The sequence below is a fragment of the Brienomyrus brachyistius genome, chromosome 19 (assembly GCF_023856365.1).
Source record: "Brienomyrus brachyistius isolate T26 chromosome 19, BBRACH_0.4, whole genome shotgun sequence".
In the NCBI taxonomy this organism is placed as follows: Eukaryota; Metazoa; Chordata; class Actinopteri; order Osteoglossiformes; family Mormyridae; genus Brienomyrus; species Brienomyrus brachyistius.
This window is the reverse complement of record NC_064551.1, coordinates 19,424,007-19,532,778: the sequence shown is the minus strand read 5'-3', so window position 1 is coordinate 19,532,778 and position 108,772 is coordinate 19,424,007. Positions and strand designations below refer to the sequence as shown.

General features: G+C 44.5%; 8 protein-coding genes across 19 annotated transcripts; 5 read left to right on the top strand and 3 right to left on the bottom strand.

The window, feature by feature from the left end:
• Nucleotides 1–7,369: 7,369 nt before the first annotated feature.
• LOC125714702 (pro-opiomelanocortin-like) lies at nucleotides 7,370–8,568 on the top strand. Its single transcript, XM_048985572.1, has 2 exons — nucleotides 7,370–7,376; nucleotides 7,900–8,568. The coding sequence occupies exon 2, from the start codon at nucleotides 7,912–7,914 to the stop codon at nucleotides 8,422–8,424; it is 513 nt and encodes a 170-aa protein (XP_048841529.1). The 5' UTR covers nucleotides 7,370–7,376; nucleotides 7,900–7,911; the 3' UTR covers nucleotides 8,425–8,568.
• Nucleotides 8,569–10,142: 1,574 nt separating this feature from the next.
• Nucleotides 10,143–40,476, bottom strand: LOC125714701 (protein EFR3 homolog B). 7 transcript variants are annotated; one of them, XM_048985567.1, is made up of 24 exons: nucleotides 40,223–40,476; nucleotides 39,336–39,480; nucleotides 30,010–30,086; nucleotides 28,479–28,606; nucleotides 27,247–27,397; nucleotides 24,626–24,747; nucleotides 23,842–23,991; nucleotides 21,725–21,865; nucleotides 20,866–20,944; nucleotides 20,642–20,777; nucleotides 20,226–20,387; nucleotides 19,860–19,971; nucleotides 18,254–18,305; nucleotides 17,954–18,126; nucleotides 16,471–16,546; nucleotides 16,185–16,346; nucleotides 15,955–16,086; nucleotides 15,781–15,848; nucleotides 14,685–14,812; nucleotides 14,498–14,589; nucleotides 14,268–14,316; nucleotides 13,900–14,006; nucleotides 13,745–13,794; nucleotides 10,143–13,625 (listed from the first exon to the last, which is right to left on the bottom strand). In XM_048985567.1, exons 2-24 carry the CDS (start codon nucleotides 39,340–39,342, stop codon nucleotides 13,520–13,522), a joined length of 2,460 nt encoding a protein of 819 aa, XP_048841524.1. In that variant the 5' UTR covers nucleotides 39,343–39,480; nucleotides 40,223–40,476; the 3' UTR covers nucleotides 10,143–13,519. The 7 variants fall into 7 exon arrangements, with proteins under 7 accessions (XP_048841524.1, XP_048841525.1, XP_048841526.1 ...); XM_048985568.1 differs by lacking the exon at nucleotides 40,223–40,476 and adding an exon at nucleotides 39,938–40,186; XM_048985569.1 differs by lacking the exons at nucleotides 39,336–39,480; nucleotides 40,223–40,476 and adding exons at nucleotides 33,064–33,143; nucleotides 34,000–34,142.
• Nucleotides 40,477–41,148: 672 nt separating this feature from the next.
• Nucleotides 41,149–46,050, top strand: LOC125715230 (dnaJ homolog subfamily C member 27). 2 transcript variants are annotated; one of them, XM_048986546.1, is made up of 8 exons: nucleotides 41,529–41,559; nucleotides 41,720–41,837; nucleotides 43,067–43,149; nucleotides 43,614–43,683; nucleotides 43,919–44,083; nucleotides 44,402–44,524; nucleotides 45,220–45,380; nucleotides 45,861–46,050. In XM_048986546.1, the coding sequence occupies exons 2-8, from the start codon at nucleotides 41,751–41,753 to the stop codon at nucleotides 45,991–45,993; spliced, it is 822 nt and encodes a 273-aa protein (XP_048842503.1). In that variant the 5' UTR covers nucleotides 41,529–41,559; nucleotides 41,720–41,750; the 3' UTR covers nucleotides 45,994–46,050. The 2 variants fall into 2 exon arrangements, with proteins under 2 accessions (XP_048842505.1, XP_048842503.1); XM_048986548.1 differs by lacking the exons at nucleotides 41,529–41,559; nucleotides 45,220–45,380; nucleotides 45,861–46,050 and adding exons at nucleotides 41,149–41,170; nucleotides 44,808–45,213.
• Nucleotides 46,051–54,204: 8,154 nt separating this feature from the next.
• parp1 (poly (ADP-ribose) polymerase 1) lies at nucleotides 54,205–71,000 on the top strand. Of its 3 annotated transcripts, XM_048985944.1 has the most exons (24): nucleotides 54,258–54,316; nucleotides 55,259–55,357; nucleotides 56,161–56,323; nucleotides 57,039–57,154; nucleotides 57,443–57,657; nucleotides 61,747–61,834; nucleotides 61,938–62,054; nucleotides 62,562–62,738; nucleotides 63,131–63,284; nucleotides 63,402–63,542; nucleotides 64,043–64,285; nucleotides 65,565–65,630; nucleotides 65,748–65,880; nucleotides 66,284–66,479; nucleotides 66,711–66,839; nucleotides 67,144–67,227; nucleotides 67,319–67,441; nucleotides 67,648–67,776; nucleotides 67,888–67,986; nucleotides 68,165–68,317; nucleotides 68,466–68,593; nucleotides 69,155–69,216; nucleotides 69,348–69,462; nucleotides 70,006–71,000. In XM_048985944.1, exons 2-24 carry the CDS (start codon nucleotides 55,340–55,342, stop codon nucleotides 70,085–70,087), a joined length of 2,931 nt encoding a protein of 976 aa, XP_048841901.1. In that variant the 5' UTR covers nucleotides 54,258–54,316; nucleotides 55,259–55,339; the 3' UTR covers nucleotides 70,088–71,000. The 3 variants fall into 3 exon arrangements, with proteins under 3 accessions (XP_048841902.1, XP_048841901.1, XP_048841900.1); XM_048985945.1 differs by lacking the exon at nucleotides 55,259–55,357 and having other exon boundaries at nucleotides 54,205–54,316; XM_048985943.1 differs by lacking the exon at nucleotides 54,258–54,316 and having other exon boundaries at nucleotides 55,106–55,357.
• On the bottom strand, nucleotides 58,198–61,027 carry LOC125714887 (adenosine receptor A2a-like; the record flags this gene model as incomplete). Its single annotated transcript, XM_048985946.1, has 2 exons — nucleotides 60,898–61,027; nucleotides 58,198–59,192 (listed from the first exon to the last, which is right to left on the bottom strand). A coding segment is annotated over exon 2 (930 nt), but the record flags the coding sequence as incomplete, so codon positions are not given.
• A 2,334-nt stretch (nucleotides 71,001–73,334) lies between the features above and the next one.
• LOC125715149 (protein lin-9 homolog) lies at nucleotides 73,335–83,420 on the top strand. Of its 3 annotated transcripts, XM_048986427.1 has the most exons (15): nucleotides 73,335–73,387; nucleotides 74,975–75,007; nucleotides 75,256–75,347; nucleotides 76,894–76,998; nucleotides 77,177–77,307; nucleotides 77,533–77,658; nucleotides 78,048–78,205; nucleotides 78,909–79,042; nucleotides 79,127–79,252; nucleotides 79,451–79,552; nucleotides 79,673–79,753; nucleotides 79,975–80,100; nucleotides 80,880–81,044; nucleotides 82,065–82,162; nucleotides 82,272–83,420. In XM_048986427.1, exons 1-15 carry the CDS (start codon nucleotides 73,357–73,359, stop codon nucleotides 82,375–82,377), a joined length of 1,614 nt encoding a protein of 537 aa, XP_048842384.1. In that variant the 5' UTR covers nucleotides 73,335–73,356; the 3' UTR covers nucleotides 82,378–83,420. The 3 variants fall into 3 exon arrangements, with proteins under 3 accessions (XP_048842384.1, XP_048842385.1, XP_048842387.1); XM_048986428.1 differs by lacking the exon at nucleotides 74,975–75,007 and having other exon boundaries at nucleotides 73,353–73,387; XM_048986430.1 differs by lacking the exon at nucleotides 73,335–73,387 and having other exon boundaries at nucleotides 74,975–75,047.
• A 184-nt stretch (nucleotides 83,421–83,604) lies between these two features.
• On the bottom strand, nucleotides 83,605–85,126 carry mixl1 (Mix paired-like homeobox). Its single transcript, XM_048986432.1, has 3 exons — nucleotides 84,914–85,126; nucleotides 84,571–84,794; nucleotides 83,605–84,366 (listed from the first exon to the last, which is right to left on the bottom strand). Exons 1-3 carry the CDS (start codon nucleotides 84,960–84,962, stop codon nucleotides 83,710–83,712), a joined length of 930 nt encoding a protein of 309 aa, XP_048842389.1. The 5' UTR covers nucleotides 84,963–85,126; the 3' UTR covers nucleotides 83,605–83,709.
• A 4,756-nt stretch (nucleotides 85,127–89,882) lies between these two features.
• Nucleotides 89,883–100,414, top strand: LOC125715150 (Golgi resident protein GCP60-like). Its single transcript, XM_048986431.1, has 8 exons — nucleotides 89,883–90,216; nucleotides 95,239–95,380; nucleotides 95,850–95,990; nucleotides 96,118–96,252; nucleotides 96,624–96,798; nucleotides 96,917–97,091; nucleotides 97,431–97,715; nucleotides 98,180–100,414. Exons 1-8 carry the CDS (start codon nucleotides 89,937–89,939, stop codon nucleotides 98,392–98,394), a joined length of 1,548 nt encoding a protein of 515 aa, XP_048842388.1. The 5' UTR covers nucleotides 89,883–89,936; the 3' UTR covers nucleotides 98,395–100,414.
• Nucleotides 100,415–108,772: the final 8,358 nt, after the last annotated feature.

The following is a 108,772-nucleotide window of genomic DNA, read 5'->3' as shown; positions in this document are numbered from 1 at the left end:
GTGACGTCTTACCCAGGAATCTGCGACCGCAGATATTATTAGTCCACAGTACGTGGACTGTGGCAAGACTCACCTGTATCCGTGGAAAAAAAATAAAATTAAATAAATAACTGAGAAGAAAAATTATTTAGGCTATGTTTTTAAATACCATGTCCGCGGTATTTAGATCAAATATTGAAAACGTTCATCAGAATTCGCTATGGTGCTTCACCACTGGTCTGTTACAATGGAGTCAGGGTGATTGGTATTGATTGTGATACCGAGCACAGCCGAGTCAGCCGACAAGTGACGTCCTGAGGCTCTGGGCTCCTCATCCGGCTCATTCCACCTAATCTGCTTTTACCGAAAGGCGTGCGATTCGTTCCCGGTCACGCTGCGCTCCTCTGATCTTACCGCACAGCAGACACTTTTATTAAAAGATGATTTTATCTGCATCATATTGCAGTTATACTCTTTTATACACTCATGTCCACAAAAAAATGCATATTTTACCTTCTTGGTAAGCGTGCATATTTTCGGCGAAGAGATATTACTGGCCCGAAGCGAGTGTTTGGTCCCCCTACTTAGACAGAGAGGCAGACCTGATCCGAGAATCACTGCTATAGTTATTGTGTTCGTAAATGTATTGCATTTTTTTCTTGCTCGCAAAATACACACCGCATTTATGGGGCTGCACTGCTTTGTATACAGTATTCGCCAGTGTCAAGAAGCCTTTCCAGTTCCATCCAGTATGTGCAAGAGCAACATGTGGTTGCGGTTCATTACATTCTGCATTTAATCAGTTGATAATTTCTACATCTTTAACGTTCAAATAGTTTTCGAAGAAATTTAACTAAGACAAGTGTGTTTAGGATTTTAGATGATCATCCAAATGTTATTTTTTCCTTCAGTACTTACCATCAATTATGCCTTTAGTTACACTGACAGTCTTTTGACAACCATTTGATACAGAAATGTCCTACATCCTGATTCTGCAATGTCCCTCCCCTAAAAGCTGCATTTTTCTCCAAATCTCTTACATTTCAGTGAAATACAAGGATACTTTCTGCGTATATTTTAACCCCCCAGAAGTATTCCACTCATATACAAGCAGTTCAGCAACTTAAATGCTGCAGGACAAAAGCTTAAAGTACCTCACTTGCTGCTGATAAATGCCCTCTGGAATGAAGGCTGGGGTCCGTTTTCAGTGATAGGCTGATCCTCTTTTTCGTAACTGAACCAGCATCACAGAGCATCGGTTCTGTGGCTCAGGAAAGCAGAAGACATCTTACTTCTGTAATCCATCCTAATTGGATTGAGACAATGATGGAGCACATTAAACACACCACACAAAATGGAAGGCAGAGAAGGCAACTATCATTTATCCATAATAGTAGCTATTTTTTTTGTTTGTTTTATCCATCATCACATGCTGCTATCGCAATTATTCAAGGCACAAACACTTAGTCACTTTTCATTACACATGCACTAATAATCTGTTATTTTATTATGTTTGTTATAGCTTAGTTATAGTTTTTTTCTTTTTAAACTTTTTACAGAGTATGAATATTTATGTGTATTTATATAGTTACAATACAGTATCACTTATAGTTATTTTGCACTATTTTTTTTCCACCTTACCTTTATTCCTATTGTTGCACTGAGCGTGTAAAGGACAAAAGAATTTCCCTCTGGATAAATAAAGTTTTTTCTTAATTTATCTTATCTTATCTTATCTTATCTTATCTTATCTTATCTTATCTTATCTTATCTTATCTTATCTAAAACCTTGGTATAATAATTTAGTATAGTAAAATATAGTATAATATATAGTATAATATAGCAGCTGACGATAAAACTGGAAATTGAACCTAATTTTAATTAAATTTTGCTCTTAAATTTCAGGCTCAATTTGTAGTTTCTACCTTATTCTGTAAATATATGATTTATATATATATATATACATATATATATATATATATATATATATATATATATATATATATATATAAATTTACAGGGCAGCTTGATTGTACTGGAAGGTCATTTTCAAAGGTCAGTTTCTTTACTTTCTTTACTTACATTTAACATCAGTCCTTGGGGCTTCAGGATTTAGCACAAAATATTTAAGAGATCCATGATGTTCTTCAGTTACGTCATGCAGTCTCAAACCGCAGGTGCCCCCGCACACTCACACTCACCCCTCAGTTGAATACTAAGAGCCTGTTCCCTATTGCCTGTGACTGCATAGACTCTCCTAGTGTAGTTACAAAGTATTATCTCTCATTTATGCATTGTGGTCTGAGCATTAGTGGTTTGTGCTGTTGGATGTCTCTGGAATTGCTGCCTTTAATTGTTGTTGTTTTTTTTATTTCCCCACACTTTGCATTGCCCCATTTGTCCTTCAACCTGAAACTTGGGCAGTGGTGGCTTAATGGTTAGTGAAGTGCACTTATAATAAAAAGATTACAGGTTTGAATCCCTGACCAGCCAGATACCCCTGAGGTACCCTGAGCAAGGTACTGCCCCCAAGCACTGCTCCCCCAGTGCCGAATTAGCTGCCCCCTGCTATGTCACATATGGGTTAAATGCAGAGGACACATTTTGTTGTTGTGTGCTGTGGTGTGTCAACAATGACAATTGATCGCTAGATTCTTGATTAAAAATTCAGCATTGAGAATTAAACCCCACAATTGAATCCTAACCTGCGAGTCTCTCATCTCAGTGATGATTTTACCAATTGCTGGTTATGTCTCTTAAAAAAATGCATACCTAATGCTCCAAGCATTGTCTTAGCGATGTTGTTTTCAAATGCCTTCACCATTGAAAAACTTTTTTAAAAAACAATCTCAATCATGTTTGTCATTTGTAGTGAACTCCTAACCCCACCTTGGTCTCCTGGATGCTTAGTGGATGAGTGCTAAAAGCGTCTTATTCACAGAAGAACACAAAGAGAGGGAAGAGATAAACAAGACGAAAACTCCAGACCAGTCCAGGTGCCTAATGGCAACCTTTTGATAAAAGACATTTCCAAAAGTAAACAGGTAAATAAAATAAAAGCTTTAGTCCAGCAATCTTCTGGAACTCTTATGTAGTCAATTTGGCAGATGAAAGGCAAAAAGTTATTTTTGAATCAAAGGTCTCTTCAGATAAAGACAAAAATTCTTTAGAAGATGTTGTGAACAGAAATATTTCATCACATTATCCACAAACCGATCACTCACAATTCTCTTTCCAAATTTTAAGGAGTTGCTTTCCCCTGTCTTCACTGTAAGTCACTGTTTTCTGTCCCTTTGTGTTTGTTATTACTATTGGATATCAGGAAGCAATCAGACAAGAAGAACGTAAATTTTCTATATGGCTATTTTGTAAGAAAACACTGGGACTATGAGTGAGGTTCCACAAAACCATGTCCAAACCTTCTATCGCAACTAGGAATAGAGATGATTTTGTCTTCAGTAAACATTACAATACAAGAAGGAATCACATTGTGATAATTTTTGTTTTTGAAGTGAACATTGTAGAAGGAATAAAGAAAGACAGCAACTCAGCCCAAATCTCATTTGAGCTAAAAACTGAGGCAAAATGTCTGTTTAATCTGATACTGGTTTTGCCCTCGTATATTAAAAATTGAAAATTCAGTGAAATCACCGTTAAGGGTTAATGTTTAAAGTTTCTGTGTCTTGAAAACTATTTCTGCCTCCTTTTGGAGCAGACAAATGAAGATTGACGTTGTGCCAGTTAAAAGCAGCATGTGTCATACTGAAGGCTTGCAGGTGACAGTCTTTGGCCCCAAGTGTTTGAGGTAAAATATAACTTCTGATTTTCTCAGTGGGTAGCATGTTGTCCACTTGTGGCGCCCTGTGGATTTGATTTCCACCTAGGCTTTGTGCATATGATGCACACATATTCGCCTTCAGTTCAGAAATGTGTATCAGTATGTCAAAATCACTCTCAGGTTTGGAATGTACTTCTAATGGAATGTTTAAAAGCAATTTGTCACACGTCAGGGAGGCACGGAACAGGGAAACAGGAGCGGGAGTCGGTGAATACGGGATTTAATCGAGGAGAAAACACACTCAGGGACCCACCACGGCGTTAATGACTGGACTGGGGACGTGGACTTAAATACACTGGACTAAGCAACAACAACTAGAAACAGCTGGGAACACGGGGACTCCACATGAGGTACACGAGGGCGCATGGCTCAACGGGAGGAGTGGACGAGCAGGCATGACAAATTTAAGACACGTATAAGAGAATTTAAATAAGTTTACAACACTTATTAGTTTTTCTACTAACCATTCATCACCTACTTCTGAATAATGAAAAAGTTACTTAAATTTTCCAATAATTCTCCAACATGATGACTCTTACATTTATTTCCTAATAAGCAATCAAAATCAATTTAAAATCAGATTTTCCCTCCAAAAATATATAGAGCTGATAAATGAATCCATTCTAGTATGACAGGGATGATAAACATATTATGGTAACACTTTACTTAAGACCATGTTTTTAGTCATTTATAAACAGATTCATAACACATTATAATGCATTCATAAAGCATTATAAATATAGCTCTAAATATTTAACAAAAGGCATAACACTTTATAGCCATGTGTATTATGCATTATGAATGCTTTATGAAGCTCTCATCTACTATGTACTATGGACACCCTTATAATGCATTATAATGGTCGGTACAAGCATTAAGGATGCTTTGTACTGCATTATAAAGCTATCTATAGTGCATTAAAGATGAGACCTTCATAAAGCATTCATAATGCATACTAAACATGGCTTTAATGTGTTATGCCTTTTTATAAATATTTAGTAAAGCTTTACATTAAGTGCTCCTTCATAAAGCATTCATAATGCGTTCATAGAACATTCAGTGCACCTTCATAATGCATTCATAACACATTCAGTGCACCTTCATAATGCATTCATGCAAGTACACTGTAACATCCTGACATCCCTTAACAGCCGTAATATATATTAATAATAAACATTACATGATTGTACAATTATAATGTTTGTTGTTATTATATAATGTCTGTTATTAATGTGGTGCACTTAACCTTTTATGAATGCAATATAAAATCATTGAAGGTGCAGTTAACGTAAAGCGTTACCAACAGGGCCGTCAGTAAAGTGTTACACATATGAATATGTATTATTTATAATAGTTATTTATCGACAGTCACTTGCCAAAAAATGTCTAATCATTCGTGTGGCCTTTTAAATATTTAAATAATGACAAATGGATGCCAAAATAATACCTAATCGATACAAATATTAAAATTTAGAAAAATGCTAGCAACTAATGCATGTTCATCAGGTCGAGAAAAATCAATACCAGTTGTGAGTGGAGCGTTTTTCACCGTTCCGTCCTCACCTCCCTCGCCTTTTGCGAACACAAAAGACCCGGCTTCACAAAGTATTGTACTTTAAACACCGGCTTATGTAGGAATCGGTATAAAAGGAAGTGCTTCAGGACAAGGGAAAGAAAACGGAGGGTAAGAAGACGAGACCCACCGAAGGCAGAGGAGACAGTGACACAGTCAGGACGACCTGTGGCAGGTAAGACCTGCTCAGTTTTAATCAGAGGGAGCAACTTTCCTGCATGACAGCTTCGTTTATATTGATGTGATTTTCTATTAACATCTTTACCCCATTGGGCTATATCACGCATCATCACCCGTAAGACACTTTTGACATTATCTCGGTATATGCCGCGTATTCCTGGCAATGGCAGCTAACTAACCACCTTTAAAACGGTCATTGAACACTAGGTTACATATTTCCTTTAATAACGACTGATATATTTGATATAACATAGAGATGATTGCGATTTTAACATTTGAATTTGTAATAATTTAGAGAGACGTATAAGATTTTAATGCCACAAAAAGGAAAAATATTCATGATCATTTACATCGTTTATATGAATATTCATACTGTATGTTTCCTACACGTATTGATTTCAGAGGTAAATTCTCACAGGAAAATGATACTTAGGCTCAATTATATAAACCTACAAGCTCATTTGTTAATTTATGTTACAGTATCATAACATCTGTCCATCCACCGTACAACTGCTTATTCTGAACGGGCTCGCGCGATATGACACAAAATCTTTTAGATATGTTTAAAATATTCTCTCTATTTTCAGTGGTATTTTTTCATATCACCTAAAATCAGAAGAAACCCCAAATCGTTTCCCCAAAAATGAAATGAGAGAAATTAAGCAGTTTTCTGCATAAGCTTGACATACTTCATGTATTACAGGCTATGAAATGATGCTCTTTAGCCAGCCGGGTCCACATACTGTAGCTACATAACTAACGTGATGTCGTTTGAAAAGAGAACTGGATGCTCAAAACCTACAGGCGAGGGTGTCTTTCTGTTAGGGCGCCTTTCCTTTGGTGCCAGTCAGAGACGCGCTGCTCCCGGGGTCTGCGGATATTCTGCTTAACGGGGCTGAGAAGCATTTAACAGACCAGCAGGTGGCGTAACATTTAAAACGTCCTGGACGCTGCTTCTTCTAGTGCCCGGAGCAGCGCGTATACTATAGTATAAATTGTAATCTCCTTTTGATTAAATCTGTACATGTATTAAAGGTCCGCAGTTTCCTTTTAAATTTGTTTTATTCCGTTATTTTGGAATTTTGCATTTTCTTTATTATTACACCGGTAGTACCGCATTTTCAACAGAGACAACAAGATGCTGAATTTGGTAAAAACATAGTTAGAAGCCTAATATGATGAATAGCAGCAATTCATTGAAAAGGGAACAACATTTCAATGGCTGTAAATCAATAAATTTGGTGCATGGTCTTACGTTTTTTTTTTTTTTTTAAAAACTAAATCCACAACAATTTGTCCTGCCAGCGACGCAAAGGTGTGCCGTCCAGCTCTCTCAGGTGCGGTGCGGGTCGGTGCCCAGAGGTTTGTTAAATGCTCTCGCAAAACGCATCAGGAAACATAATCTCTTTAAAAATAAATAAATAAATAAGTAAATAAATAAACGATTCTTACTTTGCATTGCTTTATTGAATGACGTAAAATGGAATTCATATACTACCCAAATGTCAGTACTGCGTTCAGTGGTACTGAACAAGCACAAAAACATGTATATATCACTTTGCTGGGGTCAGATGTTCCCATACTGTGACAAAAACCTGTCATATATGCCTTACAGGGACATAAAGATACCTAATCTGTATGTGTGCGTGTGTGTTTGTGTGTACCGCGGTGGCTGTTCAGCGGTTACACAGGGCAGCGATGCGCCGTGGAGCCTGGGCGTTGCTTCTGGGCGTAATCTGCGGGTGCAACCCGGCGGAGTGCGGTCAGTGCGGGGATCAGGCGTCCTGCCGGGGGGACAGGGTCCTGGTAAGCCTAGACTCCCCATTACCATCAGCCTTTTACACATTTATCACAAAACTAAATGCAAGCCTTTCGTATGAGGTTAAGTATCTTGTATTCTTAAAAATAAATAACCTGTGTGTATTGTACAGCACTGTATTAAATTACTTCATTAAATGTGTATTCTGTTTTAGTATTTCATGGATAATGGGAATTTACATTTGGCCTGAAAATATGTCTGTAAATACTATATCACAATCAAATTATATTCTCTTTCTGTTATATGTATTATATCCTCACAGGGCAGCTACACAGTGAGCAGTTTCCCACACTGTACTCCTGCATAATTGTTGCATGAATTCTGATTAATCACATCCAATAAGAATGCTAATTCTCTGGGGCTTTTCCTCTCTAACTTTGGGCATACACCTTAATTACCTTTTCAAATTCATTAATGTAGAAAGGGCTGAAAAACAGCAAACCTGGATGCTCATTTTCTCACCAAACCACAGCACAGCACATGGCTAATATTAGCATTTCTGTTGAACAGGAATGTGCACAGATGTGCAAGTCTGGCCTTGCAGCCAAAGTGGACAGCACTTTTGTGAAGAAGCCCTTTCACACCAGTCCACCAGGGGGCGACACCAAAGGCCCTGTCAGAACCTTGGATTCCATGTCTTTGGATGAAGCAGGGCCCAAGGGGAATGAGGAACCCTTAGCCCATGAAGACAAGCGTTCTTACCCCATGGAACACTTCCGCTGGGGCAAACCCGGGGGGCGCAAACGCCGGCCAGTCAAGGTCTACTCCAACGGCATGGAAGAGGACCTGTCTGAGGCCTACCCCACTGACATGAAGCGCCAGGTGCCCGAGGAGGCTGACTACACCCTGGAGGGGGACCAGGAGCTGGTCAATCAGAAGAACGACGGCTCCTACGAGATGAACCACTTCCGCTGGTCTGGCCCTCCTGCCAGCAAACACTACGGCGGCTTCATGAAGTCCTTGGGGGGGGGACACAACCAAAAATCCCTCATGACATTGTTTAAAAACATCATCACTAAAGACAGCCATTGGTAGACAGATGATAGAACACAATTAGCCGGGATTGGGGAACCAATCGTGTCGGGCCAAAGCCACTCTGCCCCCAAACCCATCTGATCTCAACAACTTATCAGCTTGACAGTTTCAGAATGTGGCGGAAAGGAGAGATTACAGTCAAACACTAATGCAATTACTTTAGCCTGTGGCTTTGCTGCAGATGTTACTTCTAAAATGAATGCTAACAAGCATTTCAAAGGACAACATCCTTTATGAATGAAATGTACTATATTGTAAATGATCAAATGAAATAAATAGAAACCAATATTGCAAGCTACTTGACAGCGCGATGTGTTTTTATTTCCTGCTAGCGCAAGGAACAGAGCATGGGCTGGGGCACCAGCCTGTCACGGAGCGCACGCTGACACACGCGAGGGTGCTACTCAAAAAGTCACTCCGGGGCGCCCCACTCCTAATGTAGTTACTGTTTGTGGTCAGCAGGGGGCAAACACAGGGAAAGTGGGAGGGATACAGGAAGCTAGTCTAAAGGCTGCTGGACAGTATGACAGATCCAGGGAGGGGGGGGGGAATGAGGGGGACTTTCAGGAGCATAACTAGAAATTCTAGCCCCCCCCCCACCAGACAAAATGTCACCTTGAGCTCCCCCCGCCTCCTTCAAATTGTATAATTTTACATATTCAGGGGACCCTGTAAAGTTCTGGGCCCCCAGAATCTGCCAGGGAATCAATGCCCCTACTGTGCCCCAGGAAACCTGCTCAGCACAGGCCCATGATATATATCTCAGGGTGACTGAAAAACTCTGCAGAAGAGGCTCACAAGAGACAGAAGTTATACAGGTTCACAGAAAACAAGCTCACTCCCCTGATACAGGAGACAGGAGCCATACATCACTGTAACAGGAAGGACTCGATGCGGGTGACATCTGCTCCTGTTCCATCCGGCATAATGAGCTGCAGCAGCTCACCACCAAATTGAATATGGAATAGGCTCCAGGAGCAGACGGCATTATTAGATTGAGAGAAGATCTGGGAAATTCTATGGTCTATGTCTGTCCAGGTTTCCTATAGCTGCATATAGGGCAGTGCTTCAATAACTGGGTCAGTATGAAAAGATTCACTGTCACTGGAGTTCACTATGTTAAGATTTTTAGCAGACGCTTTTGGCCAGGTGGGGAAAGGGTCGCTTCAGACTGCATGCCCTTAAGGGTGATATTATCACTGTGTCAGTCATGGGATTTGAACCTACAACCTTTGAACACAGGTACAGAGCTCTACAGGTGTCATTATCAGGAATGGGAAGAATGCCCCCAGCTGTGTTCAAAGACTCATGCACAGGTATACACATGTACAGGGATTTGCTCGAAGTCCTTCTCTTGCCAGTAGGTGGGCTAGAGCTATGGAATGATCAAGAACTGGCTGAAATCTGGAAATCGTACAAAATTCAAGAAATCCTTCATAAACCCATGCTAAAGTTAACCACTACAAAGGAGGAAAACCAGAGCAATGCGCAGCTCACAAACACTGCAGCCAGGGGAATATAACAGGAACCCTGCAAGACACTTTAAATGGTTTCTTCCTATATACAGAAAAGTAGCAATCAAAATGTAACCTTAACCAAAGCAAATGCACAACACAGAAGCAATGATATCACACTTTACCCTGGTGTGTGGGTCCCTTTATGATACTAACCAAGTGGTACTTTATATGTTAGACAAATACCTCATACAGCGTGCACAATTTCAAAAAGATCGCCGTTTTTTATTTTCTTGAAATTATACACATTATTTCGGCAGTAATGTACAGACGCAGGGTCCTCAATGCGACACCGAGCTGCAATGACTTTCGGCACTGCAACATTCACTGTGATGACCCATCTCTAAAGAAACGTTCCACATACCCTACGATTCCCTGGTTTGTAATATATTTCATTTTACTTACCTTATATTAAACAAACTACTGCAGCTTTTGTCAGACTGAGCGAATTCATCACCATCAAGTGATTCACGTTACTGAATTAGCAGGTTTCACAAAGACGCAGAAAACCAACACAGCAATAAAAATACAAGGCAAGTTACGATGAATCCAGGCCATAATGTTATTTTTGCTGCAGTATGAGTATTACTTCAGCTGCATGGTATGAAAAGGCATAAATGCAAACAATAGGATATGTTGAGTTATCGGATTAAATATCCAGGGTAAACATTCAATACTCAGGGACATTAAACGCATGTTTACATAGGAGGTTTAATGTAACGGGAAAAATAAGAACACAGGACGCGGCAGACAGCTTGTTAAATTAAAAGGTAGTAGTAGGAAAGTAGACCACAAACAAGATTTTTACACGTCAACTTTACGTCTACAAGACCGACAAGCCGTGACAGGCGCCAGTGAAACTAGATGGTGGGAAAATCATAATAATACAATACTGAAGCCTGACAAACGTCGGCGGCGATCAGCTTCGCTCCCGTGCAGCATCCTTGTTGGAAGTAAGACACACGACTACTTCGAGTCACCAGTCTCACATGCTACTATCCAGACTGCTCCTTCGCTCAAAAGACCACAAAGAGCACGTCGTAGATGAAAGGGGGGCTTTTATCAGCTAGTTTTCATGGTCTGATCTCCCTGTACATATTTTCCCTTTTTGGCACTTTCTACAATCAAAGCTGCATATAGGAGGTACCATTTCTCATCTTTATGATTGACATGTACGGTTATTTACATAAGGCATTGTTATGGATCCTAAGAGCTTAGAGAACGTCGTCGAACTTGCAAAATGGTGATACCTGATCTGACGCAGTCAGCATAACATTCAGAGAGACAACCGAAACGGACTTCAATATCCTGAAACGAAGAGGAAAGGGCAAAGATCACAGGAAAAACCCACAAGACTCTAGGGGGGCGGCGGAGTGGGGAAAGGGACAGACTCCACGATCAGTTACTATAAGACATACAATATCCCATCGAATGCACAGGAACCTTGGACAAACAGCTGAACTACACTAATGGACACAAATAACACATATTTACGCAAAACAGACACTAGGGGGCACACTTCCAACGACTGGCTTTAAGTTTCAGTCCCAGAAGACACCCGCAGTAAGAGAGGCTGGGGCAGCCCCCTCTGCCAAAGAACGTGTACGTGTTGAGTTGTCGATGAGAGCCACTAACACACAGGGGCAGCTTTGTACCCCAAACTTATTGCCATATTTTGCTCCTTCTGTTGTGGGAAAACATCGCAAACTACATTTAACGTCTCGATTCGCTTGGGGATGTCGGGGTCCTGCAGGATGGGTGCCGTTTCCCCGACAGACAGAATGGTCGTGAATCCTGAGTGACGTCACTAGCTGGATCCAGCGGCGCCGTAACCCCCTCGCTTCAGGGGGGGTGTCCCTTCGCCACAGGCCAAAGCCTGTCCTGTCATGACTGCACCTTCAGCTGAAGCTTAGACTACCTGCTTCAGATTCCCATCACATACGCATCTCTTTTCCATTCATGCTGGTTAGATTCTACGGTCTATTTAACTGTACACCTACATTTATAATTTCCAGTATTATCCAAATATTTGATTAAGACAAAAAATATATACACACATATACATACTTATATAGACCTATTCTTATGTGTGACCCTATGAGATATCCATCCATCCAAACATCTTCCAAATACTTGTCCAGTACAGGGTTGTGGGTCAGCTCGTTTACCTTCATTGGAAAATGCTACAAAAACTCGATCTGCTCTGAAAATTGTATCTAGCTCACGTATTAAAATGACATTCGTGGTTCTCTCGTAATCTCACTACCAAGACCACGTTAAACGCTACTTTGTTAGTGACCTACAGTCTTCGTGTACGGCGCTGCAAAACAGCGAGCAAAAAAAGCTAGTGGAAGTAGCACAGGCTGAACAGCAGATGACGTTTCAGCACATCATTCTCCCCTTGGAGTATAACAGCTATTTGGCTACCAACTCTGCATTACCTAGCTGACTCCGGGGGAATGAATTTTCTGGCACCAGCCTTGTTATACGTATAACTTCAACCTGCCCCATACATTTGTATCTATGCCATGACTTGCAGGGCACATTAAATTGAATCGATTCATTCATTTTCCATACCCACTGATCACTGGGGTCCAATTCCAGGAACAACAGACACAAGGCAGGGAATAATCCAAGATGGGGCACCAACCCATCTCAGGGTACAAACACACACATTAACACCTACGGACAATTTGGCAACTCCAATACATCTCAGCATGTTTTTAAGACTGTGGGGAAACTGGAGAATGGAGAGGAACCTGGGAGAAGGTGTGAACTCCACATGTTGGGCTGGGGGTAGGGACTGGAACCCAGCTTTCCAGAGGTGAGGCGGCTGCGGTGCATGAAAATAATAATAACCTGCTGCGTGTTTTAGTCAGCCCCCTTTGAGGGGAGGGGCGGTCTATTTTAAATCAGCTTTACATAATTTCTGAAAGCTTGGCCTCAGTGGTTCCACATCCATTAATTTAAAATAATTATAAAAACTTACTAATTAAAAAAAATGCAAAATAATCAAAAAAGATATTTTGGCCATAATCTTATACATTATAGTGTAATGTTATAGTACTGGGTGAAACCAAGCTATTTTCAATGTGAGATAGGTAAGGAAGCAGGGATCACCAGGGATCTGCAGGCATCATAAGAGATCTGCAGGGGTCACAAGGGATCTGCTGGGATCTGCGAGCCACTTAGATTCTCATCTGTCACACATAGCTAATAGGAGGCATTATCAACGTCCTCTGCATTTGAAGACAAAGAGTCACTGCAGTGAAGAAGAGGATGGTGGAGGAGAGAGACGCAGGGGAGGCCTGGCCCATAGCCCAGAGAGGGAACCCCTTTGGAGAATGTCATGTCTTTCTCCTTGGTTCATTCAAAGACTGAGAGGCTAACATCTTTAACGCTTGTTTTTTCACACAGCCGGAATGTTCCGGGGTTGATGGTGCCGCCCGCCGTAGGCGTTTCACAGTGCTGAGATGGACCGAGTCCCATCTGAGGGAAACAAGGAGGTTGAGAAGAATCCTTCTTCTCATCTCCCCCTCTCCCCCATACTCTCCCCGCAGCTCCACCTTCTGATCCCTCCGCTAGTACACGCAGAGGTCAGGGAACTTCATTTCGTAGACGGGCACCGAGCGGCTCTGGGTCTGCCCGTATCCTGGGCCGATGGTCCCAGAAGGGCTGGGGGGTGGTCTGGGGAGGTACGAGAAGGATTCCATTAGCCTCAAAACTGCACAGGAGACAACGCCATCAAGCTACATCGGCACCGAGCTCAACACTACTACCCCATTCCCTAAGCGGCAGCGGGTTACCTGATGGTTATCTCAAATATCTGATTGAGTTTGCTTTGCAGCAGTGTGGCCTGGAAAAGACACAAGCATCTGTGTGAGACGGTTATGCAGAGTCTTCTGTGTGGACTGCTGAACTCAGCGCTGCTGTATTTCACCGGCTGGCCCGAATAACTCACCCTGGCACCGCAGTGGGCAGCTATTTCCTCAAAGGGGGCCTTCTGGAACTTCTCCACCACCTGGCGTCTGCGCTCCCTCTCCTGCTCCTCCACGCCGACACTGTCCACTGAAGAACAGATGCAGAGGAAGACAGGAGCCAGATGACTTTCAAATGACCTAGGCCCTTTTGCTTTTACGTTACCCGATAAATGAAGGGATACGTTTCAAAAAGCTGCACTTTCACAACATTTTGGAACGACTAAAAATCCCGTAGCTCTAAAGTGCACAAATGAAATGACAATAAAATATCTTGAGATTGTCCGAAATATCAGTTAACTTAGTCAAGCAAATCTGAACCTAAAACAGAATTAGCTAAAACACGTGTTACCGATGGCATTTTTCAGCGTCTCGAATGTGATCTCTTCTGCTGGAGTCCTCTGCAGACACAAGGCAAACATATAGCATTAGTGTATGGCTCAGATCTGGCTGTTTCTATTGGCCAGGGGCAGAGACTGGCAGTTCGGAGGCGGGGTCATTTAAATAACTAACTCAAAATCAACGAATGAAGGCTTGAATTGGATGTGTGCAAGGGGCCAGAGTTTTACTGTCTTTTAATACCTCTTCTTTCTCAGGGCTGTTTCTGGATTCCACTTCCACCTGCAGGGAGATGGTCTCCCCCACGCTCTTCCTCTTCGACAGGCGGTCTTCATCTGAGGGGAACAAAATAAACGACAAGTAGCTTTAAAGAATGGAGCGAACACTTGAGCTGCTCCGAGTGGAGCTCGGCCAGTGGGCGGGGACATACCGGTCAGTTGTGGGATATAAGGAGTAGCCAGCCGGTCCGTGTTATAGCCACTGCCCCCAAGCACTTCTGTGATCTTGCTCTGGAGAAACAGCACGTCACCTTCCGGCTTCTCCAGGATCTTTGGGATCCTGAAGGAGATTCAGAGAGGGGTGATGCCAAATGCATAATGATCAAACACAAGGAGGAGCTGAAATCCATCCTGCTAAAACCACCCACAATGCGAAGTACAGGATGTGAACTCAGCTAATGTTTGCCGTTATCCGTTAATGATAATGAGACCAAAGAGCTTTCAGAGAATATCTCCTCTGCTTCCTGGCTAAAAAAGGCTTATGCCTAGAAGGTGAATTACATCATTTGGAGACACTGATCGACCTAAAGAATCATACTAGCTTCACTAATGTCCTTTAGGATCCTTTAATGGATGATTTATTTGAAAAAATAATTAAAATCCTGTGAAATGAACAGGGAAGCAGAAAAGTTACATCTATCATTTTAGAGCACGCATTTTCAGGGTGCATGCTGATATTAGCGCTCAAGCACTCAGCGCCATACTGGCACCTCAAACACACTCAGCCCAGGTCTTAGTGACCCTGACCTAAACCCTAACCTATTCACGTAAAAGACCCATCGAACTCACAAGATCCTTTACAGCGGGAGCCGAACATACAGCGCACTTCATCACACATAACCACTAAAATTCTGAGACGAAAAGAATTTAGAACTGAGGCTTCAAATGTCAAGATAATTCAAGCAAGCAACCACATACGATGATCCAGACCACAGACATCTAAAATCTGAAATGCCATTTTGCTCAGGAGATCTGTGTTGATTGTAGACTTTTAAGTGAAATCCATATGTGGAGTCATTTATTTTATATATTTCAGATCAGCTTGACTGTGAGATGTCATTAGGTTTTAGTAGGATGCCACTAGAAGATCAGACTCAAACTGCTTTGCTGAAAATGTATAGATGATGCAGCTCCCATCTCTTCCCACAAGTTTGCTGTTGCCCCACTGGAGCCCAAATGGGGTTTTTATAGCAATCACTAGGGGGTGCACAGTGCTGGAACTGACGGTGGAGGCCTTCATGGACTGACCTGGGATTCTCCACGAAGACGTCCTCTGGTAGGAAGAAGGGAACCTCCTTCTGACGCATCTCAATCACCTGGGGACGCAAAGGGAGCCGTTACCTCACGCAGGTGAGCCTGGGTAGACAGGCACGGCCCCCTCAAACACTCCCTCACATAGAGTTCCCACCCACACACACGTACCTCTTGCACATGCTGGCAGAAGGCGGGCACAGTGGTCAACTGACTGATGAGATTCAGGTAGGCGCCGGAGAGGGCGTGGACGGCACAGCGGTTGTACGCAGGAAGTGTCTCCTCATTGGTTAGTGCCAGGTCCTATGGACGGGGGAGGGGTGGGAGGCAGAGACAGATAAAACACAGTTCTCCGTGTCTGGGGGCATCTACACCAAGACAGGAGGCGGAGGGGAGGGCACCTGCAGAGCAAGAGCCAGCCGGATGAGGTCCACCACCACCTCCTCGTTGGCCAGCTCAACGCTGATGAGGGCCAGCAGGGCGTACAGGGCCTCGAAGTGTGGCTGGGTGCTGCTCTCCTCCTTACAGGCCAGGAAGATGTGCCGGTACAGCTGCTGGGAGTGCTGGGACATGGGCGGGAGAGAGCACGTCACAAGGGCATATTTGCACTGGAGCTAGCATTAGCGTTAGCATTAGCGTTAGCATTAGCGTTAGCATTAGCGTTAGCATTAGCGTTAGCGGGCTCACCTTCTTCATGAAGAGGTTGTCTTGCCGAGAGCACTTGTCCACCCTGAGCTTCAGCACGGAGATATCAGAGAAGATGCTGGGGGGGAAAGCCGGGGGTCAGTCATGGATCACCCGCAATCAAATTGGTCCAAATGAGGCAAAACCGTATTTGTCAACTGCATGCCCGTCCTCCCCCATGAGAAATTGAGGTTTTTAAGGTCACTGTCTCATCTCTGCTGTTCGCTGATGCGTTGGGGGGAAACTGACCTTGCTGTGGAAAACGGCTGGTGTTTTATAAAAAGGAGGTAATGAACTGCCTCTCAGCTCCATTTCTCTATCTCACTCAGAGATAAAAGCTACAAAGAGCAAACATTCCGGCAAAACAGAGATAAACAAAAACGTTTCGATCGATTCCGCTGCAAATGAAGGGAAAAAAAAGCGGTGAGCCATAGTGCTGAATCCTCAACCCGGCCCTCGGGGGCACACAGATGGTCACTTCCTCCCAGTTCCCTACCAGGGAATCAAGAACAAGAACTATCTGGGGTCCCCAAGAACCAGTCTGAGAGACACTGATCTAGTGACAATGCATTATAGTGGTGTGATACACAGTATGTCTGCCCAGAGGTTAACACTGGATTTAATTACAATTTATTTTCCATATGCTCTACACCAAGCTGAAATTACATGTTCTTATTCAGTATTTTTTTGTTGTATTATTGTTCAGAAGAGGAAAGGTAACATTCAACCCTGCAGTGCTGACCAGGACAAGTGGTTGGAAGGTAGGTAGATGGATGGATGGGTGGATGGATGGATGGGTGGGTGGGTGGATGGATGCGTGGATGGATGGATGGATGGATGGGTGGAGTTTCTGCATGTTCTGCTTGTCCAATCCGTATAGATACCTCATCCTCTTATCACATTACTTTTCATTATTCCCACCTTCCTGGGGCACAAACATTTCACTGTATTCCCAGAATACATCAGACAATAGAATTTGAAACCCAAAACCCTTTATGTGCGTTTCCTCCCACAGTCCAAAGAGACGCGGCTCAGGTGAACCTGGGTTTCTCAGTTCATACCATATAGGACACGACTGACGTACGTAGTACGCAGGTACGCATTTGCAGTGTAAAGGTTCAAATGCACAGTAATTTCTTGCCATAACGGCCCAAACGTGTACATAACATATGCACATTTGCACTGTTATGACAAGAAATTTCTGGACATTTTAACCTTGATATCACAGATGTGTACTTGCATACCAGTTATGTCAATCCCTGCATATATGTACACCAGCATAATCATCTGCATTGAGGCATTTCTTCTCTCCCCAAATATTATTAAAATCAGCCGCACCCTGCACAAAACAGCCGCATATAGAAAATGGACAGAATAATTTACATCAAACCTTAACCTCTTGGCTAACAATGGTTTTAATGGTTCCAAAACACTCCATGCAGGACCTTGTGTTCCCATTAGCATTCAACCAGGCAGTGAGCCTTACCTGATGGAGCTGAACTTGGGCCAGTTGTCATGGCGATCTATGAGGCTGAGCAGAATCTCCAGGACCAGTAGGCGGATCTCAGCATCCTCCAAAAGGGTGAAGGCCAGCAGTGGGTCCAGGAACGAGGTGGGCAGAGCCGTCAGCATGTTGGTGGTCTGAAAGCCTGTGGTCACCTGGACCAGGCCCAGAAAGAGATGGGGGACACGGAAATAACCCCATTTACACTGGGCAGCTTCTTCATCTGGGCCGAACCACGCGCGTTAGGGTGCCTCATCATACACGACGATACCCGCCACTCACCTGTAACAGTGACTTCAGCAGCATGACCTGAATCATCCGGCTGCCCTGCAAACTAGGATCAGAGAGGTCAAGACTTCGGTCAGAACAGTTTGTGCTCATTCAGTGGGTGGATATGACTTCGAGTGAAAGGGCCACTGAAACATTTATACAACCAGACATTTTTACGCAGGTAAGGAGCTGCAGGTTCAATCTACTATAATCAATATATCTACACAGGCACGAAAAAGATATATGCCATGAAACACCTTTACACAGCTACCAGGACACCTACAGTCTGAGGAACACCTTTACACAGATACCAGGACACCTACAGTCCGAAGAACACCTTTACACAGCTACCAGGGCACCTACAGTCTGAGGAACACCTTTACACAGCTACCAGGACACCTACAGTCTGAGGAACACCTTTACACAGCTACCAGGACACCTACAGTCTGAGGAACACCTTTACACAGCTACCAGGACACCTACAGTCTGAGGAACACATTTACACAGCTACCAGGACACCTACAGTCTGAGGAACACCTTTACACAGCTACCAGGACACATACAGTCTGAGGAACACCTTTACACAGCTACCAGGACACCTACAGTCTGAGGAACACCTTTACACAGCTACCAGGGCACCTACAGTCTGAGGAACACCTTTACACAGCTACCAGGACACCTACAGTCTGAGGAACACCTTTACACAGCTACCAGGACACCTACAGTCTGAGGAACACCTTTACACAGGTACCAGGGCACCTATCGCTCTGTATACCACTGCTCTTCAATTACAAAGCTGCATGATCTCAGTGACGGTGGACTGTGTCTACATTATATGTAAGTGTGGATGTTTGAAACCCAGCAAGCAGATGATCACCAGCGGGGTGTGTAAAGTGTGCAGCTGTGAGTGCTGAAGAACAGAGAACAGTGGTGTCAGCTTTACACTGGGCTGGTAAGGGACTGCAAAGGGATTATGACGCCATCATCAACAGATCATGGGGGGTCATAAATGGATCAGGAGCGGATCATAAACAGATCACATGGAAATCTCTCAGCAGTGATAAATGGTGATATTGGTTTTCAGGGAGGATCACAGCAGATGAAAGTTCCTTTTCCCTGAGACGAACGGCAGCTCCTCAATGGTGCCCTTGAGGAACCAAACAGTCAGTCATGGAAGGCAGACCGTGGCAAGGTGCCACCCTGCCCTCTATTGAGAAGGTGCCAGCTCACTGCTCCTCACCTGACAGCGCAGGCAGGACATCTGAGACCCAGAAACAGTTAGGATGTTCCTGTCTGCTCTACTGAGGAGCCTAAACAATTCCTCTTAAGATCAACGAGCAGATTTAGATGCCCTGGTACGCAGTACCCCCCGTTTTTTTCCCCCAGGTAATTAGGGTAATCTGGGGGGGGCTGACACAAAAGCAGTAATAACCTGATGTTATTTTCCATTATGAACACGGAGATCAGAACAGACTGAAAAGCCCTCCATTGTTCCTCGAATGGCACTTGGCAGGAGCTCAGCTGGTATATGTGAAGTGGGTATGAATGTCACCTGCAGCCGCCCGAGAGATCGGGGGCGGGGCCGTGACCCGCCGGGTGACCCCGGGGCGAGCCTCACCCAGATTTGGTCGACACTGGCACTGGGTGCATCCCAGGAACTGGGATCTTGCCCATGATGAAGAGCATGACTTCGGACCGCTGGTATGTGGGCAGAGTGTTGGCGAATGACCCTGCCGACATGCGGGATGGAGGAGGGGGGTAATGTTATTCAGGTGGGGAAAGATCCCCTTAGACAGACATGCAGTAAGAACTCAATGGCATAATTATAACTGCATTAATTAATCTTCTCAATAAAAGATTATACAGAACAGAAAATGGGGACAGGCTGCGTTAAGGAACAGAACTTGTCACTGTGCACGCGCACACACACACACACACACACACACACACACACACACACACACAGTCCCTTGCAGTCCCTCACCGATGGTCCTGATGACAGCCTCCTGCAGCTTCCTCTCCTCGTGTTCCTTGATGATTCGGGCCCCGACGTTGCTGCAGGATTCGTAGGAGCCGGTGAGCTCGTAGTCCACGCTGAGGCGCAGGTGCCTGAGGAGGGTGTTAAACACCTCCAGCACCGTGGGACCTGGAGGATGCAGCGGGCACATGGAGGCGCAGAGAGACCCAACCCTAAGTGTTCACCCCTCAGGGGTCCGCTTTGTCCTCCCCTAACCCTAACCCTAACCATTCACAGATTATTTTAAGGTTACTGTACACTACAAGGAAGTGAGCCAAGTTTTTAAGGTGGACTTCTTGTATTCTTACAGTCACGCACTGTCTCCCCGGCCCACCTTAAATCCTTCAGTCATCTCCGCAGCCCTTGATTCGTGGCCTACTCACCCACAGAGCCGCTCGCAGCGATGGCCGCTGCCTCCAGCAGTACCTCCACTATCCCGGCTCGCACCATCGCCGAGTTCTTGTTGTTGGCGTCCAGGTGGCCCAGTAGTTGCTGGATCACGAGATGGGAATGCTGGGACTGGAAGGGACGACAGAGAGCATTTGGCACGACAGACATGGGGAGCACGGGGGTCACTTTCCGCAAGCCCCGAGCGACCCCCACCCACCTGGATGGAGTACATGATGATCTTAAAGCAGCGGACGGCAAAGGTCTTACCCTCCCACAGGGAGTGGTTATCCAAGTGCCTGAACAAACAGCACGTAAAACAGAGTTAACACCGTGAGGCTGGGCTGGGGCACAGAAGCACATAGAGATACATTTCTAATTTCATATTGTTAATATTTCAGAAGCCATTACACGATAAATGTATTGGCTTGGCAGCACTACTATGTGTCAGGAAAATAAAGCTTGTTTATTTGAGAGTGAAAATGGAGTCAGGGAGAGAGTGATAAAAATACAGAGTTAGACAGAGAGAGAGGATTAGAGAGAGATGGGAGATTTACAAAGAAAGACAAAATAAGGGAACTTTTAGAGACTCGAGGCAGAGAGTTAATGAGAGCCTGGACAAGAGGTAGATATAAATCAGCTGATATACAGCCAGGGTCACACTCCTCAGTATGGCTTTCAGGTCCGCAACACCATGTGACCAGGCCGTAATTCTCACTGCACTCCAAGGCCCTCCCTGGCAGGACAGGCGGTGCCCCCCGCAGTTAATAACCTCCGTCACGGAATGGCAGTGACACGAGGTGCTTCCGATCTCCGAACTTCTCCGGTTAAATCTCGCTTGGCATTTTCCCAAAACACGAACGAAGGGCAGCAGCAGAGCCAACAGAGACGCGGAGCTCGTTTCAACCCCATTTTAAGTAGTAGTAAAAAAAAAAAGCATTTAAAAGTGGAAATGATACATGAGGCTGCAGCCTTAGTGTCTCCTGTGTGGGGAAATCTGATACCTGCTCCTAATATTCGCCAACATAGGCCACGCCCCTCTTGACCACACCCAGTTGGCCACGCCCACAGACACTCACGTAAGCACGGGTGTGACAGCATTCTTGATGTTGCCGTAGGCTGCTCGGCCCAGCAGTTCCCTGAAGCAACGTTCTGTCAGCTCAGCCGGGCTCTCACGCTCCCGTTCCTTCTCTGCGGTCTGCAGCGGTGACGGTGAGCGGCTGGGGTTGGGGGGGAGGGGAGGGGTATTGATGTCCCTCAGTATTACAACAGACCCACCCACGCTTTTGCTGGGCGATCCCCAGCCATTAATCACATGTGCCGTTTCCTTTCTTACCAACCTGCATCACCCCCACCTTCCTCCACAGATTCATGCAAAACTGACATCAATACCCAGCATAACTGACATCAGCAATCAGCAAATCTCACATCAGTATCCAAAATAACTGACATCAGTACTGAACACAACTGACATCAGTACTCAAGATATTTTTTTTCTGACAGATATTGCAAAATCATTTTTATTTAAAATTTGTGATATCACAAGGATGCACATTACTGGCACACAAGTACGCATTCACCTTTAAAAGCCATATGCGTGCCAATCGATTGTTGTAACAGTGCAAATGCGTCTGTATTTTATGTGCATATTGCTCTGCTATTTTAAACATTATACCGCAAATGAAGTACAAATTAGCATATGAAGGTTAAAATGCATGATAATTTCTTGTCATATCAGCGCAAATGCACATAAAATAAGAATTCATTTGCGTCGCTGCCCTTATCGATGGCTACATGTATCGCTTTTAAATGTGAATGCGTACTTGCATACCAGTTGTGCGCATCCCTGAACATAAAAAGATTATCACAAAAGCTGTGTTAGGTTAAATAAACTAATGAAAATAAAACAGTTTCAGTAAGACAAAGCAATCGGGATCCTGCGGATAACTTTGTTTGGACCCCTAATAACAGGATCTTTCTGTAAACAATCCCTGACCATGAAACAGGCAGATAATTCACTTACAGCAAAGGAATCAGTATTTTCTTACACTGTGAATGTAACATTTTCCTTGGGTTTCACGTGTTTGTTGTTTGTGGGTATATACACAGTTGTATTATGATTGGTGAGCATGACTGGCACGCCAGGAGCATGGCACTTCTGACTGGTGAGCAGGACTGTCACACAAGGAGCATGGCACTTCTGATTGGTGAGAAGGACTGTCACACAAGGAGCATGGCACTTCTGATTCGAGAAGGACTGTCACACAAGGAGGACGACATCTAAATTTGTAAAACTATTCTCACTACAGCTTTAAACCTTGGATCAAATGTGCTGTATAGTACATATTCTAAACAGTAGCCTTTGAGATTTGCTAATCATATTGTGTCAAATTGTGATTTCAATTTGAAACAGATAAATCGTTCAGCCCTAGCACTGACCATAACTCACCTCAGCCCCCCTCCCCCCGCCACAACTGACATCGGTACCCAACATAACTCACATCAGCATCCACCCTAATTTGCATCAGTACGCACTGTAACCTGCACCAACACCCACCCTAACTTGCATCAGTACGCACTGTAACCTGCACCAACACCCACCCTAACTTGCATCAGTACGCACTGTACCCTGCACCAACACCCACCCTAACTTGCATCAGTACGCACTGTAACCTGCACCAACACCCACCCTAACTTGCATCAGTACGCACTGTAACCTGCACCAACACCCACCCTAACTTGCATCAGTACGCCCTGTAACCTGCACCAACATCCACTGTAACTGTCATCAGCCCCGAGTTCCTGAAACCAGCCTCAGACCACAGGATCACACCCAGCATCTGTCCTCAAAGTATAAAGGATCAGGGAAACGTGCCACATCCTCCTTATTCCCTCATCATATTATGGGATGTGCATTGTACATCAGAACAAACTGTAGTTTCCTACAAAAGGTGGTATTGATTTTTAGCCTATTTCTAAATTATCACTGAGCATCACTTTCATTCACTGAGCCCAGGATGGTATTACAGTGTCATGTCAATCCCCACTCAGAAACACTTCCTGACCGTACAGGCAGCTTCTTGTGTCATGTGACTGTTACTGTGGCAACTCACTACCTGAAGTCAGATTTGTGCACCAAAGCTTTTGATGAGCACATTAAAACCAAAGCTAGCATTTAGCTGCAAGCCAGACTGACCTCTCAGTCCCCTCGCCCTGCTGGAGGTTGAACAGCAGTGACGGGACGATCTTGTCCATGTGCTGCGGGTCCCAGATATTGGCCTGTAGCTCATCATTCACTGTCTTGCGCACCACCCCCTGCAGGCCCCTGATTCCTGCCATGCGGATCCTGGGAGGGAGCAGTAAATGGCTTTATTGGCACTATGTAGAAATTATAAACTCCAAGGCAGATAGAGCAAAGCAGTCTTTAAAGGGACCCTATTATGCTTATTTTCACTGCTCAGAGTTTTATTTCTGGGGTCGACTATAATAGACATGGATGTGTTAGTGCTCAATAAAAACATTACTTCTCTCATACTATATATCTCTAGTCATAATGTCTATAACTCTATCTCACAGTCTCCGTTATAGGTTTTAGCCACATCATCGATTACCTCAGCGTGCTCTGATTGGTCAGCTTGCCCTACACGTCCCAACCCTGTCCTGCATTCTGCAGACAGAACCGTACAGGCAGGTGGGCAATAAGGATTATGTTACAAGGTGACCTCACCATGTCACGGACGTAATGACTGGAATTTCAAGGCATTTCAGGTAGATTAGAGAGCGGTGAGAGTTACTCCCTTTGGCACGACTTTGGGCCCTAAAACTTTGCAGACTATAAAGCAGACTTTAAGTCTTTTAAGGATACGGAAATGTTACGGGGCAAAAACATGAAAACTGATTGGGATACAACAAAACCAAGGCAGTTTTATCTGTCCATAAGCAGTAGTGGCGTTCAGACAGCCCCCACCGGCCTGGCTCACTTTGTGCGGATGTCAGGGTCTTCGTAGGTCGAGTGACACATCTCGCTGAAGCGGGATACAAAGAAATCATAGCTGCGGTGGTAGGAGGGCGTGTCCTCTTCGATGTTAGCGAACTTGACAAACTGCAAAGACACACGACAGCAGTAAAGACCCACAGCCAGGTTTTCAAGACCCTCTGACATGACATGACACCTGCAGGCAGAGACAGCCAAGCGCCATTCCTGACCTTTAACCTTCTGATTGATAGTGTCATGTAGTGTGGACGCACTCCTAAACAAAATTAATCAGCCTATAATTCAGTTCCAGCAGATGAATCTCAGTTACTATTTGAGCAATCAATTGACAGGAAGCATTCAAAGAGGAAAATTTCAACTAATGCTGATTAATACAATGAATATTCAATTAGACGGCTAATTAACCCCCATGAAATATTTTAATGAAGGAAAATCACCGCGAGCAAGTAAATGAGAGACGTTAAAATATCGTGGTATTTGGATTTAAATACTATCCACCTTATTCAAAGCTTTCAAAGGAATAATATTAGTGTGAAATGAACAATTTAATAAAAGATATTTATTAATAGCAGCACTTGAGTAGAAGACATCCAATGTTTTTTTATCGATGACAAAACCAATACAACATTACTAATATTTCTGTAAACCAGGAAGAAAATCTATTTTTAACCAAAGACAACATTGTTTTCTGCAAAAAACATAAAAACAGAACAAAATTAAGTCCAAGCATTAAATCACATTTTCAACCACACACGACTCAGGGATAAAACTGGGAACTACAGTCATACTATACAGACGAAATGTGCAAATCACCCAGCAGTCACTGCAGCGACACAACCAGCTGAGAGTGTGACCTAAATTCCAGGAGCGTTTCCCGCATTAAAAGGTATCACTTTAAAATGTGCTTTTGGACTCTGCTGAATCAGAATCAGGTGTATTGCACACACACATAGAATTATATATTTGTAGGGACGCTCCATTCATTTCTATGGAGAAAACTCTAATCCCAACATGACGACCTTAACCCCTACCCAGCCCTAACCTTAACCATAAGCAACCAAACAAAATAGAAGACTTTTGGCATTTTTACTTTTTTGATTGTGTTCAGAGATCTTTGTGGGGACCTGAAAAATGGTCCTGACAACATCAAAATCAGGTTTTTTTTTAACATTGTGGGGGCAGTTGGTCCCCACAATGTAAAATGAACCTAATCCACAGACACACACACACACATGCAGAAGTTCTCAGGGTGTCAGTGGCTCTCATACATACATAGATACATTCAGTGAGAACATGTCACATACAGCTGATATGTACAACACAAATGTGTGGTAGATAAATGCAAAAAATGTGCAAAAGTCCAGTACAGGGAATGTAGAAATGGATACAATATACAGAACAGAATAAGTGCAGGTCATTATTTATTTGCAATGCGGGAGCTTGTTAATCGTTCAGCTGCCACACGGTGCTGACTCAGGACGCTGCAAGGCCCAGTAACCCGGGCGAGACGGACACAGAGGTCAAACTGCGGGGGATGTGAAGGAAGGCTACGCATGCGGGGGGCCCATGGAGCCACAGAGCCAGGGCTAATGGCTACCTGCGTGTACGATGAAATACTGCTGCGATAGACTGAGGGGAATAAGGCCGCAGTGTGTGGCTCAGTGTGACTCAGTCCGCCGTTGGATTTAGGATTTACGTCACAACGCTCCCCAGTGACTGCCTGACATTCTGCTCTTGTCTGTTCGAGCCAGTGAGGGCTGTGCATGCGCACAGACACACATACACACACACAGGTTTGTAATTGTATCTTTGTGGGGACCATCCATTCATTTCTATGGGGAAAACTCTAATCCCAACCGTAACTCCTACACAGCCCTAACCTTAAGCAGAAGTAACCACAAGTAATACAAGAATGATAACATTTTTAAGTTTCTGATTGCAGTTTATATTGTGGGGACCAGAAAAATGCTCCCAAAGGCTAAAAAGTAACAAGTTTTACCACACTGTAGGGACATTTAGTCCCCACAATGTGGTAAATACAAACCCACACACACACACACAGCCTAGGTCCCCTGGTGCTGGGCAGGGCCCGGAAACTGGTCTAATTAAAGTATCGTCCTTGGTGTCCATACAAAACAACACCTACCCAGCAATGTTTCTGTGGAAATGCACCCCTCCTCCTCCCACACCCCCACCTACCTCTGGCAAGTCACTGCAACATTCACTTGTGGGTGCTAACATTGTGAGAATGTTTGGGGAATATTTCGAGAAGCGAAGGAGGAGTCTTTGGTGTGGAAAGGAACAGAGAGATGACAGGCTGAATGGTGCGTCACTGCCACCCCACTGTCTGTGGGAAACAGAATGAGGGCATCCATCCATCCATCCATCCATCCATCCATCACCCCACCCGCCTTATCCTTTATAGAAGCCTACTTCAGGAAGGAAAATTTTAAAATAGTCACATCTCACAGACAGGAAGGGGGAATGAAAAATAACTAGCTTACTCTCTTAATAACCCTGTTATCAATAAACTGTACAGATAAACAAATAATCCATACAAAATATGCAGCGGAAGGCGGAAGGTGTAGGGCACAAGTGGGGGCTCACCGAGTTGGTGCCCAGGATCTGTAGATTGGGCTTGTCAGCCTCCAGCAGCTTGCGAACCATCTTCAGGAAGCTCTCCACAAACAGGTTGATGCTTTGGCAGTGGCAGGCCATCAGCAGCTGGTCCAGGGCCTCCATGGCGATGCACACGTACCTGCAGTGCAGACAGAATGAGGGCACTGCTCACATCAAACCTGCAGTGTAGACAGAATGAGGGCACTGCTCACCCAGTACCTGCAGTGCAGACAGAATGAGGGCACTGCTCACATAAAACCTGAAGTGTAGACAGAATGAGAGCACTGCTCACCCAGTACCTGCAGTGCAAACAGAATGAGGGCACTGCTCACTGAATATCTGCAGTGCAGACTGAATGGGGCAGTGCTCACCCAATACCTGCAGTGCAGACAGAATGAGAGCACTGCTCACATCAAACCTGCAGTACAGACTAAAGGAAGGCATTGCTCACCCAGTACCTGCAGTATAGACAGAATGAGGGCACTGTTGACATCAAACCTGCAGAACAGATGGAATGAAGCTCACCCCTTGCCTGAAGTGCAGACTAAAGGAGGTCACTGCTCACCCAGAACCTGCAGTACAGACTGAATGATGGCACTGCTTACCCAGTACCTGCAGTACAGACTGAATGAGGGCACTGCTTACCCAGTACCTGCAGTACAGACAGAATGAGGGCACTGTTCACCCAGTACCTTCAATACAGACAGAACGAGGGCACTGCTCACATAAAACCTGCAGTACAGGCTAAAGGAGGGCACTGCTCACCCAGTACCTGCAGTACAGAGAGAATGAGGGCACTGCTCACATAAAACCTGCAGTACAGATTAAAGGAAAGCACTGCTCACCCAGTACCTGCAGTACAGAGTAAAAGAAAGCACTGCTCACCCAGTACCTGCAGTACAGACTAAAGAATAGCACTGTTCACCGAGTACCTGCAGTACTGACAGACAGAAGTTCCTTAAACAAATTTAGTCTAGCATTCATATGCATTCATATTCATAGCAACCCAAATATTAGTTTTCTGCCAATGTGTCCCCCTCCCCACATTCAAAATGCTTCTGAATCCCTTGCTAGCATCCCTAGAGCTTTTTTCTCTGAACAGATTTATTAAGACATGGCATGCTCTTATACCCTTGAACGTTTGTAAACCAAAGAGCCAAAGTGTCTCTTGACAGTAAGCCAGCTCTGCCCCCCGCCCCTTGGTCCTTGGGACAACTGACCCATATCGGTGTCGAGCCACGTCTCTGGACAGCCTCTCTGACAAGTACGCCCCGATCCGGTCCAGCTTCTCAGGGGCTGAGAGGGCGTAGAAGGTCAGCTTCTCCATGTTGGCTTTTACCAGGCCGTCCTGCAAGGCGATGGGGAGGTGATGCCAGATAACTCAGCCGGATGAAATGCACACATGGCGGCGCCTGCTGGGAATCCCGCCTGTTATGATTATCTGGTATCGAGCTTAACAGGTCATGCTTACAGCGAAGGCTTCACCACATCTGATACAGAAACAGGAGACCGGAAAAGCCTTCCTACTTCACACACCACGGGTCTAAGAACGAGACCCGGTCTTAAAAACCTACCCTGCTTTTCCTGACAGTTGAACCCCTGCAAGCCCCGCCCCCACAGCGCATTCTGCCCGCCATGGGCGGAGAGACGCTCGGCGAGGATTATCCCCTCACACTTGTCATGTCTGTTTGCATCATGACCCACTTTAGAAATGGCCTAGTTCTCTTTTTTTTTTCGGCTCCACAGCCAGGCAATGAAAAGCTTCTCAGCATGGGAATCGCATTGTCAGAATAAAATACTTTGTAAAATAGATTGAATAGCATTTCCTGATAAGACAACTCTAGGCACTAATGCAGACTAGTTATAATGAAGAGGACTAACCAGGGTATGTGAGCCAGGTTTCCAACCGGGGAAGGGGCACACACCAGGATTATTATTGTTAATGAAAATTAAGAAAACATTTTTGTAAACTGAAATAATAAAAAAAAAAAAACTAAACAAAAACTATAAATATTATTTCCAAAATTGACTAAAAGAAAATTTAAAAAGTCACACATTTTCCTTTACCGTTTTTTAAACTGTTAAGTTAAAGTAATGATTTGTTTATCTTTACTTACCATTAATAGTACCTGGGACGGGGTATTTAGGACATTAGTACACAATGTGCACTGTGTATTCAGGCAGGATTCTCTCAAGATCAGATGCATAAAATAGCTCTACAAATTTCAGTCTATCCCACAAAAAAATGCTAAAGCCTAAACTATAATACATACAAACTAAATAAAAAAATGAACTCAAATTAGACCAGAGCTCTCATCTATAATGCACTATAGATACCTCATAATGCATTATAATGGTTGGTATAAGCATTAAGGGCGCATTATAACTGCATTATAAAGCTATAGTGCATTATAGATGAGAGCTTCATAAAGCATTCATAATGCATAATAAACATAAGGGTCTCCCAGTGATAACAGTGCTTTTCACCATAACCACTGCATCCATGAGTGCCTGGGAGGATGTGAGCGGTATGATTAGGCTTCCATGGCCTAAATCACTGACACTTACATTTAATTGATCCATTCACACGAACACCATCAAACTACGATACAATTGCCCCTACCCTCTGAACGCCATCAAATGCTCTTTCCATCCAAAGGCACAGGATGTTCATGGTCTTTGGCACAAAACCACTCATTTGCTCATCCTCCTCCTCAGACAGGCATAAGTGATGTTGTGGTACAGACTTACCTCGGGGTCCTCGGGAAAGATGTTATCCACGAGCCTTTTGTACCGGGGTCTCAAAGCCCCACAGCAGCCACAAACGCCTGGGGGGTGTGGAGAGAGGAGAGAGGAGAGAGTGAGTATTCATTGAGAGCCAGTCCAGCACATTGCATTTCCTTAATAGCCTCGTTTCCCCCACCCGTACAAAAACAAGGCATTAAAAGGCCGAGCACTCAGTGGAAAGAGATAAAAATGACATGCTCCCTATACAACCGTCAGCTTTGCAACCACATTGTTAATGTTTCTAATAACAAGCTAAATTCAGGGAACACCTGAATAAAATAAGTATTTAGTTTAACGGCATCCTCTCAGAGAAATTTAGCAATTTCCAGCTTAAAAACTGTTACGGGAAATATAACAGAAGTGTGGCAGTAATCTCTATTTGGGATCTCGCTTATCGATTAACGAACTACTATGAACATTTAAAAATAAAATTAGCTTTCGCATGCTAATGGGGTAATAAGCAAACTGCCTTCTCCACAGCTTTCATGACTCCACAACATCCTGCAGGGCGATGACTCGTCCTGACGACCCCAAGGGAGGAACAAACACCAAGATTTTATCCCGTCATCAGGGGAGCCGGTCCAAAACCGGCAGGTTTCCTGAGGCGAGAAGAGGTACCAGGCCAAGGATGCAGCGTCTGCAGCTGCCTCAGCCTGCAGCCTCCGATGCGTCTGTCAGCGGGATTTCACAGCCACGTCAGAGGTCTGGATATGGCCCCAAAGATGCTGGAATCTGTGAATCCAAGAGTCACCCTCCAGCATCTTGATGCAGTTTACCAGTTTGAAGCTGGCCAGAGTCTCAGCCAGAAGATAGCCCACTACTCTGACAGAATTTAATCAGATTAGTTCTCCACGCTTTTTCAAACGGCAGTGTGCTTCCAGTTCAGAAGGGGGTGCTGTCTCTTTCCCTCCAGCTGAGAACCAGCTTCCTTCCTTTCCACACAGCATTTCACTTTTTGTTAAAGGCAAGCAGATTGATTACCCAAAACTGACCTGTCCAGTAAGTAGGAGACACCCCACAGGACTGACCTTGCATTTTCACGAGTAATACCACAGACCCATTGATAAATGCTAAATCCTTTATTTGCCATTCACGCAAGTGCTTTGGAATGCTTCTATTTGCAGATGCCATCTTGCTCTCCACAGCTTAGGGGTAACAGTGCAGAGTCAGCCAATGTTTGGTCCCTCTGGAGCTGGGGGTTAAGGGCCTTGCTCAAGGGCCCATGGACATTAGACTGCGAAGCTGGGGCTTGAAGTAACGATATTCTGATCACAGGCACAGACACTTAGCCCTGGAGCCACTCAGTGCCGCCAGAACAGCTTGGCATGTGCCTGTTAGTTATCCCTTTGCATATGTATGCCATACATTTGTAATGTATGTCATACTTCAATCTGGACTCATAGTCCAGTCCTAAAGAGAGAGAGAGCTGGACAGGCGACCTGGTTATTTTTAGCCCAGTGTGGGAACTGACTGTAGCCCAGATTAAGGACTATGCTTCACGGGTCCAAATGAGCATCTACAGACGGTACCTGCTTTTCAGGTCAAATCTGGAACCGCCTCACTGGAGGTCTTAGGCCAAAAATAGATATGCTTCTTCAGAACATAAACTTTGCAGAAAACGCTGAAACAACCACATTTTATTTTATTCCTAATTTCAAAACTTTTACTTAACTGAGCAATAGAAGTGTAGCTGCACAGCTCCTTTTTCTAGACTTGACCAGAAACCAGTGATTCAGAATGAGAAAACGTCCTGTTGACATCCAGTACAGTGCAGGACAAAGCCATTGTATGGAGCAGCATGTGGGTAATAACCAAGATGATTTCATAACAACATGAAAGAAGATACACAGAGATGTCCACAACTCCTCTGTTCCTAATAGACATTGCTCACCCCTAGATCTGAAGCTATTTCCTGCTCTATAATGACCATCCTACAATTATTAGCTTGCAAAACAAACCCTTTCGCCAGTGCCTTAGACACTGGGCACTGGGTTTGAGAGCAGGATAGTGCATCAGTGTCCTTACCAATCTTTTATAGTCACTGCCACATTAGATTTCTATCTGGTGCCTTTTGAAGGCTTTCAGAGTAAACATACAGTAAACAATAGGCTTATGGCAAGAACATCAGGCAAACTGTGAACAACTGACTAAGGGAATGTCAGGCAAACAATGAACGAAAGACAGGCTGTGAACAACAGTCTGACCATGAGAACACCCGCCCATCAAAAGAGGCTGACCACTAGATCGACTGCCCATCGACAGCTGGTCAACACCAAAAGCCAATGGCCATCGATGGCTGGCCAACCGCAAGACAGAATGGCCATCATCAGGAGGTCAACCGCAGGAACGACTGACCATGGATGGCAGACTAACAGAGAGACCAACTGACTATCGACAGCAAGTCAATCACAAGACCAAATACCCATCAACAGCAGGCCAACCGTGAGAGCAAATGGCCATCGACAGTAAGTCAACCAGAAGAACGACTGGCCATCGACGGCAGGCTAACAGCAGGCCACTCAGAAAAATAAATGGCAAGCCAACCGGAAAAGTGACTGCACATCAACGACAGACCAGCTGTGAAACTGACTGGCCATCTACTGCAGGAAAAGTGTAAGAACGACTGATCTGCGAACTTCTCATTATGCTTAACCGGTGAGGTTGGGGTCCAGCCTGTAGATCAGCTGGGCTTATAACCCGGCTATGAAGGTTCAGATACGAGCAGGGTGCCTACACTGAACCCACTGTGTGTTCAGAGACTATCGGCAGTGATCAGTCTATGCTAATTCACAGCGGGAGCTTGTCACAAGCTCCCCTCAAAGTGACAAGTGATACAGGATCAAAATCAAAGGTTTCCGAGATACATAAAAAGGTTTCCCGCAATCCTTTTGCTAAGGATGGAGCACATTTTGTCGCCCTGCTTATGAACCAGCAGCTGAACAGGCCAGTCACCAGAAGTTGCCATGTTGGGTGCGGCATCGTGAATAAGGCAGGTGAAACGGTTCTGAGCCAACTCACCCCTCCCACCAGTGCGTCTTGGTGAGGACAAGCAGATGAGTGGGCACTCCACCAGCCCTGACGCCTTAAAGGCTCACTGGCTGGTGTGAATCAGCCACGGGGGAGGGGGGGGGGGGGGGCGGACAGGATAAAACAACAGGTGGTGAGATATCTGCTTCCCCAGTTCCTACGTTTGCACACTGTTCAGCAAACACACGCCATCCCTGTCCCTTCCAGTCCTCCATGCTGCCCATCGACTCCCCATCAGATTTACATACAGGTCATCAGCTTTCTTTTTACGTTTTCTTTAACTATTAAAATCTCCTTGTGGTGTTCATTTTATTTTGAATGTTCAATCATGTTTCTAACTGTAAGAAAGAAAAGAGATCCCTCTATATAAATTTCACTTGATACATCTGTCATAATGATACAATACAGTACCAAAGGGGTGTAACGGTACACAAAAATCACAGGTCAGATACTGGTTTAGTGTGTTCATCATAACTATGTCCGCATGTGTATTGGCACGGATTCACACACAAATACATGAAACACACAAATGCACAAAAGTTCCACATAAATACGTAACCTATACAGTTTTTTACCACTGACACAATTAAGTCTCGACTTCTATGGACAGGCTGACGATCCCTGATGATACACAGTATCGCGAAAGTGACATTACCTATAAATTAAACAAACACTTTTGAAACTGTGCCAATACCCATAAATGACAGCTATCATCACAAACTATATAAATAAAATATAAATACAATATTGTTAAAGTGTCAATACCCATAAATGATAGCTATCATCACGAAAGTACCATTAACTACAAACTACACAAACACAGTATTGTGATGATGCCAGTACCCATACATGATACATAATTTCACGGAAGTGAACTACAAACTATATAAATGAAATATAAATACAATATGGTTAAAGTGCCGGTACCCATTGTGAAGAGACGGTCTAACAGGGATCCCAGGCACAGCAGGGTGCGATCAGCACGCAGGCCGACGGGAGGCATGATTTCCGCGCCGTTGGCCACGAGGAGTCCCAGAAGGACATGGCTGGTGGCCGCAAACTACCCCAACCAAAAAAGCCTGAGCTGGGGAGAGGCTCCAGAAAAGTAAGAAGATACTGGTGCTCTCCCCGTTGCCTAAATTAGAGGGTGAACACCCGGAGGGAACTGCTGCCACCGGATCAGCCCAGCCAGGCTGCCGGAACTGGGGGGTGAATTGGAGACCATAGCTACAACCTATTTTTATATATATATATATATATATATATATATATATATATATATATATATATATATATATATAAAAATACATAAAAATCTCATGGCTACCCTTCGTCCCCACAATATGAACCACACAACCAATAGCTTTGGGACCATTCCCAGATAGTCGAAAATGTACTGCAGGCTGCCCCCCTTGGTTTGGCAAAATCTACAGATGAGACCCCCCCCCCCAATCATCAAAAATCTATCATGGGAGACCAACGCAACTTGTTAGCTCACTGGATTATCTTCCTTATTGTGTAAAAGGCTGGAGACTGCTGCTGTAACGGGATTAACGGCGTATAGACTATGAAACAATGTAAACAATGCATTACAATGAACCCTGAATTATAACACAGTGTTGACTGTGATGTCAAGATAGGCAAAAGGTAACAGCCCATATCAATATGACAAATCAGCTGTGGCACGATATCTGATGCAAAAGCAGAGGGAAAATATTGTACATCCATTCACCCGTCCATCTCCTATCCTGTTCAGGGTCACTGGAGAACCTGGAGCAAATCCCAGTCAGCGCAGTGCAGAAGCTGGGAGACCCCCTGATGGCAGATGCTCAGTGGACAGGAATGAGACACGCTGAAATGCATGGTCCTCATAAGTGGGAGCAAAGCGCCACTCCAGGTGAACGGTGGCGGTTATCATTACAGCTCCTCCTCGACATGGTCAGCAACCTGCCGAGATCCCACCCCTACTGGCCATTTGTGGCCGGTTTGTTTGCTGACAGGAGACAGAGTGCTCCCCCCCGCCAGAACACCTGCCCCTCTCACTGCTTCCAAAGTACCTCCCAGCCACACTAGGTCTGAACCACTCTAGGGTGCCAATGTGCCTCCCTCTCTTCATGTACCCACTGTACCTCCGAAGGTCAGGTTCCACGAGGGGGGTCGTCTGGCCACCGATCTTATGCTTGCGTGGTATGACAGCCCTCCCCCCTCCACCACCTGCCCTCCCAACCCACCTGTCTCCCCCATCTCACCTGCCACGACCGTGCCTTTCGCGAGTGCAGAGGACACGTGGCTCCCACCAGGCACAGGAAAGCACTCAGAACTCGGCAGATCTGTTACATAATGAGTGCGAGACGCCGAGCGCCTGCCCACCCGCTGGCGAGACTGAGACTGTGACACCAACCCGGGCAGTAGTGACATAAACTCCCCGGGACGAAGCATTAAACAAAATGACAATCCACTCCAGATATAGAGGAGTGCATCACATTTACGTGCCTTCGGACAAAAAGCAGCTGCTGAATAAATTATCGTAAGCGTGAAGGTAGCGGCTCCGTCCGCGCGCGTGGGAGTCGAATGGAGCGTGACGTGTCGGAGACTACACGGTCACCCTGTCGGGACCCCCGGCTCCAGCACTCTCAGGACACCCTGCCTAACCTTCGCTGTAAGCCGGGGGCTTGGAAAAAGGGCAAGAGCGCTGAAATCCGAGCCCCACTGTTTTTCTGGTGGTGGAAAGCTGGAGCGACCGAGTGATCTCCCGACACGCGGCAAGGTGATTGCGCCCCCCCACCCACTCACCCGCCCGCTTGGGATTTTGGCAACCCCAAGCCGCCGAACATGTGTCGTGCTCCGAGAGAAATCCGACTCCGTTCAGCACGGCGTACTGAGGGAAGGGGGGGCCCATTCCCTGAGGGCGTTCGCGTACATGATCTTACAACGGCATTTGGCGGAGGCTCATGCGAGGAGACGGGAACGCCGGTGCTTACCGTACATCGAGGAGGATGCGAGGACAGCCGCTCCCCCCTCAGCCCACCCCTTTCCTCGTCCGTAGCCTTTCTGACGCAGGCGGGGAGATGTTCTCCCACAAATCGCGTGCTCCTCTCTCCCTTTCTCTCGCTCTCTCTCGTTCCCTCTCCCTGGCTGTCTGTCACCCTCGCTTCCCTTCTCTCCCTGTCTCTCTCCCTCTCTCCCTCTCTCGCCCTCACACTGTGGTCTGACCTTGGATTTTCTCTTCTACGCCGCGGTGGGCTAAAGCTGCCAGCAGCAGTGTGCATGCGCTCTCACATGCACACACACACACAAATTCACTCATTGATGCCCATTCACACACAGACACGGCAAGTGAGGGAGAAGGGACAGAGAGAGAGAATGAGAGAGAGAGAGAGAGAGAGAGAGAGAGAGAGAGAATGAGAGAGAGAGAGGCAACCCAGAGGGTAGACGTAGGAGAAAATTAATCTCTTTGGCTGGGCTGCGCCTTCTATTCCCACTGCCCCCCCCACCCCACCCTACACAGGAAACAAGCAGGGTATTGCCTTTCTATACTACCCCCCCTCCCACTCCATCACCAAGGGCTTCTGTGAGGCTCCCAAAGGCTGGTTCAGGCAGCACAGCCACAAAACAACATCCTCCCCCCAGCACTGCATTGCGAGTGTCATACAGCGACCACGGCTGAACGTGTCAGGGGTTCACTGCATTTTCTCATCCTTAACCCTCCACCACATGAATTGCAGCCCAGTTCAGATGCAATTATTACATCTGCTGGTGGTGGGAGGTTCAACCCCCAGCCACAGCTGGCCTGGACCAGAAACAACAAACTGAAAACTGGCAGACACCTTTGTCATTGCGTCCCTTTTTAGAACCATCCTGCAGGCTATGTGGGGACAGGGTGCACCCAGAGCATGGTGGGAAGCGGACCAAACCTGCGACCCTGTCCAGCCCGATCCACATTACCCGAGAAGAAAAATAAACCCAGTGCCAAAGTTGTTCTTCAGAGCCCCCAACCTCTGTCTGAAACAGACAAACGACCGAAGCTAAAATAAAATTTTATTTAATTACATGAAAGCAGAAAGCAGCCATCCCCGCACTCAGATCCCCATTCGTCAAGTTTGGCACGTTGACTTGTCTGGGTTGGTATTTTCTAAAGGTGATTCATTCTTTCCTTCTGAAAAGAATGGAACCACAGCGAGATTTTAAATCCAGCTTCTGTCTTACTCCTGGGGAAAATAAACCGTAAAAAAACACTCTGATAATAAAGGCAGAAGCTGTAGCTCCTAAAATAGGTCGGGCAGGAATACTCACGAGCCTCCATGGACAGACCGGCCCTGAGGTCCACACACTGGCTCGCATCGAGAGGCATTGCGGCCAGCCAGCGTTTGGCATCACCAGACTGCCGTAGGACATCCGCAGAGCTCAGAGCTCCATGAGAATACAGTACCAGTCTGCGAGGGCACCGGAGGTCAGCCGCTAGCATGGCTCTGGGTAATGGAGGGGGGGCTGTGCCTGACACACTAGGTCCCCTGTAGCACTAGCTTGTGGCAAAAGGAGGGGGGTGCCCTGGGCCGAAAGGCTGGTGGAAAACTGGGATTCAGGCACTCTGCGATCTCCATTCGGACTCAGCTACCTCTTACTCATTACTAAGCTGCTCACTTCCTCACCCTCCCCCCATTTGATTCCACAGCCCTGCTGAGGGCCCAACTTGTTTTGCCAGGAAAACCAGGCAGATGAATCCACAAAAAAGACCCACTTTGGATGGATAGGAGGCAGCACACACAAGCAGACAGACATTCCACCTGCATCCATTCATGTCTTCTAAACTCCTTTCTCCATCTCATACTGTCACTATCCCAACACTGAAAAAAGGCCACCTGTCACATCCTGCCTATCACGACCACCTGACCTTCCTGTCTCCTCCCTAGCGTGACCCTAACAAGCCACAACTGTGACTCGTTTGTCTTACCTCTCGTTCCTAACCCTCATGTTAATCACTCCCACCTGTTCATTTAGTTAAATAAAACCCTTTTCTGATTCGTCAACACGCCTGCCATCGAGTCCTTTGTCCGTCAAGGGAACCACACCACCAACCCTGTATCACATATGAGTCCATCTATCAATAACATCAATACGTATGCGTGGCTCAGCAGGTTATGATGCTGTGTCTAAGATCAAAAGGTCACCACTTCAAATCCCAGGGTCATCAGAGTAATTTCACAATTTGACCCTTCAGGAAGACCCTCAACCCCTAATTGCTTCAGGAACTGATTGACCCTTCTTCCTCAAAAATATACATCCCTTTTCGAGGAAAGCATCTGTTAAATAAAATCTGTTTCCAGCAACCTTATTTCTGCATTCTTTTATTTTCCAGTTCCTTTTATCTGACGATACTTGCGACGCTTACAGCTGGATATTTTATGCCGAACTACGGTTGCAGGTGACAGCGCCGTTTAATTACAGCAGCAGCATGTCTGTGTTTGCTTTGCCTCAGCAAAATCACCCCGCTGTGCAGTTAAAACTGTCCAAACTACATCGTCAGGCAAGATAGGGCAAAGCGAAAAGATTTATGGCGGTAATCACATTAAACACAACCAGGAGACCAAAGAGGCAAAGTAAACTACAGGGATTTGATCTGTTCCCCCATGTCAATTGGAAAGGAGCCTGACTGAGTGACTGTACAATTGGGAGCCCTGGAACCCTTCCAACACATCCTGTGACAGGCGACAATCACACCGGTCCTGTGCTAGATACAGCTATTGAACATGCCAACCACACATATCTTTTAAAAAGCCACATTATTAAATTACTAATTCAGGTTTCTATCACATCAGCTTCCAGTTTCATTCCGCTGTCTGACAAACTAGACGCTCAGTGTCTGCTGCACTAATGTAGGGGTCTGGTAGGTTTCTCCCAGCAAACATCTCCATACCTGAGCTAAGGAAATGTGAAGACTAAAAAATCTTACCATTTCTGCATTGCGAAGCACCAGGCAATGCGCTGGGCACAGAAATTAACCATAACCTGTAGTTTTGTTGTCCAAGAATAGTGATAAATCATAACCCCACTGAATTACCACACTCATAAACCTATATCATGACATTCAGGGTTGCGGAATCATGACGGTGATAACGTTATTATTCTTGATGTCACTGATTATAATTGTTTGTTTTAAGAGTCAATGTTTTATTACCATTTTTTTTTTCAATTTTGTGATTGTAATTCATAAAAAGAATTGATGCAGTTTTCTGAATTGCACCGGTCGGCAACCCACCGCCTACCTGTCATAGCCACCCTTCGCCAGCAGGTGTCGTCGTGTGTGATATAAGCCGGGCTCCTCCGTGGCCGCCGGCGGCGGAAGCAGAGCTCTAGCTTCGGTCTGCTGTCAGCAGGAAAACCGCAGGATGTCAACGGGCCTATACGTATCTGTGTCCGCAGTTATAGAAAAAAAGAATTAAATCGTTAAAAAACGACCGTCCAACATGTAAAACGCAGCACCAACGAAGAACCCTTCACTCCCATCTATTTTTTGTATATCCAAAATATTTAAATAAACTTAAATAACAGTACCCAGCTAAATAATTTGGACACACCGGATGCAGTCATGGTTACACGTAACGGTAACTAAACTTCATAATAATTTCCACCAACTAAGTCCCAACTCAAGAAACGTTTAATACAATAATCCCGCGTCTGGGTGAAAGTCATCATGTCAGCAATTTAACGTTGCCCACCTCTTTTTATCCGCTATTTTATAATTCCATTTTTGTATTATAAAATGTGAATGATGTGCAAAAATGACACATAAAAGATATACAAAAATGCATCTATGTTCAGTGATCACAGGAAAATAAAGGCAGATGTGGCGCGTTTTCTCTCCCACCTTACAGTGGACAGGACGTTGGATTTACTTTTCCAAGCTGTTTCAGAAGTCTTGCAACTACGCGACACAACTCTGAAAACTGTATTCCTATATAACAGCAGGTTATCAGTCTGTATAATACTAGACATTTATTTTATAAGGACCGACTCGGACGGTCATAAATATCACAGCAAGTGATCTTGGCATGACAGTCAGTACATGAACTGCAGTCTAAAACGCACGGTAACAAAATATCCATTGTTCACTTTTTTCAGGTTTACTAAAATGCAAAAGTGCGACTCCTACTTCAGTGGCTCGATGCTCCGTTCAGACCGGGTTGCCAACCTTCCCTGTTAATTGGCACTGTGCGGGACACTCAGCGATCATCACCCCGCCCGCCTGCAGCAGTAACCATCGCCCTCACTCCCCGCAGCCCTTCCCTAAGCGCCGGCCGGCCGCCCGGCCTCCCGCGCCGCATCCGCACGCCAGACGGGTGCGCTCCGTAAAATAAATAGCAAGTAGTATTTAAAAATACAAGAAATCAAGCGCGATGGTACTACACTAAAATGCACAGGGCAAAGAGTATAATAACATACTTGGAAAAAAATAAAATACGTGCAGTCGATGATCGTATTTTAAACATCTAACCAGGTTAAAGCAGATGGACGCGTGGGGAAAACAACAGAAAAGAGAATAAATATACTTATCATGCACTAGGTTATTTTGACTCCCTGTGTGCATTTCAATAGTAAAATGCTCCAAGAAACAAGTCCACACAGGTCTATTATAGACGTGATCATTTTTAATATCCCCTATAATAGCCTATCTGTCTGATTTAATTATTAAAACAGCACGTTTACTGCTTATGGCGCAGACAGTAATGCTAATGATGCAGATTGTAAGGGTTGCCTATGCAGATAAAAATGAAAAGACCAAAAAAGAATTTTGTACAGTGAACAATAGCTACGTTTATTACATTCAGTTTAAACGCAATGGTGGAAAGCAGATAGTTACAATGCAGGGGGTATAACTGTTATACGTAGCATTTTGGTGATGGAAATTGATTGTAAATGTGCACATGTACTTTACTTTCCATTTTACATGTATTTATTTTTAATGAAACTGACACGCCCGGTTTTCAAAATGAACCTATAAGCGTTTACTGTTACCATGGATACTGTTTGTATGAACCCTCGAAGGGTTTGATGGACGGCTGCGTGTTAAAATGTTCTCAGCCTTTATAGCATCTGGCTAGTAAGTGTTCAGACATCGTGTCCATTTATATGACATTTTTATCCGTTGATTTTTTTAGAAAGTGAATCTGCTGCAGGTAGCCGACAGAAATGCCGGGGAAGAAAGAAACCAGCCGGAAACCCCCAGTATCGATTGCAACGAAGCAATTTATAGTAGGACATATAAAACTCCATAATTACCAGCAATTTGCGACTTTATATGACTATATAACTACATTAGAGAAGCGAAACTAGATATCTGCAATTAAATCTTAAGCCGTACCCCCCCCCTCTCTCCCACCCCCCCCCCCCCCCCCCCCCCCCCATCCCCGGCATGCAAATAGTTAATTCTTATCTGTCATTCGTGGGGAATTGCTGTAGCTGCGTGGAAAAGGTAACTGCATTAAATAGGTATGTCCTGCGCAACATCTGGAAGGCAGGCTAGTTAACATTTATCTAAATATGAAGTTATAACCTCATACGCGTGCACTTAACGAAAGCAACAGGACAGCACCCCCGGCGCTTATCTCTGTGATGCAGATAGGCATCGTGCGTGTTTGATTTTGTATAGCAAGCTTGCGACAGAGCCAAAGAGGGGAGACATGGAGACAAATTTGCAGAAGAGGCGCGAGAGTAAGAAATCGTTGCGGGTGAAAGTGATCAGCTTGGGAAACGCAGAAGTGGGTAAGGTGAGGAGCCGTGCAGGCCAGGTGCACCGTGGCCACTGTGGGACAGAAATAAGGGGGGATCCGTAATTATTAGTCATCCCACATTTCATTTGTTCATAATTAATTTAGTCGTTCTCAATAGCGTGACATTTTTGCCTATATGCGTCTCCTTATTCAGGCTATCCTTTGTCATGTCACGTTCTACAAAGCTAGCTTAGATTTTGTACATTTATTATACATGTAGTTACACACATATGCAATTTCCCTTTTCTCGTTTTCGGCTCTTGTTTCTTTTTTATTTAATTATTTGTTTGAGAATGTACCGTTCGTTAGGATCTACACCGCAATGCAGATTGACAGCTGTTTTATTTATATATGCCTTAGTAAATTTTATCACCGAGGTTTACTAATCAGTTAGGAATTTCCATGCGCTCACTTACGATTTGCAGAAATGAGTGTCACGTGGTCTGCGGACTGTACGTGCAGGGCAGGCGAAGCTTAGTGACGAAGCGTCTTCTTAGCACATAATTCCCACTTCAGGCTTCTCACTGAAGATGGTTTTCTGACATTTGTGGGAACCCTGAGACCCTCCATGTGATTTTTCACCCCTGCCATGTGTCTTCCGTACAAGATTTGGGGTTTTCAGTCATGGGATTGAATTATGTTCTTTGGCTAAAAACACCAAAATAGAAACACGTGATAACATTAAGCTTTATCTTGCTGCAAATTTATCGAATTAATGCAGATTTAATATAAATCATTGCATGATAATTACTGGATGCTTATAATATTCACGTTGCCGTTAATTTGAAATTATTTTCATATTATTAGCCTACACCCAATCTCTGGCAGGGCTTCTGCAAACCCTATCGTACAGTTAACAGTGCCTCGGTATACAACATACAACAGCACACTATCCAGCTCCGTTATCCAGAAAACAAAATACAACGCCATCCATATTTTACCAGAAAAATAACTCTAAAACAGAAAATCCAACCATATTATAACCGGCCTTCACGTTACTCTGTCATACCACTCTTCTACAAACAACATTGTCAAATTTATATTTAGTATTTCAGTAAAATATGCCAATATATTTACACAGGGATTGAATGACACGCTATTTTAAGTAACTGCAGTGCTTTCTGTTCTGTTAATATGTGGCTTTCAATGTTTTTTCTACAGCTAGTCAAGAAATATTTAGTCATATTGGCTCATATAGATTGTAATATTGTCTTGTCTGTTTGCAGAGCTGTATCATTAAACGATACTGTGAGAAAAGGTTTGTCTCCAAATATCTGGCCACTATTGGAATTGACTATGGCGTTACAAAGTAAGTAATTTTCTATTTTTTGGTGGATAATGATACTTCTTATCTAAATGTCTCAAAAGGTTTTGTAACGTAAACTTTCGTTTAATCAAGTTTCTGAGTCAGCATCAGATTCAAGATCGTCTTGCGTTAAGACTAATGCAGAACTGTTAAGTCAATCAGCTTCCTATAGTGACCTTGCAAAAGAGCATGAACAATGAAGTCCACAGTGCAGCATTTAATTTATCTTCAGTAATTCCGCCAATATTTGAAAGCATTATTGCGTTAAATATGAGGTTATGTTTTTAAATGAAGGATGAGTGACTCCTTAGAAGTAACTGCATCCACCAAATATTTTATTATGAATATATTACATGTTTCGAAATGTGTTTATTTTTAGCTATTGTGCATCAAATTGAATTGTCATTTATACTTATTATGACTCTTTATAAATCCCTTGTGCCTAAATTCTTTGTGAAATCGATCAGGGTTCAAGTACGGGATAGAGAGATGAAAGTGAATATTTTTGACATGGCGGGACACCCATTTTTTTATGAGGTAAGCAGACTGTCTGTCACCCAGATCTCAAAAACTTTCACCTCAGGAAGTGATTCACATATAATGTTTACTTAAATCACTTCAGGCTGATATATTAAGAAAGATTCTTTCACACTGGAAAAGTTTAAGGGATTGAGGGAAGCAGAGAGCTACTGTGTGAATTCTTTCCAATAAGAGGATATTTTTAACAGGACAATGTGACTGTGTTGGTCTTGCTGGGCTCTACCTCCTCCAGGTGAGGAACGAGTTTTACAAAGACTCTCAAGGGGTGATCCTGGTGTATGACGTGGGTCTGAAGGAGAGCTTTGATGCTCTGGACAGCTGGCTGGTGGAGATGAAACAGGAGATGGGCTCCCACACCAACATGGAGAGCATCGTCTTCGTTGTGTGTGCCAACAAGGTCATCATTCCTCCCAGAATGTTTTCTTCGGATGACTGGGCCAGTCCTACGTCCACCATCAAGCACGCAAATTCGTTCAGTTGTCATACGTTAAAAGCTGCCGGATGTATTTCTAAAAATCACTGGCAATAACTTTTGCTCGAAAATTGTATTTATGTTTCGCTCTTCACGTTATTTTTCAAATGCGTTTTAAAAGTAAGTTAAGAGCTTTTATAATATACAGGACTTTGAAATAAATACAAAGGACAGGACAATAACAATTTTAAAGTAAAATTAGCAGTGTGACCTTGTCTAAGGGCAAATCTTACATATGTTTAGGTGGATCTGACGAAGCGGCGAGTGGTGGACGAGAGTGAGGGTCGACTTTGGGCAGAGAGTCGCGGTTTTCAGTACTTTGAGACGTCCGCACAGAGTGGAGAGGGCATCAGCGAGATGTTCCAGGTGGGGGAGTTGGCCATCAGCATCTTCTCACCGCGGAAGGCTGACATCCATGTGACCTTTCTGTTTGACCTGTTTCCTGTTGGTAGCCCTCAGGCTCCTCAGTGGTCGCTGTAGCATGTGAGGACCAATAGCCATTGACCCTAATGATGAACCAGTGGCAAAATCTGCAGTTTAAGCTGAGGACGTTAAGGAAAAATCTTGGAGATAGTTACTCGAGTTTCCTCAGATTTGCAAGGCAGTTTTTGAGATCTGACAACTAAGTACTTCTGTTCTCTAATTGCAGGCAGCACAAGTGCAGCACTCCTATGAAAAGCAAAGCCAAGAACGGGGTCATGTCCTCACAATTTTGAAGTTCATTTAATATTTTGTGATTCATTACTATATGCAAGAGTTGATCTGGGTTGGGGGGTAAGCAACCATTCATGGGAGTTTTACTTGCATAAAATTGTTCTGAGGGCAGAACGGAAAATGATTGGTTCAGAGAGATAACGAATCAGATTGTAGAGGAGGTGGATCCAAGCAGCTAAAGGAGGCGGGATCAAGAAATGAGATCCGTTGGTCCCGCATTCTGCAGACCTTAATAGTAACAGATTTTATCATATTGATCATAAGCCACAGGTGAATGGGTTCATCACATGACCCCAGACCCAGGCCCTGTTTGTACGCACCCCCACCCCACTTCCACTCTTCTGCAGGCATTCTTCTCCTCCATCACGGACATGTGCGAGAATGGGGGCCGGCGGCCGGCCACGGGCCTTAGCGCTGGCTTCACGCGTGAGCAGGCGGACACCATCCGCCGGATCCGCAGCAGCAAGGACAGCTGGGACATGCTGGGGGTGAAACCGGGGGCCACCAGGTGAGGATGGGGTGCCGGTGGAGCAACCAATAACTGTGGAGGAGGCGGGATGAGCTGGGGTGTTCTTAAAAGGAGCTGAGACTGATGGATATCTCGCTTTTTCTGCTGGTAGCTCAGCCTAAGTCATGGGAAGTTTTTGTGAATTAGCCAATTGGGAAGCAAGACTCCCATTAGCCAATCAGGAAACAGCAGAAATTCATAAGCTGCAGTGTCGGACTGCATCTACACAGAGGCAGTTAGTACAGCCCTCCTTCTATCTATCATCTCAGTGCAAAAGACAACCTGCCCCTCCTGCCCCATACAGCTCAAGGCACAAAGATGCAAAATTAGCCTAAAAATGCAAACTCCCATCTGACCCTTTTAGGCAAAAGACAATGTTCCCATCAATCGACCGACCGCTGTGTTGCTGGGCAGGGATACATAGCCTTGCCATGCCGTATGTTGGTGTCCTGAAAGACTCCTGCTGGGTCTGCCTTTCAGGGAGGAAGTGAACAAGGCGTACAGGAAGCTGGCCGTGCTGCTGCACCCGGACAAATGCGTGGCGCCGGGCAGCGAAGATGCCTTCAAAGCTGTGGTGAACGCCCGCACCTCCCTGCTCAAAAGCATCAAATAGCCTCACCCACGCCACACGTCCACCGCAGAGCTCCACGAGACATTGGGGGGGGGGGGGGGGGGGGTCGGCAGCGCCTAGCGTGCACTGGCGTGACCGATGTGCGTGCCGCACACTGGGATCTGTGTCTCACTCGGTGACGCTCTTTACTACACAGATGGTACATAGTCATATTGTAAGCCTTCTGCCTGCACATATTTCACATACCCACTGCACTAAATGTCCTCATCCACTGGCGCTCCTGTTTCAGTGTTTACATGAAGGAACTGCACCGTAAGTCTGGGCGTATTGGATGAGTTAAGAGATCTGTTAGTCTCCATTTCTAACTGGAAAGGCACAGTGGGATTATGCTGCACTCCCATAAAAATGCCTTACAAACACACTCAATGTTTTATGTGGGACTTATATGTCATTTATCTAATCAGTGTTGTTTGGTAAGTGTGAAAAAGGTTATTAACATGGCTAATATGTTCATATTTATATAAGAAAATATATTTGCTAATTTGCTTCTTGGGTAATTTTGTCAGTTAGGAGTAAAGAATTAGACAATGAGTGGTCAGTGAGCCCCGTGTATTATGATGGCTGGCAGATTTGCTGATCAGTCTTTATGAACGTTATTTGTTATGTAACAGTCCTGTATTAGTCCGGCAGAAATATGTCAGAAATGTATTTGTGAACGTATCTGTTCCCTGTTATGCATGTGTGTCGGTGTAAAGCCAGGATTACTTCGGAGAACCTGAAGCCTATGGCTCAGTTGTTGGAATCCGCTGGCTCTCTGTTGATGTTTGATGTTCATATTCCTGTTCATACTCCTGTACCCAGAGGTGGATGTTTCAGGTCCAGAAAGTGAAGATCCAGACCAAAATTTTGTTTCGACCAACCAGTGAAACATAAGACACAGAGTACTCAACTGGTTGGTTGGAACAAAATTTTGGTCTGGATTTTCACTTTCTGCACCTGAAATGTTCGTCTCTGCCTGTACCTTTTCTCACCTTGGCTAACTCTAACTTCTATATTCTGTTTTTCCTTTCTGCCATAGGAAGATCATACTCTTTCTTTGCTTTTTACGCTATGGAAAATGGATGATTGAACAAATGTACGGATGAATGATTGGTTTAAAATAATTTGACCTTTTAAGAGGCCTATTCCGAATATCTGTGTTGATGTCATGGAAAACAGACTGTGATGAAATGCTGAGATGAATGATTAGGCTCCTAATTTACGTTAAACGCTGTATTGTGAGAAATCTCTTTACCTCAATATGACTCCGTTCCTCATAACAGCGATGAAGCAAACTGTACACCTTCTTAACGAACGGAAATGCTGTTTCTGTTCTTAATTCTCTTCGCTGAGCCCCCTTGACTTAATCACCTCTTCTGCAGGCTGACTCAGAAATGTGTCCTTACTGAAAGTTGTTGAGGTATTTTCACATTGTTATAAGGTACAGCTTTATTTTAGGAATGAGTAGGCTTCACACATGGGTCAAACTTATTTTTATAGAAAGTGCCATACCCTCATGCACTTAGCTTTCATTTCTAAATTAACACTGTGATGCTACTTCCCACCTATAATGGTATTTACATTGCCTTTTTCCATATTGCACAAAAGAGATATTTATGCAAACGTGTTGATGGTGCGTTTACATGTACATAGATTCCTTTTCAGTTGGCAGTAGTTAGGTTACTGTACTCTTGTTACAATAACTGTCACCTGCTTTGAGTTCAGTCTCATCTGCTGGGGGATGTCATGTCACCTTTCACCAAAATGAAGATACTGGCTCAGATATCTTATTTTTTTACTTTATAAGTTATTTAGCTTCTCTGCTGAACTAGTAATGATATCATTACAGCTCTCTCTACAGTCAAATCATATGCATTACATATTTAAATAGGTAAATGAGATTTTTTTTTATATCTATGCTTCATAGTACTCAAAATAGTCATCATGTCACAAAAATAGGTTTGTCTATCTTGCATATTTTTTGTTTTTATGCATAATATGATCATTGATTTGCCTTAATTCTGTATATCGCATGTGCTTCGTTTCTCTCTGATATTTATAAAGTGATAAACACTGTACACTGATATTCTGTGTGTCCTGTTTCTTCACACTCACAATGGTACATTAGTGCTGTTACTTCTGCTATAGACTGATACCGACACCTGTGGCTCCGTTACCAGCTGGGGGTCACACCTTCCTCTAATGCAGCCCTCGCTTCCTCAATATCACGCTAGTTATGGAATACCTGGTCCTATTAGCAGTACTAGAACAATATTCTGCAAAGCATCCAACATTAGCCATGTATTTCCATCCCTCTGTCACTCCCTCCCTTCCTGCTGGGTCCTGTTCTGAGACATGTTGACGATGAGTAGTGGATAAAACAAGTTGTGAAGCTCTTGGTCTCCATTTATGATATTATGGTGTGTTTTCATCAAAAATATACTGATATCGCTGTGTCTAGAGTGGTCCCTGAAAGCTCTGTGTGACCCTGTACCAGATAAGTGATTACACTGTCAAAAAATAGAGAACCAAATTGTACCTTTGCTTGTCACTGGGTATGTACCCTTGAGGATCTTCCAATTGTACCCTTGCTGTAGATAAATATACCTTTTAGTCTAATTTAAGCAGGGATTGGAGCAAATCATTCCTTGGTGTGTCTCGAGTCAAATCTGCAGTCTGAGTCAAATCTAGAGTCATTTGTCCTAAAGTCTAAGCTGAGTCCAAGTCTTTCCATCATTTTTGCCGAGTCATCAAATTTGTAACTTGAGTCTGAGTCACACGTCAGTAACTCGAGTTACCACCTCTGAATTTAAGGTACAGAAATGGACTCTGAGGAACAACCCCAAGATACAAACAACATTAATGTACCCCCAACAGTATAAAAATGTTCCTCAAGATCTGTATCTGCAAAGGTACAAGTACCTACAGCTAAGGGCACAAATTAGCAGACCCTTGAGGGTACTGCCCCAGTGACCGGCAAAGGTACAAATTGGTACTCTTTTTCTCTGACAGTGTTGAAGTTGGATGCATCTATTATATGCAAAGAATTTGCAGTGAAATAACTAACAGTTTCACATTGAATAAACCCCACACATACTCAATCACACTCCTACATGTGAGCGCCTACACCTCCTGTTTATACACACAAATTACGATTGCATAATCAAAAACATCCAAAATGAGTGACATTATCAAATATTTAAAGGTTGCTAAATTGTTTGCCTGGATACACGTGCAGTCAGGGCCTTCATCAAGCTGAGCCAAGATGAATCGCTAGTTAGTCACGGCGTCGTACTGAAAATTGCTACCACGGCCTTCAATAAAGTGAAAAGGATAATCATTATGTAAAGGCTGGTTATCTGACCATACTGCACTGATTATGCTCAGCAACTTTACACAACAATAGATGTTTGCTGTATCTCCATGGCCACGGCAGTGGTGGGTTTTCATGCAGCGTGAAATTATGAATATCGGAAAGAAAAGATGTACATTGTTGCATGTCATTTCCACTGGTCTCCCTGTCCTGTCACCTGAGTCACGTCTCAGTTCGGAAGCTTCGCACAAAATGTGTGTGCGTGTGTGTGTGTGTCCTGTTATGGTGCAGGTCTGCACCATCCTATCAGGATCCCAGCTGCTAAGCCAAGGGGGCTCACAAACGCTCAGGGGGGCTCCATCCTGCCCGCTCTCACTGCATTGCTCTCCCTCGCTGGCCTTGCCCTCCACTGCAAGTTGCGCTAGAATATCAGCGTGACTCCTCTCTCATGTGGCGATCGGCAGGCTCCTGACAAGTGGATTTACTAGGACAACAAAGGGCATAAACACCGATAATAAACTTTGCCCTATAATAACCAAAGTCAGCTGGTATAACCCCCCCCCAGCCCACCCACAAATTAAAAATCTCATACACCACAAAATCCCAGCCTTCTAAAAACAATGGCTCCTACACTAATTACTGAGAGGGAATCTCTGGGTTGCCAGACAGAAATATTGAAGGATCACATGACCTCAGTTTCCACCAAGTGGCAGCGATGCAGCATTCAGCATCTCCGCGATTCAGGCCAGCCGGGGGCAGAAGTAATGTCTGAGTCCCTTTGAACTGGGGCATGATTTAAGTGGCCAGTTCTTCAAGAGCTTGGCTAGAGAAGAAGGTCACAGCTCAATTTGTAACACTTTTTCTTGTGCTTGCTCTTTCTTGTATGTGTCTCATGTGGTGCATGCTGGGATAGGTGAGAACAGAATATGCCAACGTGCAGGAATGAAGTATCACTATTCTATGATTTGCTATCCGACATGAATATAAAGGCTTCCTGGATATTTACTTGTGCTGATGCTTCTTGTCTATTACATAATGTACTAATTTAATCACGCTGCTGATGGGTTTTAATTAAAATGATTTGACATATTTACCAATTCAAACAGGCTAATATTTTGTTAAAGTAATTCAGGTTGAGTAGAACGCTGAAAGGCATTACAGAGAAGGTCCCTTCTGGGATTTCAGTCATCAAGCCTCAGGTTATGAGTTCATGTCTTAGTGAAGGAAAAGCGCTGCGTCATTTTAACAATTCCTGAGCTTCTAGTAGCTGCTGTGAAACAGAAATATAGGCTACATGACACCACAACAATACTGCCCGTTGTCATTCAGACACCAAAATGTGTGGATTTTAAACTCTCATTCATGCCCCACAAGACTTACAAGATCTGCAGAATTTCATATTCAGTTGCTATAATTCTTTGACTGGCCCAGCACAGCCGATTCATTAAATTCGAAGACTTAGTTGCTTACTAAAATTGCTGCAGATTATAAATGATTCAAATGTGGAGCACCATATAACTATATCTTACCAAAGCTTTAATGAAATTTAGGGACCCAGTGAAGACCCCCAGGCTCTCTCTGCCCAGCCGAGCACCAGGTATCATGTGACGCATTTGCTTTGTCTCAGCTGTTCCTTTAATATGCACAGAGCCCCTGGCATGATCTATACAGGGGCACCGTCAAGGGGCAGGCTCGGTCTCCAGGCAACCTGCAGTGAAGGGCTCCGAGCAGCTACATCTCCCTGTCTGATTCCTACATCATTTTTATAGACACTCCAGATAAAAAATGAATGCGGTATATATAGGAGTAAGACCAAAATAAGAACCATGTATTATTCATTCTGGATGTGTCATATATCAAATTAATTCACTTCCTACCTCATAGTTCCTCTATTAAATTTATACCAAATATTTATATCATGTAGCGTGTGAGATTTCTATTTTGATTGTGACTTCTTATAAGCGAGGAAATTCAAGCTAAAAATATGATTGATGGTGGATGAATCTTGTTTCACCTTGTTCTGCCGTCTTAGCAAATTCAAGCCTGGAAGCAGCCTGCCGTGCAGTGTAGCCTCCTGCCACCAAAACCAATATTAAACCAGGAATTTAAAAAGATTTTTAAAAGCATAGAGTGGTTTCTTATTTTTTTTCAGAGCTGTATATGTGCATGTATATTAGAAAGTGAGAGTGAGTGAGTGAGAGAGAGAGAGAGAGAGAGAGAGAGATTGTATGATATTTTCACAGACAAACTCTAATGAGAGAAACATCTTATCTGTTAACCTTTCCAGACATAAATAGTCTCCTTCCAGCTGGGCTGCTCACATACAGCACAGTTGTGACTCATCATAACTGTGAAAACTGTTTCTCCTTGTGTTGTTGTTCCATATTTACTTGCTTATACTCCTGTGTGTGTGTGTGGTCTCCTTATACTGTAACTTGACATACTGCGACTATGGATTATCCTCCACCTTCCGTAGCCATTTACCAGTGGAGGGTCACCGCGAGTACAGAGCCTATGCCAGGAAGCACAGGGCATGAGGCAGGGGGACACCCCGGACAGGAGGGCAGTCCCTTTGGAGCAGGACGAAACCCACACAAACTGCACATGCATAAAGGCATGGGACTCAGACCCACAACCCTGTGGTGTGAGGACACAGTGCCACACATCCAGCACCCAAAAGGAATGAATGATGTGCAAATTAGGAGAGCAAGTTACTCTGTATCTTAATGGACACATAAAACAGCAAGGTCTCAAAGCATCTGTATGTGGTAGTTATTGCTATTTATAAACATGTGCTTAAATAATTTAATAATAGTTGGAAAATAAACATTTGCTACAAAAATGGATTACAGAAGATTCTACAAAAAAGCATGCACAGTGAAATTACCAACATAATTTCCCAGTTCTCATTAATTTAAATGTATTAAGAGGAAGTCTTGATGTTACTTCCTCTTAGGGTTTTTCATATCAGGATATGAGTCCAGACCCTCACTTCCGACATGGATGTTTCCATTGTTCCCATAATAGGTGTAAATTAGGCCTACTCAGACCTTCAGAAATGTCCGGCTAAACCAGTGACATTTCTGGACAAATATGCTGACGGATTGTTATGTGAAAACGGAAACCATTTAAACACAAAACACTTGTATCACTTAACTGTTGATGGCACATTTTTACGATAAACGTACGATTATTACGATAATGATATCAAAATACAACATATAATCTATCCATTTTCTGAAACCACTTGTCCTATTCAGGGTTACAGGAGGTCCGGGATCTATGGGCATAAGGCAGGGAACAACCCAGGATGAGGGAACAACCCAGGATGGGGGATCAACAATGGGGGATCAGCTCAGAAAAGAGAAGATGGTCGGAAAAGAGTACAGTGGAGTGAAGATAAAATAAATAATAACAACAGGCACTTCACTGAATTGTCGTTATGCCTCCCTTAATTTGTTCTTTGTAGAGTGAGCTGTCTGTGGAGGGCGGCCACCTGCAGCAGCACCCAGGGAGCTGGCGGTTAAGGGCCTCGCTCAAGGACCTGCAGATGTGCAGAGGCTGGGTTTGAACTGGTGACCTGCTGATTACTGATGATTGGTTTGGTGAGGACTGTGGCCACTGCATTATGGACTAGTTGGAGTTTATTTAATGACCTATTTGGCTGCCAGCCAGAGGATAGAGGTGCTACCTATCCTGTCAATGTAAGTAGATATACTAGCTGCAAGTACACTGGCGTGCAAATATCGTGCAGATGTGGCAATCAATACATCCTCTTTATAATAAAACTAAGAAAATGCTACTGTGAAGAATATTGTCTTTCCACGCAGGTGGCCCTGTAGTCTCTGCATTAAATGACCTAGAGGATAATTAACGTAATAACTGATAATGATGTGAGTGGTTCGCTGAGCGTTGAAAACAGCCCATTGGCTTATAGAGTGGCTCTGTATTGTACTACACAGCAGAGCGCGGAATTTAATTGCTCATTTCACCTGTATAAATGGGTAGGTCTGCGACTCTCAGCTGGGTAAACTGTGAAATAGAGTCTATGGATGAGTACTTTGGTGAAATTATCTATCAGCTGTATCGCTTATTTTTTTCTAAATACAGTAAATTACCAAACTAAACTAGACTATGGCGTCTGTTAATTTAATTTTGTCAATGCAAGAACATCTTATAAAACTATTTCCATACGTATGGTTTAAATTTTAATACATTTCATTTTGCTGGTTTTCCTTGAATTTTAAAAAAATATCAGGCCTGGACCTGAGCTGGTTAGACTATATATACAGTACAGGCCAAAAGTTTGGACACACCTTCTCATTCAATGTGTTCTGATTACTGCTTTGCACTCTTGCTAAACACCTCTGGGAACTCCTTCAAGACTGTTGGAAAACCATTTCAGGTGACTACCTCTTGAAGCTCATCGGGAGAATGGCAAGAGTGTGCAAAGCAGTAATCAGAGCAAAGGGTGGCTATTTTGAAGAAACTAGAATATAAAACATGTTTTCAGTTATGTCACCTTTTTTTTGTTAAGTACATAACTCCACATGTGTTCATTCATAGTTTTGATGCCTTCAGTGAGAATCTACCAATGTAAATGGTCATGAAAATAAAGACAACACATTGAATGAGAAGGTGTGTCCAAACTTTTGGCCTGTACTGTATATATACGCACACTTTTTCATCCATGGAAAAAGCACCGTCTCAGCATTGAAATTAAAAAAGGGGGGAAGCATCTATGATTATCTAAATAGTTATAGGAAGAGCACAAAAATCTAGGGGATTGAGCAATGTTCTCCATTAGACCCCGCAATATAAAACAATACGTATATCTGGTATTGTTTTTGTGTTTGGTTGTTAATGCTAAAGACGAGCCAGTTTTCTGGTACTGAGTTAATATCGCCATCTAGCGGTGGATATTGGGCTTTGTGAGTCTCCAGAGCCCAGTAGTATTTTTGCAAAGGTCATACGATAAAGTCAAGCGTCAAAACTACCGTCGAGTGTGCAAAGGTGAGCTATGCTGTTATTTGGTTTTCTTAAGGTATGGAAATGACTTACCATTACCTTTTTTCATGCAAAGCTTAGTACTATACACTTCAATATTGCTGCTGTGATAGGTTTCATTCAGCACTCTGTCTAACATGACCTGTCTGCCATAGGTGGCACTGTCAGGATTTGAGCTTATGGAGGAACAGTGGTCAGTTGAAGCTTGCTAACAGGGACCCAGTTTCAGCAAAACACATGTTTTGGGCCTCACAACGCTCAAATGTATGGCAGGGATGCCGTTCGGAGGCTAATCCATGCAAAGTTTAGTACTGCTGTGATAGGTTGATTTGTGTATGAGCTGTCATGTCAAATCAGTTGTGGTAATCTAATGATAGGTTTTTCTACATCTCAGATTGCATTTTAATGATAATTGATACTTTATTGAAATTACTTGCTCTTTTGTGGAGTAAGTTGACCGCGAAGGGCTGCTACCCGTAGCACTGGGGGTTAAGGGTCTTGCTCAAGGACTCGTAGACATGCTGAGGCTGGGTTCGAACCTGCGACCTTCCGATTACACGGACACAGGCTTAGCCCACTGAGCCACACGCTGCCGCCCCCTTTGGTGGATGTCTTCAACCAATAATGTTTTTTTTAATATAAGAACATATTAAGTGATTCAATGACGCTACAGCCAAACGCTTTATCCGAGTCTTGCTTGTACTGTAATAGCTTTTTTTTTTTAACCTATCGGTGGTCGATTCCTTCTGTCTAAATGGCCCACTCACAGCAGTCGTTTCGTCGGTCGATTACTCCAGTCTGCGCTAGGGCGCTTCGCGGGTGCGTTGCACGCGGCTTTTGCATTGTGCCTGACTTTTTGGGTGCTTGCACAGTTTGTACTCTTGGTGACGTTTCTGCTATTTTCCTTTTTTAATCTCGGCAATAATGGCGGATTCACACGACGACAAGCTGTACAAGGCGGAGTATGCAAAAAGCAGCCGTGCATCTTGCAAAAAATGCAAAGAAAATATTGCTAAAGATTCCCTCCGGATGGCAATAATGGTGCAGGTATGTGGGGGACGGTATCTTCCTTTATGTGGAAGTGCTGCCGCGAGGCTGCTTAGTTAGGATGCGTTACAAGATCAGGATAATTCCCCCGATTTGCTTAAATGTAGCATATTCCCTTTTTTATGACGTTTTTAAAATCCGGGTATTGTCTGCTCTTGTTTTCCAAGCGTCGTGGGCCTGGAGTCGCTTGTTTAGAGGGTTCATTCAAACGACTTAACAGAGATTTCGCTGCTGCGGGGTACGCCGGATGCCCCATGTTGTTGTTGGTAGTGTGAGTCTGCATAGCCCGAGAACCCTAAATAACTTTAATCGCTTATCGAGACTATGTTAAGCCCAAAGGGACCCCGGTATTGGAAAATCAGCCCTGCGATCCTAATAGATGCTGCAAGAAAATATTGATCAGTAGTATAAAGGCTGTAGTTCTGCCTTCTAGGGATTGACATCGTTTTTCGAAATTATTGGCGAAAAGTTTGTATTTCCCCATGAACGTCACTTTCCGTTTTCTCGCCTGTGATTTGTGTATGAGCTGTCATGTCAAATCAGTTGTGGTTCCGATTGAATCATTACACGGTAATCTAATGATTTTGGCAAATATGCTAAACTAAAAGATGTCATAATCTTATACAGGGTTGAGGATATTTTAAGAAATTAAGATTTCGGGTTCTAAGTCATAGCATCCGTGTTTTTCTTTCTTTATTATGTGATTAGTTACTAGAAGTTACTAGAAATCTGACAGCTGAAATATCACGCAGGTCCTCCTGCCAGTGTTAATGACCTGAGACGCTTGTTTTGTTCCTTTTCAGTCTCCCATGTTTGACGGAAAAGTGCCCCACTGGCACCACTTTTCCTGCTTCTGGCTCAGAGCGTCCGTCCAGTCCCCGTCGGATATATCTGGCTTTTCCGACCTTCGCTGGGAGGACCAGGAGAAAGTCAAGAAAGCCATTGAGGGTGGAGGTGCCACAGGAGGTAATATGTGAGCGTAAATCTGTAGTCACTGAAACGTGTGTCATGTCCTCTGTGTTCCTGTAAAGAGGAGTGAAGGCAGTTGATCCCGAAGGATACGCTAAGTAGCAGCGGAGGAGAGAACGGCTGGCAGTATGGATTGTTAGCGTTTGTACAGTTAGGCCAGTTTTCCTCGAATCGGTGCTCCGGGACCCCCAGACGGTCTACGTCTTTGTTGTGAGCAAAAACGGGGACTATGTGAGCGTAAATTTGGAAGGAGTCACTGGAAGGTGCGCCATGGTTTCTGTGTTCAGTGTTTTTTTTGTGTCTTTTTTGTACGTTTACTTCGAGAGCAATGGGAAGAAACTGAGTCGTATTCCTTTTATGTGTGAACATACTTCGCCAATAAAGATGATTCTGGACAGTCTGGAAGGGAGAAAAAAATGTGGACCATCAGGGGGTGTCCGAGGACCGGGTATGGAAACGCTAAATTAGGCTAGAATTGTGTTGTGGTTATTTACAAAAATACTGGAAATCATGTGATGCCAGTAAGGCAGGGAAGCGCAGCCTTTGTCCTGGAGAACCGTTGCTATCTCCAGCTCCTGGTATATCAGTGTATTAAATCAGGTCGTTCATGTGTCGCAGTATCTTGAATGTACTACCAAGTGTAAGTGTTGTTCCTTCTTTGATGTTAAATGGAAGCGAAGCTCATTATGGGCGTCTTTGTTCGATTCCATAGGAAAGGCAGGCCAGAAGGGAGGGGCCAAGGGAGAGAAGACGCTGAATGACTTTGCGGTGGAGTATGCCAAGTCCAACAGGAGCACCTGCAAGGGGTGTGAGCAGAAGATCGAGAAGGTAGGTCACACGTAACATTGGGCTTTACAGTCCAGGCTCTCCCAGGCCTACAGAGACACGGTGACACACTTAAAAATACTGTTGATGCATGTTGCGATTCCCCTGCTCAGATTGGACCTCAAGTGTAATATGACAGATATTTCAAAATTATATGTATGGGTGTTTACATGTATTAATGGAAGGTCTGCTCTTCCTGAGACGTTGAATCAGGGAAGTCGCCGCTTTATATCCCGAACGCCATATAAGTGTCCCCCTGAAGATGTCAGCGGTGGCCTGTTTGTATTCCAGGACCAGATCCGTGTGTCGAAGAAGACAGTGGACCCGGAGAAGCCCCAGCTGGGCCTGATCGACCGCTGGTACCACCCGGCCTGCTTCGTGAGCCGACGAGAGGAGCTGGCCTTCAAGCCTGAGTACAGCGCCAGCCAGCTGAAAGGCTTTGCGGGCCTGAGGGCCGAGGACAAGGAAGAACTTAAGCTCCGGCTGCCAGCGGTCAAGACCGAGGGGTAGGGCGTGCCGCCGGGGCTGCTGCGGGGGGAGGGTGCTCCGGTGTCGCCGTGTCGTCACCTAACTGTCTGTTGGGCAGAACCGAGTCTTTACATCCAGTAAACTGCCAGGTTCTTGTTTTGGTTGATGAGATGTCTAGTGTTGTCTTATCCAGCTCAGCTGAGATGTGTGGGGACATCAGAAAGTTTTAAAGCTTTACCTGTAATTGGACATTTATGTGTCCGAGTGCTTATTCTCCTTCATGTTTTAATCGGGTCTTTCAGACCCACGTTAGCATTTGTCAGCCAACTTTTGAATTTTTTTGCTTATCAATTTTAATGGGTCATTTGTGGAGCGCAGTTCTACCCTGGTTTCGGAAATCTTCAGCTTCTCACCTTGGGTTCCCTTTTAGATGTGAGGTTCTGAGTAGGTCTAAAGGTGAGCTACTTTCCTTAACCAGCCGTCGCTTCTGGGCGGTTCCATTGAACCTGTGGTCAGGACCTGTGGACCACAGCCGCTCTGTCGTCATCTTCTTGGTTCACTGAAGTCCTGCAGCAGAGAAATATGGCCTTGAACGTGTGCCGGAAAGCTTTCATCTTATAGGCGTAGAGGAAGGGGTTGACGGCAGAGTTGGCGTGGGAGAGGATGATGGCGGTTAGAAGGAGAGGGAGGGGCACGGAGCAGTGGGGGCACAGGAGGAGGAAGCAGTTGATGATGTGTAGCGGGATCCAGCAGATGGTGAAGAGGAAGAGCACAAGGAAGAGCGAGGTTGCCGTCTTCATTTCCTTTTTCATGTCGGCCGCCCGGTTCTCCTGGCCCTCGCCCGGTGCCCGGTCGGCCGCGATTCGCCTCATCTGCTTCTTCACGGTCAGGAAGATCTGGGCATAGATGACGAACATGACCAGCAGGGGCGTTAGGACACAAGCGAAGAAGTTGAAGTACACCATGTAGGTCATGTCCACCACCAGGACGAAGAAGCAGTAGCCGGATTCGGGCGGAGGCTTGTGCCAGCCCATGAGGGGCACCAGTCCGATGAGGAAGGCCAGCATCCAGGTGATGAGGATGACCAGCACTGCGTTGCGTGGCGTCATCAGGCTGTGGTACTGGAAGGGCAAGAGGATGGCTATGTAACGTTCAACGGCAACCGCCAGCAGGCTGAAAATGGAGCTCTGAGTGAGCATGATGAGCACGGACAGCATGAGCAGGCACAGGTAGAGGTTGTGCCGGGGGATACCCAGGTCGGTCATGATGGCACACGGGATGGCAAGCGCGCCCACGCACACGTCCGCCACCGCCAGCGACACCAGGAAGTAGTTGGTTACCGACTGGAGCTTCCTGTTCATGGCCACCGCTGCGCAGACCAGGATGTTGCCTGCGGTGGAAAGGGCTGCGATGACCAGCTCAGCAGCCAGGTAGGGCACGTTGGGAAAAACCACAATGTCAGCGGACGGGGTGGCGTTGGCCGCGCTCACGGTACTGGATTGGTCCATCACCCCGTTTCTCGGGGTCGACCGATTCCAGCGGATCTGGTTCCGACGGACCGGGTCCACAGCTCCTAAAATGAGATGTTGTACGAGTTGTCTAACGATTCTCCAGTCGTGTGATCATTTTGAAAACCGGTTCAGAAAAACTTGACTCATGTTCACATTGGTGTTTCTGAACAAGAAGACTGGTTAAAAGATTGGATTTTGGGGAACTGACAACATGGTTATTTAGGACATGATAACGAAGAGTTAGATGGTTCCGGAAGTCCAGAAAGGGTCCTTTGACCAAATTACTCTGCCACATCCTGTAGTAACCAAATATAAACATGTTATATAAGCAGATTTAAAAACAATGTTTCCTGTGCCACCGTTTTGCACATCAAAACAATACATTAATAAAACAAATAGTGCAAGAACAATGAAAGCAGAGACACGGGCAACGTTACACAAAGCAATAAAATTAAGATAAAACGGAACAAAAGGCCAGAGAGTAAAAGTAGGGTTAATTTGCGGCCACATATTACCTCATGTAGCAGTATTTTCTGCACCGTGATATGATTTTTGCGGGAGTTCGGTACAAGAAAATAGTTCCTACACTCTCCTAAACTGCTCACAACAAAGTCTGTTGATTATGTTGAGTAAGCAGGTTTTGACTTTTCTACGGCCAGTATCTCCAAATTAGGCGACTCCCAGCAGAACAACATAGAAATCCCTCAGACTTATCTCCTTCGGTTTTGTGGTGACCTGCCCCTTAAAGCATGGCAGCTTCACCACTGAGGAGAAACACTCGCTAACAGCGGCTTGCCTTGAAGATGGCTGCAGTCCACTGCCCGGCCTTTTAGTCGGCGCTCTTGGTACTCAGATTTCAGTTGTGTTAACCTAGAGGTTAATGATCTTGAAGCTGTACGACATGGTGAATTATTTAGATGACTTTGTTACGTGTTGCACTTTTAGGCTTAAAATAGAAGTATGGCATGACCAGTGGCATGTACTACGAAGGTTACTGGCTTATTGGGATAACTTGTCGGATTTAAGGTGCCGCAGTTTAAATGGACTTCATATTCATTCACTTGCATTTTGCCCAGACTACCTTAAATCCGACAAGTTACCCCGATAAGCCAGTAACCCCGCTTTGTAGTACAGACCTCAGGGTACTTTCCCTCTGAGCTGACGTGTTCAGTTTCTGGCGTTCGTTTTGTTGATTTTACTGTTTACTCAGGCAGTCAAAGATGACAATGAATAGTAAAACGTATAATGTTTCAGTGGTCAGCAGATGCGACATCTAAATGACCAGACTGGTCTCCAGGCGGCTTGAGACGGTCGCTGGGCCCACTGTAAAGAATGCCTGGATAAATACCTGAGGTGTGTGACTACGTGGATCTGTGCCCATATCCGGAGTGCTGTGGGTTTGAATCCCATGAGCGAATGAGTAGTCGTATGACTTTTGGGCCCCTGAGCAGGACCCATACCTTCAGATGGCCCAGGGTCTCTGGCTGACCCAGATCCTTGTTTGTCCATTTCTTTAGACCGGGGGTGGGCAGTCTTATCCTTAAATGGCCAGTGTGCATTTGGTTTTTCCGGGAAAACCTTTAGGCTAAACTCATGTGTGAGACCTCTTCAGTCAGTCAGTCAGTCCTCTAATCTAACTAAGGAGTCGCAGTGAAACCCCCACAGACAACGGCCCTTTCTGGATAAGACCCCTTATTTAAAGCATATCCCCAATTTTAAAGAAAAGCATTTGCCAAATAGAAATGTAAAGAATGTAATGTGACTCACCAGGGTGCACGTTACACGCCCGTGGAGGACGGGGATGAATGGCAGCTCTCTGTCGGGGTCAGAGTCTGGCAAAGAACTCTGTCAGTGTCGAGCTTGACAAGACCCCTGAGCGATGTATCTGCAACTTCATACGCTGGTCTCCTCCTACCGAGACCCTGACAGAAACTGGCAGTTTTATAGTTTTATTTGCCCACCTGCCCCCTCCCATGAACACCCTTTGTTATGTTTGTCGTCATTTTCTTTGACGAGCATTTTGATTTGATGTTCATGGTAAGAGCAGCCGTTGGGGCTTTAATGAAGCCCCCAGAGATTACATCAGGATGGGGCCGGATGGGGGGGGGCCCTCTGAGTGAGCTTATTATTTATTATGACCCCATATTTTAATTAACTCTGGGACAGTGGAGTTTCCAAGAAGGTGTTTGTGCAGGTGGTTGATGGGTTATAATTAATTTCGCAGACCAGTGAATGCCTTTTGGGAGGATACCTGGTCAGTTAAAATGTCACTGTCAAAACAAAACAAAATAATTGTGGACACCCCTGCCATCTTTGTTTTTATTGCATCATTTTCCAAGATCATCCATATAGAGTGACAAATAAAACCTATTTGTGGTTTTATCGGTCAGAGCAACGTGTGGAAAATTCTGATCTTTGGAAGATTATCAGATTGTTGGTTTAAAATATTACGGCATTGTAGCCTTATAACCAGGGTGATGGGCAATGGGACGCTCTAAACCGTTGGTGCGTTTTTGGTTTGTAAATCATGAATGTTTGTTTTCTAGTAAGTCAGAATGCACCTTTTACTTTCTGCAGGTGAACCACTCGTAGGCTAAAATTTTCTCATGTTCGCAGGAAGAGGAAGTCTGATGAAGTTGACGGCGAAGCAACTTCAAAGAAGACAAAAAAGGAGAAGGACGACAAGGAGGAGAAGCAGATGAAGGTTGGCTTTTCCTTTTTGGTTTTATTTTCCTTCTCGCCGTGGCTTTCCGGGGCTGCATTGAACCCGTCTCAGTGCCTCATTCTCCCTTCATCTGTCCCCACAGGAGCAGAGTCAGTTAATCTGGGGCATCAAGGACAAGCTGAAGAAGTTCTGCTCCATCAACGACATGAAGGAGCTGCTCATCGCCAACGGGCAGGAGGTGCCTTCAGGGGAGTCAAATGTAGGTTTCATCCAAGGGTCATAGTTTACCAGTTTTCTGTCCACTTGTCCTGGATTCTCTCCCAGTTCTGCATTGTCCCTGGATTTCTGTGTCCTCCCTTCAGATCCATTCTGTGTTGTTCGGTTATTTTACTAGTTACCGTAACCAAGAATTCATGACCTTGTGCTCCTGTCCCATGCCCATTCAGCAGCTCTGGTTTTGCAGTACAACTGTCTCACCAGCAAAACTGCAGCTACGTTGACGAGATTTAAATGCAGATTATGAAGATAATAGATTGTGAGGCCTTGCGGTGTTTAGTGCACTGGTCAAGGTTGCGAACTTGTACGCTAAAGGTTATATTTTGACAGGAGGAAAAGATGCTGTGGTACTTTTAAGCAGACTGCCCAACCTTAATTACAGAATCCCCCTAGGAGATCTGTATGTCCAGGGAAATCTTACTCCACTAAAATATCTGTGGTTAGCGGTAATAACTGTTGGTGCGGTTGTCTGTGGTTGTCTGCCGGTCAGATTGTGGACAGCCTGGCAGACTGCATGGCTTTCGGGGTCCTGCAGCCGTGTGAGTCCTGCCAAGGTCAGCTGGTGTTCAAGAGCGACGCGTACTACTGCAACGGCAACATCTCCGCCTGGACTAAGTGTGTCTTTAAGACCCGGACGCCCAACCGCAAGGATTGGGTCTCCCCAAAGGTTAGTCCGTCTTCATGTCCCCAAGATGTCCAGCAGGAGTTGTGGATTCAGTTCCTGCCCAGGCTCTCATGTCCTCAAGACTTTTCTCTGCTTCTCTGGTTTCCTTGTAAAGTCCAAACGCGTGTGGTTAGGTTGATTAGTGTCTATAAGTTGCCCATAGTGTGAATGAGCTCTGTCATGGACAGCAGTCCCATTTAGGTTGTATCCTTGCCAAATTCCTTCTGTTTCCTGAGATTGGATTTAGCCTCATGATGTCTCTCTACTAGGTAAGTGCTTATGATATAGAGATGGGGGAATGCATGTAGGTACCATAGCTAGTAATTTAGTTTTTTTTTTCATTTGTTTTTTTTTAATCTATAATCAAGCTTCTTGACATTACGCTGCATCCACAGGAGTTCCACGAGATTCCATTCCTCAAGAAGTTCAAGTTCAAACGGCAGGACAAGGTGCTTCCCAAAGAGTCTCCCAGCGCTCCAGCCCCTTCTGCTCCGACCACCAGCGCCTCCAGTGCCGCCTGCATGTCTGAGTGTCAGCCCGCACCCTCAGGTCTTAAGCTTTCCCTTACAAATCCTTGGGAGAATAGAAACAAACGTGAATCTGAGACTGGCCGTGGTGAGCCACCGTGCCGTGGTTAATTCTGTGTGTGCTACACTCCACCCACAGATAAGCCTCTCACTGGGTTAAAGATCCTGACCTTGGGCAAGCTGTCAAAGAACAAGGATGAGCTGAAGACAACCATTGAGGAGCTGGGGGGGAAGGTCACCGGGACGGTCAACAAGGCCAACCTCTGCATCAGCTCGAAGAGTTGAGTCATGTTGCGCATTATGAATAGGAATTCATTGGGGCTTTCTTTTAATCCTACTATAATTATGGACATTATGAATGTAGACTTTGTTTAATCAACAAAAACATCACACTATGGAATTGGAGCTTTCCAAACATAGTTAAGAGACAAGAAGGTCATCACATAGTTTAGGGTGTCATAGACAAGAGGGAAGAGGAATCAGATTTGGTATCATCAGACATCAGGATTTCATACCATAATTTTGGCATTGCTGCCAGTGTTTCAAGGATGGTGTGATCAGGTACCAAATTTTCTAGTCCTCCATATATGTTATGTTGTCAGTGATTTACATGAAAGGATGTAGACATTTGGGGGTTTGCAAAGTGGAAACGTCACAGTAATGCCGTGATGGAATATAGAAAGGCCAAAACCATGAACAAGCTCTTTAAAGGGTAGGATATAGTGGTCCTGTCTATAGAAGGTTTGCTTGGTGGTAATATGAAGTTATTTGGTTCTTCAGAGGAGGTGGAGAAGATGAGTAAGAAGATGGAGGAGGTAAAGGAGGCCGGGGTGCGAGTGGTGTCCGAGGACTTCCTCACTAACCTCCGGGGCTCCGGAAAGGACAAGCAGGAGCTCCTCTCTCTTCACGGCATCTCCCCCTGGGGGGCTGAGGTCAAGCTGGAAGGCACGGCCCCCGCTGCAGCCGCGCCCACCAAGTCCAGCGGCTTGGCTGGGAAGAGCACCGGCAGAGTTGAAGAAGAAGGTGAGCTACCCAGTGGCTTAATGCGGTGTTTCCCATCCCGGTCCTCAGGGACCCCCTGGCAGTCCACATGTGGCAGGTAGCCGGGAGAGAGCAAATTCATGGTTGTTTGGGGGTCACCAAGGACTGGGTTGGGAAACACTTGGTTAATGGAGATATGCTATCAACTATTCAGAGTAGGTGCATTAAATGGTACAACAGCAGAAATCCCTTCTAGTATTTAGTTTTGAATGTGCTGCTCTATGTCTAACCTCTGAGAATCCTGGGATGCCCTGGGCATGAGGTAGGGGACATGGTGGGAACAGGTATGATTTAAATAACTAACCTAATGTCATCATTGTCTCTGTCTCGTGTCACGGTCATCTTAGACATGTTTCGGGGGTACTTCTGTACTCCTCCATGACCTTAGAATTGCCTTGTGACCCAAAATCTCCTCCCTAACCGCAGACACACAAAAAAGGAAATTTGCACTCGGCTAAATCTGGTCGACACAAGCAGTCGTGAGGAGTGGAGATGGGAATGGGGGGAGGTAGAGAGTGGCCTAGATAGGAACCGGACTTCTGGGTGGGGGGTGGAGCTGCTGGTTAGTGGAGTGGATGAACAGTATGTGGTCTGAAGGAGGAAGATATCATGGAAGACTGGAGAGGTATTGATGGTGGATTGAGTGTTGTATTGATTCTCAACCCATGGGTCGCAACCCAAATCGCGGCAAATTCTGAAAGGGTCGGGAGTTGGAAATCGAAGCATTTTAAAACCAACAAATTCCTATGCTGATCCATGATCAGATTTCCCAGCCCCAGTGCTAGAATTAACCTACATAAATGGGTCTTGGCTCTGCAAATGCTTAGCGCAAAACTAGTGAACACTTAACCAATCCAAGAAGCCAAACCACAGAAGCTTAATTTAATATTCTCTGTCGCATCCAATCAGACTTGTGAGATTTGTGATTTGCTGTAAATTGCAGAGTGCACTGCATGCTTGATCATAGCATTAATTTAAACTTATACTTGATATTTGGTTCGTGACTGAGCTGGCATGGTAAAGATTGGGTCGCTGTGCAAAAAAGGTTGAGAACCACTGGTGTAGATGATGGATGGAGCGTTGCTCAGGTCCAGTATGCTTAGGTGGGCTGATCACTGAAAGGTACAAGATGAGGCCCCACCTCAGATTCACATCAGTCATCTTTGCTTTGAGCCACATCTGGAAGGGATGTTGAGTTTGGAGAAAATAATGGAGATGTTACTGTTACTCTCTAAAGAATGCTGTGGGTGTTGTGTTTAAGGAGGGAGCAAAGCCAAGAAAATGAAGCTGACGGTTAAAGGAGGAGCTGCTGTGGACCCAGATTCTGGTAGGAGCTTAAAGATGGCTGTTTTTATGTTGACATGTGTGTGTGTGTGTTTGGAAAGTGGCAAAGCTGTGAAGAAACAGTGTGTTTAGTACCTGCCACTGGTGGTGTTTCATGCAGGTCTTGAGAACTGTGCCCACGTGCTGGACCAGAACGGTAAGATTTTCAGTGCCACGCTGGGTCTGGTGGACATTGTCAGAGGAACCAATTCGTACTACAAGCTGCAGCTTCTGGAGGATGATGTGCAGAAGCGGTGAGTCGACAATGACACTGTATGCATTAATTTAGCAGAAACCATGAGTGTGAACAGTACTGCAGTATCCCATGATTTGCCATCTAGTGGATGGCTGTGTTATTGTACCTGGCAATTTCTTTAGCTAGTCTTCTTCAACTGATTTTTTTAAACTGCACTTTTGAGCTCTCCAGGATTTAATCCAATTGAAGAGGCAGTTAAACAATCTGTTATTGGTCAGCACACTTAAAATCCCCACCTCTTGCGTCAGATAGTGTTGTTTTTCCAACCAATAGCATCTCGTAATACATTCAGGTCTGCCTTGTGGATGAGGGACACCGTTGTTGTGTGTCTGTGTGGGGTAATTGACACTGAAGGTGCACTCACAGTCCAACTGACGGCTCTTCTTCATCATTCTCCGCAGCTACTGGGTGTTCAGGTCCTGGGGTCGTGTAGGAACCACAATCGGAGGAAACAAGCTGGAGAAATTCTACGACAAGAACTCAGCCATGGACAACTTCCAGAATTTGTATGAGGAGAAGACGGGGAATGCCTGGACCTCAACCAGTTTCACCAAATACCCTAACAAGTTCTACCCTCTGGAGATCGATTATGGACAGGTACGGTGAACTGTGGGAGTGGGTTGATTTGGGATTACCTGGTGTATAGAGGGACCGCCAAAGACTAAGCCATCTCCAAGGTATGGTTAAGATACATATGCGGGGTAGAAATTTAGTTTCTCGTCAGTAATTTATACTGTAAATGATTTGTTCTTGTTCATGTGGCAATATTTCTGAAGAACTGAGGAGAAAAATGACTTGAATGCTTTACTGACTTTCATTCTCATCGAGGATGAGGAGGCCGTGAAGATGCTGACTGCCAGTGCCGGCACCAAGTCCAACCTGGAGAAACCAGTGCAAGACCTGATAAGGATGATCTTTGATGTGGAAAGCATGAAGAAGGCCATGGTGGAGTTTGAGGTGTGTTCATGTGGAAGACTGAAGGACCTAGTTTTACTTTTTTGATGCTACCAGTTCATATGTTTTGATAACAACAAGCATTAGCTATCTTAATACCAATCACATTCTCTGGAGAAAAAAACCTACATAATAGGGCTATCTGGAATTAAAAGAATCCAAAAAAATAGGATTATTCGAATGGTTTATCCTCTGCACTGTGCAAAATTGTTTTTAAGTACCTAACAGCTGTTCTCTCTTGAGGAGTTCAGAGGCAGCAGGTGATAGGTTAGCTGCTAACAGCTAATGGTTGCCCTCCACCCCTCAGATTGATTTGCAGAAGATGCCCCTGGGAAAGCTGAGCAAGCGGCAGATTCAGCAGGCCTACGCCCTGCTGAGTGAGGTGCAGCAGGTGAGCAGAGCCCGACTTACGAGGCGCAGCACAGAGGTGCTTCCTCTAACACAGGTAAATAACCCGTGTTGACTGTGTCCTCACCATCCAGGCTGTGTCTGCTGGTGTCACGGAGTCCCAAGTCCTGGATCTGTCCAATCGCTTTTACACGCTGATACCTCACGACTTTGGCATGAAGAAACCACCACTGCTGAATAATCTTGACTACATTCAGGTGAGGCCTTTGATCACGCTTGGCTTTCCATGCGGTTTTGCCTGTAAGCACCATCCTGCCCTCTTGTTTTGATTTTAGTATTTGTTTATTTTCTTTAATTCTTATGGATAAATCTTAAAAAGCACTCAACAACAAACTAATTTGACCAGATACTAATTGTGTTTAAAGGGAATGAATGTGAATTGATCAGGTGTCTGACCTCACAGGCCAAAGTGCAGATGTTAGACAACCTTCTGGACATTGAGGTGGCCTACAGCCTCCTCCGCGGTGGGGCAGAAGACAACAAGAAAGACCCGATTGACATCAACTATGAGAAGCTCAGAACCAGGATTGAGGTATTTTTTGGTATTTGTTTTTAGTGTGCTTCTCCGGTATCCAATGCGCATGAGCACCTGAGCATCCCTCACAGAGGTTCTGCCAGTTCATTCGGCACATTATTCACACAGGTTGTGGACAAGACATCTTCAGAAGCTCAGGTTATCCTGGATTATGTCAAGAATACTCATGCTGCTACGCACAATACCTACACGCTTGAAGTAGAGGAGGTGAGGGTTTTCCGGTGTACTGCCATATTAACTGTACGAAGTGGTTATGATTTATTGTAATTATATTGATTGTAATTTATACAGCTGGAGGGAATCAAGAATGTTTTTTGTGTTATTAAACAGCGTGTGGGAGGAATGGGGGCCCCGTGGCTCCAGGCTTACTGTCTGCCTCTTACAGGTCTTCAGGGTGGTGAGGGACGGCGAGTACCAGCGTTACCGACCCTTCCAGGATCTACCCAATCGGCAGCTGCTGTGGCATGGCTCACGCACCACCAACTACGCTGGCATTCTGTCTCAGGGCCTGCGCATTGCACCCCCAGAAGCCCCAGTGGTGAGTGACGACGCACTATAATCCTACAACCCCGTAGCACTGAAGCCAATAACCATTCTTTCTAATGTGCAAACAGACCTAGTCAAACCGTGACTCGGTGGTTTAAATTGTTTTTGTGTGTTTGTGCTCTTTTCGTGGGAAATCCCAGACAGGTTACATGTTCGGCAAAGGTGTGTACTTCGCTGACATGGTGTCCAAGAGCGCCAACTACTGTCACACCTCCCAGTCCAACCCTGTGGGCCTCATTCTGCTAGCAGAGGTCGCCCTTGGCAACATGTGAGTGTTTCTTTGATATTATGTACAACAATACTCTACAGTAGTAGTATTAAATTTTATTGTAAAGCAAGATGGAGTTTTAAATGCATGTTTTATGTCTTGGCTCATTGTGCTACACAGTTAATTTTGGAAGTTATCAAGATATGAAAGGTGATTCTCAGTTGATGTTGCCAGTACAGGAAATGTAGCGGTTTTCTGTTTTTTTTCGGTGGTAGATAATCTGGATGCGATTCTCATGTTACTTAATATTCCTGCGATTGTGCTATAATTTTCTGCACAGCATGAGCTGAAATATCGTCTCACGCAGCCTTTATGACATTAGCAATCCCATTGTCAGTCTTATTTTCAGTGTTGAGATTTCTGTTTCATCTCATACACTTGTGTTCAGTGACGCTATCACTGAAAAATCCTCAGTTTAACTGCTTGGTCGTGATAGCTGTAATTTTTTTTTTAATGATTTGTATTCTGTTCTGGGTTTCTTTGCACGTAGAAAACATGTTATGGTGAGTGTATAACTGTGAGTGCATAACTGTGAGTGTATAATGTGTTATCTTTTGGCAGGCATGAACTGAAGAAAGCTTCACACATTACAAAACTACCAAAGGGCAAGCACAGCGTGAAAGGTAAAGATCTTACACAACACAACTGATCCCACAGTGTGATCTGCAGATATGTGCTAATTTAATCTAGCGTTTAGAATGTTTGTGTGTTTTGTGGCTAACAAAATGGCTGCTTTTCTGCTCCTCCTGCGCAGGTCTGGGAAGAACTGCCCCAGATCCCAGCGCTTCTGTGTTTTTGGATGGCGTGCAGGTGCCTTTGGGTAAAGGCGTCAACACCAATATCGACGACACGAGCCTGCTCTACAATGAGTATCCTTTTCTGTACATGGAAGTCCAACACTGCTCCCGCTGAGTTCTATCAGAAAGACCCCAGGGAATGTTTTATTGGCCAGTGAAATTCCTTGCCCACTTTCTCAAATGTTTCATTTTATACAGGGGGTGAGAAACCAGCATAGTCCTTAGTAAATGCTGGTTCTTTTGTTGTATGATTTGTCTACAGTTGTATTGTTGCCGGACTGGGTGAGTTAACAAATATTTTACCAAATATTTGTAATGGGGCAAAATGAACTAAATTATGTGTATTATATAGATCATTGTTTCCAGGCCCGAACACATTTTTAGTTTGTTCGACAGCCTGCATGCCTGAGCCAGGTACTCGAGTTTGGTAATTTGAAGAGTAACACAATGGGGTGAGGGATAGTATTAATGAACCAGATTAGTAGTGTGAATACTTGTACAGTGTAACATCTTACAGTATGGAAAGTACACATTGTGAAGCTGATGAGTAAGGGTGGTGGTGAGGATCTTCCACAGAGGATTCTTCGGTATTCCTTAACCTCCCCTTTTCTCTAGATACATTGTATATGATGCGGCACAGGTTTATCTGAAATACCTGCTGAAGATAAAGTTCAACTACCAGACGTCCCTGTGGTGAGGCTGTCAGATCTGATGAATCGGCAATGTCTTGTGGTGGCTCCTGGCCTCCTCTCGGAGAGCGGACGTCCTTCAGCTGACGAGCCTCCGATGTCCAAACGATACCCGTCTCGCTCTTTGTCGGTAGTTTTGAAATAAGCGAAATGCTGTGTAGTGTCATAAACCGAAATCAGATTTCAGCACAGGAGTTTTTTTGTCTTTCAGTTTAATTTGTGCATCGAAGCTTTGACTGGCCTGCACTGAAAGCAGATTAATTTTTGAAAGCGGTTCTGTTTAAACAGTCCCGGGGGCAGCAAGTATTGGAAGCTGAACTCTTTTGTAAGCAAACAAAAAAAAGACATATCAGGTAGGTAAGTATAAAGATGCAACTGATACAGCTTTTTCCACTACCCCATGCCCCCCCACACACTATTATTTCTGCAAATTCAAAATACAATAGAAATTGTTAGAAGTAAGAATAGTATGCAAAGTCATAGGTGAGGTATTCCGAACTCGTATTCATTTTGGATATGCAGCAACATTTGTATCCAGTGCAAAATGCTTCTTCTTTTTGGGCAACGCAGTGCTTGCACAGTATGGGTACAAAGAACGGCTATGGAAAATAACTCGTTTTTTCAAGAAGGGTGTGGACATTCTCTTGGGCCCATTTTCAGAAAACACATTCAGGGCTCATTCGCTTAGTTACTGTTAATGACCATTACTAGAATTCCTAGTATAGCTCTTAAGGGGAAAACAAAAAGATCTTATTGATCAAAATGAGGACTTCAGTTGTATTTTTGATATTGTTTTCTGTCTTCGTGAAGACTAACACTTTCAGTTACAGTATTCAGGTGTTTTGGGGATTGTAATGTTACAGACTTTGTAAAATTATTTCACTCACTGATAGAATAAAGCTGTCTTTTGCCCAATTATAATGTGCATTGTTTTTTCCCAGCGCAACTCTTACATCTTGCATTAAATTCTGATTTTGTTTTTAAAGTACAAAACCGTTTAATTTTCATGACTTGACGTATCCTTTTGTCCAGCCTTTTTCCTGAAGCATATCATCCTGTTTACCATGCCGTGGTAATTGGTGATGGAAAGTTTGTGCTGTTCATCCCCAGATGACCCACTTAAGATTTCATTTGTGTTTTATCTTTCAAGCAAAGGGACAATGGGGTTGTGATTTCAGCAAATTATGTCTCCAACTAACTCTCGGGAGCGTTGTGATGTGCAATGTAAATTGTTTTAGACATAATACAACGCATCAGAAGTAATTGCAGTTGTCCGTTTTTTAACCTTCAGAAAGATTCACTTTGAAGTCTTGTATAATGCATATTTGTCCTTAAGTTATTTTTGTATACTATTAGACATTTAACAAGTAATACATTTGTGAAGAGTTGCTGTGGCGTTTGTCAGTCGTTGACCCAGCTATATATTTCGAGCCTCTAAATAAGTAGTTTTACTTCATTCGATAAGAACCTGAAATGCTTACAGTGAGCGAGCGAATAGATTGGTTGTTTTTGAAATCATTAATTTATACATTGCTACTTATTTTACAGCTTGAGTTCCACAGTATCATTAAAATTCCCCACAAATAAATGAAAAAACCAACGACCGCTTTCAAACAACCCTCCCAGCTGCAACCTCTGTCCCAGGGTGCACCACAGCATCTGTCCCATAATGCAGCTGGACCCTCTTGCGCGAATATATTTTGCATAAAGAGTGGTACATATCGGCGAGTTATGTTTGCATGTAACTTTTAATGTGTTTTCCCTTAAGCCTTAGTGTCATCTCGATAAACAACAGAACATAGTGCGTGTTTTGTCAAGGTTAACAAGTCGCAACACTAAAATTGTGCAGTCGTAACGTTAATGAGATGTTCTGACTGCTAGTTGCACCAGGCTTCAAACCTTAACATTAATATAGTTCATGCCCACCACTGTTTCTGGCGATCGAGCGCCCTGCAGACATTAGATCCCCGGACCTGGGATAAGCAGCGCTGACTCGTGTATCTTAGCAATATGAAACGATTATCTTGTCGCGCTGTGAGTGAGTAAATCTAATTTGCACTCGTGCTTCCTGTAAGATGTGCACCACATTTAACTAGATGGCTTTTTACAATAAAAAGTGGAGATTTTTTTAAATTTTCACGTTAGGACTCGCATTTTAAAGATGATTTAATAATTGGATGTGTTGGTAAATTATTTACATGATGTTAAGGTTGGTACTACCTCCTTTCTCTTTCAGCATCACTTGTCAATTATTCCAAGTGGACAAACTCGATCCATTTCCCGTGAGGTGTTCTGCAGCAGTTTGTCATCTTTTACATTGTCCCTTCCCCATTTCACCATCTTTTCTATTTAAAAAGGAATCTAGAATCACGAGGTTCCGTGCTCCCTATTCCTGGTACATGGAAAACGGCGATAAATTTGTTGGACGAATTCAGACCCTCCTGAGGCATCATTCTTTTTTTGTCTGAATCTACCTTTGTGAGAGGATGAAGGATTTCGGGCTCCATTTGAATTTATTTTTAGTTATATGTCCGACATGAACTTATTTATTACAGAAGTATGGGAGAAAAGGCGAATCCCTAGTTACTGTGCTTGCACTGTTCTGGAATCAGAAGATGGGTGCTAAGTGTGTGTAAATAAAGTGCTAAAACAACCTATTTGTCTCTGCAATTGCCTTGTGAATATTTAGCTATCCTTGTTTTACAGTATAATCATACGGTGTACGTAGCCTTGTTTTTCAGCTACAGTACACTTTTTCCAACGCTCCAGAAGCAGGAATGGGCACCTCAGTAGTAGTCTGCCTGTCATGTCCGTATCACGGGTTCATAGTCCTTGTCCTCGCGACCCCCTGTCCTGTATAAGTATTTCTACTGTATAGGTATCACCCTAAAACATTGATAATTAGTAGATGGATCAGGGTTGTTGAGGTACGAAATAAATGTGTGGGGCAGGGGATTTGGAGGATTCGCTGTCTATAACAGATATGTAAACGGCAGTTAAGTGAAACAGTAGCGGTATTCAGTCAAGTTAAAGATTGATAGCAGCAAAGAACTATTCATTGTCTCTCACGAGAAAACGGTTTTAATACATATAAGCAAAGTAGGAAGCTCCCGGCAAAATGTGTTTCCTGGCGTAGGCATGCGCGTTAAACGTAATGGCGGACGACCCAGTGAGAACGATGAGGGGCGTTCCTGTCGGGGGCGTTCCTATTCGTACGGGAACGCCCCTCACTGCAATTGGACCCTTCGCCTTTGAAAAGCGGCGCGGCGGATACAAGATGGCGGAGCTGGAGCGGTTGCCTGACGAAAGTGAGTAGCTAGTGATATTAAAGTGGAGGTTTTCTTGAAATAGTCTCTTCTAAAGCCGGTTTTGTTTAAGTAGTTGCGTTATAATATTATATGTTTAGTCGTGAGTTATATGAGATATATTAATTTCAGGTTATATCTGTCCACCGTAAATATTCGTAGTTAGTCATGATTATCTTTAGCTGTCTAGTTATTCTCGCTAAACGTGTGTTGTTTCTATAGCTTACTGTCATTCAGTGTAATGGTGGTAGACAGTACGATGGTTATGACACTTGATGTCCTGAATGACTGTTCAGCGCTTACCTGAGTGTTACGTGTGGTTCATTTGCACATAACTCGCAAGCGAGCCCTGGGAAAGTGGATGGGTAGTAGACGGGGTACTTAGGGTTTTGTTGATTTTCTGTAGAGATGACGATTTTGATTTTCCTTGCCATCTGGTTGCTGTTGTCTTCAGGTATGCTTTCTAATCAGAGATGTGAGCATTTTGCTAGTAGTAATCCCACATATAACCATGGTGTTTTTTTTATTATCGACATTTAAATTAATTATTCAGAAAAGTGATCATATATGTTCTGTTGCGTCTCGAAAGTCAACATCAGACAATTCAAGTACATAAACAGCATATTAGATGTCAGCCCTTTCCCCACAATTGTTTGGCATCTGACATCTGTCACCAACCTGTTCTGTGTTTACTTGATGCTGGTTAAATTGCCTTCATTTGTGTGTGGTGTTATTGTCCAGGTTAAGTTTTCCCCACCCTCCTGGGGGTGTTCTGCAAAGCAAGATTGTTCATTTAGCTGAGTCAAGTTAAGGTAAAAGTCATGACTGTCCATTAGCTCTTTACCTAAATTAATCTCCATTGGGGAGCAGGTACCCCTTCCCATTGTGGACCATCATGACTTCTAGATGAAGTTCTTACTGAGACCAGGGGGATGCTCCACAAAGCAAGATTTCTCTGCTTCAGAATGCAGTTTTTTTTTCTTAAATTTGCATACAAAAGGCAGTGTGTTGGAGATTTGCATCTTTTTTTTTTTCCTTCTCCAACTCCTCCTACTTTTTTGTGTACTTTTCGTATAATTGTACCATTGGGGCATCTGATTGCTCTTTTGCCATTCAGTAAACTTATTAAACCCAAGGATGCCACTTCCGCTTTACAGTACTGTAAATAGCTTTCCTTTTGTTATATAGCATGAATGTATCCTGCTATATTCTTGAAAGGGAATTTTAACTGTTGTATTGCATCAAATTAATTCAATGACACTTTTTTTCATATGCACATGGTGAACACATGGTTGGTTAATTGTCATATAGGTCTTTACCCCCTGATTTAAACTGAGCACCATCTAGGTGGCTAGTGACCGAGGGTAATGCCAGCCTCCCCAGTGGAACAAATGGGCAGCTCCTTGAGAAATGTAATGCATAGTGCTGTTGCTTGTCTTAGGTTTTTTTTTTTTTTTTTGTGGTTGATAATTGTAGTTTTCACTGCTGTGTTTCTCATGTGTAATTGCTGATCTGAGGTCTATGCTACTAGACAGCCTGTTTTTGTTTTGCTTTGGTTGCCACTAATAATGTGTTTTTTTTTGTGTTTAGGCTCCTCAGCTAAAGCTCTTGTGAGCCTGAAAGGTGATGTATATTATCATGTCACACGGAGTTTGACAGCATGGTAAAATTCCACCTGAAACATCAATTGGACAGTGGCTGATGATGATTTCTGTCTTCTCATGATTTGAATATTTTTCTTTGTTTCTAAAGAAACTCTAAAACAAACGATAGGTGTATATATCCATCCATACAAATTACCTTATCGATGACCAGGTGGGACCTTTCGAGGAATTTTGGATAATTTGCCTCTTTCATTTCTTGTATTCCAGAAGGAAGACTGGCAAATTCACGGAATAAAAAGTACAGTGTAGTAAGACCCCAGATTTCCAGGGGGAGGGGTACCTGCTCCCCAATGGAGATGGTAAGATGCTTACCTCACATTAACAACCACACAAATTATGTTCAGTGCATTTGTCTGTCATTCCATTTTAATTCAACTAATTGCCAAAACAAATCACTGTTTGAGATTTGGCATGGGATTACACCTTTTCATCCATCCATTCGCTCTATCCTTTATCCGCCACTTATCCGGGGTCAGGTCATGGGGCACCAGTCTAAGCCGGGATGCCCAGACCTCCCTCTCATCAGCCACTGCCTCCAGCGGGAGGGGGGAGGATACCAAGGCTTTCCCAGGCCAACTGAGAGAGAAACTCTCTCCACCTTGTGCTCCTCCCAGTTGGACATGCCTGAAACGCCTTCGCAGGGAGCTGTCTCCCTCCGTACCAACACAGAATGGTACAGCGTCGCTGCCAACACTGCGCTGATCCGTCTGTCGATCTCCTGCTCCCTTCTTCCCTCTTTTGTTGAGCCATACAGTAAAATCCGATTATAGTGGACTCGCGTGCATCTTCCATAATGGATGAGGTCCGCGAGTCCTGGCCGTACGCCTTTAAGAACATTCAGAAAAAGCATCGGATATAGCGGACTCGCGTATTAACTGAATTTTCGCTTAAAGGATAAACAATTTGGTCCCCAGGGCTGCTTTTAGCTGTAATTTTGTTCAGCTATAACGGACATGCAGGCTCCGCCTACAAGACGCGTGGCGTGCCAGTGATATCCAGCCCAGATATGCAGTTGGGATTATTAATAGTCTTGCATCTGGTCAAGTAGAGTTGGATTAGTACATGTATAATGTAATCTATACCACAAATGTGTCTGCTGGGGGGTGCCATGAGTAAATGGTGTCCTGTAGTTGTGTTCTGGGTATACAGCAACTCTGGATATAACGGACTGTTTTGTCAGGTCTCGTTATAACGGGTTTTATGGGATTTTACTGTAGTGTCTTTGCTTCACTGTGGCTAGCAAAAAATAAACTTTTAAAGTTCTTTTTACTATTGTAGCCACATGGCTTTGCTATACCTCATAGGGAAAGAATTTTTCATGTTGCTGTCACGTTTGTCAGGAAGGCTACCTTGGCAGTGACCTCTTGTAGTGATCTTGACCAGTGGTATATGCCTGCACTTCATTTTGCAAGACAAAGGAGAAATTCTCCGAACACGCCCGCAGAACTGTTTACACACTTTAGGCTACACTTCAGCTATTCTTCCTGTACAATGTGTGTGTACAGGAAGTCCCTGAGTTAAGAACGTCCGATTTGCAGCATTTTTAATTTCTTCTGTTCTTTTGGGGTGTACATCTCATGAAGAGGACCGAGTAACAGGTCAGTATTTCATATATATGCCATTTGTATATGAAAGTTGTTTGATAATTCCAAGTACTTTCAGCTTTCCCGTTAGGTATACCTGAGTCCTGTAGCTGTAATAGTAAAGTCACGGCTCATTAAAACTCCATTATTTTTTTTTATTTTTTTATACTTCCGATGAAGAGAAAGGTGTCACCTTATTCTTTATTTTAATAAACATTTCTGAGTTCTGGACGGTAATTCGTACATCTGTTTTGGATTCAAGCCTAGAAGCTCAAAAAAGAGTCGTTTGGTCTGTGAGGAGGACAGCAGACAGGCGGTGAACTTCCGGTCTCCTCGAAGAAGCCAGCGGGTGACCACTGTACCTCAGGTGAGCAGGACAAGTAAGCTCTATTTGGTTAGTCTTTAAGCACAGTCATTAAGGCAGAACGGGGGGGGGGGGGGGGTGGATTTGTGTGGTATAGTTTGTACATAGAGGTGCATATGAAATGTTTGGGGGAGGTGGACTCCTTCAGGGTGAGAAAATCTGTATCATATCTCTGCCACAGAAGTTTTCAAGTCTTCCAGTACCAGACAAGAAGGCATCACAGAAGATCGGTCTGAGGTTGAGGAACCTCCTGAAACTTCCCAAGGCCCACAAGTGGTGTATTTATGAGTGGTTTTACTCAGACATCGACAAGTAAGCCTTGTCCAGACTGAGATAGTCACACGCCTACAACTCAATTCTTATTTACATAGTACACTTTCACAGCAATGTACTTTACATTACTGCCTGCCCAAAGCCCTCCAGTGAGCAAGCCAGGTGTGATATCTAGAGTATGATTGTGGGTTTGGTCCTGGTTTTTTTTTTTTTTTTTTTTTTTTTTTTTTTTTAATTCCGTTTTGTTCTGGTTTCTTTTCATAGGCCCTTGTTTGAAGGCGACAATGACTTCTGTCTTTGTCTGAAGGAATCTTTCCCGAACCTGAAAACGAGGAAGTTGCCCCGGGTGGAATGGGGAACAATAAGGAGGCTAATGGGGAAGCCGAGAAGGTGTAGTATATGTTTATATGTCTTCTGAGTTGTAGGGTTACAACAAATCAGACCATGTATGGGGGGGAAATGCACACTTCAGTATAATGGGGGGGAAAACTGTGGGGAAATTGGGTAGCTTTTTTTTTTTTTTTTTTGTTTATACTGTATCACTCTGTGTCGGACAAGGCACATGTAAAGCTTTGGATAAAATTGAGACCACAACAAAATGTTTAGTTTTACTCCACTTCTCAGTGTGTGGGTTTGCGCTTGTGTAAAACTGCAGCCTGGCTCTTCCCTGCTTCAGTGATGAATAGCTTCTTCCTTGCTTTATAGTTATTTTAATTCTTTATCCCGGTTGTCTGTGCGTCTTATGGCCTTATGATGCTGAATGTCGTCTTCTCCATCAGGTGTTCGTCGGCTTTCTTCTCAGAGGAGCGATCGTTGCTGAATGAGAAGAGACAGAAAATCCGCCTGCTGCAGCAGAGGAAGCTGACTGACGTGTCGCACTGCAAAGACCTGCCGGAGAACATCCCTCTGCCTTTGGTCATCGGCACGAAAGTCACTGGTAAGCTTGGGGGACGGTTCTGAAATTGCAGAGCTCAGAGACCTTTGTGTCACCTACTGGAGAGTAGGCATAATTGCCAGCATCCAGTTCCTTAATACATCCATCTATTTTTCCAAACCGCTTATCCTACTGGGTCGTGGGGGGTCTGGAGCCTATCCCGGAAGCAATGGGCACGAGGCAGGGAACAACCCAGGATGGGGGGCCAGCCCATCGCAGGGCACACTCGCACACCATTCACTCACACATGCACACCTATGGGGAATTTAGCAAGTCCAATTAGCCTCAGCATGTTTTTGGACTGTGGGGGGGGGAAACCGGAGTACCCGTAGGAAACCCCACGACGACATGGGGAGAACATGCAAACTCCGCACACATGTGACCCAGACGGAGACTCGAACCCGGGTCCCAGAGGTGTGAGGCAACAGTGCTAACCACTGCACCACCATGCCGCCCCAATGCATTCGAGTATAATGTATAAACCCAACCGTAGGCAGTTCTTGACCCTGCTGGGGGGGTGCCATCCCCTAAATGGGCTTAGCCTACAATCACCCCTGGCCTAAACTCTCATTTACTTGAGGATGGAAGTAATTTAATGTCTTTTAGAAGTAATAACAGCCATACTCAAGAAGTTAAGCGGTTAGAATTAAGGTAGTCTGTGGCATTTCTCCATGGTAACTTGCGTGTGGTGTGTTCTGCGCCCAAGCCCGCCTAAGGGGAGTTCACGACGGCCTGTTCACTGGACAGATCGATGCAGTGGACACCAGTGCGGCCACTTACAGGGTGACCTTCGACAGAAATGGCCTGGGGACGCACACAGTGCCTGACTACGAGCTCCTCGTGAGTGTCGCACGCTCGCCGCGTCTCTCACTGCGCCTCGGGTTCAGCTTTACCATGACCTGTCGCTTGTGCTCCCTTCTCCAGAGCAGCGAGCCTCACGAAACGATGCCCATCTCGGCCTTCGTGCTCAAGCAGCGGCCCAATCATCTCCAGGGTCTTCTGACCCCGCATCGTGTGTCGTACCCCCCGCCAGCTGAACCGGTTGTCTTGGTAACTTACCGAATAATTTTGATTGGTACTAGCCTATAGAATGTTTTGTTAATGCTTTTAAAATTTAAGTAATAATCTGAATTTTAAGAATGTTTGTTTGAAGGAGACTTGAATTTTGATCTATAAATCTTTAGTCGGGCAGGAATGCTGCTGTTCATCAGCGTTTTTGTTCCCTAACCTGATTGGCTTTTCTGACAGGATGGCGACCCGCTATTGGGCCAGTCGCCGTGGAAGAATAAGCTGCTTGCTGCCGAAGGGGAGACTCTGGGCGGCTTCCCTGTGAATTTCCTTGTGCAAGTGGTAAGCATGTCCAAACATGGGCCATCTGTGTGCACAGGGTAGAAGGTGTGCGAGCTGTACGGCCAGACGCTTCTGAGAAATGGCCTGGAAACGTTAAATTAAGAAGCATCTCTGTTTCAGACAAGGCTGTCAAAGATCCTGATGGTGAAGAAGGAGCACATTAGACAGTTAAAGGACATGAATGCAGAGGCTGAGAAACTGGTTTGTAGTTGCTCTGTATCAATATATAATGATGTTTGTTTATTCTGATTTCTTAAATTGCCAAGTGAAAGGCTTGCCTTGGAGTTAGATTTTGAAAGACTTGAATGAATTTCAGCAGCTGTACTAAACATGATATTATTGCATTGACAGGTTTTTGTTGTGAATTTCACTGTGGTGACATTCATTGATGTAATTCTGCGACGCCTGTCTGCTTTCGACAGAAATCTTGCTCCATGTCTATAGGGTTTGAGTTCCAAAAGAGGTATGCCACCATTGTCTTGGACCTGGAGCAGCTCAACAAGGACCTGAGTAAAGTCCTGCATGAAGTGCAGCAGTATGGTTACGAGGTGAGGCCTCTGTCTGCATCAGATAAGAGGCAGCTGTTTTGGTGGGGGGGGGTGACTCCACCTCCGTTATTGCTTATTAACCCTCTGGAGTTGACGGCATTGTCAGTGATGCCGCGGATCTTTCTCGTGTATTTCAGTTATTGTAGAAACATGAAAAAACACTGAATAAATCCGCAATCTGTCGTCTTTTCAAAACGCCCAATTGTTGGAAGTTTTAAAGTTTTTAAAATGATGTTAAATCGGCAAAAAAAGTAAACCAGGTACATCCTCAGTGCCATAGAGGGGGGGGGGGATGTGGCCAGGTGTGAATGACTCATGCACACATGAGACCCTACATATTCAATTAGAGGAGCCAGAAGCGGTGACATGAGTTTGGTTTTTCTTGTATATCGACCTGAATGTTGCAACTACACCATTTAGTCATCGTCATGTAGCCAAGACTTTGTTCTGATCACCAAACTGCCACCACTGCTTACTATTTTTTGCAAGTGTTCCATTGCAGTTTGCAATGTCTCTACTTTTGAAGTTTGTAATTTGACATCACTGACATTTATAAAGTATGCCAAGGTTAAGATGAGTTTAATGCCAAAACAAATATACAAGAAATTATTTATTTGCCATGAATTAAGTTTGATAATCAATGAAATGTGTGACCGTGCCCCAGCCAGTGAAATTGTGTTCCCTACCCCTAGACCCCAGAGGGTTAAACCAAAGGTCCGTGCTAGATGCTAAGCTTCAGTTACAGACATGGAACCTGGGTTTCTCTGTGTGGTCTGCAGTTGGCCCCAGAGCAGGGCCTGCAGCCGACCGACCTGCGACGACGCTGTGAGGACGAGGCTCGCGAGACGGTCCGGCAGGCTCTCCGCAGCAGCCAGCGATGCGTCCGCAGCCAGAGTCTGACCGACCTGATCTCTGGGCTCACTGCACTCCTCCTGCAGATAAAGGTTATGTTTTGTACACTTGCATGCTGTTTGACACCTGGTAACTTTTTTTAACTAGGCTTCCCAGCTCTTGTCAAATTAAATGCTATAAAACTGCAAAAACAAATGGATGACTTGCAAAACATCAGCTGTAAAATTCAGCATTAACGGGGAGCCAGGTATTTGCTATTCTGTCAATATTTAAGTTTCAGTACATAAGAATTTTTACCTAAATTAGACATTTTAGACAGTAAATGTATCTGTTCCTGTTTGACTCTGTCCAAACCCAAATCTTTTGACGAACTTCAATCTAGACATTAAAGGTATACACCAGACATTTGAGCTGCAGCAGAAATGAGCAAAATCTCTCTGGTCTTATCTTTGTCAGCTCCAAAGTAATACATCCAGTCAAACTCGCCAAAATAGCCCAATGCCAGATTACAAAACGAACTAAACAAGCTTTGTCATTTGCCCAGGTGCATTGGAATCCTTCTCTTTGTCTACCCCATCTTGTTCTCCAATGCTTGGGGGGGGGGGGTCAGCCAAGGTGCACCACCCCTGGAGCTGGGGGTTAGGGTCTTTCCCCAAGGGCCCACAGACATGTGAGAGGCCAGGGCTCTAAGCAGGAGATCGTCTGATCATAGGCACAGAGATTTTGCTCTCTGAGCCACACAGAACTAGAAGCTAATCCTGATTGTAAAGAATTATATTTATTCACATTCTACGTTCACATTTAACAAAGCTGATTACAAAATAATCTACCGTAATTGGTCTTTTGTGGGAGAGGGCCTGAAGGAGGGAGGGACATTTTAGATCAACAGCCGTAACGCTTCTTGGTTGTCTAATGTGCCGTAATGACAGTTGTCCCATTCATAGCCGTATATGAACTGGCCCTAATTTTATAGTAATTCTAGTGCTTGTGATGGCTGTTCATTGTGCTTCGCACTGTCAGACTAGTAAGTCCGCTACGTCTTGCTGTAAATAAGACCAGGTCAAGTCGCAACAACTTGAGGTTCTGAAGAGTTGAATTTGTGTTTTTCATAGGGTTTTGCAGAGGGAAACGACTTGAATTCTTTTGAATTCAAATCACTGTCTGACTCCTTGAGTGACATCAAGAGCTCTATAGATGGTTCCAACCTGAGGTAAGAATCCCCCATTCTTGATCATTGCAGTAAAGACTCTATAATGTGAACTTCCTCATTTTCTAGAGCTGGTGAATTATTCTTAATTCCCAACCCCCCTCCCCCCCAGCTGTTTTCAGAATAACGTTGAGATTCACATAGCTCACATTCAGAGCGGCCTCACTCAGATGGGAAGTCTTCACGCCTTTGCTGCCAACAACACTAACACAGTGTGATGTTTCGCTACTATCTCTTGCATCATAAGGAAAACTGCTGTCTGCAGAGAGCTGCCTGTCAGTTGAGGTGATTTCCCATCCATAGGATTTAATGAAATAATAATCTTGTGGATACAAGACATTGAGCCGAATTTTTGTTCCCTTGCCGGTTGTGTAGTTTTCTCCATTTTCCTCACTGAATTTAACAGGTTCATTGTGGCACTGATGCAGGCCTGGTGGCTTTTTTTTTCTTGTATTCAACTACAATATTCAACTTCTCATTTCCTTTCTGTCAGTAAGCATTTCTTGCTTTTTAGTAACGCAGTGCCTAAAACCGAATGTTCCAGGGCTGAATTTTGGTGAAATCACAACTTTCAGGTGCGGACAATGTATTCACTTGTAGTACGTATACTGGTAAGCACATTAGTCTAACTACCTCAGTCTGCTCTGAATAGATGCAACCTTTTTTTCTTTCCCCTCATCTTCTGTGGTCTTGGAAGTTGTAACCCACAAGCATGTACCGCCCAATATTGTTTAAACTTTGCGCAAGAATTCTTTCATTACTGTGCCAAAAATGGCCCATGTCTGTGCGGTATTTCTAGTGCCATGTTACAGGAAGTGACGTCTTTTTGACGCATTAATTATAGGAAGTGTAATTGTAGGAATTAGCAGACACACGCTCCCTTAGAAGAATGTGTTGTCATTTTATGAAATGCAAGGTTTCTAATTCAGTTGATTTTGCTTTGAGATGAAGGGGTTTTTTTTGTATATACTGTACAGTTTTAAAAACGTTTCTGCTTTATTGTAGTATATTGGGATGCTTACTTAAAGACGTCTCGTACTTTCCTGTAAATACTTTAACATTTGTGTACGAGTCAATATTTTTCTAAAGCTGACTTGTGACTGTCTTGACGGACACGAATGATATCCAACATAACCTCCCCATGGATATCCCCCTTTCCCTTCTGTAAATGCCGTGCGTCATTTTCCGAAGTCCGAGTCGAATGGTTTGTTTGTAAATATCTGTTGCTTTGGGGGTGGGGGGAATAAATTATTGATTTTGATTTTTGGCAGTGTTCCGTTCTTTGTCAACAAAGTGTGTGTATGTATGTATACCTGACCTCTAGTCGCCCCTAAAATATTTATTATGCCGAAATGCAAACGATTCTGACTAGGGTAAATAAGATGGATTGATAAATCGGTCCGACTAAAATCATTGAATGATAATAGAAACGTGTCGAGCGTAGTTTTTATTAAAAATTTTGTAAGTGTGATTAAGCAAAAAGTCATTATACAATAAATAATTCCCGGCGAAAATTATGAATACATATTTAAACTCGATTTTTGTCGACATTATGAAGAATAAATGAAGTCGTTAAAGTCAGATATCGTTCCGGTTTCCCAGTCGGAATCGGAATCCGATAGTTTGTCGCCAGACTCGGAGTCATTGATCGGAGAGAAACTCCGGAAGCCGCTTAGCCCGGTTTCCGCCCGCATGACTCCGACCGGGGGCATCGACCCCTTGGGTGATGACCTGCTGAAGGTGGTACATGAAGGCAATGGGGGGATCACAACTTTCATCTCAGGTCCGATAGTCTTGTTCGGCGGGAAGTTGTCGTAGTCCACTATAACATGCTTGGGCTGGTTACTGACGCTGTGCTGCGGAAGATGCGCGTTTTCTTTGCGGTAATGTAAGACACCGCTGTGGGCTACCGCTGCAGCACAGGCATCTGTCTGTTGGTGGCCGTCAGCTGCCTCGTAAACCGGAGACACGCCGTAATGTCCGTAGCTGTCGCCGTGCGGGGTTCTGGCCTTCGGCCACGCATCTTCCGTCCTGCTGGTCGATGGGATCCTGAAGTCATTTCCCGGCGTGTAACGGGCCATTATCTGCTTCTCTGCCGGCATCCTATTCTGGAGCTGCTTCAACGGTTGGCTAGGGCTGCTGGGCTTCAGTGATGCGGGGATCCCCGTTAGACGTCGGGATTTTGCTCGTCTGTTTTGGAACCACACCTGGAAGTCAAGAGCCAAGATTGTGTTAAATCCATATAAGTTTACAGGTCATATACAGCACATGTTAAGGAATGCTGGATATTCGTCAAAGCATGAGCACATCAAGCCTATGCAATTCGCTAATTGCAGCGTGTCTAATATAACAATTGCTAATTACACAACAAAATATAAATGCAGGATTATTATGCTGCCCATATTGCTTACCTGAATTCTGGATTCCGGCAGTCCCGTCAGAGCCTCCAGTCTTTCGCGCAGGTAGATGTCTGGATACATGGTATCGGCGTAGACCTTTTCTAGGACCTCGATCTGCTGCTGGGTGAAGTTGGTCCTCTTTCTGCGGTGGGTCAGCAAAGCCACGCTGTCCGTCCGAGGACGGACAGAGTCCGTAACGCCGTAGTATCCCGGCAGATTGGTCGTTGCACTGAATTCTGCAGGAAAAGTTCAAATCCATCAATGCATGTCTGCGCCGAAATACTCACTGAAAGTAAACTCGGCATCCATTTAATATGAAACATAAGGAAAATCCAGCGCTTTCTAAATTACCAACCTGGTAGAGGCATGTGGACAGTGCTGTTGGGATTCTCCCCTGAAAACATCGGAAATTCAAGGCTAGTATCCAAATTGCTGAGTTGAGCGCCGAAGTTACTCCTCCGATTTCTTGCGTGCACTGAAATGACATTCACCCGGGTTCGACTTATATCCTGCTTCGCTATTTTGGGTGATCAAAGTGTAGCTGAAACGTGTGAACGCACGACGATTTACTTCGGCTGACACCGAAAATTCAGCCGTCTGATGGGTGGTAGGTGTGAAGTTACGGCCCGAACTCAGGCATCCGTCAGATAATCTGTAGGGGTATTAATGGGCTTCTCTCGGGCAATACACATACCGGTTCCAATGCATTAAATAACATTTTAAATGATAATGTAGAGCAAGAAGCGAAGTTATTCTGCAAAAATATAATGGTATCACATTGGTCAGCTGGTTGGCGTGACATTTTCGAGACAAGTCTGCACACTTATTTTCATGGTTTATTACCTTGTAAACAGCCTGTATGCTATGCTGCCTGCCCTGGCCTTTGATGTACGGCTAATTTTAGCTTTATAATGATATATGATAATGGAATTAAATTGCCCTAAGATTTTTTGCGTGAGCCCGAGAGTCTGAAAGCGTGAGTGAGAGCTGGCAACACTGCAACGTGATTTTTTTTTTTTTATACGACTCGCATAAGAACTATAGTTCGGCTGTAGTTAAATGCATTTTGAAAACCTACGTTTTGTTGTCTGTGGGGGTATATTTTTAAAAATTTTGACGAATGTTGGAAAAATTAAAAATTTCGAACTTTAATCGTTCATTTAAACGTCTATTTTGTTTTGGCGTATTAGGCCTATATTTAGGAATCTTAACATTTATTTATATTATATTATTTTCTGACCGCTAATACTATGTATTATAATAATGCTGTTTACTTGCATTCACTACAGTCCTTTTCCCTGCTCTGCTAGGTATGAAAATGTCAATTCTTTACTTTGTGCTTAATGGTTATTGGTGAAAGGCTGCTGTTGTTTTACCATACCTTTGTGATTCCAGCTTGTTCTGTTTGAAAAACATGTCTTGTGTAATGAAAACTTATCACCAAAGGCAGCAGTAATACACAAACACCAGTGAAAAGATCCCCCTCCCCCCAGGACCCCATCTGGGTTAATGACCTGTCTCCACTTAGCCTGCGAAACTTTTGTCATCCGTGTTTTTTTTTTTTTCTCCTTCAGACACAATTTACACACGAACGCAGCTCTGTAATTATCTGAATTTATCTGCAAAGCTGTCGGTATGTGACTGTCTTAAATTGCATTGAAAATGTTTGTAGATGGGTAAATGTACAGAATATAAGGCAATAATGCTTACTTAGTGCACATATAGATAACTGGGTCAATTCTTTGTGTGTGGCGTTTGCACATTATGGGATTCTATCTTATGGGATTCCTCCCACAGTCCAAAACCTTGCAGTTTTTTTTTTTACTGGTCAGAATGGGATTATGTCATCTTGCAATCGCACAAGGATCCCACCTGTCATCATCCCAGCAGAAAAATACTTTTAATAATAAAACCATTTAATAATAAAATCACATCGATACAACATCAAAAATTCATAAAACCAACACATGTGCAATCAATTACAATAACTATGTCCATTGAAACAGTTCAAACTTCTCCTTAAATGCAAGTCATTAAACATTAAAACCTTTTAAAAAGGAACACAACTCACAGACCTCTGCACAAGGGTTGGGCTAAATTAGACACACACACATTTCTAAAACATGTAAAATCAGAGACTTCAGCAATAAAATATGATCAATCGCAATGTAAAACACAGCAAATAAATCATTCAACTGCATAAGTTTAAAGGGTGCTGCACGTGATCCACCCAAATACAGCGCTTGGTAAAACCTGTGAGATGCAGTTCGGCTGATTGGTACCTCTGAAACTGCCTACAGTCAGTATGGCTTCCCATAGATGGGGCCCCCTGCCTTGTGCGCTGTACTTACTGGGATGGTCCTCAGTTACACCATGCCCCTGTACTAGATAACCAGCTATGGAAAATGGGCAGATGATGGTATATACAGCTGATTACTTATCAGCTGATTTTTAAAATGATACTTACAGTCATATTACAATCAACACATTGCTTGTGAGCCTACAAACTACATTTCCAGAGCGTTTCCCTGGGATCAGTAAAGTTCATCTTAATAGGTGCTGTCTCAGGGTGTATTAGGGGTAGGGGGGTGGAGTGTATTCTGTTCTGTTCCGTCTTGTTCTTTGTTAAAAAATCTCTAATAAAATTTGGTCACAAAAAAAAGTTCACCTTAACGATTTCAGGTTCTGTATGTTGTAGGCGTTGCCATTCCTGTGACTGGTGTTGTGTATTGGGCTAAGATCTTAACTACACCCCCCCCCCTTCCAGGCTTATCATTCTGAGATGATGCATGAATCTCTGAACTCACTGGTTATTCTCCAATGTCTTTCTTACTGCATCTTTGTTCGAAGAAGGACACATGAAACACTTTAAAACAACAAAGTGATGTGTTTGTCTCTTGCTTTTACTCTAACAGTATGAATGGCAGTTCCTCCCTCCAGCACTGTCAGAACAAAACAGTTGCCAGTTTGTACCATCGCTTGTCACTGGGTCTGTACCCTGCTGGAAATTGCTCCTTCTAAGATACTGAAATGGACTATGATGAACATTCTTGTGCCATTGGGCGTACATTAGTGTTGTTTGTACTTTGGGGATGCTCCTGCGAGTCCATTTGCACGTTAAATTAGACTAAAAGGCCTACAGCTAGGGTACAATTGGTAGACACTTGAGGGTACAACTGCAGTGACAAGCAAAGGTACAAACTGGTACTTTTTTCCAACAGTGTGGGGCTGTACCCTCAAGGGTCCCCCAATTGTACTGTGTAGCTGTAGGCAAATGTGCCTTTTAGCCTAATTAGAAGTGCAGAAATGGAGTCTGAGAAGCATTGTACCATTGAGGGTACAATAATGTTATCTGTACTTTTGGGTACAAACCTGTAGCAGGGCTGTACCCATTTTTCAGACAGTGATGGTCGATCTCTCTGATGAGGGATGAGACGGCAATAAAATGTGCATCCGATATGCATGCGGTGTTTGAGGAGGACAATCACAGGTGCCAGTGCTCTGCCTTCGTACGCAGTACTGGCGGGAGAGGTGCTGTGCGCAAGATCTGTTCCCTGGACTATGAAGAGGAAAACAAAGGCACTGGTACAGGCCCACTTCAAGCACTGGGTGCACATAATACCAGCAGGGGTGTCTGCAATTTTAGTCTCAGGATGTCATTGTAAATAAGAAACTGTTCTTAATGCTTTGCCTGGTAAAATCAAGGTGATTGAATGAAAAAAGGCGCGGTGGAGACCGGAGGAACGTTTTCCTTTTTCATGAGTAGAGTAAGTAATCTTACATTAAACAGAATATGATAGTGATTATTTTGACTACTCACTGATATCAGTGAACTAATATTAAGTAAATATAAGTATTTTAAGTAAACAAACAACTATATATGGTATAAAAACCACGATTAAAACTGATTTTGGTATTAAAATGATATAGCTAAGAATTTAATTGCAACTGACTTAAAATCTTTAAAGGTAAACTATAACGGGATTATTTTTGCGTGAAAATCATTAAAGAGCTCGTACAATTCAAATTCAGGAGCCGAGCGTGGGAGGGAATTTCAATGTTGATTCAGTTAAAATAGGAGGAAATGTGGTGCACGGACTGCAGAAAACATAAGACAATGAGACGATCGTTTGATCTCTCCACCCCATCAATCTTTTTTGAACTATTGACCGACACTTGACACCACCAGGGCCGTAGCCAGCTATGAAGTCGCCAAGAGCCGGACCTCGGTAATTTTTTAAAAGCTAAAATAAAATTTGAAGCTAAATATTCACCTGAATAAAATTGAGGCTAACGTTTCCCATAATTAATTAATAAAAAAAATAAACCGCTTATGAAGGGGATGTATCAACAATGTGATTGACGACACCCACCCAAAGCTACGGCCGTGGTAAAACTCTTAAAATAACATTACTACAGAACAACTGAAAAAAATACATACTAGCTAAAGATGATTTAAAGAACACAATCTTAAAACCATTTGTCTATTTGTTTTCAACAGGTTTACATAATTTGCCATTTTTTTAATCCTTCATATTTGTGATTTGAGGCTAAACGTGACGAGTTTTACTTATTTTACTTGATAGATGGCAATATCACAAAAGACGCGGAAGGCGTTACTTAAGCAGGGGTTACCAACATGGTGCCCGCGTGCACCAGGACGCCTCCAAGGACCACAGGAGTTGCCCAAGGACCTGTTCTAAAAATAGCGCAACTTACCAGTGAGCAGCGTCTAAAATGTAAATTTATCCCGTTGCTTTTATTCTTTACTCACATTTGCATTTATATAGATTTGAAAATGATAATATCTAAAATAGCATTTAAAACATGTTTATTATACATGAAGTTTAGATAAGTTTAGGAGGGCGTTTCAAACTGGTAGCCCTTCGTATGGCTCAGTACCCGTGAAGTAGCTCTCAGTTTCAAAAAGGTTGGTGACCCCTGCTATAGAATATAGATGGTAGTGGGCAATCACTTTCATTCACTGACAATATAGATTTTTTGAAATCTTTATTTTCTTTAATGAAATAGATGTCCATACAAAGGATCCAAGCAGATGATTAATATTACAAAATGAGAAAATATGGAGCATACAATCATATTGGCAGAAATTTAGGTGACCTCCTTCTTTCTCTAACTTCCCAAATCAAATAAAAGTCCGCCCTGTAGTAATAAAAGAAGAAGAAGAAGAAAAAAACAAGGAAGCGCAAAGGATTGTGACACTGCTAATATAGTACTGCAGTTCATTCATTTCTTGCGCATGGTCCTTGCGCATGCGTCTTTACGATCCAAACCCCTCCCCTCGACTCATCACGGAAGTTCCGCCGCTCCACGAGCCGGAAGTTGGTACGTGGCCGCTCCGGCTGACACTCGGCGTGATGGCGACGGCCGCGCTTAGACCCGAGCCGAGCGGCGGCGGCGGCGGCGGCTCTAGCCGCCTGGAAGTCTCCATCGACGGCTTGACGCTGAGCCCCGATTCCGAGGGCGAGCAGGAATCCGTCGAGAGACTGAATGCTGAGATGCAGGGGCAGGATAAAGAAGCCCCGAATGCCCCCGATGGGACGGATGACGAAAAGGGCGACACTGCCAGAACCATGGAATTAAAATGGGGCTTTTCTCTGCAAGAGCTCTACGGGCTGGCCTTGAAATTCTTTAAAGGTATCCTAAGCTGCGCCTGTTACATTGTCAAACCATTGTATGGCGTAGTTGTAGTTGTAAAATAAATTGATCAGACTTCGAGCCTGGCATGGAGTTGAATGCGCGGTGTTTGACGTGGTCTGTATGAAGTCGCTCAAAATAAGTGACATTTGGCGCAGATCTGTTGTGCAGCATATCAGTGCAAGGAAGCCAGATATTCTATATTAGGACGAGAAAATATTTGTACGTAATTTGCTTGTCCACTCCTTTCATTGCCTGATTAATGGACTGTGTCAATCTGTAGGTGCCGTGCAGCACATTTTATATAGCTGACAGTTAATTTTCGTTGGCTGGGCTGGTTATACGTGGCTTTAACTTGGTGGTGGGTTAGTTAATCATCCAGGAATGATTGCATCACTTGTATTGTCGCCTTGGTTTAGATTTTAGTAAAATATGGAATCAAAACCTATGTTGGTTGCTGTATTTGACTGTCGTGCATTTTTTTCTTCTGTAACAGTGCAAATCTCTGTCACAGAAACGCAGGACACATTTTGGTCAAGGGAAGTTAGGGGACTGTAGGGATGTTAGTATGACGTGTAGCTTAGCGTTTAGGACACAGATCTGTAACCTGAGGTCCCAAGAGGGATTCTGCAGAAGCACTTAATCTATATTGCTCCAGTAAAAATATGCATTTAAATGTAAAACGTTATAAAATGAGCACAAAAGGAATATTGTAATAATTATTCTGGCTTCCCCAGCTGCCTGGCATAAGCGTTTAAGTGAATACAGTGTAAATGTATCTGTTGTAGAGTTGTATTGGTATTTTCTGTCACTTAGCACAAGTACATGGTGTGTAAATGCACTAAGATGGTCTATCCTCTTGCTCAGCAAATGACTGTGGGTCGTCTTTGTGGTCACTCCCGGAAGCAGATGCATCCCCTGTAATCAGAGGCAATGGAAAGCAATTTTCGTAAATATTCTGCGAGAGTGTTGTGTTTCTGAGACATATTCAGTGAGATTTCACTGCCGGAAGCGACCAGTTGCGTTGTCCATGAGTGTGCGTGTGTGGGGGGATGAACTGTGGCATTCAGTTACATGTCATTCCATAGCAGAATGCTATCCAATCAGAGGCAGTCAGGATAATATCCTGCCAGGTGTCAGTGTGGATTACTGTAGTAGACAGGCTGCATTGATGAAAAAAATTAAAAGGTGTCGCAGGACATAAACTTAGATAAGATTACAGGAGATTACAGGCAGTCTCCAACTCTGTTCTAAATTTCCGCTGACACGTACGCCTAGTGAGAGGTCACACTGTCTTAAGTGCAGTCAGCCTCATGTCGCTGATGCTGGTAATTGTTAGAGGTTAAAATGGGTATTCCTTTGTCCAGCTACAAGGAGAGCGCAAAGGAGACTGGGAATGCTGGCAATGGCTGTAACGAAGCTGAGCGCACATCCCTGTAGTTAAAATGTAATTTACTGCTATGTAATTCACACCCTGGTGGTTAGAAGGTTCGCTGATTTATTGTTACGCACTTGCGAGTTTACCAGGTAGTCAGCCTTGTTTGCTTTACCTGCTCACACATCACCCACTAAGCACACAGTTAGAGGGTGACATTTGACTCGGAGTCAAGAAGTCACGGTTAGAAAAAAATCAGACTTTTAAAAAAATTATGTTGCGACAGCTTATCTACCGGAATATGGACTACATGGACAAAAGTATTGGGACAGACCTCTTAATTACTTAATTCAGGTGTTTCTTTCAGACCCATTGCCACAGGTGTATAAAATCAAGCATCCAGCCATGCAGTCAGGTTCACAAACATTTGTGTAAGAGTGGGTCGTTCTGAAGAACTCGGTGAATTCAAGCCTGGTACTGTTATAGAACGCCACCTTTGCAATAAGTCAGTTCATGAAATTTTTTTTACCTGTGAGATAATCCACTCTAAGTGGTATTATTGCAAAGTGAAAGGGTTTAGAACAACAGAAGCTCAGCCGCAAAGTGGCAGACCATGTAAAGTACCAAAGCAGGGTCGCAGAGTTCCTAACTTCCTCTGCCACTAACCCCAGCACAAAAACTGTTTGTCGCGAGCTTCATAAAACGGGCTTCCATGGCCAAGCAGCTGCATGCAAGCCTCACATCTCCAAGAGCAATGCCAAGAGTTGGATGGAGGGGTGTAAAGCGTGTCGCCACTGGACTCTGGAGCAGTGGACATGTCTTCTGTGGAGCGATGAATCACGCTTCTCTGTCTTGCAAACCGATAATTCATTCCTTTGGAGACTTCAACAATGCTTTGGAATGAACTAGAATGGAGATTGCAAGCCAGGCCTTCATATCCAAAATCAGTGCCTGACCTCACAAATGGTCCTTTGGATGAAGGGGCAAAAAGCTCCCACAGACACCCTCCAAAATCTTGTGGAAATCCTTCCCAGAAGAGTGGCAGCTGCTATAGCTGCAAATGGGGGACCAATGGATTTAGGATGGGATGTTCCTGTGGGTGTAATGGGCAGGGGTCCCAATACTTTAGTCCATAAAGTGTATATATAAAGGCATAAGGATATTAAACTTTCCATTATTAGTCACTGTCTCTGAAGAATAAAGATATATAAGCAAAGCTGCAGCTATAACCTGTGTCCACCAAATGATGCAGTTAATGTATTGAGCCTTAAGTCCCTGTCAGTGATGGACTTTTAGACTCTGAGCCTTATGTCCCTCCTAAGGGATGGACTGACGCGGTTTAGACTCTGAGCCTTATGTCCCTCCTAAGGGATGGACTGACGCGGTTTAGACTCTGAGCCTTATGTCCCTCCTAAGGGATGGACTGACGCGGTTTAGACTCTGAGCCTAATGTCCCTCCTAAGGGATGGACTGACGCGGTTTAGACTCTGAGCCTAATGTCCCTCCTAAGGGATGGACTGACGCGGTTTAGACTCTGAGCCTTATGTCCCTCCTAAGGGATGGACTGACGCGGTTTAGACTCTGAGCCTTATGTCCCTCCTAAGGGATGGACTGACGCGGTTTAGACTCTGAGCCTTATGTCCCTCCTAAGGGATGGACTGACGCGGTTTAGACTCTGAGCCTTATGTCCCTCCTAAGGGATGGACTGACGCGGTTTAGACTCTGAGCCTTATGTCCCTCCTAAGGGATGGACTGACGCGGTTTAGACTCTGAGCCTTATGTCCCTCCTAAGGGATGGACTGACGCGGTTTAGACTCTGAGCCTTATGTCCCTCCTAAGGGATGGACTGACGCGGTTTAGACTCTGAGCCTAATGTCCCTCCGAAGGGATGGACTGATGCGGTTTAGACTCAGCCTTATGTCCCTCCTAAGGGATGGACTGACGTTGTTTAGACTCCGAATCTTATGTCCCCGCTGACAGTATATGCACCGGTACTTATGTCCTTGCTTGGTGACTGACTGACCTGATTATTGTGATGCAGCTTATGTCCCTGCTGAGTAATGGGTTTTTGGCTGTACCTGTTGGGCAAGCAGGACATGCAGCTCCTGGTCTTGAATGGGTCTTTGTATCCATGTTGCACAGGCTGCCCTCTCCTTCCCAGACAGGAAATTTAAAGGGTCCTGCTGCGGTAGGGAACTCATACATACCTTTCTGTCTCTATTGCTTGAAAGCATTAAGAATAGTTTCTCTAACGGTCTCTTGTCAGGAGAGTCTTTCGCGGTCAGTGTGGGACGTCCTGTCCTTTCAACGGTACAGTGATTATTCACCAGGGCCCCTGCTTCTCATGTCGTCTAGGCTGAAATTGAGGACACAGCTGCTTTCCTGGGGGGGGGGTGGTAGCTCCATCTGTTAGTTTTGCCAGCGGAGTTGGAGGCACAATGAGGATGATGATGGGGATTGAAAGTTCTCCTGTATGTAGAAATATACCAGACTTTACATGTTAAGGAATTTGGGGTTACATTACATTATTAAATCGATATTTGTATTTCTTATGTTTTACTGTATCTTACTTCATTAGGGAGTTTTGCTGTAAAAGTATTACCTATATTTTGTTATTGCTAAGTGTCAGTTGTAAAAACATATGTAGACGTGTATGGGTAGTGATGTATGAACTATTTTTAATTTGAGCCTATGATGGTTGGGGGGGGGTAGTTGTCTATTAAAATGCAGTTCATCTAGTTTACTGTTAAAAATCTAGCTGGGTGCTGAGCTGGGTTCTCTGCAGTGACACCCAATTACCCAGCAGATGTGGATGTTCCATCAGGAACACGCTTCCTCTCTACGCATCTTGGCTGCCACACTTCTGCGTAATAATAGGGTCACGTGATAAAGAATCCGTGTGACAGGATGGGGCAAGAGAATCTTTTCCTGTTTTTCTCTTTGCTTTCACTGTGGAAACGGTAGGTACAGAGGTTATCTTTACTGGGCCAGGCCCAACCCCTGTGGTTCTCTTTCTGATGTTGCCCCCCTCTTCTAAACCCTTTAAATGTGGAAAAGCCTGTCAGCACAACGCCTGCGACTTGGGTGCCTCTGCAAACAGAGTGCTGTGAGTGGCCTGCTGCTCTGTCATGATTGGTGGCTCACTCGGGAGCAGGGTCATCATCATTAATGGAAACTGAAACCACAACAAAATATCTTCATAAACGGAAATAAATTTAGATGTCAAAGTAAAATAACTACAACTAAATGAAATCCATAAATTACTGCTTACTCCATAAATTGCTCTTATTGATTATTAGCTGAAAGTAATGATTTGTTTATACATAATGATCATTTATAATACCTGGTAAGTGTTTTGCCTATTTTGAGGGCATTAATACGTAATGTGCATTGTGTCTATCTTTTAAATAAAAAGCACATTAAAAATAACTAAAACTAAACTGGACCGCAAATGAAAATTGAAAATAACATAAAGATGGTAAGTAAATAAAAAAACGAATCGATAAAACTGGCCGTAAGCAAAGGCCCCTTCCCCATGTGCACCCCAAACGCTGCGTTTATCTTTTGGTTACGCTCAGGTGGGCGCGTGGGAAGGGGAGCCGCACCTTTGCACTCTCACATTGAACCAACGTACGTCTTCCCCACAGATAAAGACGGCAAAGCTTTCCACCCGACGTACGAGGAGAAACTGAGGCTCGTCGCACTGCACAAGCAGGTGTCACTGGGACCCTACAACCCCGACGCTTCACCCGAGGTCGGCTTCTTCGACGTCCTCGGCAACGACCGACGGTAAGAAACGTCTCCCATAAATAGCCAAAGTGGCTGAGCGCGTGATGATAAACTCGAGGCTGATTCAAGACTAGACAGGCTATGTGTGCATTCAAAATCCCCATTGGTTAGATGCTAACTTTGTTACTGTTCATTTTCGTGTTATACGTTTAGCTGTGATATTTAGCTCACAGCGTCTTAATTAGCGAAACGCTCTCCATACCATCAGTGTTAAAATATGTCCCTGGGAACGTCCCCCTCAACAGTCGCCTTCCGAACTCACTCATCAAGTGTCCTGCCTGTCAGTAAGGGTCAGGGCAGCAGGTAAAGACACTGTTCCTCATTTCAGGAGACATCTTTCCGCAGTGCCATTGAGTGTGGTAGCTGTAGTTGTAACTATATCAAATGGCGTATACAGTGTTAAATAGATGGCAGAATCAGCCAATGGTCTGGATCCCTACAATCGTTTGACGCATCTCTGCTCCTGCAGGAAAGTGTGGTCTTCCCTGGGCAACATGGACAAGGAAGAAGCCATGGTGGAGTTTGTCAGGCTGCTGAATAAATGCTGTAACTTATTTGCCCCCTACGTCACGTCACACCGGATCGAGAGGGACGAGCAGGAAAGGAAAAGGTGCTGCTGATTGGCCATCAGGCTCCACCTCAGTTATGGCCGCCGTGGAGGACGTATGAATATGTGATTGGGAAGATCTCGTTGGGCACTTAACACCTGAGTGATGGAATGAAACGACTATACGCAGGAAGGAGGAGGAAGAACGGCGGAGGAAAGATGAAGAGGAGCTGGAGAGACGGTGGCGGGAGGAGGAACGGCAGCGCCTGGAGGCAGAGGAACGACTGCGACTAGAAGAGGAGAGACTGAGGGTGGAGCAACAGAAGTGAGTATCTGTCCCATTTCGGAGAAGGTGCTGCTAAAGCCAGCCGGGGGGTGGGGATGGTTCCCAGAACTGTAGGGCTTACAATAGGGCAGTTTCCTTAATTATATGTTGTTTTGCATCTTATTTATATCTGTAGTGCCCTCTAGCTGCAGGGAGGAATAAATGACCTGGAGGTCATTGTTTGTGGCAGTGGAAGAAATGAGCTTCTAAAGTCACCATGGTGGGCATAATAGGTTCTCTGTTTAGTTTTATGTTTGCTGGAATGTCGTTAGGAATGATTAATTGTATTAAAATGAGAATGAGATAGACGGTCCCTACAAAGACAGCAATGCAAGCGTGTGTATGTGCATATCTTCCTCACATCTCTGCAGGCAGCAGATAATGGCAGCTCTGAATGCCCAGACCGCGGTCCAGTTCCAACAGTACGCAGCCCAGCAGTACCCGGGGAACCTGGAGCAGCAGATGGTTCTGATCCGGCAGCTGCAGGAGCAGCACTACCAGCAATACATGCAACAGCTCTACCAGGTCCAGCTGGCGCAGCAGCAGGTGGGTCTCAGGTCTGGTTCTGGTCACATCTGTGTCAGAATTTTTTCTAAGGGGAGCCATTCTCCCAGGGAAGGTTCTGGAAGTTGTCCTGACTGGGCCCCCGCCTCTCCATCCACAGGCTGCCCTGCAGAAGCAGCAGGAAGACACAATGAGGTCACTGACAGCAGAGGTGAACATGACCGCCATTGATGGGCACGCTCTGAATGGGCAGCACGGCCCGGAGAGCCCAGACAGGGACTCGGAGGTGGAGCCGGCGGAGGAGCTGACGGAGCCGACGGAAAACGGGCCCACAGGCATGTGCTGTTCTCACCACCTATGAGGCCGATATCTAGAAATTCCATAGCCGCTGTTCTGAGTTTGAAAGCTTGATTAGGAAATCAAGTCTTCCTTTAGTCGCATAGACTCTATATAGATTGATAGATGAATTGATGAATGATAGATTGATTTGTTAGATAGACAATGCTAGAATACCTAGGCGCTAATTGACCTATTGAAAGCAAAATGCACCTTTCTGTTTTTACCTGCCATCGGCATTACTGCTCTAACTAAAAGGTTGGATCCCTTATAATTGAATACGTCATCCGTTTGTTACCAATGTCTGTGTCTGAGAGCCCTGTCTGCCCTCGACGCAGAAACCACCCCGCTGATCGCCGCACCGTCGATGTGGACACGGCCGCAGATCAAGGACTTCAAGGAGAAGATCCGGCAGGATATAGACTCTGTGATCACGGTGGGCCGTGGCGAGGTGGTGACGGTCCGTGTACCCACGCACGAGGAGGGCTCCTACCTTTTCTGGGAGTTCGCCACCGACCACTACGACGTCGGCTTCGGGGTCTACTTCGAGTGGACGGACTCGGGCGACACGGGCGTCAGCGTGCACGTCAGCGAGTCCAGCGACGACGAGGACGACGACGGGGGTGAGTCGCCTCGCGGTTCGCGCCTCTGCCGCCGCCGGGACCCGTCACGCTTTCCTTGAGTAATAAAGCTGCAGTAAATATTTTGTAGAAGCTCGTAAACTCCAGCGCATTGTGTCCAGATGCCACTCTGGTGAGCTGTAAAATCTGCACGGTGCTTCCACTTCTCTCTGATTCCCCATAAAATCTATAACCACAGCAACGAAATGATATTGTTTTATTTCAAAACAATGGGGCTGGATCTAAGGGTTGGCATAGGGAGTCCTACCTTTGCATATATAGATGCTCCTCAACTTACAATGGAGTCGAGTTCCGATGAACTCGTTAAACACAGTATGAGATATTTACGGTGGCGATCGCTACCAAAACTGGAAGTGTGGCTGCGTCTTGCTCTGCCTTGCAGCTTCCTCAGGATACGGGCCTGTTTTAGCTGTCCTGAATGTGCCCAACCTTGCTGGTCTTCACAGGAGACGGCGTCAGCGAAGCGGACAAAGCTAAGAAGAACAGCAGCAAGCCTCAGGTGGACGAGATCGTGCCAGTATACCGGAGGGACTGCCATGAGGAGGTGTACGCGGGTAGCCACCAGTACCCCGGCCGTGGCGTCTATCTCCTCAAGTTCGATAACTCCTACTCCCTCTGGAGGTCCAAAGCAGTCTACTACAGAGTCTACTACACTAGATAAGGCGGGAGGCAGGCGGGGGAGTGTACAGGCCAGATCCGAGTGGAGACACTGAGGATGATCGTCGCTGAGACTGTTTGTATCCCGCTTCGGGACGGCCTCTCTACCCGTTCATGTCTGGATTGAGGAAGAAAAAATGAAATTTGTCTACCACCTTTCTGCTCCTGTGTTTGTGACAGTCGCGCGTCTGTTTCCGACCGCCCGCTGTCCTCCCTTCCTGGTTCTGTCTTCGTTCCTTTCTTCACAGTTTTTTTTTTTCTCCGATTATGTTTGCTAGCTGGTTAATGGTTTATGAACTGCGCTAAGTGCAGTTAATCATTAACGCGGAAAGACCTGCACCTCGTCCTGTTACTCTCAGCCCCTCTGAGGAGCGGCAGGGGAAGGACAGATGCGCCTCTGCAGACCCTGGGGGCCGTGAATAATGTGAGAGGAACTGCATGAGCGCAGCCCTGCGTGAAGATCTTAAAGGGGTGGAGCCACTTTTGGGCAGACATGTAGGGAAAAGAGCCCGGTATTGATTTATAAAACAACAGCATCTTTGCATGTGGGAGATATTTTAAGAAAGTGGGTTGTAGAAATTTTGTGTGTGTATGGGGGGGTGCTTACCAGTGCTGCTAAAGGGATTAAGCTGGTGTTTGTCGGTGGGTATAGGAGTGAGTGTGTGTGTACGCCCCATAAAGAATACACCACACAACTGTATAGTCTGACTTTCAGAAGCATCCCATCTAGCTTTCTGGTTATTTCAGAAGGATAGTCCATTTAACAGTTACCAAATGTTCAAGGTACTAACTCTGGCTTTGGTCAAATATTCATCTTGATGCTCATTACATATTATGGCTCAAAGCAAAATATACTTACATGTTCACTTTGAATTGTCGTGTCCTGAGGTTTTCAGTAGGGCTTATTGAAATTTAAATTGGATCAGTTAACGTAATTATATTCCCCTGACATGTCTGGATTAAACATTTAAAACGAGCACAGCAGAACAAGGTTTAAATGGCATTTATGAGAGGAATGTGAACGGATTCATTGATTCCGGAAGCCTGTAAATGGACACATCAAATCTATGCTTGTATTTTTGTCACTCTCTGGACTCCTGGATCTTTGCGGTCCTCCTCCCTCACTCAGCCTTTGATCGATCTCCCTCCCTCCTCCCCGGTGACAGCTTTCTGCTGGTTTCGCTTGACCTCTGCGTTGCGTGCGAGCCAGGGGAAGCAGTCATGGCTGAACGGAAGCCTGTGTTTATCTTTGCACCTTGTTTGGGCTCAGTGGTCTCACACAGGAGGACGCCTTTCATACCGGTCAGTGTCACACAGCTCTTTTCGTGCTGTGTCTGTCCCACACCCTCCCTTTTTCAGTTTGGCTTAACCCATCTGTATGACAGCCTCCTGCATCACGCTTGCTAATGCAGGCAGGTTACGTGCAGCGTTGGCACGTCGCTAAGACCTAAAACCTGTTTGGCCGCTCCTAGGCGTTCGGGTTACTTGTTCCTTTCTCGCTAAAGCAGCTCGCTGACGGTCACCTTCATTTCCTTTAACTTGAGCCCCTTTTAACCTGCGCCTTGTGCTTCCTGGGTGGACTTCGAGCTACGTGCTGCCCCCAAACCCGCGCTTTCTGCCGTAATTCTTGCACTGGTTTGTATGTGATACTTCAGTCCCAGTCGCCATGGACCTCCCAGGGTGCCATGTTTCGTACAGCGTAGGAAAGGCATCCGTTTACCGCACACTGCCCCCTGTCACTGTTACCGTCGATGCCAGGAGGCGTGGGAAGGGCGTCTCTAACCAGGACCGTGTCACCCACAGGCTGGGCTCTATATGCAAACTGTACTTTTCAAATGTTACAATGGGCAAAGAAGGATTTTGGTTTGTTTGGGGTGTTAAACTGTGGGGTGTGCATTTTAATCTTTAATCTTTAATTAAACTTCCGTCTACCTGTAACACTGGACTGGGCTCTAACTTTTTGATAAGCAAATATGTTTGATCTCGTAATTAAACCTGACCTGATTAAACACTTTTCAGAAGAAGATCATTCATGAGCGAATGTGATATGCTATCTATTTCATACAGTAGTAATGTATCTGTTACCCCCAGGAACCTTTTCCAGAATATTATCCTGCCAGGTTTGAAAACTGGGTTAGTCTTTTTTGGATTTAGTTCTGGTTTAAAGATTAACCAGAGCTTTGTCAAAACCCAGGAGTGCCATTTGACCTCCAGATTGGTGGTAACGACACACCCAAGTGCTCATAACCCACATTTAATACCATGTGATGAATGTAAAAAGCTTATGATAAATGGTTGTAAACGTCAAGGCGTGTTTCACATACTTCATTATTATTACTGGTCTCTTTGGCCTGGAAGGTGTTGAAAGGCTCAGGTTTTCACTGCATTGCTAGCCTGCAAGGAAGAGGTGACTCATCACCAGCTGTTCTTCAGTACCGTATGGAATGGTGAATTAATTCTGTCATAGGCCTCCCTCTCCCAGTTTTCATTGTAAATTCGGGCGTGTCTTTGCTCGCATGACTTAACGTGCCCGTTTACCTTTTCGCCGGCAGCCTCGTAATTCCGCCGTCCGAACAGTGGGTGTCGACATAGAGGCACGAGATGATGTGGGATCTAGCAGTTTAATCCTGTTGGGAAACGGGAGCTATCGCGCTATAAGCATTTAGCGTAACCTCGAAGATGGACGTGGAGGTGCACCCTGCTACATCCTTTGTGCTTTATCACGGTCATTTTCATAGCTCTGTCATGCAAATATATCTCAGAAGCAATTTCACGTGATTCTCTATTGATGGTGCCCATGCCAGTTTGAGTTCCTCTGAACCCGTTTCTCCAGTTTTCCCATCCAGTTCTCCATAAGGGTTTGTTAGAGCTCATTGTCTCTGGAAAGTTAGAAAGTTGCCATATTTATAAACCATAAAAAAACCACACAGCTGTACACTTACTACTAGTTCTATTACCCAACGACTAACGATAACGGCAACACCCCCCCCCCCCCCCCGTTTGAGCACCTACTCCTAGATAAACTCCAAGGTTATCTATAATTTTATCCGTTTTTAAAAAATAAATCCGGATATATCACTGTTTTAAGAAAATCAGAATTAGAAATCTAGCTAAGGCATAACTTTGTGTCGAGTACTGGGGTGGGGGTTGTTGTCTTCTCTCATTGTATTGGCTGGTTTGGGTTATTGGGGAGTTATACCCCCCCTATAATTTACGCCCATGCTACAGCATATTAAAGTGAAGGCAACGTTGAACCGAGCGAATAAAAATCTATTTTAAGTGAAATAGTAATAAAGCCCTGTATGAATCATTCGAAACAATGACTAATTAGTAACCCCGTAATTACAGAAACCGACAGTCGGAGGGTGCGTCAACGGGGGCGGAGTTGGGCCCTCACGGCAGGCCGGCCCGGGAGGGGGGTTCTCGGTAAATTGCAATTTTTGCATAATCGTGTCATTAAAGCGCCCCTCGGTAAAATTTAATGGCCAGAGTGAGGAGTGCCCCTTGCCTTTGCATTAGGATGCCCCTCCGCCCCCACTGCTACTCGCCATCAGTGAATAGATTATCCTCCCTTACCGTCCCCAGCTGGTGTCCCCACATAACAATGTACTGTACCACAGTGACCACTAGAGGGAGTTAAACACCGTATTTGTGTCCCACGTCGATACGGTCGTATTGAAAAGGGAATTACTTGATTTCTATCTTCATGCATTCGATGTTATGTCTGCGATGACAGTTATTTTCTAGTTAAATGTTTGCTTTTGTAAAATTAGATCGACTCTCTCAATCTTTCAATGCCCTATGTTGAAATTTGTTTATATTAATGTTCTGAATGATCTGTCATATTTAGATTACATTACATAAACTTTATTGATCTCAGGGGGAAATTCTTGTTTATACATACACAGTGTATTACAGACCATGCAAGCATATACAATGGGGGCAAGCGCACTGCACTGGCACAGATGCCTGAAAAAAATTCAGAAAGAGGAAATAAAGGAACATTGGAACATAGATCACATACCGTAAGCTAACATTCTGAATGAAAGGTTGAAAAAACAACTACAACAGCAACAGATCAAGAACAAGTGAATCGGGAAGTGAATCACCGAGGAGAGACAAGTTTGTAAATTCTGCCTAAAAAGGGAGATGGCGAGTAGGGCGCGGGGGCCTTGCGGTTGTGAGTTCCAAAGTGCCCCGTCACCCACAGAAGACAAGCAAAGGTGAGGCAGTGCTAGGAGACCAGCGTCTGCAGACCGGAGGGGATGGGTAGGTGTTGGAGGGAAGAGGATCTCTGCAATATACTGTGGAGCAAGATCATGGGGTTTATACTGCATATGGAAAGAGACAGGTAGCCAGTGAAGTCTATAGAGGGGGTGAGTGACGTGTGAAAATAAGACTCTAGCAGTTGCCTTCAGGGCTTGAAGGTCTGGAATAAACCAGTAAGAGTACTGGGAGGAGGGAAGAGACCAGTGCTTAATGGGAGCGTGGACACCAAGAGCATGAGGCATAGCTGGGGTATAGGGAGAGAGAATCTCAGAAGGACACGATAGATTAGTAACATCTGAGAGAGAAACTAGTAAATAAGCAGAAAAGGCAAGAGTGTCAATAGAATTTAGGTGAGGATAGGATATGGTAGGGAGCCAAAAGTGGGAATGACAACAGTAACAATGATCAATGGGGTAATGGCACAGGCAGGCACCTATATACACAGGTTGCGAGTTATAAATGGGAGACAGCTGTGAGTAATTGAGACACTGGGCTGGGAACCATTAGGAGCACATGGGATGGCGAGTGACAATCGCTGGCAAAGCAGGGACATGATGTGACTGGCAGAGACAGATCCTGACCCTGTCTCATCTGCAGCTGGTGCAAAATGCTGCCGCGCCCACACCGACCTAATACAAAAATCCATACCACATCACTCCGATTTCCCCGTCATTACACTGGGGGAACTCCAGCTTATATCAGTGGCCTCATACATCTGTAGTGTCCACCGAGAGCCCTGAGGTCAGCTGCTGCTCTTTGTACCAACCAGCCGTTTGAGGAGGGAAGGCGACCGTGTTTTCTCCCTGGCCGGGCCCAAGTTGTGGAACAACCTGTCCGATCTGCCCCCACCAAGACGAGGCTAAAATCTCATTTACTTGCTGTAGCATTTTAGACAAGTGTCATGTGTGTTTTGTTACAATTTTTTGTGATTGTAATGTCTGATTTATTGTACTTTACATTTGACTTAATTTCATTTATGCTTTATGTCATTTGCATGTTTTTATTATTGTAAAGCACTTTGGTCAACCACTGGTTATTTTTAACAGTGCTATATAAATAAAATGACTAGACTTGACCTGACAATCCCCAGTCATAAGTGGCAACCACTTTTATAAAGCCAATACATCAAAATGTATCAGGAAAAACATGTTTTTGCTTATTACAGCACCCCCGAGGGGTCAAATGACATGGAATTTGGTCCCCGTATGGTGACACATCCTGACTGAAGCCTTTGACGCCAGTTTCGTTTGGAAATGACACACAAACGGCTTTGAAAATCAAAAAAGCCTTTGATACCTCTTGTAAGGCTTGGTATGACGATCACCACTGACAAATTTGGTGAAGATTGACCAAAATTTGTGGCCTGTGGAAAATTCTTAAATTTTCAATAACATCCAATATGGCGGCCGCATCAATTAGGAGGACGTGAAATTTCCCATGGATCAGCCTGCCTGGGGACATCCTACGGTATTAGAAGACGCAAGATATATTTTTCTAAGGCAAATCGATAAAAAATTATTAGCCAAAACGTATTTTTGCTTATTTCAGCGCCCCTTAGTGGTGGAATTGTACCATTTTTGTTTGACTCCCTCAAAATTGACGGTTCAAAAGTTACAAGCAAAAATTTACCTCAAATCTGCGCTAATGGTGGCGCTATACGGATGGATCGATTGATCCCAGAGTTGGTGACTGAATACACTGGACTGTCCTCTATCAAAATGCAAAAAAAAAAAAAAAAAACTATAAGCGATTTTATGGGCTGGCATAGGCTCCCTTGTCAGAAAGTATAATAATAATACAAAAAAAATCTAACGATTCCAATAGGTGCCTCGTGCTTGGCCCCTATTAAATCAATATAAAATCAAATAATAAATCAAAGATATGCAATTAGAAAACAGATATCAGCAGCGATAGGATGCGTTCTGACGTGTTATGGCTACGTGTGGGGAGTGGTGGCTTTTACATTTCTCATCGTTACTTAGAAAATCATTTAAAAGCGAGCGACGCATATTTCACCTGTAATCAATAATAAAGATGTAATGAGATACGTTGTAAAGCACGTTTGTGTGGGGCTATAACTTCCCAGTACTCGATCCGCTCCTTTCCTGATATTTTAATAACAAAACGTGAGTACATGTCGTGTTCCGGTCCGTGTTTTCCTTGGAGCGCCGCTAGGGTCAGGTAGCCCAGGGATTCCGACTCCGGATCCCGGCCACAGGTGGCGTACATGCGCTCCGGGATTTCCGCACACCGCCCGCACTTTTCCACCGGCAATTTTACTTCCCAGCTCCTATACTGTCAGTAGGCTGAATTCGACCGGAGCTGGGGAGCACCCATCCGTGCATCTTCCACGCACAATGGCGACATCTTTATTTTCTGCGGATCCAGAACTTTTTAAAGTAATGAAACACTCATTTTCACTTTAAAAGATTATTTTGCCGTAGCTACATTTTCTTTGGTATTTGTAGAGAATGCCTTTCCACCAAAGGACAGTGGCTCCGCGCCTGCTGTGCAGGTTGAACCAGAAGGATAGCCAGTCTCTGGTGCGGGGCGACCTGGACAGCGGCGACCCCCAGATGCAGAAGCCGGTGCTGTTTGCCAGCCTGGAGGAGGTGCGCTGTCACGCACTCACCCGCGTGCTGTACCAGCTCTCCGACCTGTCGCGACACGCCGGCGGCATCTTGCTGGAGATCGAGACCGAAGTGGAGCATGTGGCGCGGCGGTCCTGCCAGCTGCGTCTGCGCCTGGAAACGCTGAAGGACGCAATCCGCTCGCAGGATCCCAAGAAGGTCAAAATCCGTAAGTTAAACTAAACTTTCAACACGCGGCTGGTAAACGCTTCACTTCCTCAGCTGCTTACTACGTGTTTCAAAGTTTTTCATTTTGATCCAAATAAATCAATGCACTCATAGGTAACAGAAACCACAACACAGAGCTCCATTGTACAACTGCTGCTCAATATATCACTTTTTTAGTAGTTGAATACGTCAAAACGAACTTTTTAAATGCATAACCTCGTTTCTTATAATTTATTTGTTTTTGCGGTGATTGAAGTTTGTCTTCCTTTTGCGTTTTATCGGTTTAGGTTGATATTCGAGCTCCGTATTGCACAGGGCAGGGGGACCGGGGCAGTGGGACGAGGAAGTCCCGCGTATTTGATGGATGCTCAGTCCCTCATTGACCATCTGCGTTGGGGGGGTTCGGTACTACATGCGCCCTGTAAATAGGTACTTGAAGCAACGCTGAACTTTGTGCCCAAAGCGGCACCGTTTGCTCTTACTTGGGGGATAAAATGATTTTGTCATTGAAATACGTGCGAGTGGAATGATGTTCGTGCAGGCAGTGCGTGTTCATTTGTCAAAGGGGGAGCGGATTTGTTTTCGGCGGAGGTCCCACTCCGAGCCCGGGGATTTTGCCCGCTTTGGGTCTCCCGCAGCATGTCGGATGCCTGCCACTTCGCATCCACACGCCGTTTCCTTTCCCCTCCTTCCCTTTCCTCCCTCTGCCTTTGTTTTTCCATGATATGTCAGCCCCCTTCCCTTGGATGATGCGTGGAATGCAACGCTGGGCGGAAGCAGGACAGGGCTGATCGCGAGGGGCGGGGGGCGGCCGCGCGCCCTGGGGACCCCCGATGGGGCTGCCAGGGGATGGGGATGGGGGGGTAAATTCTTTATTCAATCAGTAGTCTAGCTGGATTATTTATATCCCTCTTAAACATTTACAAACATTGCTGCTGTTTTTGGTAGTTAATCTTTCAGGTGAAGAAAGTTCTTTTCTCGCCTGTGCCCGTTGTTTCGTGGTTCTCCTTGTGGTGTCTTTATGGTCGCCAGCACACGTGGACCCGCAATTTAAGCTTTGTCCTCAAAGCTGGTTAGTTCAAGGAGCAGAATGGTCGGTGGTAAAATTCCGGAGCTGTCAGAGAAGCGTCAGGTCCGTTTGAATAGAGAGAAGGTCAGGGAAGTACGTATACTTATTTTTGGGTGCTGAGAGGCACCAGCATCCTGTCTAGGGTATCCATAGCTGTTTCCTGGGATGGTTCACTGTCATTCCCTGGTCGTATAAAATCCACCAGATAAATACACTAGCGACTAGCGTCAAGGAAATGTCAGTATTCCGTATATATTTATGACATGAATATGAAGAGGTCTTGGCCCCGTTCCCTTTGGATTTAAAGCATCACCTTTAAGGAGAACCGATGTTACCTGTTAGACAAACTGCAGGCGATCATCAGGCGCGGTTGGCCACGTAATCAAAAGGTACTCAGGGGGACTGGGAGGGCGTGTTATTGCGCGAGCGAAGGGCATGGATCGGCCAATGATCTCGGAGGTGAGGCAAATAATGGGCGTGAACATTCACAGGAGTGCAGTTCCAAGTCAGAATTTAACACATTATGACTATTTGCGCTTTTATTAACTTAGGAGCATTGATATGGGTCATTATGCAAAGTTTAAGGTTTGAGCCTGCTGCTATAGTTTAGTTGCCCTTCCTTGGAATCATTGTTTTGATTACTTTGTGTAATTGACAGTTTCTTATGTGTAGTTGTGTCCTCACAAATCATTTTTGACAGGCCAAATGTGTCAATGCATCACTGGCTGATTGCATAGTTAATTTCTAAAGTAAAAGAAAAGATAATTGGTGCTTCAGATTTTTCATGTATTGTTTGTAAAGTGAAGTGATTAGTCACTGTTGACACAGTGCACAACAATGAAATGTGTCCTTTGCATGTAAGCCACTTGTGACATTGTGGCATAGCAGGGGGCAGCTAATTCAGCACCCAGGGAGCAGCGCTTGGCGGCGGTACCCTGCTCAGAGTACCTCAGTGGTACCTTGCTAGTTGGGGATTTGAACCAGCAATCCATCCAGGAATCTTTCAAGCAATTGCTCCACCACTGCCCCCTTATTGTCTGTTTGTTCATTTTCCCAGGTGATATTTTGAAGCTACTGTCTGGCAGGAGGCTGTCTGACCTGAGATTGCAGTTTTATGTCCTTCGCGGTGGACAGAGGCAGTTTATAAATCTATGTGTAAGTTACGAGTGTGCTTATATTATTTTAACCTAAAATATGACCTGACCTTTGTCAGTCCTGATAGAATATCAAGACGAGTTGATTAAACAGACGACGCAACATTAAATATTCTGATTTGTTTTGGATCCAAAAATTCACTGTCCAGCCGTCTAGCTTCCTGCCTCTTATCCAGCAGAGACTCACGGTGAACCTGAAGTCTCTCCTAGGAAGCACAGGGCTCAGCTAACACGGGCTGTCGGTCCTGGTCGGGAACAGTATGGTGATAATCCGCTCCATTTACAGGTACTTCAGCAACCCAATGCCAGTGTTCGTGAGCCACTCTATAAGGAAAATGCTGCCCTGGGACTCGGAGGAGGAAACCAGTGCTGTCCTAAAACGACATCACTTCCTGTATAGTTTTGCATGAATTATTAACGTTACATTTGACAAAAGTGGACACTGGGTCCCAACAAAGGACCTTCATCCCAATGAGAAGTTGTATGATGGGAGCATCATGGTTTGGGGCCAGTTTCTAGCCATGGGGCTTAGATGGCCAGTCAGTGCCTTGTGGTTAATACTGGAAAGTTCTATGGGGGACTTCAGGGTGTCGATCCATGCACTGATGCCTAACAGAGAGAGGGTAATGCAGCTTGACTAACTTCATAAATATGCTGCTGTATCTACAAGGGGATTAGAGGAGAAGGCGGCGCGTAGCATTTAGGAATGGCTGAATCAGGGCTGGTCTGGGTAGGGTTGACCAACAGGTCCTGGGAAGGTCACTGCAGTGTCATGTAGTAAAAAAACAAAAGGTTCACCTACTTTTTGAAGTAAAGCCTCTATGTTTTGGATAAATAAGTGTTTAATCCCCTCCAGAATATTATGACATATGATGAACAGACGACCCCTGACCCTGAGCTAGATAAGCTACTGGAAGATGAATGGATGGATGGAGGCTCAGTCGAAACAATATGAATAGTTTACAGATTTCCTTTCCGAATCAAATTTGATGTGAATCCTTGCAAAGAGGGAAATGGATCCAGCAGTATCATCCATCTGCCCGAAGGCATATTTCACATGCTGTGAAAAGGAAGTTAATGGACTCCTATGTT

Bases quoted from the DNA above. Each gene is read 5' to 3' on its own strand.
- LOC125714702 (XM_048985572.1), top strand. From the start codon at position 7,912: ATGTGCAAGTCTGGCCTTGCAGCCAAAGTGGACAGCACTTTTGTGAAG.
- parp1 (XM_048985943.1), top strand. From the start codon at position 55,235: ATGGCGGATTCACACGACGACAAGCTGTACAAGGCGGAGTATGCAAAA. The intron at 67,777-67,887 runs GTATTTTTTGGT...TTATTCACACAG, and splicing joins AGCTCAGAACCAGGATTGAG to GTTGTGGACAAGACATCTTC. The intron at 67,987-68,164 runs GTGAGGGTTTTC...TGCCTCTTACAG, and splicing joins ACACGCTTGAAGTAGAGGAG to GTCTTCAGGGTGGTGAGGGA.
- mixl1 (XM_048986432.1), bottom strand. From the start codon at position 84,962: ATGTTTTCAGGGGAGAATCCCAACAGCACTGTCCACATGCCTCTACCA. The intron at 84,795-84,913 runs GTTGGTAATTTA...CTTTTCCTGCAG, and splicing joins TGTCCACATGCCTCTACCAG to AATTCAGTGCAACGACCAAT. The intron at 84,367-84,570 runs GTAAGCAATATG...CTTGACTTCCAG, and splicing joins TGCCGGAATCCAGAATTCAG to GTGTGGTTCCAAAACAGACG.
- LOC125714701 (XM_048985565.1), bottom strand. From the start codon at position 34,075: ATGCCTCCCGTCGGCCTGCGTGCTGATCGCACCCTGCTGTGCCTGGGA. The intron at 16,547-17,953 runs GTAAGGCTCACT...TTTCCCCCCCAG, and splicing joins CCCAAGTTCAGCTCCATCAG to CATCTTCTCTGATATCTCCG. The intron at 16,087-16,184 runs GTGCCCTCCCCT...CCCCGTCCATAG, and splicing joins GGCTGGCTCTTGCTCTGCAG to GACCTGGCACTAACCAATGA.
- LOC125715149 (XM_048986427.1), top strand. From the start codon at position 73,357: ATGGCGGAGCTGGAGCGGTTGCCTGACGAAA. The intron at 75,008-75,255 runs GTGATGTATATT...CTTGTATTCCAG, and splicing joins AGCTCTTGTGAGCCTGAAAG to AAGGAAGACTGGCAAATTCA. The intron at 76,999-77,176 runs GTGAGCAGGACA...TCTCTGCCACAG, and splicing joins GGGTGACCACTGTACCTCAG to AAGTTTTCAAGTCTTCCAGT.
- LOC125715150 (XM_048986431.1), top strand. From the start codon at position 89,937: ATGGCGACGGCCGCGCTTAGACCCGAGCCGAGCGGCGGCGGCGGCGGC. The intron at 96,799-96,916 runs GTGGGTCTCAGG...CTCCATCCACAG, and splicing joins TCCAGCTGGCGCAGCAGCAG to GCTGCCCTGCAGAAGCAGCA. The intron at 97,092-97,430 runs GCATGTGCTGTT...CCCTCGACGCAG, and splicing joins GACGGAAAACGGGCCCACAG to AAACCACCCCGCTGATCGCC.
- LOC125715230 (XM_048986546.1), top strand. From the start codon at position 41,751: ATGGAGACAAATTTGCAGAAGAGGCGCGAGAGTAAGAAATCGTTGCGG. The intron at 43,684-43,918 runs GTAAGCAGACTG...TACCTCCTCCAG, and splicing joins GACACCCATTTTTTTATGAG to GTGAGGAACGAGTTTTACAA. The intron at 45,381-45,860 runs GTGAGGATGGGG...TCTGCCTTTCAG, and splicing joins GTGAAACCGGGGGCCACCAG to GGAGGAAGTGAACAAGGCGT.